This window comes from Pristiophorus japonicus, chromosome 19 (genome assembly GCF_044704955.1).
Source record: "Pristiophorus japonicus isolate sPriJap1 chromosome 19, sPriJap1.hap1, whole genome shotgun sequence".
NCBI classification, from domain to species: Eukaryota; Metazoa; Chordata; class Chondrichthyes; family Pristiophoridae; genus Pristiophorus; species Pristiophorus japonicus.
This window is the reverse complement of record NC_091995.1, coordinates 61,577,032-61,719,740: the sequence shown is the minus strand read 5'-3', so window position 1 is coordinate 61,719,740 and position 142,709 is coordinate 61,577,032. Positions and strand designations below refer to the sequence as shown.

Sequence of the window (142,709 nt, the reverse complement as noted above, 5' to 3'; positions counted from 1 at the left end):
TGAGATCAGACAGTGCGTAACCCGCGGTCCAGTGTGATCAGACAATTTGTAACCCAGGGGCCCAGTGAGATCAGACAGTTTGTAACCCAGGGGCCCAGTGAGATCCGATATTGTGCAACCTGGGGGCCCAGTGAAATCAGACAGTGTGTGACCCGGGGAGGATGGCACAGTGAGATTAGACAGTGTGTAACTCAGGTGCCCAGTGAGATCGGACATTGTCTAACCCGGGGACCCAGTGAGATCAGGCTGTGTGTAACACAATGCTCAGTGAGATCAGACAGTGTGAAACCCGGGGTCCAGTGAGATCGGACAGTGTGTAACCCGGTGGTCAAGTGACATCAGACTGTGTGTAAACCGTGGGTCCAGAGGGATTGGACAGTTTGTAACCAGGGGGCCCAGTGAGATCAGACTGTGTGTAACACGGGGGCCCAGTGAGATCAGACAGTGTTAAACCCTGGGGCCCAGTGAGATCAGACAATGTTTAACCCGGAGGCCCATTGATATCAGACAGTTTCTAACCCGTGTGCCCAGTGAGATCAGACAGTGTGTAATCCGGGAGCCCAGTGAAATCAGGCTGTGTGTAACACGGGGACCAGTGAGATCAGAAAATGTGTAACCCGGTGGTCCAGTGACATCAGACTGTGTGTAAACCGGGTTTCCAGAGGGATCAGACAGTGTGAAACCCGTGGGCCCAGTGAGATCAGATAGTGTGTAACCAGGGGGCCCAGTGAGATCAGACTGTGTGCAACTCGGGGGCCCAGTGAGATCAGACAGTGTTAAAACCTGGGGTCCAGTGAGATCAGACAGTGTGTAACCCGGGTGCCCAGTGACATCAGACATTATGTAACCCCGGGGGCCCAGTGAGATGAGACAGTGTGTAAGCCGGGGATCAAATGAGATCAGACAGTGGGTAACCCAGGGGCCCATTGAGATCAGACAGTGTGTAACCAAGGGGCACAGTGAGATCAGACAGTGTGTAACATGGGGGCCCAGTGAGATCAGACAGTGTGTAACCCGGGGGCCCAGTGAGATCAGACTGTGTGTAACTCGGGGGCCCAGTGAGATCAGACATTGTTAAACCCTGGGGCCCAGTGAGATCAGATAGTGTTTAAACCGAAGGCCCAGTGAGATCAGAAAGTTTGTCAGCCGGGTGCCCAGTGAGATCAGACAGTGTGTAACCCGGGGGTCAAATGTCATCAGACAGTGTGTAACCGAGGGGCCCAGTGAGATCAGACATTGTGTAACCCGGGAGCTCAGTGAGATCATACAGTGTGTAAGGCGGGGGGCCCAGTGAGATGAGACAGTGTGTAACCCGGGTGTCAAATGAGATCAGACTGTGTGTAACCAGGGGGCACAGTGATATCAGACAGTGTGTAACATGGGGGCCCAGTGAGATCAGACAGTGTGTAACCCGGGGTCCAGTGAGATCAGACAATTTGTAACCCAGGGGCCCAGTGAGATCAGATATTGTGTAACCTGGGGGCCCAGTGAGATCAGACAGTGTGTGACCTGGGGAGGATGGCACAGTGAGATTAGACAGTGTGTAACTCAGGTGCCCAATGAGATCAGACATTGTCTAATCCGGGGACCCAGTGAAATCAGGCTGTGTGTAACTCGATGCCCAGTGAGATCAGACAGTGTGAAACCCGGGGTCCAGTGAGAGCGGACTGTGTGTAACCCGGTGGTCAAGTGACATCAGACAGTGTGTAAACCGTGTGTCCAGTGAGATCAGACAGTGTGTAATGCGGGAGCCCAGTGTGATCAGACAGCGTTAAACCCTGGGGCCCAGTGAGATCAGACAATGTTTAACCCGGAGGCCCATTGAGATCAGACAGTGTGTAACCAGGGGGCCCAGTGAGATCAGACAGTGTGTAATCCGGGAGCCCAGTGAAATCAGGCTGTGTGTAACACGGGGACCAGTGAGATCAGAAAATGTGTAACCCGGTGGTCCAGTGACATCAGACTGTGTGTAAACCGGGTTTCCAGAGGGATCAGACAGTGTGTAACCCGGGGGCCCAGTGAGGTCAGACAGTGTGTAACCAGGTGGCCCAGTGAGATCAGACTGTGTGTAACTCTGGGGACCAGTGAGAACAGACAGTGTTAAAACCTGGGGTCCAGTGAGACCAGACAGTGTGTATCCCGGGTGGCCCAGTGAGCTTGGGCAGTGTGTAACCCGGGGGTCAAATGAGATCAGACAGTCTTTAACCCGGGGGCCCAGTGAGATCAGACATTGTGTAACCAGGGGGTCCAGTGAGATCAGACTGTGTGTAACACGGGGGCCCAGTGAGATCAGACAGTGTTAAGCCCTGGGGCCCAGTAAGATCAGACAATGTTTAACCCGGAGGCCCATTGAGATCAGACAGTTTGTAACCCGAGTTTCCAGTGAGATCAGACAGTGTGTAAAGCGGGGGCCCAGTGTGATCAGACAGTGTTAAACCCTGGGCCCAGTGAGATCAGACAATGTTTAACCCGGAGGCCCATTGAGATCAGACAGTGTGTAACTTGGGGGCCCAGTGAGATCAGACTGTGTGTAACACGGTGGCTAAATGAGATCAGACAGTGTTAAACCCTGGGGCCCAGTGAGATCAGACAATGTTTAACCCGGAGGCCCTTTGAGATCAGACAGTTTGTAACCCGTGTGCCCAGTGAGATCAGACAGTGTGTAATCCGGTAGCCCAGTGAAATCAGGCTGTGTGTAACACGGGGACCAGTGAGATCAGACAGTGTGAAACCCGGGTTCCAGTGAGACCAGACAGTGTGTAACCCGGTGTTCCAGTGACATCAGACTGTGTGTAAACCGGGGATCCAGAGGGATCAGACAGTGTGTAACCCGGGGGCCCAGTGAGATGAGACAGTGTGTAACCCGGGGATCAAATGAGATCAGACAGTGGGTAACCCGGGGGCCCATTGAGATCAGACAGTGTGTAACCAAGGGGCACAGTGAGATCAGACAGTGTGTAACATGGGGGCCCAGTGAGATCAGACTGTGTTAAACACTGGGGCCCAGTGAGATCAGACAATGTTTAACCCGGAGGCTCATTGAGATCGGACAGTTTGTAACCCATGTGGCCAGTGAGATCAGACAGTGTGTAATCCGGGAGCCCAGTGAAATCAGGCTGTGTGTAACACGGGGACCTGTGAGATCAGACAGTGTGTAACACGGGGACCAGTGAGATCAGACAGTGTGTAACCCGGTGGGCCAGTGACATCAGACTGTGTGTAAACCGGGGGTCCAGAGGGATCAGACTGTGTGTAACTCGGGGGCCCAGTGAGATCAGACAGTTTTAAAACCTGGGGCCCAGTGAGATCAGACAATGTATATCCCGGGTGGCCCAGTGAGCTGGGACAGTGTGTAACCCAGGTGCCCAGTGAGATCAGACAGTGTGTAACCCGGGTGCCCAGTGAGATCAGACAGTATGTAACCCCGGGGGCCCAGTGAGATGAGACATTGTGTAACCCGGGGATCAAATGAGAACAGACAGTGGGTAACCCGGGGGCCCATTGAGATCAGACAGTGTGTAACCAGGGGGCACAGTGAGATCAGACAGTGTGTAACATGGGGGCCCAATGAGATCAGACAATGTGTAACCCGGGGGCCCAGTGAGATGAGACAGTGTGTAACAAGGGGGCACAGTGAGATCAGACAGTGTGTAACTCGGGGGCCCAGTGAGATCAGACATTGTTAAACCCTGGGGCCAAGTGAGATCAGGTAGTGTTTAACCCGAAGGCCCAGTGAGATCAGACAGTGTGTCACCCGGGTGCCCAGTGAGATCTGACAGTGTGTAACCCGGAGGTCAAATGTGATCAGACAGTGTGTAACCCGGGGGCCCAGTGAGATCAGACATTGTGTAACGCGGGGGGCCCAGTGAGATGAGACAGTGTGTAACCCGGGTGTCAAATGAGATCAGACTGTGTGTAACCAGGGGGCACAGTGATATCAGACAGTGTGTAACATGGGGGCCTAGTGAGATCAGACAGTGCGTAACCCGGGGTCCAGTGTGATCAGACAATTTGTAACCCAGGGGCCCAGTGAGATCAGACAGTTTGTAACCCAGGGGCCCAGTGAGATCCGATATTGTGCAACCTGGGGGCCCAGTGAAATCAGACAGTGTGTGACCCGGGGAGGATGGCACAGTGAGATTAGACAGTGTGTAACTCAGGTGCCCAGTGAGATCGGACATTGTCTAACCCGGGGACCCAGTGAGATCAGGCTGTGTGTAACACAATGCTCAGTGAGATCAGACAGTGTGAAACCCGGGGTCCAGTGAGATCGGACAGTGTGTAACCCGGTGGTCAAGTGACATCAGACTGTGTGTAAACCGTGGGTCCAGAGGGATTGGACAGTTTGTAACCAGGGGGCCCAGTGAGATCAGACTGTGTGTAACACGGGGGCCCAGTGAGATCAGACAGTGTTAAACCCTGGGGCCCAGTGAGATCAGACAATGTTTAACCCGGAGGCCCATTGATATCAGACAGTTTCTAACCCGTGTGCCCAGTGAGATCAGACAGTGTGTAATCCGGGAGCCCAGTGAAATCAGGCTGTGTATAACACGGGGACCAGTGAGATCAGAAAATGTGTAACCCGGTGGTCCAGTGACATCAGACTGTGTGTAAACCGGGTTTCCAGAGGGATCAGACAGTGTGAAACCCTTGGGCCCAGTGAGATCAGATAGTGTGTAACCAGGGGGCCCAGTGAGATCAGACTGTGTGCAACTCGGGGGCCCAGTGAGATCAGACAGTGTTAAAACCTGGGGTCCAGTGAGATCAGACAGTGTGTAACCCGGGTGCCCAGTGACATCAGACATTATGTAACCCCGGGGGCCCAGTGAGATGAGACAGTGTGTAAGCCGGGTATCAAATGAGATCAGACAGTGGGTAACCCAGGGGCCCATTGAGATCAGACAGTGTGTAACCAAGGGGCACAGTGAGATCAGACAGTGTGTAACATGGGGGCCCAGTGAGATCAGACAGTGTGTAACCCGGGGGCCCAGTGAGATCAGACTGTGTGTAACTCGGGGGCCCAGTGAGATCAGACATTGTTAAACCCTGGGGCCCAGTGAGATCAGATAGTGTTTAAACCGAAGGCCCAGTGAGATCAGAAAGTTTGTCAGCCGGGTGCCCAGTGAGATCAGACAGTGTGTAACCCGGGGGTCAAATGTGATCAGACAGTGTGTAACCGAGGGGCCCAGTGAGATCAGACATTGTGTAACCCGGGAGCTCAGTGAGATCATACAGTGTGTAAGGCGGGGGGCCCAGTGAGATGAGACAGTGTGTAACCCGGGTGTCAAATGAGATCAGACTGTGTGTAACCAGGGGGCACAGTGATATCAGACAGTGTGTAACATGGGGGCCCAGTGAGATCAGACAGTGTGTAACCCGGGGTCCAGTGAGATCAGACAATTTGTAACCCAGGGGCCCAGTGAGATCAGATATTGTGTAACCTGGGGGCCCAGTGAGATGAGACAGTGTGTAACCCGGGTGTCAAATGAGATCAGACTGTGTGTAACCAGGGGGCACAGTGACATCAGACAGTGTGTAACATGGGGGCCTAGTGAGATCAGACAGTGCGTAACCCGCGGTCCAGTGTGATCAGACAATTTGTAACCCAGGGGCCCAGTGAGATCAGACAGTTTGTAACCCAGGGGCCCAGTGAGATCCGATATTGTGCAACCTGGGGGCCCAGTGAAATCAGACAGTGTGTGACCCGGGGAGGATGGCACAGTGAGATTAGACAGTGTGTAACTCAGGTGCCCAGTGAGATCGGACATTGTCTAACCCGGGGACCCAGTGAGATCAGGCTGTGTGTAACACAATGCTCAGTGAGATCAGACAGTGTGAAACCCGGGGTCCAGTGAGATCGGACAGTGTGTAACCCGGTGGTCAAGTGACATCAGACTGTGTGTAAACCGTGGGTCCAGAGGGATTGGACAGTTTGTAACCAGGGGGCCCAGTGAGATCAGACTGTGTGTAACACGGGGGCCCAGTGAGATCAGACAGTGTTAAACCCTGGGGCCCAGTGAGATCAGACAATGTTTAACCCGGAGGCCCATTGATATCAGACAGTTTCTAACCCGTGTGCCCAGTGAGATCAGACAGTGTGTAATCCGGGAGCCCAGTGAAATCAGGCTGTGTGTAACACGGGGACCAGTGAGATCAGAAAATGTGTAACCCGGTGGTCCAGTGACATCAGACTGTGTGTAAACCGGGTTTCCAGAGGGATCAGACAGTGTGAAACCCGTGGGCCCAGTGAGATCAGATAGTGTGTAACCAGGGGGCCCAGTGAGATCAGACTGTGTGCAACTCGGGGGCCCAGTGAGATCAGACAGTGTTAAAACCTGGGGTCCAGTGAGATCAGACAGTGTGTAACCCGGGTGCCCAGTGACATCAGACATTATGTAACCCCGGGGGCCCAGTGAGATGAGACAGTGTGTAAGCCGGGGATCAAATGAGATCAGACAGTGGGTAACCCAGGGGCCCATTGAGATCAGACAGTGTGTAACCAAGGGGCACAGTGAGATCAGACAGTGTGTAACATGGGGGCCCAGTGAGATCAGACAGTGTGTAACCCGGGGGCCCAGTGAGATCAGACTGTGTGTAACTCGGGGGCCCAGTGAGATCAGACATTGTTAAACCCTGGGGCCCAGTGAGATCAGATAGTGTTTAAACCGAAGGCCCAGTGAGATCAGAAAGTTTGTCAGCCGGGTGCCCAGTGAGATCAGACAGTGTGTAACCCGGGGGTCAAATGTCATCAGACAGTGTGTAACCGAGGGGCCCAGTGAGATCAGACATTGTGTAACCCGGGAGCTCAGTGAGATCATACAGTGTGTAAGGCGGGGGGCCCAGTGAGATGAGACAGTGTGTAACCCGGGTGTCAAATGAGATCAGACTGTGTGTAACCAGGGGGCACAGTGATATCAGACAGTGTGTAACATGGGGGCCCAGTGAGATCAGACAGTGTGTAACCCGGGGTCCAGTGAGATCAGACAATTTGTAACCCAGGGGCCCAGTGAGATCAGATATTGTGTAACCTGGGGGCCCAGTGAGATCAGACAGTGTGTGACCTGGGGAGGATGGCACAGTGAGATTAGACAGTGTGTAACTCAGGTGCCCAATGAGATCAGACATTGTCTAATCCGGGGACCCAGTGAAATCAGGCTGTGTGTAACTCGATGCCCAGTGAGATCAGACAGTGTGAAACCCGGGGTCCAGTGAGAGCGGACTGTGTGTAACCCGGTGGTCAAGTGACATCAGACAGTGTGTAAACCGTGTGTCCAGTGAGATCAGACAGTGTGTAATGCGGGAGCCCAGTGTGATCAGACAGCGTTAAACCCTGGGGCCCAGTGAGATCAGACAATGTTTAACCCGGAGGCCCATTGAGATCAGACAGTGTGTAACCAGGGGGCCCAGTGAGATCAGACAGTGTGTAATCCGGGAGCCCAGTGAAATCAGGCTGTGTGTAACACGGGGACCAGTGAGATCAGAAAATGTGTAACCCGGTGGTCCAGTGACATCAGACTGTGTTTAAACCGGGTTTCCAGAGGGATCAGACAGTGTGTAACCCGGGGGCCCAGTGAGGTCAGACAGTGTGTCACCAGGTGGCCCAGTGAGATCAGACTGTGTGTAACCCGGGTGCCCAGTGAGATCAGACAGTATGTAACCCCGGGGGCCCAGTGAGATGAGACATTGTGTAACCCGGGGATCAAATGAGAACAGACAGTGGGTAACCCGGGGGCCCATTGATATCAGACAGTGTGTAACCAGGGGGCACAGTGAGATCAGACAGTGTGTAACATGGGGGCCCAATGAGATCAGACAGTGTGTAACACGGGGGCCCAGTGAGATGAGACAGTGTGTAACAAGGGGGCACAGTGAGATCAGACTGTGTGTAATCCGGGAGCCCAGTGAAATCAGGCTGTGTGTAACACGGGGACCTGTGAGATCAGACAGTGTGAAACCCGGGTTCCAGTGAGATCAGACAGTGTGTAACCCGGTGGGCCAGTGACATCAGACTGTGTGTAAACCTGGGGTCCAGAGGGATCAGACTGTGTGTAACTCGGGGGCCCATTGAGATCAGACAGTGTTAAAACCTGGGGCCCAGTGAGATCAGACAGTGTGTATCCCGGGTGGCCCAGTGAGCTGGGACAGTGTGTAACCCAGGTGCCCAGTGAGATCAGACAGTGTGTAACCCGGGTGCCCAGTGAGATCAGACAGTATGTAACCCCGGGGGCCCAGTGAGATCAGACATTGTGTAGCGCGGGGGGCCCAGTGAGATGAGACAGTGTGTAACCCGGGTGTCAAATGAGATCAGTCTGTGTGAAACCAGGGGGCACAGTGATATCAGACAGTGTGTAACATGGGGGCCCAGTGAGATCAGACAGTGTGTAAACCGGGGTCCAGTGAGATCAGACAATTTGTAACCCAGGGGCCCAGTGAGATCAGCCAGTTTGTAACCCAGGGGCCCAGTGAGATCCGATATTGTGTAACCTGGGGGCCCAGTGAAATCAGACAGTGTGTGACCCGGGGAGGATGGCACAGTGAGATTAGACAGTGTGTAACTCAGGTGCCCAGTGAGATCAGACATTGTCTAACCCGGGGACCCAGTGAGATCAGGCTGTGTGCAACACGATGCCCAGTGAGATCAGACAGTGTGAAACCCGGGATCCAGTGAGATCGGACAGTGTGTAACCCGGTGGTCAAGTGACATCAGACTGTGTGTAAACCGTGGGTCCAGAGGGATTAGACAGTGTGTAACCCGGTGGCCCAGTGAGATCAGACAGTGTGTAACATGGGGGCCCAGTGAGATCAGACAGTGTTAAACCCTGGGGCCCAGTGAGATCAGACAATGTTTAACCCGGAGGCCCATTGAGATCAGACAGTTTGTAATCCGTGTGCCCAGTGAGATCAGACAGTGTGTAATCCGGGAGCCCAGTGAAATCAGGCTGTGTGTAACACGGGGACCAGTGAGATCAGAAAATGTGTAACCCGGTGGTCCAGTGACATCAGACTGTGTGTAAACCGGGTTTCCAGAGGGATCAGACAGTGTGTAACCCGTGGGCCCAGTGAAATCAGACAGTGTGTAACCAGGGGGCCCAGTGAGATCAGACTGTGTGTAACGCGGGGGCCCAGTGAGATCAGACAGTGTTAAAATCTGGGGCCCAGTGAGATCAGACAGTGTGTAACCCGGGTGCCCAGTGAGATCAGACAGTATGTAACCCCGGGGGCCCAGTGAGATGAGACAGTGTGTAAGCCGGGGATCAAATGAGATCAGACAGTGGGTAACCCGGGGGCCCATTGAGATCAGACAGTGTGTAACCAAGGGGCACAGTGAGATCAGACAGTGTGTAACATTGGGGCCCAGTGAGATCAGACAGTCTGTAACCCGGGGGCCCAGTGAGATCAGACTGTGTGTAACTCGGGGGCCCAGTGAGATCAGACATTGTTAAACCCTAGGGCCCAGTGAGATCAGATAGTGTTTAAACCGAAGGCCCACTGAGATCAGAAAGTTTGTCACCCGGGTGCCCAGTGAGAACAGACAGTGTGTAACCCGGGGCTCAAATGTGATCAGACAGTGTGTAACCCAGGGACCCAGTGAGATCAGACATTGTGTAACCCGGGAGCCCAGTGAGATCAGACAGTGTGTAACGCGGGGGGCCCAGTGAGATGAGACAGTGTATAACCCGGGTGTCAAATGAGATCAGACTGTGTGTAACATGGGGGCCCAGTGAGATCAGACAGTGTGTAACCCGGGGTCCAGTGAGATCAGACAATTTGTAACCCAGGGGCCCAGTGAGATCAGACAGTTTGTAACCCAGGGGCCCAGTGAGATCAGATATTGTGTAACCTGGGGGCCCAGTGAGATCAGACAGTGTGTGACCCGGGGAGGATGGCACAGTGAGATTATACAGTGTGTAACTCAGGTGCCCAGTGAGATCAGACATTGTCTAACCCGGTGACCCAGTGAAATCAGGCTGTGTGTAACACGATGCCCAGTGAGATCAGACAGTGTGAAACCCGGAGTCCAGTGAGATCGGACAGTGTGTAAGCCGGTGGTCAAGTGACATGAGACTGTGTGTAAACCGTGGGTCCAGAGGGATTAGACAGTGTGTAACCGGGGGCCCAGTGAGATCAGACAGTGTGTAACCAGGGGGCCCAGTGAGATCAGACTGTGTGTAACACGGGGGCCCAGTGAGATCAGACAGTGTTAAACCCTGGGGCCCAGTGAGATCAGACAATGTTTAACCCGGAGGCCCATTGAGATCAGACAGTTTGTATCCCGTGTGCCCAGTGAGATCAGACAGTGTGTAATCCGGGAGCCCAGTGAAATCAGGCTGTGTGTAACACGGGGACCAGTGAGATCAGAAAATGTGTAACCCGGTGGTCCAGTGACATCAGACTGTGTGTAAACCGGGTTTCCAGAGGGATCAGACAGTGTGTAACCCGTGGGCCCATTGAGATCAGACAGTGTGTAACCAGGGGGCCCAGTGAGATCAGACTGTGTGTAACTCGGGGGCCCAGTGAGATCAGACAGTGTTAAAACCTGGGGCCCAGTGAGATCAGACAGTGTGTAACCCGGGTGCCCAGTGAGATCAGACGGTATGTAACCCCGGGGGCCCAGTGAGATGAGACAGTGTGTAAGCCGGGGATCAAATGAGATCAGACAGTGGGTAACCCGGGGGCCCATTGAGATCAGACAGTGTGTAACCAAGGGGCACAGTGAGATCAGACAGTGTGTAACATGGGGGCCCAGTGAGATCAGCCAGTGTGTAACCCGGGGGCCCAGTGAGATCAGACTGTGTGTAACTCGGGGGCCCAGTGAGATCAGACATTGTTAAACCCTAGGGCCCAGTGAGATCAGATAGTGTTTAAACCGAAGGCCCAGTGAGATCAGAAAGTTTGTCACCCGGGTGCCCAGTGAGATCAGACAGTGTGTAACCCGGGGGTCAAATGTGATCAGACAGTGTGTAAGCCAGGGGCCCAGTGAGATCAGACATTGTGTAACCCGGGAGCCCAGTGAGATGAGACAGTGTGTAACGCGGGGGGCCCAGTGAGATGAGACAGTGTACAACCCGGGTGTCAAATGAGATCAGACTGTGTGTAACCAGGGGGCACAGTGATATCAGACAGTGTGTAACATGGGGGCCCAGTGAGATCAGACAGTGTGTAACCCGGGGTCCAGTGAGATCAGACAATTTGTAACCCAGGGGCCCAGTGAGATCAGACAGTTTGTAACCCAGGGGCCCAGTGAGATCAGATATTGTGTAACCTGGGGGCCCAGTGAGATCAGACAGTGTGTGACCCGGGGAGGATGGCACAGTGAGATTATACAGTGTGTAACTCAGGTGCCCAGTGAGATCAGACATTGTCTAACCCGGGGACCCAGTGAAATCAGGCTGTGTGTAACACGATGCCCAGTGAGATCAGACAGTGTGAAACACGGGGTCCAGTGAGAGCGGACAGTGTGTAATCCGGTGGTCAAGTGACATCAGACTGTGTGTAAACCGTGGCTCCAGTGAGATCAGACAGTGTGTAATGCGGGAGCCCAGAGTGATCAGACAGCGTTAAACTCTGGGGCCCAGTGAGATCAGATAATGTTTAACCCGGAGGCCCAGTGAGATCAGACAGTTTGAAACCCGTGTGCCCAGTGAGATCAGACAGTGTGTAATCCGGGAGCCCAGTGAAATCAGGCTGTGTGTAACACGGGGACCAGTGAGATCAGAAAATGTGTAACCCGGTGGTCCAGTGACATCAGACTGTGTGTAAACCGGGTTTCCAGAGGGATCAGACAGTGTGTAACCCGGGGGCCCAGTGAGGTCAGACAGTGTGTAACCAGGTGGCCCAGTGAGATCAGACTGTGTGTAACTCTGGGGACCAGTGAGAACAGACAGTGTTAAAACCTGGGGCCCAGTGAGACCAGACTGTGTGTAACACGGGGGCCCAGTGAGATCAGACAGTGTTAAACCCTGGGGCCAAGTGAGATCAGACAATGTTTAACCCGGAGGCCCATTGAGATCAGACAGTTTGAAACCCGTGTGCCCAGTGAGATCAGACAGTGTGTAATCCGGGAGCCCAGTGAAATCAGGCTGTGTGTAACACGGGGACCAGTGAGATCAGAAAATGTGTAACCCGGTGGTCCAGTGACATCAGACTGTGTGTAAACCGGGTTTCCAGAGGGATCAGACAGTGTGTAACCCGGGGGCCCAGTGAGGTCAGACAGTGTGTAACCAGGTGGCCCAGTGAGATCAGACTGTGTGTAACTCTGGCGACCAGTGAGAACAGACAGTGTTAAAACCTGGGGCCCAGTGAGACCAGACAGTGTGTATCCCGGGTGGCCCAGTGAGCTTGGGCAGTGTGTAACCCGGGGGTCAAATGAGATCAGACAGTGGGTAACCCGGGGGCCCATTGAGATCAGACAGTGTGTAACCAAGGGGCACAGTGAGATCAGACAGTGTGTAACATGGGGGCCCAGTGAGATAAGACAGTGTGTAAACCGGGGGCCCAGTGAGATCAGACTGTGTGTAACTCGGGGGCCCAGTGAGATCAGACTGTGTGTAACACGGTGGCCCAATGAGATCAGACAGTGTTAAACCCTGGGGTCCAGTGAGATCAGACAATGTTTAACCCGGAGGCCCATTGAGATCAGACAGTTTGTAACCCGTGTGCCCAGTGAGATCAGACAGTGTGTAATCCGGGAGCCCATTGAAATCAGGCTGTGTGTAACATGGGGACCAGTGAGATCAGACAGTGTGAAACCCGGGTTCCAGTGAGACCAGACAGTGTGTAACCCGGTGTTCCAGTGACATCAGACTGTGTGTAAACCGGGGATCCAGAGGGATCAGACAGTGTGTAACCCGGGGGCCCAGTGAGATGAGACAGTGTTTAACCCGGGGATCAAATGAGATCAGACAGTGGGTAACCCGGGGGCCCATTGAGATCAGACAGTGTGTAACCAAGGGGCACAGTGAGATCAGACAGTGTGTAACATGGGGGCCCAGTGAGATCAGCCAGTGTGTAACCCGGGGGCCCAGTGAGATCAGACTGTGTGTAACTCGGGGGCCCAGTGAGATCAGACATTGTTAAACCCTGGGGCCCAGTGAGATCAGATAGTGTTTAACCCGAAGGCCCAGTGAGATCAGAAAGTTTGTCACCCGGGTGCCCAGTGAGATCAGACAGTGTGTAACCCGGGTGTCAAATGTGATCAGACTGTGTGTAACCCGGGGGCCCAGTGAGATCAGACATTGTGTAACCCGGGAGCCCAGTGAGATCAGACAGTGTGTAACGCGGGGGGGGGGGGGGCCCAGTGAGATGAGACAGTGTTAAACCCTGGGGCACAGTGAGATCAGACAATGTTTAACCCGGAGTCCCATTGAGATCAGACAGTTTGTAACCCGTGTTTCCAGTGAGATCAGACAGTATGTAACCCCGGGGGCCCAGTGAGATGAGACAGTGTGTAAGCCGGGAATCAAATGAGATCAGACAGTGGGTAACCCGGGGGCCCATTGGGATCAGACAGTGTGTAACCAAGGGGCACAGTGAGATCAGACAGTGTGTAACATGGGGGCCCAGTGAGATCAGACAGTCTGTAACCCGGGGGCCCAGTGAGATCAGACTGTGTGTAACTCGGGGGCCCAGTGAGATCAGACATTGTTAAACCCTAGGGCCCAGTGAGATCAGATAGTGTTTAAACCGAAGGCCCAGTGAGATCAGAAAGTTTGTCACCCGGGTGCCCAGTGAGATCAGACAGTGTGTAACCCGGGGGTCAAATGTGATCAGACAGTGTGTAACCCAGGGGCCCAGTGAGATCAGATATTGTGTAACCCGGGAGCCCAGTGAGATCAGACAGTGTGTAACGCGGGGGGCCCAGTGAGATTAGACAGTGTATAACCCGGGTGTCAAATGAGACCAGACTGTGTGTAACCAGGGGGCACAGTGATATCAGACAGTGTGTAACATGGGGGCCCAGTGAGATCAGACAGTGTGTAACCCGGGGTCCAGTGAGATCAGACAATTTGTAACCCAGGGGCCCAGTGAGATCAGACAGTTTGTAACCCAGGGGCCCAGTGAGATCAGATATTGTGTAACCTGGGGGCCCAGTGAGATCAGACAGTGTGTGACCCGGGGAGGATGGCACAGTGAGATTAGACAGTGTGTAACTCAGGTGCCCAGTGAGATCAGACATTGTCTAACCCGGGGACCCAGTGAAATCAGGCTGTGTGTAACACGATGCCCAGTGAGATCAGACAGTGTGAAACCCGGAGTCCAGTGAGATCGGACAGTGTGTAACCCGGTGGTCAAGTGACATCAGACTGTGTGTAAACCGTGGGTCCAGAGGGATTAGACAGTGTGTCACCGGGAGCCCAGTGAGATCAGACAGTGTGTAACCAGGGGGCCCAGTGAGATCAGACTGTGTGTAACCCGGGGGCCCAGTGAGATCAGACAGTGTTAAAACCTGGGGCCCAGTGAGATCAGACAGTGTGTAACCCGGGTGCCCAGTGAGATCAGACGGTATGTAACCCCGGGGGCCCAGTGAGATGAGACAGTGTGTAAGCCGGGGATCAAATGAGATCAGACAGTGGGTAACCCGGGGGCCCATTGAGATCAGACAGTGTATAACCAAGGGGCACAGTGAGATCAGACAGTGTGTGACCCGGGGAGAATGGCACACTGAGATTAGACAGTGTGTAACTCAGTTGCCCAGTGAGATCAGACATTGTCTAACCCGGGGATCCATTGAGATCAGGCTGTGTGTAACACGATGCCCAGTGAGATCAGACGGTGTGAAACCCGGGGTCCTGTGAGAGCGGACAGTGTGTAACCCGGTGGTCAAGTGACATCAGACTGTGTGTAAACCGTGGGTCCAGAGGGATCAGACAGTGTGTAACCCGGGGGCCCAGTGAGATCAGACAGTGTGTAACCAGTGGGCCCAGTGAGATCAGACTGTGTGTAACACGGGGGCCCATGAGATCAGACAGTGTTAAACCCTGGGGCCCAGTGAGATCAGACAATGTTTAACCCGGAGGCCCATTGAGATCAGACAGTTTGTAACCCGTGTTTCCAGTGAGATCAGACAGTGTGTAATGCGGGGGCCCAGTGTGATCAGACAGCGTTAAACCCTGGGGCCCAGTGAGATCAGACAATGTTTAACCCGGAGGCCCATTGAGATCAGACAGTGTGTAACCAGGGGGCCCAGTGAGATCAGACTGTGTGTAACACGGGGGCCCAGTGAGATCAGACAGTGTTAAACCCTGTGGCCCAGTGAGATCAGACAATGTTTAACCCGGAAGCCCATTGAGATCAGACAGTTTGTAACCCGTGTGCCCATTGAGATCAGACAGTGTGTAATCCGGGAGCCTAGTGAAATTAGGCTGTGTGTAACACGGGGACCAGTGAGATCAGAAAATGTGTAACCCGGTGGTCCAGTGACATCAGACTGTGTGTAAACCGGGTTTCCAGAGGGATCAGATAGTGTGTAACCCGGGGGCCAGTGAGGTCAGACAGTGTGTAACCAGGGGGCCCAGTGAGATCAGACTGTGTGTAACTCGGGGGACCAGTGAGATCAGACAGTGTTAAAACCTGGGGCCCAGTGAGATCAGACAGTGTGTATCCCGGGTGGCCCAGTGAGCTTGGGCAGTGTGTAACCCGGGGGTCAAATGAAAACAGACAATGTGTAACCCAGGGGCCCAGTGAGATCAGACAGTGTGTAACCCGGGTGCCCAGTGAGATCAGACAGTTTGTCACCCCAGGGTCCCAGTGAGATGAGACAGTGTATAACTCGGGGATCAAATGAGATCAGACAGTGAGTAACCTGGGAGCCCATTGAGATCAGACAGTGTGTAACCAGGGGGCACAGTGAGATCAGACAGTGTGTAACATGGGGGCCCAGTGAGATCAGACAGTGTGTAACCCGGGGGCCCAGTGAGATCAGACTGTGTGTAACTCGGGGGCCCAGTGAGATCAGACATTGTTAAACCCTGGGGCCCAGTGAGATCAGATAGTGTTTAACCCGAAGGCCCAGTGAGATCAGAAAGTTTGTCACCCGGGTGCCCAGTGAGATCAGACAGTGTGTAACCCGGGGGTCAAATGTGATCAGACAGTGTGTAAACCGGGGGCCCAGTGAGATCAGACATTGTGTAACCCGGGAGCCCAGTGAGATCAGACAGTGTGTAACGCGGGGGGGCCCAGTGAGATGAGACAGTGTGTAACCCGGGTGTCAAATGAGATCAGACTGTGTGTAACCAGGGGGCACAGTGATATCAGACAGTGTGTAACATGGGGGCCCAGTGAGATCAGACAGTGCGTAACCCGGGGTCCAGTGAGATCAGACAATTTGTAACCCAGGGCCCCAGTGAGATCAGACAGTTTGTAACCCAGGGACCCAGTGAGATCAGATATTGTGTAACCTGGGGGCCCAGTGAGATCAGACATTGTGTGACCCGGGGAGAATGGCACAGTGAGATTAGACAGTGTGTAACTCAGTTGCCCAGTGAGATCAGACATTGTCTAACCCAGGGACCCAGTGAGATCAGGCTGTGTGCAACACGATGCCCAGTGAGACCAGACAGTGTGAAACCCGGGGTCCAGTGAGAGTGGACAGTGTGTAACCCGGTGGTCAAGTGACATCAGACTGTGTGTAAACCGTGGGTCCAGAGGGATCAGACAGTGTGTAACCCGGGGGCCCAGTGAGATCAGACAGTGTGTAACCAGTGGGCCCAGTGAGATCAGACTGTGTGTAACACGGGGGCCCAGTGAGATCAGACAGTGTTAAACCCTGGGGCCCAGTGAGATCAGACAATGTTTAACCCGGAGGCCCATTGAGATCAGACAGTTTGTAACACGTGTTTCCAGTGAGATCAGACAGTGTGTAATGCGGGGGCCCAGTGTGATCAGACAGTGTTAAACCCTGGGGCAAAGTGAGATCAGACAATGTTTAACCCGGAGGCCCATTGAGATCAGACAGTGTGTAACCAGGGGGCCCAGTGAGATCAGACTGTGTGTAACACTGGGGCCCAGTGAGATCAGACAGTGTTAAACACTGGGGCCCAGTGAGAACAGACAATTTGTAACCCTTGTGGCCAGTGAGATCAGACAGTGTGTAATCCGGGAGCCCAGTGAAATCAGGCTGTGTGTAACACGGGGACCAGTGAGATCAGACAGTGTTAAACCTGGGTTCTAGTGAAATCAGACAGTGTCTAACCCGGTGTTCCAGTGACATCAGACTGTGTGTAAACCGGGGGTCCAGAGGGATCAGACAGTGTGTAACCCGGGGGCCCAGTGAGATCAGACTGTGTGTAACCAGGTGGCCCAGTGAGACCAGACTGTGTGTAACTCGGGGGCAGTGAGATCAGACAGTGTTAAAACCTGGGGTCCAGTGAGATCAGACAGTGTGTATCCCGGGTGGCCCAGTGAGCTGGGACAGTGTGTAACCCAGGTGCCCAGTGAGATCAGACAGTGTGTAACCCGGGAACCCAGTGAGATCCGACAGTATGTAACCCCGGGGGCCCAGTAAGATGAGACAGTGTGTAACCCGGGGATCAAATGAGAACAGACAGTGGGTAACCCGGGGGCCCATTGAGATCAGACAGTGTGTAACCAGGGGGACAGTGAGATCAGACAGTGTGTAACATGAGGGCCCAGTGAGATCAGACAGTGTGTAACCCTGGGGCCCAGTGAGATCAGAAAGTGTGTAACAAGGGGGCACAGTGAGATCAGACAGTGTGTAACTCGGGGGCCCAGTGAGATCAGACATTGTTAAACCCTGGGGCCAAGTGAGATGAGATAGTGTTTAACCCGAAGGCCCAGTGAGATCAGAAATTTTGTCACCCGGGTGCCCAGTGAGATCAGACAGTGTGTAACCCGGGAGTCAAATGTGATCAGACAGTGTGTAACCCGGGGGCCCAGTGAGATCAGACATTGTGTAACGCGGGGGGCCCAGTGAGATGAGACAGTGTGTAACCCGGGTGTCAAATGAGATCAGACTGTGTGTAACCAGGGGGCACAGTGACATCAGACAGTGTGTAACATGGGGGCCCAGTGAGATCAGACAGTGTGTAACCCGGGGTCCAGTGAGATCAGACAATTTGTAACCCAGGGGCCCAGTGAGATCAGACAGTATGTAACCCAGGGGCCCAGTGAGATCCGATATTGTGTAACCTGGGGACCAGTGAAATCAGATAGTGTGTGACCCGGGGAGGATGGCACAGTGAGATTAGACAGTGTGTAACTCAGGTGCCCAGTGAGATCAGACATTGTCTAACCAGGTGGCCCAGTGAGATCAGACTGTGTGTAACTCGGGGGCCCAGTGAGATCAGACAGTGTTAAAACCTGGGGTCCAGTGAGATCAGACAGTGTGTATCCCGGGTGGCCCAGTGAGCTGGGACAGTGTGTAACCCAGGTGCCCAGTGAGATCAGACAGTGTGTAACCCGGGAGCCCAGTGAGATCCGACAGTATGTAACCCCGGGGGCCCAGTAAGATGAGACAGTGTGTAACACGGGGATCAAATGAGAACAGACAGTGGGTAACCCGGGGGCCCATTGAGATCAGACAGTGTGTAACCAGGGGGACAGTGAGATCAGATAGTGTGTAACATGGGGGCCCAGTGAGATCAGACAGTGTGTAACCCTGGGGCCCAGTGAGATCAGAAAGTGTGTAACAAGGGGGCACAGTGAGATCAGACAGTGTGTAACTTGGGGGCCCAGTGAGATCAGACATTGTTAAACCCTGGGGCCCAGTGAGATGAGATAGTGTTTAACCCGAAGGCCCAGTGAGATAAGAAAGTTTGTCACCCGGGTGCCCAGTGAGATGAGACAGTGTGTAACCCGGGGGTCAAATGTGTTCAGACAGTGCGTAACCCAGGGGCCCAGTGAGATCAGACAGTGTGTAACCCGGGTATCAAATGAGATCAGACTGTGTGTAACCAGGGGGCAAGTGATATCAGACAGTATGTAACATGGGGGCCCAGTGAGATCAGACAGTGTGTAACCCGGGGTCCAGTGAGATCAGACAATTTGTAACCCAGGGGCCCAGTGAGATCAGACAGTTTGTAACCCAGGATCCCAGTGAGATCAGATATTGTGTAACCTGGGGGCCCAGTGAGATCAGACAGTGTGTGACCCGGGGAGGATGGCACAGTGAGATTAGACAGTGTGTAACTCAGGTGCCCAGTGAGATCAGAAAGTGTGTAACAAGGGGGCACAGTGAGATCAGACAGTGTGTAACTTGAGGGCCCAGTGAGATCAGACATTGTTAAACCCTGGGGCCCAGTGAGATGAGATAGTGTTTAACCCGAAGGCCCAGTGAGATCAGAAAGTTTGTCACCCGGGTGCCCAGTGAGATCAGACAGTGTGTAACCCGGGAGTCAAATGTGATCAGACTGTGTGTAAACCGTGGGTCCAGAGGGATCAGACATTGTGTAACCCGGGGGCCCAGTTAGATCAGACAGTGTGTAATCAGGGGGCCCAGTGAGATCAGACTGTGTGTAACACGGGGGCCCAGTGAGATCAGACAGTGTTAAACCCTGGGGCACAGTGAGATCAGACAATGTTTAACCCGGAGTCCCATTGAGATCAGACAGTTTGTAACCCCTGTGCCCAGTGAGATCAGACAGTGTTAAAACCTGGGGCCCAGTGAGATCAGACATTGTGTAACCCGGGTGCCCTGTGAGATCAGACAGCATGTAACCCCGGGGGCCCAGTGAGATGAGACAGTGTGTAAGCCGGGGATCAAATGAGATCAGACAGTGGGTAACCCGGGGGCCCATTGAGATCAGACAGTGTGTAACCAAGGGGCACAGTGAAATCAGACAGTGTGTAACATGGGGGCCCAGTGAGATCAGACTGTGTGTAACTCGGGGGCCCAGTGAGATCAGACATTGTTAAACTCTGGGGCCCAGTGAGATCAGATAGTATTTAAACCGAAGGCCCAGTGAGATCAGAAAGTTTGTCACCCGGGTGCCCAGTGAGATGAGACAGTGTGTAACCCGGGGGTCAAATGTGATCAGACAGTGCGTAACCCAGGGGCCCAGTGAGATCAAACTGTGTGTAACCAGGGGGCACAGTGATATCAGACAGTATGTAACATGGGGGCCCAGTGAGATCAGACAGTGTGTAACCCGGGGTCCAGTGAGATCAGACAATTTGTAACCCAGGGGCCCAGTGAGATCAGACAGTTTGTAACCCAGGGGCCCAGTGAGATCAGATATTGTGTAACCTGGGGGCCCAGTGAGATCAGACAGTGTGTGACCCGGGGAGGATGGCACAGTGAGATTAGACAGTGTGTAACTCAGGTGCCCAGTGAGATCAGACATTGTCTAACCCGGGGACCCAGTGAGATCAGGCTGTGTGTAAAACGATGCCCAGTGAGATCAGACAGTGTGAAACCCGGGGTCCAGTGAGAGCGGACAGTGTGTAACCCGGTGGTCAAGTGACATCAGACTGTGTGTAAACCGTGGGTCCAGAGGGATCAGACAGTGTGTAACCCGGGGGCCCAGTGAGATCAGACAGTGTGTAACAAGGGGGCCCAGTGAGATCAGACTGTGTGTAACATGGGGGCCCAGTGAGATCAGACAGTGTTAAACCCGGAGGCCCATTGAGATCAGACAGTTTGTAACCCGTGTTTCCAGTGAGATCAGACAGTGTGTAATGCGGGGGCCCAGTGTGATCAGACAGCGTTAAACCCTTGGGCCCAGTGAGATCAGACAATGTTTAACCCGGAGGCCCATTGAGATCAGACAGTTTGTAACCAGGGGGCCCAGTGAGATCAGACTGTGTGTAACACGGGGGCCCAGTTAGATCAGACAGTGTTAAACCCTGGGGCCCACTGAGATCAGACAATGTTTAACCCGGAGGCCCATTGAGACCAGACAGTTTGTAACCCGTGTGCCCATTGAGATCAGACAGTGTGTAATCCGGGAGCCTAGTGAAATCAGGCTGTGTGTAACACGGGGACCAGTGAGATCAGAAAATGTGTAACCCGGTGGTCCAGTGACATCAGACTGTGTGTAAACCGGGTTTCCAGAGGGATCAGACAGTGTGTAACCCGGGGGCCCAGTGAGGTCAGACAGTGTGTAACCAGGGTGCCCAGTGAGATCAGACTGTGTGTAACTCGGGGGACCAGTGAGATCAGACAGTGAGTAACCTGGGAGCGCATTGAAATCAGACAGTGTGTAACCAGGGGGCACAGTGAGATCAGACAGTGTGTAACATGGGGGCCCAGTGAGATCAGACAGTGTGTAACCCGGGGGCCCAGTGAGATCAGACTGTGTGTAACTCGGGGGCCCAGTGAGATCACACATTGTTAAACCCTGGGACCCAGTGAGATCAGATAGTGTTTAACCCGAAGGCCCAGTGAAATCGGAAAGTTTGTCACCCGGGAGCCCAGTGAGATCAGACAGTGTGTAACCCGGGGGTCAAATGTGATCAGACATTGTGTAAACCGGGGGTCCAGTGAGATCAGGTTGTGTGTAACGCGGGGACCCAGTGAGATGAGACAGTGTGTAACCCGGTGTCAAATGAGATCAGACTGTGTGTAACCAGTGGGCACAGTGATATCAGACAGTGTGTAACATGGGGGCCCAGTGTGATCAGACAGTGTGTAACGCGGGGGTCCAGTGAGATCAGACAATTTGTAACCCGGGGTCCAGTGAGATCAGACAATTTGTAACCCAGGGGCCCAGTGAGATCAGTCAGTTTGTAACCCAGGGGCCCACTGAGATCAGATATTGTGTAATCTGGGGGCCCAGTGAGATCAGACAGTGTGTGACCCGGGGAGGATGGCACAGTGAGATTAGACAGTGTGTAACTCAGGTGCCCAGTGAGATCAGACATTGTCTAACCCGGGGACCCAATGAGATCAGGCTGTGTGTAACACGATGCCCAGTGAGATCAGACATTGTGAAACCCGGTTTCCAGTGAGAGCGGACAGTGTGTAACCCGGTGGTCAAGTGATATCAGACTGTGTGTAAACCGTGGGTCCAGAGGGATCAGACAGTGTGTAACCCGGGGGCCCAGTGAGATCAGACTGTTTGTAACACGGGGGCCCAGTGAGATCAGACAGTGTTAAACCCTGGGGCCCAGTGAGATCAGACAATGTTTAACCCGGAGGCCCATTGAGATCAGACAGTTTGTAACCCGTGTTTCCAGTGAGATCAGAGAGTGTGTAATGCGGGGGCCCAGTGTGATCAGACAGCGTTAAACCCTGGGGCCCAGTGAGATCAGACATTATTTAACCCGGAGGCCCATTGAGATCAGACAGTGTGTAACCAGGGGGCCCAGTGAGATCAGACTGTGTGTAACACGGGGGCCCAGTGAGATCAGACAGTGTTAAACCCTGGGGCCCAGTGAGATCAGACAATGTTTAACCCGGAGGCCCATTGAGATCAGACAGTTTGTAACCCGTGTGCCCATTGAGATCAGACAGTGTGTAATCCGGGAGCCTAGTGAAATCAGGCTGTGTGTAACACGGGGACCAGTGAGATCAGAAAATGTGTAACCCGGTGGTCCAGTGACATCAGACTGTGTGTAAACCGGGTTTCCAGAGGGATCAGACAGTGTGTAACCCGGGGGCCCAGTGAGGTCAGACAGTGTGTAACCAGGGTGCCCAGTGAGATCAGACTGTGTGTAACTCGGGGGACCAGTGAGATCAGACAGTGTTAAAACCTGGGGCCCAGTGAGATCAGACAGTGTGTATCCCGGGTGGCCCATTGAGCTTGGGCAGGGTGTAACCCGGGGGTCAAATGAGATCACACAGTGTGTAAACCAGGGGCCAAGTGAGATCAGACAGTGTGTAACCCGGGTGCCCAGTGAGATCAGACAGTTTGTCACCCCAGGGTCCCAGTGAGATGAGACAATGTATAACGCGGGGATCAAATGAGATCAGACAGTGAGTAACCTGGGAGCCCATTGAGATCAGACAGTGTGTAACCAGGGGGCACAGTGAGATCAGACAGTGTGTAACCCGGGGGCCCAGTGAGATCAGACTGTGTGTCACTCGGGGGCCCAGTGAGATCAGACATTGTTAAACCCTGGGGCCCAGTGAGATCAGATAGTGTTTAACCCGAAGGCCCAGTGAGATCAGAAAGTTTGTCACCCGGGAGCCCAGTGAGATCAGACAGTGTGTAACCCGGTGGTCAAATGTAATCAGACAGTGTGTAACCCGGGGGTTCAGTGAGATCAGACAGTGTGTAACGCGGGGGGCCCAGTGAGATGAGACAGTGTGTAACCCGGTGTCAAATGAGATCAGACTGTTTGTAACCAGGGGGCACAGTGATATCAGACAGTGTGTAACATGGGGGCCCAGTGTGATCAGACAGTGTGTAACCCGGGGGTCCAGTGAGATCAGACAATTTGTAACCCAGGGGCCCAGTGAGATCAGACAGTGTGTAACCCCGGGGGCCCAGGGAGATCAGACAGTGTGTGACTCGGGGAGGATGGGCTCAGTGAGATCAGACAGTGTGCAACTCATGTGCCCAGTGAGATCATGCAGTGTGTACCCCGTGGACCCAGTGAGATCAGGCTGTGTGTAAACCGTTGTCCCAGTGAGATCAGACTGTGTGTAAACCGGGGTTCCAGATGGATCAGACAGTGTTAAACCGTGGGGCCCAGTGAGATCAGACAATGTTTAACCCGGAGGCCCATTGAGATCAGACAGTTTGTAGCCCGTGTGTCCAGTGAGATCAGATAGTGTGTAACGCGGGGGCCCAGTGAGATCAGACAGTGTTAAACCCTGGGGTCCAGTGAGATCAGACAATGTTTAACCCGGAGGCCCATTGAGATCAGACAGTTTGTAACCGTGTGGCCAGTAAGATCAGACAGTGTGAAACCCGGGTTCCAGAGGGATCAGACAGTGTGTAACCCGGGGGCCCAGTGAAATCAGACAGTGTGAATCCCGTGTGGCCCAGTGAGCTGGGACAGTGCGTAACCAAGGGGCCCAGTGAGATCAGCAGTGTGTAACCCGGGTGCCCAGTGAGGTCAGACAGTATGTAACCCCTGAGGCCCAGTGAAATGAGACAGTGTGTAACCCGGGGATCACATGAGATCAGACAGTGGGTAACCCGGGCGCCCATTGAGCTCAGACAGTGTGTAACCAGGGGGCAAAATGAGATCAGACAGTGTGCAAACCGGGGGCCCAGTGAGATCAGACTGTGTTACTCGGGGGCCCAGTGAGATCAGACATTGTTAAACCCTGGGGCCCAGTGAGATTAGATAGTGTTTAACCCGAAGGCCCAGTGAGATCAGAAAGTTTGTCACCCGGGTGCCCAGTGAGATCAGACAGTGTGTAACCCGGGGGTCAAATGTGATCAGACATTGTGTAACCCGAGAGCCCAGTGAGATCAGACAGTGTGTAACGCGGGGGCCCAGTGAGATGAGACAGTGTGTAACCCGGGGTCAAATGTGATCAGACAGTGTGTAACCCAGGGGCCCAGTGAGATCAGACATTGTGTAACCCGGGAGCCCAGTGAGATCAGACAGTGTGTAACGCGGGGGGCCCAGTTAGATGAGACAGTGTGTAACCCGGGTGTCAAATGAGATCAGACTGTGTGTAACCAGGGGGCACAGTGATATCAGACAGTGTGTAACATGGGGGCCCAGTGAGATCAGACAGTGTGTAACCAGGGGTCCAGTGAGAACAGACAATTTGTAACCCAGGGGCCCAGTGAGATCAGACAGTTTGTAACCCAGGGGCCCAGTGAGATCAGATATTGTGTAACCTGGGGGCCCAGTGAGATCAGACAGTGTGTGACCCGGGGAGGATGGCACAGTGAGATTAGACAGTGTGTAACTCAGGTGCCCAGTGAGATTAGACATTGTCTAACCCGGGGACCCAGTGAGATCAGGCTGTGTGTAACACGATGCCCAGTGAGATCAGACAGTGTGAAACCCGGGGTCCAGTGAGAGCGGACAGTGTGTAACCCGGTGGTCAAGTGACATCAGACTGTGTGTAAACCGTGGGTCCAGAGGGATCAGACAGTGTGTAACCCGGGGGCCCCGTGAGATCAGAGAGTGTGTAACCAGGGGGCCCAGTGAGATCAGACTGTGTGTAACACGGGGGCCCAGTGAGATCAGACAGTGTTAAACCCTGGGGCCCAGTGAGATCAGACTGTGTTACTCGGGGGCCCAGTGAGATCAGACATTGTTAAACCCTGGGGCCCAGTGAGATTAGATAGTGTTTAATCCGAAGGCCCAGTGAGATCAGAAAGTTTGTCACCCGGGTGCCCAGTGAGATCAGACAGTGTGTAACCCGGGGGTCAAATGTGATCAGACATTGTGTAACCCGAGAGCCCAGTGAGATCAGACAGTGTGTAACGCGGGGGCCCAGTGAGATGAGACAGTGTGTAACCCGGGTCAAATGTGATCAGACAGTGTGCAACCCAGGGGCCCAGTGAGATCAGACATTGTGTAACCCGGGAGCCCAGTGAGATCAGACAGTGTGTAACGCGGGGGGCCCAGTGAGATGAGACAGTGTGTAACCCGGGTGTCAAATGAGATCAGACTGTGTGTAACCAGGGGGCACAGTGATATCAGACAGTGTGTAACATGGGGGCCCAGTGAGATCAGACAGTGTGTAACCCGGGGTCCAGTGAGAACAGACAATTTGTAACCCAGGGGCCCAGTGAGATCAGACAGTTTGTAACCCAGGGGCCCAGTGAGATCAGATATTGTGTAACCTGGGGGCCCAGTGAGATCAGACAGTGTGTGACCCGGGGAGGATGGCACAGTGAGATTAGACAGTGTGTAACTCAGGTGCCCAGTGAGATTAGACATTGTCTAACCCGGGGACCCAGTGAGATCAGGCTGTGTGTAACACGATGCCCAGTGAGATCAGACAGTGTGAAACCCGGGGTCCAGTGAGAGCGGACAGTGTGTAACCCGGTGGTCAAGTGACATCAGACTGTGTGTAAACCGTGGGTCCAGAGGGATCAGACAGTGTGTAACCCGGGGGCCCCGTGAGATCAGAGAGTGTGTAACCAGGGGGCCCAGTGAGATCAGACTGTGTGTAACACGGGGGCCCAGTGAGATCAGACAGTGTTAAACCCTGGGGCCCAGTGAGATCAGACAACGTTTAACCCGGAGGCCCATTGAGATCAGACAGTTTGTAACCCGTGTTTCCAGTGAGATCAGAGAGTGTGTAATGCGGGGGCCCAGTTTGATCAGACAGCGTTAAACCCTGGGGCCCAGTGAGATCAGACAATGTTTAACCCGGAGGCCCATTGAGATCAGACAGTGTGTAACCAGGGGGCCCAGTGAGATCAGACTGTGTGTAACAAGGGGGCCCAGTGAGGTCAGACAGTGTTAAACCCTGGGGCCCAGTGAGATCAGACAATGTTTAACCCGGAGGCCCATTGAGATCAGACAGTTTGTAACCCGTGTGCCCATTGAGATCAGACAGTGTGTAATCCGGAAGCCTAGTGAAATCATGCTGTGTGTAACACGGGGACCAGTGAGATCAGAAAATGTGTAACCCGGTGGTCCAGTGACATCAGACTGTGTGTAAACCGGGTTTCCAGAGGGATCAGACAGTGTGTAACCCGGGTGCCCAGTGAGGTCAGACAGTGTGTAACCAGGGGGCCCAGTGAGATCAGACTGTGTGTAACTCGGGGGACCAGTGAGATCAGACAGTGTTAAAACCTGGGGCCCAGTGAGATCAGACAGTGTGCAACCCGGGTGCCCAGTGAGATCAGACAGTTTGTCACCCCAGGGTCCCAGTGAGATGAGACAGTGTATAACCCGGGGATCAAATGAGATCAGACAGTGAGTAACCAGGGGGCACAGTGAGATCAGAAAGTGTGTAACCAGGGGGCACAGTGAGATCAGACAGTGTGTAACATGGGAGCCCAGTGAGATCAGACTGTGTGTAACCCGGGGGCCCAGTGAGATCAGACTGTGTGTAACTCGGGGGCCCAGTGAGATCAGACATTGTTAAACCCTGGGGCCCAGTGAGATCAGATAGTGTTTAACCCGAAGGCCCAGTGAGATCAGAAAGTTTGTCACCCGGGAGCCCAGTGAGATCAGACAGTGTGTAACCAGGGGGTCAAATGTGATCAGACAGTGTGTAACCCGGGGGTCCAGTGAGATCAGACAGTGTGTAACGCGGGGGGCCCAGTGAGATGAGACAGTGTGTAACCCGGTGTCAAATGAGATCAGACTGTGTGTAACCAGGGGGCACAGTGATATCAGACAGTGTGTAACATGGGGGCCCAGTGTGATCAGACAGTGTTTAACCCGAAGGCCCAGTGAGATCAGAAAGTTTGTCACCCGGGAGCCCAGTGAGATCAGACAGTGTGTAACCCGGGGGTCAAATGTGAGCAGACAGTGTGTAACCTAAGGGTCCAGTGAGATCAGACAGTGTTTAACACGGGGGCCCAGTGAGATCAGACAGTGTTAAACCCTGGGGTCCAGTGAGATCAGACAATGTTTAACCCGGAGGCCCATTGAGATCAGACAGTTTGTAACACGTGTGGCCAGTGAGATCAGACAGTGTGAAACCCGGGTTCCAGAGGGATCAGACAGTGTGTAACCCGGGGGCCCAGTGAAATCAGACAGTGTGTATCCCGGGTGGCCCAGTGAGCTGGGACAGTGTGTAACCCAGGGGCCTAGTGAGATCAGACAGTGTGTAACCCGGGTGCCCAGTGAGATCAGACAGTATGTAACCCCGGAGGCCCAGTGAGATGAGACAGTGTGTAACCCGGGGGTCAAATGTGATCAGACAGTGTGTAACCCAGGGGCCCAGTGAGATCAGACATTGTGTAACCCGGGAGCCCAGTGAGATCAGACAGTGTGTAACGCGGGGGGCCCAGTGAGATGAGACAGTGTGTAACCCGGGTGTCAAATGAGATCAGACTGTGTGTAACCAGGGGGCACAGTGATATCAGACAGTGTATTACATGGGGGCCCAGACAGATCAGACAGTGTGTAACCCGGGGTCCAGTGAGAACAGACAATTTGTAACCCAGGGGCCCAGTGAGATCAGACGGTTTGTAACCCAGGGGCCCAGTGAGATCAGATATTGTGTAACCTGGGGGCCCAGTGAGATCAGACAGTGTGTGACCCGGGGAGGATGGCACAGTGAGATTAGACAGTGTGTAACTCAGGTGCCCAGTGAGATTAGACATTGTCTAACCCGGGGACCCAGTGAGATCAGGCTGTGTGTAACACGATGCCCAGTGAGATCAGACAGTGTGAAACCCGGGGTCCAGTGAGAGCGGACAGTGTGTAACCCGGTGGTCAAGAGACATCAGACTGTGTGTAAACCGTGGGTCCAGAGGGATCAGACAGTGTGTAACCCTGGGGCCCAGTGAGATCAGACAATGTTTAACCCGGAGGCCCATTGAGACCAGAGAGTTTGTAACCCGTGTGCCCATTGAGATCAGACAGTGTGTAATCCGGAAGCCTAGTGAAATCATGCTGTGTGTAACACGGGGACCAGTGAGAGCAGAAAATGTGTAACCCGGTGGTCCAGTGACATCAGACTGTGTGTAAACCGGGTTTCCAGAGGGATCAGACAGTGTGTAACCCGGGGGCCCAGCGAGGTCAGACAGTGTGTAACCAGGGGGCCCAGTGAGATCAGACTGTGTGTAACTCGGGGGACCAGTGAGATCAGACAGTGTTAAAACCTGGGGCCCAGTGAGATCAGACAGTGTGTATCCCGGGTGGCCCAGTGAGCTTGGGCACTGTGTAACCCGGGGGTCAAATGAGATCAGACAGTGTGTAACCCAGGGGCCCAGTGAGATCAGAATGTGTGCAACCCGGGTGCCCAGTGAGATCAGACAGTTTGTCACCCCAGGGTCCCAGTGAGATGAGACAGTGTATAACCCGGGGATCAAATGAGATCAGAGAGTAACCAGGGGGCACAGTGAGATCAGACAGTGTGTAACCAGGGGGCACAGTGAGATCAGACAGTGTGTAACATGGGAGCCCAGTGAGATCAGACTGTGTGTAACCCGGGGGCCCAGTGAGATCTGACTGTGTGTAACTCGGGGGCCCAGTGAGATCAGACATTGTTAAACCCTGGGGCCCAGTGAGATCAGATAGTGTTTAACCCGAAGGCCCAGTGAGATCAGAAAGTTTGTCACCCGGGAGCCCAGTGAGATCAGACAGTGTGTAACCAGGGGGTCAAATGTGATCAGACAGTGTGTAACCCGGGGGTCCAGTGAGATCAGACAGTGTGTAACGCGGGGGGCCCAGTGAGATGAGACACTGTGTAACCCGGTGTCAAATGAGATCAGACTGTGTGTAACCAGGGGGCACAGTGATATCAGACAGTGTGTAACATGGGGGCCCAGTGTGATCAGACAGTGTTTAACCCGAAGGCCCAGTGAGATCAGAAAGTTTGTCACCCGGGAGCCCAGTGAGATCAGAGAGTGTGTAACCCGGGGGTCAAATGTGATCAGACAGTGTGTAACCCGCGGGTCCAGTGAGATCAGACAGTGTGTAACACGGGGGCCCAGTGAGATCAGACAGTGTTAAACCCTGGGGTTCAGTGAGATCAGACAATGTTTAACCCGGAGGCCCATTGAGATCAGACAGTTTGTAACATGTGTGGCCAGTGAGATCAGACAGTGTGAAACCCGGGTTCCAGAGGGATCAGACAGTGTGTAACCCGGGGGCCCAGTGAAATCAGACAGTGTGTATCCCGGGTGGCCCAGTGAGCTGGGACAGTGTGTAACCCAGGGGCCCAGTGAGATCAGACAGTGTGTAACAAGGGGGCCCAGTGAGATCAGACTGTGTGTAACATGGGGGCCCAGTGAGATCAGACAGTGTTAAACCCTGGGGCCCAGTGAGATCAGACAACGTTTAACCCGGAGGCCCATTGAGATCAGACAGTGTGTAACCAGGGGGCCCAGTGAGATCAGACTGTGTGTAACACGGGGGCCCAGTGAGATCAGACAGTGTTAAAACCTGGGGCCCAGTGAGATCAGACAATGTTTAACCCAGAGGCCCATTGAGATCAGACAGTTGGTAACCCGTGTGCCCATTGAGATCAGACAGTGTGTAATCCGGGAGCCTAGTGAAATCAGACAGTGTTAAACCCTGGGTCCCAGTGAGATCAGACAACGTTTAACCCGGAGGCCCATTGAGATCAGACAGTTTGTAACCCGTGTTTCCAGTGAGATCAGACTGTGTGTAACACGGGGGCCCAGTGAGATCAGACAGTGTTAAACCCTGGGGCCCAGTGAGATCAGACAATGTTTAACCCGGAGGCCCATTGAGATCAGACAGTTTGTAACCCGTGTGCCCATTGAGATCAGACAGTGTGTAATCCGGAAGCCTAGTGAAATCATGCTGTGTGTAACACGGGGACCAGTGAGATCAGAAAATGTGTAACCCGTTGGTCCAGTGACATCAGACTGTGTGTAAACCGGGTTTCCAGAGGGATCAGACAGTGTGTAACCCGGGGGCCCAGTGAGGTCAGACAGTGTGTAACCAGGGGGCCCAGTGAGATCAGACTGTGTGTAACTCGGGGGACCAGTGAGATCAGACAGTGTTAAAACCTGGGGCCCAGTGAGATCAGACAGTGTGTATCCCGTGGCCCAGTGAGCTTGGGCAGTGTGTAACCCGGGGGTCAAATGAGATCAGACAGTGTGTAACCCAGGGGCCCAGTGAGATCAGAATGTGTGCAACCCGGGTGCCCAGTGAGATCAGACAGTTTGTCACCCCAGGGTCCCAGTGAGATGAGACAGTGTATAACCCGGGGATCAAATGAGATCAGACAGTGAGTAACCAGGGGGCACAGTGAGATCAGACAGTGTGTAACCAGGGGGCACAGTGAGATCAGACAGTGTGTAACATGGGAGCCCAGTGAGATCAGACTGTGTGTAACCCGGGGGCCCAGTGAGATCAGACTGTGTGTAACTCGGGGGCCCAGTGAGATCAGACATTGTTAAACCCTGGGGCCCAGTGAGATCAGATAGTGTTTAACCCGAAGGCCCAGTGAGATCAGAAAGTTTGTCACCCGGGAGCCCAGTGAGATCAGACAGTGTGTAACCAGGGGGTCAAATGTGATCAGACAGTGTGTAACCCGGGGGACCAGTGAGATCAGACAGTGTGTAACGCGGGGGGCCCAGTGAGATGAGACAGTGTGTAACCCGGTGTCAAATGAGATCAGACTGTGTGTAACCAGGGGGCACAGTGATATCAGACAGTGTGTAACATGGGGGCCCAGTGTGATCAGACAGTGTTTAACCCGAAGGCCCAGTGAGATCAGAAAGTTTGTCACCCGGGAGCCCAGTGAGATCAGACAGTGTGTAACACGGGGGTCAAATGTGATCAGACAGTGTGTAACCTGGGGGTCCAGTGAGATCAGACAGTGTGTAACACGGGGGCCCAGTGAGATCAGACAGTGTTAAACCCTGGGGTTCATGTGATCAGACAATGTTTAACCCGGATGCCCATTGAGATCAGACAGTTTGTAACACGTGTGGCCAGTGAGATCAGACAGTGTGAAACCAGGGTTCCAGAGGGATCAGACAGTGTGTAACCCGGGGGCCCAGTGAAATAAGACAGTGTGTATCCCGGGTGGCCCAGTGAGCTGGGACAGTGTGTAACCCAGGGGCCCAGTGAGATCAGACAGTGTGTAACAAGGGGGCCCAGTGAGATCAGACTGTGTGTAACACGGGGGCCCAGTGAGATCAGACAGTGTTAAACCCTGGGGCCCAGTGAGATCAGACAATGTTTAACCCGGAGGCCCATTGAGATCAGACAGTTGGTAACCCGTGTGCCCATTGAGATCAGACAGTGTGTAATCCGGGAGCCTAGTGAAATCAGGCTGTGTGTAACACGGGGACCAGTGAGATCAGAAAATGTGTATCCCGGTGGTCCAGTGACATCAGACTGTGTGTAAACCGGGTTTCCAGAGGGATCAGACAGTGTGTAACCCGGGGGCCCAGTGAGGTCAGACAGTGTGTAACCAGGGTGCCCAGTGAGATCAGACTGTGTGTAACTCGGGGGACCAGTGAGATCAGACAGTGTTAAAACCTGGGGCCCAGTGAAATCAGACAGTGTGTATCCCGGGTGGCCCAGTGAGCTTGGGCAGTGTGTAACCCGGGGGTCAAATGAGATCAGACAGTGTGTAACCCAGGGGCCCAGTGAGATCAGACAGTGTGTAACCCGTGTGCCCAGTGAGATCAGACAGTTTGTCACCCCAGGGTCCCAGTGAGATGAGACAGTGTATAACACGGGGATCAAATGAGATCAGACAGTGAGTAACCTGGGAGCGCATTGAAATCAGACAGTGTGTAACCAGGGGGCACAGTGAGATCAGACAGTGTGTAACATGGGGGCCCAGTGAGATCAGACAGTGTGTAACCCTGGAGCCCAGTGAGATCAGACTGTGTGTAACTCGGGGGCCCAGTGAGATCAGACATTGTTAAACCCTGGGACCCAGTGAGATCAGATAGTGTTTAACCCGAAGGCCCAGTGAGATCGGAAAGTTTGTCACCCGGGAGCCCAGTGAGATCAGACAGTGTGTAACCCGGGGGTCAAATGTGATCAGACAGTGTGTAACCCAGGGGCCCAGTGAGATCAGACATTGTGTAACCCGGGAGCCCAGTGAGATCAGACAGTGTGTAACGCGGGGGGCCCAGTGAGATGAGACAGTGTGTAACCCGGGTGTCAAATGAGATCAGACTGTGTGTAACCAGGGGGCACAGTGATATCAGACAGTGTATTACATGGGGGCCCAGACAGATCAGACAGTGTGTAACCCGGGGTCCAGTGAGAACAGACAATTTGTAACCCAGGGGCCCAGTGAGATCAGACGGTTTGTAACCCAGGGGCCCAGTGAGATCAGATATTGTGTAACCTGGGGGCCCAGTGAGATCAGACAGTGTGTGACCCGGGGAGGATGGCACAGTGAGATTAGACAGTGTGTAACTCAGGTGCCCAGTGAGATTAGACATTGTCTAACCCGGGGACCCAGTGAGATCAGGCTGTGTGTAACACGATGCCCAGTGAGATCAGACAGTGTGAAACCCGGGGTCCAGTGAGAGCGGACAGTGTGTAACCCGGTGGTCAAGTGACATCAGACTGTGTGTAAACCGTGGGTCCAGAGGGATCAGACAGTGTGTAACCCTGGGGCCCAGTGACATCAGACAATGTTTAACCCGGAGGCCCATTGAGACCAGAGAGTTTGTAACCCGTGTGCCCATTGAGATCAGACAGTGTGTAATCCGGAAGCCTAGTGAAATCATGCTGTGTGTAACACGGGGACCAGTGAGAGCAGAAAATGTGTAACCCGGTGGTCCAGTGACATCAGACTGTGTGTAAACCGGGTTTCCAGAGGGATCAGACAGTGTGTAACCCGGGGGCCCAGCGAGGTCAGACAGTGTGTAACCAGGGGGCCCAGTGAGATCAGACTGTGTGTAACTCGGGGGACCAGTGAGATCAGACAGTGTTAAAACCTGGGGCCCAGTGAGATCAGACAGTGTGTATCCCGGGTGGCCCAGTGAGCTTGGGCAGTGTGTAACCCGGGGGTCAAATGAGATCAGACAGTGTGTAACCCAGGGGCCCAGTGAGATCAGAATGTGTGCAACCCGGGTGCCCAGTGAGATCAGACAGTTTGTCACCCCAGGGTCCCAGTGAGATGAGACAGTGTATAACCCGGGGATCAAATGAGATCAGAGAGTAACCAGGGGGCACAGTGAGATCAGACAGTGTGTAACCAGGGGGCACAGTGAGATCAGACAGTGTGTAACATGGGAGCCCAGTGAGATCAGACTGTGTGTAACCCGGGGGCCCAGTGAGATCTGACTGTGTGTAACTCGGGGGCCCAGTGAGATCAGACATTGTTAAACCCTGGGGCCCAGTGAGATCAGATAGTGTTTAACCCGAAGGCCCAGTGAGATCAGAAAGTTTGTCACCCGGGAGCCCAGTGAGATCAGACAGTGTGTAACCAGGGGGTCAAATGTGATCAGACAGTGTGTAACCCGGGAGTCCAGTGAGATCAGACAGTGTGTAACGCGGGGGGCCCAGTGAGATGAGACACTGTGTAACCCGGTGTCAAATGAGATCAGACTGTGTGTAACCAGGGGGCACAGTGATATCAGACAGTGTGTAACATGGGGGCCCAGTGTGATCAGACAGTGTTTAACCCGAAGGCCCAGTGAGATCAGAAAGTTTGTCACCCGGGAGCCCAGTGAGATCAGAGAGTGTGTAACCCGGGGGTCAAATGTGATCAGACAGTGTGTAACCCGCGGGTCCAGTGAGATCAGACAGTGTGTAACACGGGGGCCCAGTGAGATCAGACAGTGTTAAACCCTGGGGTTCAGTGAGATCAGACAATGTTTAACCCGGAGGCCCATTGAGATCAGACAGTTTGTAACACGTGTGGCCAGTGAGATCAGACAGTGTGAAACCCGGGTTCCAGAGGGATCAGACAGTGTGTAACCCGGGGGCCCAGTGAAATCAGACAGTGTGTATCCCGGGTGGCCCAGTGAGCTGGGACAGTGTGTAACCCAGGGGCCCAGTGAGATCAGACAGTGTGTAACAAGGGGGCCCAGTGAGATCAGACTGTGTTAAAACCTGGGGCCCAGTGAGATCAGACAACGTTTAACCCGGAGGCCCATTGAGATCAGACAGTGTGTAACCAGGGGGCCCAGTGAGATCAGACTGTGTGTAACACGGGGGCCCAGTGAGATCAGACAGTGTTAAAACCTGGGGCCCAGTGAGATCAGACAATGTTTAACCCGGAGGCCCATTGAGATCAGACAGTTGGTAACCCGTGTGCCCATTGAGATCAGACAGTGTGTAATCCGGGAGCCTAGTGAAATCAGACAGTGTTAAACCCTGGGGCCCAGTGAGATCAGACAACGTTTAACCCGGAGGCCCATTGAGATCAGACAGTTTGTAACCCGTGTTTCCAGTGAGATCAGAGAGTGTGTAATGCGGGGGCCCAGTTTGATCAGACAGCGTTAAACCCTGGGGCCCAGTGAGATCAGACAATGTTTAACCCGGAGGCCCATTGAGATCAGACAGTGTGTAACCAGGGGGCCCAGTGAGATCAGACTGTGTGTAACACGGGGGCCCAGTGAGATCAGACAGTGTTAAACCCTGGGGCCCAGTGAGATCAGACAATGTTTAACCCGGAGGCCCATTGAGATCAGACAGTTTGTAACCCGTGTGCCCATTGAGATCAGACAGTGTGTAATCCGGAAGCCTAGTGAAATCATGCTGTGTGTAACACGGGGACCAGTGAGATCAGAAAATGTGTAACCCGTTGGTCCAGTGACATCAGACTGTGTGTAAACCGGGTTTCCAGAGGGATCAGACAGTGTGTAACCCGGGGGCCCAGTGAGGTCAGACAGTGTGTAACCAGGGGGCCCAGTGAGATCAGACTGTGTGTAACTCGGGGGACCAGTGAGATCAGACAGTGTTAAAACCTGGGGCCCAGTGAGATCAGACAGTGTGTATCCCGGGTGGCCCAGTGAGCTTGGGCAGTGTGTAACCCGGGGGTCAAATGAGATCAGACAGTGTGTAACCCAGGGGCCCAGTGAGATCAGAATGTGTGCAACCCGGGTGCCCAGTGAGATCAGACAGTTTGTCACCCCAGGGTCCCAGTGAGATGAGACAGTGTATAACCCGGGGATCAAATGAGATCAGACAGTGAGTAACCAGGGGGCACAGTGAGATCAGACAGTGTGTAACCAGGGGGCACAGTGAGATCAGACAGTGTGTAACATGGGAGCCCAGTGAGATCAGACTGTGTGTAACCCGGGGGCCCAGTGAGATCAGACTGTGTGTAACTCGGGGGCCCAGTGAGATCAGACATTGTTAAACCCTGGGGCCCAGTGAGATCAGATAGTGTTTAACCCGAAGGCCCAGTGAGATCAGAAAGTTTGTCACCCGGGAGCCCAGTGAGATCAGACAGTGTGTAACCAGGGGGTCAAATGTGATCAGACAGTGTGTAACCCGGGGGACCAGTGAGATCAGACAGTGTGTAACGCGGGGGGCCCAGTGAGATGAGACAGTGTGTAACCCGGTGTCAAATGAGATCAGACTGTGTGTAACCAGGGGGCACAGTGATATCAGACAGTGTGTAACATGGGGGCCCAGTGTGATCAGACAGTGTTTAACCCGAAGGCCCAGTGAGATCAGAAAGTTTGTCACCCGGGAGCCCAGTGAGATCAGACAGTGTGTAACACGGGGGTCAAATGTGATCAGACAGTGTGTAACCCGGGGGTCCAGTGAGATCAGACAGTGTGTAACACGGGGGCCCAGTGAGATCAGACAGTGTTAAACCCTGGGGTTCATGTGATCAGACAATGTTTAACCCGGATGCCCATTGAGATCAGACAGTTTGTAACACGTGTGGCCAGTGAGATCAGACAGTGTGAAACCCGGATTCCAGAGGGATCAGACAGTGTGTAACCCGGGGGCCCAGTGAAATAAGACAGTGTGTATCCCGGGTGGCCCAGTGAGCTGGGACAGTGTGTAACCCAGGGGCCCAGTGAGATCAGACAGTGTGTAACAAGGGGGCCCAGTGAGATCAGACTGTGTGTAACACGGGGGCCCAGTGAGATCAGACAGTGTTAAACCCTGGGGCCCAGTGAGATCAGACAATGTTTAACCCGGAGGCCCATTGAGATCAGACAGTTGGTAACCCGTGTGCCCATTGAGATCAGACAGTGTGTAATCCGGGAGCCTAGTGAAATCAGGCTGTGTGTAACACGGGGACCAGTGAGATCAGAAAATGTGTATCCCGGTGGTCCAGTGACATCAGACTGTGTGTAAACCGGGTTTCCAGAGGGATCAGACAGTGTGTAACCCGGGGGCCCAGTGAGGTCAGACAGTGTGTAACCAGGGTGCCCAGTGAGATCAGACTGTGTGTAACTCGGGGGACCAGTGAGATCAGACAGTGTTAAAACCTGGGGCCCAGTGAAATCAGACAGTGTGTATCCCGGGTGGCCCAGTGAGCTTGGGCAGTGTGTAACCCGGGGGTCAAATGAGATCAGACAGTGTGTAACCCAGGGGCCCAGTGAGATCAGACAGTGTGTAACCCGTGTGCCCAGTGAGATCAGACAGTTTGTCACCCCAGGGTCCCAGTGAGATGAGACAGTGTATAACACGGGGATCAAATGAGATCAGACAGTGAGTAACCTGGGAGCGCATTGAAATCAGACAGTGTGTAACCAGGGGGCACAGTGAGATCAGACAGTGTGTAACATGGGGGCCCAGTGAGATCAGACAGTGTGTAACCCTGGAGCCCAGTGAGATCAGACTGTGTGTAACTCGGGGGCCCAGTGAGATCAGACATTGTTAAACCCTGGGACCCAGTGAGATCAGATAGTGTTTAACCCGAAGGCCCAGTGAGATCGGAAAGTTTGTCACCCGGGAGCCCAGTGAGATCAGACAGTGTGTAACCCGGGGGTCAAATGTGATCAGACAGTGTGTAAACCGGGGGTCCAGTGAGATCAGGTTGTGTGTAACGCGGGGACCCAGTGAGATGAGACAGTGTGTAACCCGGTGTCAAATGAGATCAGACTATGTGTAACCAGTGGGCACAGTGATATCAGACAGTGTGTAACATGGGGGCCCAGTGTGATCAGACAGTGTGTAACGCGGGGGTCCAGTGAGATCAGACAATTTGTAACCCGGGGTCCAGTGAGATCAGACAATGTTTAACCCGGAGGCCCATTGAGATCAGACAGTTTGTAACCGTGTGGCCAGTAAGATCAGACAGTGTGAAACCCGGGTTCCAGAGGGATCAGACAGTGTGTAACCCGGGGGCCCAGTGAAATCAGACAGTGTGTATCCCGGGTGGCCCAGTGAGCTGGGACAGTGCGTAACCAAGGGGCCCAGTGAGATCAGCAGTGTGTAACCCGGGTGCCCAGTGAGGTCAGACAGTATGTAACCCCTGAGGCCCAGTGAAATGAGACAGTGTGTAACCAGGGGGCAAAATGAGATCAGACAGTGTGTAACATGGGGGCCCAGTGAGATCAGACAGTGTGTAAACCGGGGGCCCAGTGAGATCAGACTGTATTACTCGGGGGCCCAGTGAGATCAGACATTATTAAACCCTGGGGCCCAGTGAGATTAGATAGTGTTTAACCCGAAGGCCCAGTGAGATCAGAAAGTTTGTCATCCGGGTGCCCAGTGAGATCAGACAGTGTGTAACCCGGGGGTCAAATGTGATCAGACATTGTGTAACCCGAGAGCCCAGTGAGATCAGACAGTGTGTAACGCGGGGGCCCAGTGAGATGAGACAGTGTGTAACCCGGGGGTCAAATGTGATCAGACAGTGTGTAACCCAGGGGCCCAATGAGATCAGACATTGTGTAACCCGGGAGCCCAGTGAGATCAGACAGTGTGTAACGCGGGGGGCCCAGTGAGATGAGACAGTGTGTAACCCGGGTGTCAAATGAGATCAGACTGTGTGTAACCAGGGGGCACAGTGATATCAGACAGTGTGTAACATGGGGGCCCAGTGAGATCAGACAGTGTGTAACCCGGGGTCCAGTGAGAACAGACAATTTGTAACCCAGGGGCCCAGTGAGATCAGACAGTTTGTAACCCAGGGGCCCAGTGAGATCAGATATTGTGTAACCTGGGGGCCCAGTGAGATCAGACAGTGTGTGACCCGGGGAAGATGGCACAGTGAGATTAGACAGTGTGTAACTCAGGTGCCCAGTGAGATTAGACATTGTCTAACCCGGGGACCCAGTGAGATCAGGCTGTGTGTAACACGATGCCCAGTGAGATCAGACAGTGTGAAACCCGGGGTCCAGTGAGAGCGGACAGTGTGTAACCCGGTGGTCAAGTGACATCAGACTGTGTGTAAACCGTGGGTCCAGAGGGATCAGACAGTGTGTAACCCGGGGGCCCAGTGAGATCAGAGAGTGTGTAACCAGGGGGCCCAGTGAGATCAGACTGTGTGTAACACGGGGGCCCAGTGAGATCAGACAGTGTTAAACCCTGGGGCCCAGTGAGATCAGACAACGTTTAACCCGGAGGCCCATTGAGATCAGACAGTTTGTAACCCGTGTTTCCAGTGAGATCAGAGAGTGTGTAATGCGGGGGCCCAGTTTGATCAGACAGCGTTAAACCCTGGGGCCCAGTGAGATCAGACAATGTTTAACCCGGAGGCCCATTGAGATCAGACAGTGTGTAACCAGGGGGCCCAGTGAGATCAGACTGTGTGTAACACGGGGGCCCAGTGAGATCAGACAGTGTTAAACCCTGGGGCCCAGTGAGATCAGACAATGTTTAACCCGGAGGCCCATTGAGATCAGACAGTTTGTAACCCGTGTGCCCATTGAGATCAGACAGTGTGTAATCCGGAAGCCTAGTGAAATCATGCTGTGTGTAACACGGGGACCAGTGAGATCAGAAAATGTGTAACCCGTTGGTCCAGTGACATCAGACTGTGTGTAAACTGGGTTTCCAGAGGGATCAGACAGTGTGTAACCCGGGGGCCCAGTGAGGTCAGACAGTGTGTAACCAGGGGGCCCAGTGAGATCAGACTGTGTGTAACTCGGGGGACCAGTGAGATCAGACAGTGTTAAAACCTGGGGCCCAGTGAGATCAGACAGTGTGTATCCCGGGTGGCCCAGTGAGCTTGGGCAGTGTGTAACCCGGGGGTCAAATGAGATCAGACAGTGTGTAACCCAGGGGCCCAGTGAGATCAGAATGTGTGCAACCCGGGTGCCCAGTGAGATCAGACAGTTTGTCACTCCAGGGTCCCAGTGAGATGAGACAGTGTATAACCCGGGGATCAAATGAGATCAGGCAGTGAGTAACCAGGGGGCACAGTGAGATCAGACAGTGTGTAACCAGGGGGCACAGTGAGATCAGACAGTGTGTAACATGGGAGCCCAGTGAGATCAGACTGTGTGTAATCCGGGGGCCCAGTGAGATCAGACTGTGTGTAACTCGGGGGCCCAGTGAGATCAGACATTGTTAAACCCTGGGGCCCAGTGAGATCAGATAGTGTTTAACCCGAAGGCCCAGTGAGATCAGAAAGTTTGTCACCCGGGAGCCCAGTGAGATCAGACAGTGTGTAACTAGGGGGTCAAATGTGATCAGACAGTGTGTAACCCGGGGGTCCAGTGAGATCAGACAGTGTGTAACGCGGGGGGCCCAGTGAGATGAGACAGTGTGTAACCCGGTGTCAAATGAGATCAGACTGTGTGTAACCAGGGGGCACAGTGATATCAGACAGTGTGTAACATGGGGGCCCAGTGTGATCAGACAGTGTTTAACCCGAAGGCCCAGTGAGATCAGAAAGTTTGTCACCCGGGAGCCCAGTGAGATCAGACAGTGTGTAACCCAGGGGTCAAATGTGATCAGACAGTGTGTAACCCGGGGGTCCAGTGAGATCAGACAGTGTGTAACGCGGGTGCCCGGTGAGAACAGACAGTGTGAAAAAGGGGGGCCCAATGAGATCAGAAAGCGTGTAACCCAGGAGCCTAGTGTGATCAGACTGTGTGCAACACGGAGGCCTAGTGAGATCAGACAGTATGCAACCCGGGTCCCAGTGAGATCTGAGAGTGTGTAATCCGGGTGCCCAGTTAGATCAGACAGTTGTGTAACCCGGGGCACAGTGAGATCAGAAAGTAAGTTAACCGGGGGCCCAGTGAGATCAGACAGTTTGTAACCCGGGGGCTCAGTGAGATCCGACAGTAATTAACCCGGAGGACCAGTGAGATTAGACAGTGTGTAACCCGAGTGCCCAGTGAAATCAGACAGTGTGTAACCCGGGGGCCCAGTGAGATCAGACAGTGTGTAATCCGGGGGTCCAGTGAGATCATACAGTGTGTAATCCGGTGTTGGGCCCAGTGAGATCAGACAGTGTGTAACCCGGGGGTGGGCGCAGTGAGATCAGACAGTGTGCAACCCTGGTGCCCAGTGAGATAACACAGTGTGTAACCTTCGGGCCAGTGAGATCAGACAGTGTGTAACCAGGGAGCCCAATGAGATCAGAGAGTGTGTAACCCGGGCGGCCAGTGAGATCAGACAGTTGTGTAACCCGGGGTCACAGTGAGATCAGAAAGTAAGTTAACCGGGGGCCCAGTGAGATCAGACAGTTTGTAACCCGGGGGCCAAGTGAGATCAGAAATTAATCAACCGGAGGCCCAGTGAGATTAGACAGTGTGTAAACCGGGTGCCCAGTGTGATCAGACAGTGTGTAACCCGTGGTCTCAGTGAGAACAGACAGTGTGTAACCCGGGGTCTCAGTGAGATCAGGCAGTGTGTAACCCGGGGTCTCAATGAGAACAGGCATTGTGTAAGCCAGGAACCCAGTGAGATCAGACAGTGTGTAACCCTGGGGCCCAATGAGATCAGACAGTGTGCAACCCGCGGTCTCAGTGAGATCAGGCAGTGTGTAACGCGGGTGCCCAGTGAGAACAGACAGTGTGAAACCGGGGGGCCCAATGAGATCAGACAGCGTGTAACCCAGGGGCCCAGTGTGATCAGACTGTGTGTAACAGGGTGGCCAATTGAGATCAGACAGTATGTAACCCGGGTCCCAGTGAGATCAGAGAGTGTGTAACTCGGGTGCCCAGTTAGATCAGACAGTTCTCTAACCCGGGAGCACAGTGAGATCAGAAAGTAAGTTAACCGGGGGCCCAGTGAGATCAGACAGTTTGTAACACGGTAGCCCCAGTGAGATCAGGGAGTGTGTAACTCGGGTGCCCAGTTAGATCAGACAGTTGTCTAACCCGGGGTCACAGTGATATCAGAAAGTAAGTTAACCGGGGGCCCAGTGAGATCAGACAGTTTGTAACCCGGGGGCCCAGTGAGATCAGACAGTAATTAACCCAGAGGCCCAGTGAGATGAGACAGTGTGTAACCCGGGTGCCCAGTGAGATCAGACAGTGTGTAACCCGGGGGTCTAGTGAGATCAGACAGTGTATAAACCGTGGTCTCAGTGAGATCAGGCAGTGTGTAACGCGGGTGCCCAGTGAGAAAAGACAATGTGAAACCGGGGGGCCCAATGAGATCAGAAAGCGTGTAACCCAGGAGCCCAATGTGATCAGACTGTGTTTAACACTGAGGCCTAGTGAGATCAGACAGTATGTAAACCGGGTCCCAGTGAGATCTGAGAGTGTGTAACCCGGGCGTCAAGTGAGATCACACAGAGTGTAACCCGGTGGCCCAGTGTGATCAGACACTATGTAACCCGGGGGCACAGTGAGATCAGACAGTGTGTAACCCGCGGGTCCAGTGAGATCTGACAGTGTGTAACACGGGGCCCCAGTCAGATCGGGCAGTGTGTAACTCGGGTGCCCAGTGAGATCAGACAGTTGTGTAACCCGTGGGCTCAGTGAGATCAGACAGTAATTAACCCGGGGGTCCAGTGAGATCAGACAGTGTGTAACCCGTGGTCTCAGTGAGATTAGACAGTGTGTAACCCGGGTGCCCAGTGGAATCAGACAGTGTGTAACCCGGGAGCCCAGTGAGATCAGACAGTGTATAACCCGTGGTGTCAGTGAGAACAGACAGTGTGTAACCCGGGATCTCAGTGAAATCAAGCAGTGTGTAACCCGGGGGTCCAGTGAGATCAGACACTGTGTAACCCGGGGATGGGCCCAGTGAGATCAGACAGTGTGTATCCCGGGGGTGGGCGCAGTGAGCTCAGACAGTGTGCAACCCTGGTGCCCAGTGAGATCACACAGTGTGTAACCTGGTGGCCCAGTGAGATCAGACAGTGTGTAACCAGGGGGCCCAATGAGATCAGACAGTGTGTAACGCGGGGGCCCAGTATAATCAGACTGTGTGTAACACGGAGGCCCAGTGACATCAGACAGTTTGTAATCCGGGTCCCAGTGAGATCAGAGAGTGTGTAACCCGGGCGGCCAGTGAGATCACACAGAATGTAACCCGGTGGCCCAGTGTGATCAGACATTATGTAACCCGGCGGCACAGTGAGATCAGACAGTGTGTAAACCGCGGGCCCAGTGAGATCAGACAGTGTGTAATAGGGGACACCAGTGAGATCAGGCAGTGTGTAACTCGGGTGCCAGTTAGATCAGACAGTGTGTAACCCGGGGGCCCAGTGAGATCAGACAGTGTGCAACCCTGGTGCCCACTTAGATCAGACAGTGTTTAACCCGGCGGACCAGTGAGATCAGACAGTGTATAACCCGGGGTCTCAATGAGAACAGGCAGTGTGTAACGCGGGTGCCCGGTGAGAACAGACAGCGTGAAACCGGGGGGCCCAATGAGATCAGACAGCGTGTAACCCAGGAGCCTAGTGTGATCAGACTGTGTGCAACACGGAGGCCTAGTGAGATCAGACAGTATGTAAGCCGGGTCCCAGTGAGATCTGAGAGTGTGTAATCCGGGCGGCCAGTGAGATCACACAGAGTGTAACCCGGTGGCCCAGTGTGATCAGACACTATGTAACCCGGGCGGTCAGTGAGATCAGACAGTGTGTAACACGGGACCCCAGTGAGATCAGGCAGTGTGTAACTCGGGTGCCCAGTTAGATCAGAAGTTGTGTAACCCGGGGTCACAGTGAGATCAGAAAGTAAGTTAACCGGGGGCCCAGTGAGATCAGACAGTTTGTAACCCGGGGGCCCAGTGAGATCAAACATTAATTAACCCGGAGGCCCAGTGAGATCAGACAGTATGTAACCCGGGTCGCAGTGAGATCAGAGCGTGTGTAACCCGGGCGTCAAGTGAGATCACACAGAATGTAACCCGGTGGCCCAGTGTGATCAGACACTATGTAACCCGGGGGCACAGTGAGATCAGACAGTGTGTAACCCGCGGGCCCAGTGAGATCAGACAGTGTGTAACACGGGGCCCCAGTGAGATCAGGCAGTGTGTAACTCGGGTGCCCAGTTAGATCAGACAGTGTTTAACCCGGCGGCCCAGTGATATCAGACAGTTTATAACCAGTGGTCTCAGTGAGAAAAGACAGTGTGTAACCCGGGGGTCCAGTGAGATCAGACAGTGTCTATCCCGGTGGTGGGCGCAGTGAGATCAGACAGTGTGCAACCCTGGTGCCCAGTTAGATCAGACAGTGTTTAACCCGGCGGCCCAGTGATATCAGAACAGTGTATAAACCGGGGTCTCAATGAGATCAGGCAGTGTGTAACGCGGGTGCCCGGTGAGAACAGACAGTGTGAAACCGGGGAGCCCAATGAGATCAGAAAGCGTGTAACCCAGGAGCCTAGCGTGATCAGACTGTGTGCAACACGGAGGCCTAGTGAGATCAGACAGTATGCAACCCGGGTCCCAGTGAGATCTGAGAGTGTGTAATCCGGGTGCCCAGTTAGATCAGACAGTTGTGTAACCCGGGGCACAGTGAGATCAGAAAGTAAGTTAACCGGGGGCCCAGTGAGATCAGACAGTTTGTAACCCGGGGGCTCAGTGAGATCCGACAGTAATTAACCCGGAGGACCAGTGAGATTAGACAGTGTGTAACCCGAGTACCCAGTGAAATCAGACAGTGTGTAACCCGGGGGCCCAGTGAGATCAGACAATGTATAACCCGTGGTCTCAGTGAGAACAGACAGTGTGTAACCCTGGATCTCAGTGAGATCAGTCAGTGTGTAATCCGGGGGTCCTGTGAGATGAGACATTGTGTAACCCGGTGTCAAATGAGATCAGACTGTGTGTAACCAGGGGGCACAGTGATATCAGACAGTGTGTAACATGGGAGCCCAGTGAGATCAGACTGTGTGTAACCCGGGGGCCCAGTGAGATCTGACTGTGTGTAACTCGGGGGCCCAGTGAGATCAGACATTGTTAAACCCTGGGGCCCAGTGAGATCAGATAGTGTTTAACCCGAAGGCCCAGTGAGATCAGAAAGTTTGTCACCCGGGAGCCCAGTGAGATCAGACAGTGTGTAACCAGGGGGTCAAATGTGATCAGACAGTGTGTAACCCGGCGGTCCAGTGAGATCAGACAGTGTGTAACGCGGGGGGCCCAGTGAGATGAGACACTGTGTAACCCGGTGTCAAATGAGATCAGACTGTGTGTAACCAGGGGGCACAGTGATATCAGACAGTGTGTAACATGGGGACCCAGTGTGATCAGACAGTGTTTAACCCGAAGGCCCAGTGAGATCAGAAAGTTTGTCACCCGGGAGCCCAGTGAGATCAGAGAGTGTGTAACCCGGGGGTCAAATGTGATCAGACAGTGTGTAACCCGCGGGTCCAGTGAGATCAGACAGTGTGTAACACGGGGGCCCAGTGAGATCAGACAGTGTTAAACCCTGGGGTTCAGTGAGATCAGACAATGTTTAACCCGGAGGCCCATTGAGATCAGACAGTTTGTAACACGTGTGGCCAGTGAGATCAGACAGTGTGAAACCCGGGTTCCAGAGGGATCAGACAGTGTGTAACCCGGGGGCCCAGTGAAATCAGACAGTGTGTATCCCGGGTGGCCCAGTGAGCTGGGACAGTGTGTAACCCAGGGGCCCAGTGAGATCAGACAGTGTGTAACAAGGGGGCCCAGTGAGATCAGACTGTGTGTAACATGGGGGCCCAGTGAGATCAGACAGTGTTAAACCCTGGGGCCCAGTGAGAATAGACAATATTTAACCCGGAGGCCCATTGAGATCAGACAGTTTGTAACCCGTGTTTCCAGTGAGATCAGACAGTGTGTAATGCGGGGGCCCAGTGTGATCAGACAGCGTTAAACCCTTGGGCCCAGTGAGATCAGACAATGTTTAACCCGGAGGCCCATTGAGATCAGACAGTGTGTAACCAGGGGGCCCAGTGAGATCAGACTGTGTGTAACACGGGGGCCCAGTGAGATCAGACAGTGTTAAAACCTGGGGCCCAGTGAGATCAGACAATGTTTAACCCGGAGGCCCATTGAGATCAGACAGTTGGTAACCCGTGTGCCCATTGAGATCAGACAGTGTGTAATCCGGGAGCCTAGTGAAATCAGACAGTGTTAAACCCTGGGGCCCAGTGAGATCAGACAACGTTTAACCCGGAGGCCCATTGAGATCAGACAGTTTGTAACCCGTGTTTCCAGTGAGATCAGAGAGTGTGTAATGCGGGGGCCCAGTTTGATCAGACAGCGTTAAACCCTGGGGCCCAGTGAGATCAGACAATGTTTAACCCGGAGGCCCATTGAGATCAGACAGTGTGTAACCAGGGGGCCCAGTGAGATCAGACAGTGTTAAACCCTGGGGCCCAGTGAGATCAGACAATGTTTAACCCGGAGGCCCATTGAGATCAGACAGTTTGTAACCCGTGTGCCCATTGAGATCAGACAGTGTGTAATCCGGAAGCCTAGTGAAATCATGCTGTGTGTAACACGGGGACCAGTGAGATCAGAAAATGTGTAACCCGGTGGTCCAGTGACATCAGACTGTGTGTAAACCGGGTTTCCAGAGGGATCAGACAGTGTGTAACCCGGGGGCCCAGTGAGGTCAGACAGTGTGTAACCAGGGGGCCCAGTGAGATCAGACTGTGTGTAACTCGGGGGACCAGTGAGATCAGACAGTGTTAAAACCTGGGGCCCAGTGAGATCAGACAGTGTGTATCCCGGGTGGCCCAGTGAGCTTGGGCAGTGTGTAACCCGGGGGTCAAATGAGATCAGACAGTGTGTAACCCAGGGGCCCAGTGAGATCAGAATGTGTGCAACCCGGGTGCCCAGTGAGATCAGACAGTTTGTCACCCCAGGGTCCCAGTGACATGAGACAGTGTATAACCCGGGGATCAAATGAGATCAGACAGTGAGTAACCAGGGGGCACAGTGAGATCAGACAGTGTGTAACCAGGGGGCACAGTGAGATCAGACAGTGTGTAACATGGGAGCCCAGTGAGATCAGACTGTGTGTAACCCGGGGGCCCAGTGAGATCAGACTGTGTGTAACTCGGGGGCCCAGTGAGATCAGACATTGTTAAACCCTGGGGCCCAGTGAGATCAGATAGTGTTTAACCCGAAGGCTCAGTGAGATCAGAAAGTTTGTCACCCGGGAGCCCAGTGAGATCAGACAGTGTGTAACCAGGGGGTCAAATGTGATCAGACAGTGTGTAACCCGGGGGACCAGTGAGATCAGACAGTGTGTAACGCGGGGGGCCCAGTGAGATGAGACAGTGTGTAACCCGGTGTCAAATGAGATCAGACTGTGTGTAACCAGGGGGCACAGTGATATCAGACAGTGTGTAACATGGGGGCCCAGTGTGATCAGACAGTGTTTAACCCGAAGGCCCAGTGAGATCAGAAAGTTTGTCACCCGGGAGCCCAGTGAGATCAGACAGTGTGTAACACGGGGGTCAAATGTGATCAGACAGTGTGTAACCCGGGGGTCCAGTGAGATCAGACAGTGTGTAACACGGGGGCCCAGTGAGATCAGACAGTGTTAAACCCTGGGGTTCATGTGATCAGACAATGTTTAACCCGGAGGCCCATTGAGATCAGACAGTTTGTAACACGTGTGGCCAGTGAGATCAGACAGTGTGAAACCCGGGTTCCAGAGGGATCAGACAGTGTGTAACCCGGGGGCCCAGTGAAATAAGACAGTGTGTATCCCGGGTGGCCCAGTGAGCTGGGACAGTGTGTAACCCAGGGGCCCAGTGAGATCAGACAGTGTGTAACAAGGGGGCCCAGTGAGATCAGACTGTGTGTAACACGGGGGCCCAGTGAGATCAGACAGTGTTAAACCCTGGGGCCCAGTGAGATCAGACAATGTTTAACCCGGAGGCCCATTGAGATCAGACAGTTGGTAACCCGTGTGCCCATTGAGATCAGACAGTGTGTAATCCGGGAGCCTAGTGAAATCAGGCTGTGTGTAACACGGGGACCAGTGAGATCAGAAAATGTGTAACCCGGTGGTCCAGTGACATCAGACTGTGTGTAAACCGGGTTTCCAGAGGGATCAGACAGTGTGTAACCCGGGGGCCCAGTGAGGTCAGACAGTGTGTAACCAGGGTGCCCAGTGAGATCAGACTGTGTGTAACTCGGGGGACCAGTGAGATCAGACAGTGTTAAAACCTGGGGCCCAGTGAAATCAGACAGTGTGTATCCCGGGTGGCCCAGTGAGCTTGGGCAGTGTGTAACCCGGGGGTCAAATGAGATCAGACAGTGTGTAACCCAGGGGCCCAGTGAGATCAGAGATCAGACAGTGTGTAACCCGTGTGCCCAGTGAGATCAGACAGTTTGTCACCCCAGGGTCCCAGTGAGATGAGACAGTGTATAACACAGGGATCAAATGAGATCAGACAGTGAGTAACCTGGGAGCGCATTGAAATCAGACAGTGTGTAACCAGGGGGCACAGTGAGATCAGACAGTGTGTAACATGGGGGCCCAGTGAGATCAGACAGTGTGTAACCCTGGGGCCCAGTGAGATCAGACTGTGTGTAACTCGGGGGCCCAGTGAGATCAGACATTGTTAAACCCTGGGACCCAGTGAGATCAGATAGTGTTTAACCCGAAGGCCCAGTGAGATCGGAAAGTTTGTCACCCGGGAGCCCAGTGAGATCAGACAGTGTGTAACCCGGGGGTCAAATGTGATCAGACAGTGTGTAAACCGGGGGTCCAGTGAGATCAGGTTGTGTGTAACGCGGGGACCCAGTGAGATGAGACAGTGTGTAACCCGGTGTCAAATGAGATCAGACTATGTGTAACCAGTGGGCACAGTGATATCAGACAGTGTGTAACATGGAGGCCCAGTGTGATCAGACAGTGTGTAACGCGGGGGTCCAGTGAGATCAGACAATTTGTAACCCGGGGTCCAGTGAGATCAGACAATGTTTAACCCGGAGGCCCATTGAGATCAGACAGTTTGTAACCGTGTGGCCAGTAAGATCAGACAGTGTGAAACCCGGGTTCCAGAGGGATCAGACAGTGTGTAACCCGGGGGCCCAGTGAAATCAGACAGTGTGTATCCCGGGTGGCCCAGTGAGCTGGGACAGTGCGTAACCAAGGGGCCCAGTGAGATCAGCAGTGTGTAACCCGGGTGCCCAGTGAGGTCAGACAGTATGTAACCCCTGAGGCCCAGTGAAATGAGACAGTGTGTAACCAGGGGGCAAAATGAGATCAGACAGTGTGTAACATGGGGGCCCAGTGAGATCAGACAGTGTGTAAACCGGGGGCCCAGTGAGATCAGACTGTGTTACTCGGGGGCCCAGTGAGATCAGACATTATTAAACCCTGGGGCCCAGTGAGATTAGATAGTGTTTAACCCGAAGGCCCAGTGAGATCAGAAAGTTTGTCATCCGGGTGCCCAGTGAGATCAGACAGTGTGTAACCCGGGGGTCAAATGTGATCAGACATTGTGTAACCCGAGAGCCCAGTGAGATCAGACAGTGTGTAACGCGGGGGCCCAGTGAGATGAGACAGTGTGTAACCCGGGGGTCAAATGTGATCAGACAGTGTGGAACCCAGGGGCCCAATGAGATCAGACATTGTGTAACCCGGGAGCCCAGTGAGATCAGACAGTGTGTAACGCGGGGGGCCCAGTGAGATGAGACAGTGTGTAACCCGGTGTCAAATGAGATCAGACTGTGTGTAACCAGGGGGCACAGTGATATCAGACAGTGTGTAACATGGGGGCCCAGTGTGATCAGACAGTGTTTAACCCGAAGGCCCAGTGAGATCAGAAAGTTTGTCACCCGGGAGCCCAGTGAGATCAGACAGTGTGTAACCCAGGGGTCAAATGTGATCAGACAGTGTGTAACCCGGGGGTCCAGTGAGATCAGACAGTGTGTAACGCGGGTGCCCGGTGAGAACAGACAGTGTGAAAAAGGGGGGCCCAATGAGATCAGAAAGCGTGTAACCCAGGAGCCTAGTGTGATCAGACTGTGTGCAACACGGAGGCCTAGTGAGATCAGACAGTATGCAACCCGGGTCCCAGTGAGATCTGAGAGTGTGTAATCCGGGTGCCCAGTTAGATCAGACAGTTGTGTAACCCGGGGCACAGTGAGATCAGAAAGTAAGTTAACCGGGGGCCCAGTGAGATCAGACAGTTTGTAACCCGGGGGCTCAGTGAGATCCGACAGTAATTAACCCGGAGGACCAGTGAGATTAGACAGTGTGTAACCCGAGTGCCCAGTGAAATCAGACAGTGTGTAACCCGGGGGCCCAGTGAGATCAGACAGTGTGTAATCCGGGGGTCCAGTGAGATCATACAGTGTGTAATCCGGTGTTGGGCCCAGTGAGATCAGACAGTGTGTAACCCGGGGGTGGGCGCAGTGAGATCAGACAGTGTGCAACCCTGGTGCCCAGTGAGATAACACAGTGTGTAACCTTCGGGCCAGTGAGATCAGACAGTGTGTAACCAGGGAGCCCAATGAGATCAGAGAGTGTGTAACCCGGGCGGCCAGTGAGATCAGACAGTTGTGTAACCCGGGGTCACAGTGAGATCAGAAAGTAAGTTAACCGGGGGCCCAGTGAGATCAGACAGTTTGTAACCCGGGGGCCAAGTGAGATCAGAAATTAATCAACCGGAGGCCCAGTGAGATTAGACAGTGTGTAAACCGGGTGCCCAGTGTGATCAGACAGTGTGTAACCCGTGGTCTCAGTGAGAACAGACAGTGTGTAACCCGGGGTCTCAGTGAGATCAGGCAGTGTGTAACCCGGGGTCTCAATGAGAACAGGCATTGTGTAAGCCAGGAACCCAGTGAGATCAGACAGTGTGTAACCCTGGGGCCCAATGAGATCAGACAGTGTGCAACCCGCGGTCTCAGTGAGATCAGGCAGTGTGTAACGCGGGTGCCCAGTGAGAACAGACAGTGTGAAACCGGGGGGCCCAATGAGATCAGACAGCGTGTAACCCAGGGGCCCAGTGTGATCAGACTGTGTGTAACAGGGTGGCCAATTGAGATCAGACAGTATGTAACCCGGGTCCCAGTGAGATCAGAGAGTGTGTAACTCGGGTGCCCAGTTAGATCAGACAGTTCTCTAACCCGGGAGCACAGTGAGATCAGAAAGTAAGTTAACCGGGGGCCCAGTGAGATCAGACAGTTTGTAACACGGGGACCCAGTGAGATCAGGGAGTGTGTAACTCGGGTGCCCAGTTAGATCAGACAGTTGTCTAACCCGGGGTCACAGTGATATCAGAAAGTAAGTTAACCGGGGGCCCAGTGAGATCAGACAGTTTGTAACCCGGGGGCCCAGTGAGATCAGACAGTAATTAACCCAGAGGCCCAGTGAGATGAGACAGTGTGTAACCCTGGGGCCCAGTGAGATCAGACTGTGTGTAACTCGGGGGCCCAGTGAGATCAGACATTGTTAAACCCTGGGACCCAGTGAGATCAGATAGTGTTTAACCCGAAGGCCCAGTGAGATCGGAAAGTTTGTCACCCGGGAGCCCAGTGAGATCAGACAGTGTGTAACCCGGGGGTCAAATGTGATCAGACAGTGTGTAAACCGGGGGTCCAGTGAGATCAGGTTGTGTGTAACGCGGGGACCCAGTGAGATGAGACAGTGTGTAACCCGGTGTCAAATGAGATCAGACTATGTGTAACCAGTGGGCACAGTGATATCAGACAGTGTGTAACATGGGGGCCCAGTGTGATCAGACAGTGTGTAACGCGGGGGTCCAGTGAGATCAGACAATTTGTAACCCGGGGTCCAGTGAGATCAGACAATGTTTAACCCGGAGGCCCATTGAGATCAGACAGTTTGTAACCGTGTGGCCAGTAAGATCAGACAGTGTGAAACCCGGGTTCCAGAGGGATCAGACAGTGTGTAACCCGGGGGCCCAGTGAAATCAGACAGTGTGTATCCCGGGTGGCCCAGTGAGCTGGGACAGTGCGTAACCAAGGGGCCCAGTGAGATCAGCAGTGTGTAACCCGGGTGCCCAGTGAGGTCAGACAGTATGTAACCCCTGAGGCCCAGTGAAATGAGACAGTGTGTAACCAGGGGGCAAAATGAGATCAGACAGTGTGTAACATGGGGGCCCAGTGAGATCAGACAGTGTGTAAACCGGGGGCCCAGTGAGATCAGACTGTGTTACTCGGGGGCCCAGTGAGATCAGACATTATTAAACCCTGGGGCCCAGTGAGATTAGATAGTGTTTAACCCGAAGGCCCAGTGAGATCAGAAAGTTTGTCATCCGGGTGCCCAGTGAGATCAGATAGTGTGTAACCCGGGGGTCAAATGTGATCAGACATTGTGTAACCCGAGAGCCCAGTGAGATCAGACAGTGTGTAACGCGGGGGCCCAGTGAGATGAGACAGTGTGTAACCCGGGGGTCAAATGTGACCAGACAGTGTGTAACCCAGGGGCCCAATGAGATCAGACATTGTGTAACCCGGGAGCCCAGTGAGATCAGACAGTGTGTAACGCGGGGGGCCCAGTGAGATGAGACAGTGTGTAACCCGGTGTCAAATGAGATCAGACTGTGTGTAACCAGGGGGCACAGTGATATCAGACAGTGTGTAACATGGGGGCCCAGTGTGATCAGACAGTGTTTAACCCGAAGGCCCAGTGAGATCAGAAAGTTTGTCACCCGGGAGCCCAGTGAGATCAGACAGTGTGTAACCCAGGGGTCAAATGTGATCAGACAGTGTGTAACCCGGGGGTCCAGTGAGATCAGACAGTGTGTAACGCGGGTGCCCGGTGAGAACAGACAGTGTGAAAAAGGGGGGCCCAATGAGATCAGAAAGCGTGTAACCCAGGAGCCTAGTGTGATCAGACTGTGTGCAACACGGAGGCCTAGTGAGATCAGACAGTATGCAACCCGGGTCCCAGTGAGATCTGAGAGTGTGTAATCCGGGTGCCCAGTTAGATCAGACAGTTGTGTAACCCGGGGCACAGTGAGATCAGAAAGTAAGTTAACCGGGGGCCCAGTGAGATCAGACAGTTTGTAACCCGGGGGCTCAGTGAGATCCGACAGTAATTAACCCGGAGGACCAGTGAGATTAGACAGTGTGTAACCCGAGTGCCCAGTGAAATCAGACAGTGTGTAACCCGGGGGCCCAGTGAGATCAGACAGTGTGTAATCCGGGGGTCCAGTGAGATCATACAGTGTGTAATCCGGTGTTGGGCCCAGTGAGATCAGACAGTGTGTAACCCGGGGGTGGGCGCAGTGAGATCAGACAGTGTGCAACCCTGGTGCCCAGTGAGATAACACAGTGTGTAACCTTCGGGCCAGTGAGATCAGACAGTGTGTAACCAGGGAGCCCAATGAGATCAGAGAGTGTGTAACCCGGGCGGCCAGTGAGATCAGACAGTTGTGTAACCCGGGGTCACAGTGAGATCAGAAAGTAAGTTAACCGGGGGCCCAGTGAGATCAGACAGTTTGTAACCCGGGGGCCAAGTGAGATCAGAAATTAATCAACCGGAGGCCCAGTGAGATTAGACAGTGTGTAAACCGGGTGCCCAGTGTGATCAGACAGTGTGTAACCCGTGGTCTCAGTGAGAACAGACAGTGTGTAACCCGGGGTCTCAGTGAGATCAGGCAGTGTGTAACCCGGGGTCTCAATGAGAACAGGCATTGTGTAAGCCAGGAACCCAGTGAGATCAGACAGTGTGTAACCCTGGGGCCCAATGAGATCAGACAGTGTGCAACCCGCGGTCTCAGTGAGATCAGGCAGTGTGTAACGCGGGTGCCCAGTGAGAACAGACAGTGTGAAACCGGGGGGCCCAATGAGATCAGACAGCGTGTAACCCAGGGGCCCAGTGTGATCAGACTGTGTGTAACAGGGTGGCCAATTGAGATCAGACAGTATGTAACCCGGGTCCCAGTGAGATCAGAGAGTGTGTAACTCGGGTGCCCAGTTAGATCAGACAGTTCTCTAACCCGGGAGCACAGTGAGATCAGAAAGTAAGTTAACCGGGGGCCCAGTGAGATCAGACAGTTTGTAACACGGGGCCCCAGTGAGATCAGGGAGTGTGTAACTCGGGTGCCCAGTTAGATCAGACAGTTGTCTAACCCGGGGTCACAGTGATATCAGAAAGTAAGTTAACCGGGGGCCCAGTGAGATCAGACAGTTTGTAACCCGGGGGCCCAGTGAGATCAGACAGTAATTAACCCAGAGGCCCAGTGAGATGAGACAGTGTGTAACCCGGGTGCCCAGTGAGATCAGACAGTGTGTAACCCGGGGGTCTAGTGAGATCAGACAGTGTATAAACCGTGGTCTCAGTGAGATCAGGCAGTGTGTAACGCGGGTGCCCAGTGAGAAAAGACAATGTGAAACCGGGGGGCCCAATGAGATCAGAAAGCGTGTAACCCAGGAGCCCAATGTGATCAGACTGTGTTTAACACTGAGGCCTAGTGAGATCAGACAGTATGTAAACCGGGTCCCAGTGAGAACAGACAGTGTGTAACCCTGGATCTCAGTGAGATCAGTCAGTGTGTAATCCGGGGGTCCTGTGAGATCATACAGTGTGTAATCCGGGGTTGGGCCCAGTGAGATCAGACAGTGTGTAACCCGGGGGTGGGCGCAGTGAGATCAGACAGTGTGCAACCCTGGTGCCCAGTGAGATCACACAGTGTGTAACCTGGGGGCTCAGTGACATCAGACAGTGTGTAACCAGGGAGCCCAATGAGATCAGACAGTGTGTAATGCGGGGGCCCAGTGTGATGAGACTGTGTGTAACACGGAGGCCTAGTGAGATCAGACAGTATGTAGCCCGGGTTCCAGTGAGATCAGAGAGTGTATAACCCGGGCGGCCAGTGAGATCAGACAGTGTGTAACACGGGACCCCAGTGAGATCAGGCAGTGTGTAACTCGGGTGCCCAGTTAGATCAGACAGTTGTGTAACCCGGGGTCACAGTGAGATCAGAAAGTAAGTTAACCGGGGGCCCAGTGAGATCAGACAGTTTGTAACCCGGGGGCCCAGTGAGATCAGACATTAATTAACCGGAGGCCCAGTGAGATTTGACAGTGTGTAAACCGGGGCCCCAGTGAGATCAGGCAGTGTGTAACTCGGGTGCCCAGTTACATCAGACAGTTTATAACCCGTGGTCTCAGTGAGAAAAGACAGTGTGTAACCCGGGGGTCCAGTGAGATCAGACAGTGTCTATCCCGGTGGTGGGCGCAGTGAGATCAGACAGTGTGCAACCCTGGTGCCCAGTTAGATCAGACAGTGTTTAACCCGGCGGCCCAGTGATATCAGACAGTGTATAAACCGGGGTCTCAATGAGATCAGGCAGTGTGTAACGCGGGTGCCCGGTGAGAACAGACAGTGTGAAACCGGGGGGCCCAATGAGATCAGAAAGCGTGTAACCCAGGAGCCTAGTGTGATCAGACTGTGTGCAACACGGAGGCCTAGTGAGATCAGACAGTATGTAACCCGGGTCCCAGTGAGATCTGAGAGTGTGTAATCCGGGTGCCCAGTTAGATCAGACAGTTGTGTAACCCGGGGCACAGTGAGATCAGAAAGTAAGTTAACCGGGGGCCCAGTGAGATCAGACAGTTTGTAACCCGGGGGCCAAGTGAGATCAGAAATTAATCAACCGGAGGCCCAGTGAGATTAGACAGTGTGTAAACCGGGTGCCCAGTGTGATCAGACAGTGTGTAACCCGTGGTCTCAGTGAGAACAGACAGTGTGTAACCCGGGGTCTCAGTGAGATCAGGCATTGTGTAACCCGGGGTCTCAATGAGAACAGGCATTGTGTAAGCCAGGAACCCAGTGAGATCAGACAGTGTGTAACCCTGGGGCCCAATGAGATCAGACAGTGTGTAACGCGGGGGCCCAGTGTGATCAGACTGTGTGTAACACGGAGGCCCAGTGACATCAGAAAGTATGTAATCCGGGTCCCAGTGAGATCAGAGAGTGTGTAACCCGGGCGGCCAGTGAGATCACACAGAGTGTAACCCGATGGCCCAGTTTGATCAGACATTATGTAACCCGGCGGCACAGTGAGATCAGACAGTGTGTAAACCGCGGGCCCAGTGAGATCAGACAGTGTGTAATACGGGACACCAGTGAGATCAGGCAGTGTGTAACCTGGGGTCTCAATGAGAACAGGCAGTGTGTAACCCGGGAACCCAGTGAGATCAGACAGTGTGCAACCCGTGTGCCCAGTGAGATCAGACAGTGTGTAACCCGGGGGCCCAGTGAGATCAGACAGTGTACAACCCGTGGTCTCAGTGAGAACAGACAGTGTGTAACCCGGGATCTCAGTGAGATCAGGCTGTGTGTAACCCGGGGGTCCAGTGAGATCAGACAGTGTGTAACCCGGGGTCTCAGTGAGATCAGGCAGTGTGTAACCAGGGGTCTCAATTAGAACAGGCAGTGTGTAACCCGGGAACCCAGTGAGATCAGACAGTGTGTAACCCGGGGGCCCAATGAGATCAGATAGTGTGCAACCCGCGGTCTCAGTGAGATCAGGCAGTGTGTAATGCGGGTGCCTACTGACAACAGACAGCGTGTAACCCAGGGACCCAGTGTGATCAGACTGTGTGTAACACGGATGCCTAGTGAGATCAGACAGGATGTAACTCGGGTCCCAGTGAGATCAGAGAGTGTGTAACTCGGGTGCCCAGTTAGATCAGACAGTTGTCTAACCCGGGATCACAGTGAGATCAGAAAGTAAGTTACCGGGGGCGCAGTGAGATCATGCAGTGTGTAACCAGTGGTCTTAGTGAGATCAGGCAGTGTGTAACCCGGGGGTCCAGTGAGATCAGACAGTGTGTAACCCGGGGGTGGGCCCAGTGAGATCAGACAGTGTATAACCCGGGGGTGGGCGCAGTGAGATCAGACATGTGCAAACCGGGTGCCCAGTGAGCTCAGACAGTGTGTAACACGGGAGTGTCAGTGAGATCAGACAGTGTGTAACGCGGGTGCCCAGTGAGAAGAGACAGTGTGTAACCCAGGGGACCAGTGTGATCCGACGGTGTATAACCCGAAGGCCTTTGAGATCAGACAGTATGTAACCCGGGGGCCCAGTGAGATCAGACAGTGTGTAAACCGTGGGGCCGTTTAGATGAAACACTGTGTAACTCAGGGGCCCAATGTGATTAGACCGTGTGTAACCCGGTGGCCCAGAGTGATCAGACACTATGTAACCCGGGGGCACAGTGAGATCAGACAGTGTGTAACCCGCGGGCCCAGTGAGATCAGACAGTGTGTAACACGGGGCCCCAGTGAGATCAGGCAGTGTGTAACTCGGGTGCCCAGTTAGATCAGACAGTTGTGTAACCCGGGGGCACAGTGAGATCAGAAAGTAAGTTAACCGGGAGCCGAGTGAGATCAGACAGTTTGTAACCTGGGGCCTCAGTGAGATCAGACAGTAATTAACCCGGAGGCCCAGTGAAATTAGACAGTGTGCAACCCGGGTGCCCAGTGAGATCAGACAGTGTGTAACCCGGGGGCCCATTGAGATCAGACAGTGTACAACCCGTGGTCTCAGTGAGAACAGAAAGTGTGTAACCCGGAATCTCAGTGAGATCAGGCAGTGTGTAACCCGGGGGTCCAGTGAGATCAGACAGTGTGTAACCCGGGGGTGGGCCCAGTAAGATCAGACAGTGTGTAACCCGGGGGTGGGCGCAGTGAGATCAGACAGTGTGCAACTCTGGTGCCCAGTGAGATCACACAGTGTGTAACCTGGGGGCCCGGTGAGATCAGACAGTGTGTAACCCGGGGGCCCAATGAGATCAGACAGTGTGTAACGCGGGGGCCCAGTGTGATCAGACTGTGTGTAACACGGAGGCCTAGTGAGATCAGACAGTATGTAACCCGGGTCCCAGTGAATCAGAGAGTGTGTAACTCGGGGGCCCAGTGAGATCAGACAGTGTGTAACCCGGGGGGCCAGTGAGATCAGACAGTGTGTAAACTGGGGCCCAATGAGATCAGACAGTGTGTATCCCGGGTGCACAGTGAGATTATGCAGTGTGTAACGCAGGGGCCCAGTGAGATCAGGAAGTGTGTAACCCGGGGGCCGATTGAGGTCAGACAGTGTTTAACCAGGGGGCCCAGTGAGATCAGACAGCGTGTAAACTGAGGCCCAGTGAGATCAGAAAGTGTGTAAACCGGGGACTCAGCGAAGTCAGACAGTGTGTAATCACCCGTGGGCCCAGTTGTAGTGTTCCTAACACAAATGAGGCTGCACACAAAGTGGTTAAAGTAACAGTGACCTCAGTCTTTACTAAGATACTCCAGAGTGAGGAGCAGGCCTTAGGGGCCGGCTTATATACAGTGCTCCCAAGAGATGCTGTGATCCCTTGGGACTTCAGGGGATGCGCTCCCTGATGCTGGAATATGAGAGCGCATGCTTTACAGATATACAACATCACTCCACCCCCGACCTCAAAAGTGAAAACTATTTCAAGCTGGGGCGGTCGAGAGCCTTTCTTTCCCTGGTGGACCGCCTCGGTACAATTGTCTGTTCTGGTGTGTTGGCTGTGCCCTTGCTGGGCTGGCATGTTGTTGGCCCTGCAGTGCTGCTGGCCGAGCCTGGCCTTGCTGGGCTGTTGGGCGTGAATGGTTTAATTTCAAGGTCCGGGTTGTGTCGTTGATCCTTTGGATGTGTGTTGTGTGCTCGAAAAAGTTGGTGTCTGCTGTGGGTTGTTCAGGGCAATCTGTGAACCACAGCCTCGTTTGGTCCTAGTGCTTTCTGCAAATTTGTCCATTGTCTAGTTTGACTACAAACATACTATTCCCTTCTTTAGCTATCAGCGTGCCCGCGATCCACTTGGGACCATGCCCATAGTTTAGCACATATCGAGGGTCATTCAGATCAATTTCCCGTGACACACTGGCGCGGACATCGTTTACATTTTGTTGATGCCGCCTGCTCTCTACCTGATCATGCAGGTTGGGGTGGACCAGCGAGAGTCTGGTTTGAAGTGCAGTTTTCATGAGTAGCTCAGCCAGGGTCTCGTGTGGTAGCCGAGCAATACTCGAGACAGGCGGGTTTGGAGTGAGCCTTCTGTGACTGATTTAAGGCTCTGTTTGATTGTGTGTACTGCCCGTTCTGCCTGCCCATTGGAGGCTGGTTTAAACTGGGTCGAGGTGACATGTTTGATCCCATTGCGGGTCATTAGTTATTTAAATTCGGCACTGGGGAAACATGGCCCGTTGTCACTGACCAGTATGTCACGCAGGCCGTCGGTGGCAAACATGGCCCTCAGGCTTTCAATGGTGGCGGTGGCGGTGCTTCCCGACATTATTTCACATTCAATCTGTTGGGGGAAAACCCAGAGTTAGAAATAAATCTACTCCAAAACTATGTTAGAGAGTTGGAAACACACACAGTTTATTAATACAAGGTACCAGGGGAGTTGTATGTCGGTCCCTCAACCAGGCAACAACTCAGTTTGGGTTTACAAAAAATGAGTATTTAAAGTCGTAAACCGCAAAGGTCACATGTCACTGCTCCTGCATCTGGCATTGCAAAAACTGTCTGCACAATGAGTTTTTTTCGTCTTTGGCCGGCTTACTTCCTTATCTTCGGCCAGCGTCTGGTGTTATTGGTTTCTTTCTTGCTTAGCGTCTTGTGACCTTTTCGCAATTGCTTATCTCATTCTGTCTTATAGTACATTTTTAAAAGCACAGCAATTTCGCACGAACGCGATTAATCCTTCAATCCCTCATTTGGCCGAAATTTTTCAGATACATAATTCTAGGCCAACGTATACCCGGTCTTCATGCAGAAATTGGTGATGTGATGTGCCGGTTCCTGAGCCCAGGGGTCTCCACTCCGGGGTCCAGGTACCCAGCTCCTGTCGCACCTCATTCTGCTGCTTGTAAAACCTCATCATATGGGTGTATTGGACATGTGTACGCTACCTTCTGAGACACCGCTAGGTTCTCGTAGTTTGAGGGCGGTTGGGTTACAGGTCTGTTCGATAGTAAAGATGACAGTGCTTTGCTTTTACATTTAATTAACATACATAGGCAATACAGCATTATTACCACCAGCACAAATGTAACCAGACCTTGGATTAGTGAAGTTCCCATAGATCCTAATCACCCTGGAGGCTGGTAGTTGCTTAAGCTTTTTAACCTCTTCTTGGATTTGCTCTGCCAGATCGGTAATTTCTTCCGAGCTATCTGGAATGTATGTACAACATTCGGCCCCGATGAGGGCACAGGTTCCCCGTTTTTCTGCCAACACATAGTCAAGGGCCATCCGATTTTGCAGAGCTACTGTGCGGAGGGCTACCATCTCTGCATTAACCTTAACTAGGGCTTCAGCTGTATCGTTGGCCACCTGTTCCAGGACGAAAGCCATGTTAATGGATTCCCTTGCCAATTTACCCGCTCCATACCAAGGAAACGCAATGGCCCAGAATCTTTCCGTCTCCATGATGGCTCGTTAGGCTCTCCGGTGGAGGTCCTTCAGAGTACCCAGGTGATACATGTATGGTACGATATAAGCCAGATAATAAGAACCCATCCATTCTCGGGACAACCAGGGGTTGCCCATGTGACCGCACACAAAATGAGTCCTGTTGGAGGGCGTATACTTATTTATCGCTGGGGGGTCCCATTGGACTGAAAAGTTACAGTTTCCGTTTAATGACGGGAGTGTCACCCTACCCACTTCGGCAGGTAAGGTCAGTTACTGTAACCCATAATCGGATCTTCCGGTCGTCCCTGTCTTGTGAGAGACAGCCCCCATCCCTGTCCCTTCTTACACCTTGTTCTCAGGAACGATGGTTGATAGGTATCATTATTGTTAATCGTCTCCACCCACTACACTGTTCTGGATTATACCCATGACTTTTAAGTTTTATTATGGAGCTGCCGTCTGCCTATTTGGCATAAGAGCCAATGCGTATGGATCCTGTTCTAACTCCAAACATCCAACTGGAAGTCTCATTAACACTAAATGGGATTGATTGAAAAGGGATTCCTTCCTCCGAATGTGTGGGGACATGGGCACAGACCCAACAGCTGGCAACATTGGCTTACTTGGCATAGGTGTATGACATGTACAAAAAGGTGTTCACATACAACTCTCTCTTGGTCCGTGGGGGTACTCTGGCCTGAGTCTTCTTTAGGCTACATATTACAATTACACAAAAAAAAACTGCACATAATATCGCGTAACACATTCATCTTGGATCGTCTTTATTTCTTCTGGCATTTTCTACTGATGTATCCGCCTTCAGTTTCCTAGAATGTGTATGAAGGCAGGGTTATTTGTTTTGTTCGCTTGTGCTGGGGTCGTTGGATTCATATTCTTTGAGCTGAGACCAATGTTTCCATCGGCCAACCCCACCCATATCTATGCAGGCGCACGTATCTCCGGTAATTAGGACTTCTAATGGGCCAGACCAACGGGGAACAAACCCAGTCCGTCCTGGCAGACATTTTACCACTGCCTTTGCGCCGACGTGCGGGACCTGCCTAAGAACATAAGATAAGAACATAAGAATTAGGAACAGGAGTAGGCCATCTAGCCCCTCGAGCCTGCTCCGCCATTCAACAAGATCATGGCTGATCTGGCCGTGCATTCAGCTTCACTTACCCGCCCGCTCCCCATACCCCTTAATTCCATTATTTGTTAAAAATCCATCGATCTGTGATTTGAATACATTCAATGAGCTAGCCTCAACTGCTTCCTTGGGCAGAAAATTCCACAGATTCACAACCCTCTGGGAAAATAAATTCCTTCTCAAATCGGTTTTAAATTGGCTCCCGCGTATTTTGAGCCTGTGCCCCCTAGTTCTAGTTTCCCCGACCAGTGGAAGCAAGCTCTCTGCCTCTGTCATGTCTATCCCTTTCATTATTTTAAATGTTTCTATAACATCACCGCTCATCCTTCAACGAGTAAAGACCCAGTCTACTCAATCTATCATCATAATGTAATCCCCTCATCTCTGGAATCAGCCTAGTGAATCGTCTCTGTACCACCCCCCCCCCCCCCCATAGCTAGTATATCCTTCCTTAAGTAAGGTGACCAAAACAGCACGCAGTACTCCAGGTGCGGCCTCACCAATAACCTGTACAGTTGCAGCAGGACCTCCCTACTTTTGAACTCCATCACTCTCGCAATGAAGGCCAACATTCCATTCGCCTTCCTGATTACCTGCTGCACCTGCAAACGAACTTTTTGGGATTCATGCACAAGGACCCCCAAGTCCCTCTGCACCTCAGCATGTTGTAATTTCTCCCCATTTAAATAATATTCCCTTTTACTGTTTTTTTTCCAAGGTGGATGACCTCACACTTTCCGACATTGTATTCCATCTGCCAAACCTTAGCCCATTCACTTAACCTATCTAAATCTATTTGCAGCCTCTCTATGTCCCCTACACAATCCGCGTTCCCACTTATCTTTGTGTCATTTGCAAATTTTGTTACACTACACTCCGTCCCCTCTTCCAGTTCATCTATGTATATTGTAAACAGTTGTGGTCCCAGCAGCGATCCCTGTGGCACGCCACTAACCACCGATTTCCAACCCGAAAAGGACCCATTTATCCCCCAGGTCCTCCAATTCATTCTGTTCGTCCCTGCGTGCTTGCCGTTCCCTCACTTCCTTCCTCAATTCCTTAAGTTGTTTACTCAGTTCCAAGACGTACTTTCTAATCCGATCCCTCAGGGGTCCTACTTCGGATCCCCCAGTTATGATTCCTTCCGGCAGGTGCATCGCCCGGCCTGTCATTAACTCAAATGGAGTTAATCCCGGCACTCGGTTAGTAATTGCCCTATGTCTCATCAAGATTGTGGGTAGTAAATCCGCCCAAGTTTGTCCCGTTCTTGGATGGCCTTTGCTAGGGTTGTTTTAAGTGTCCTATTCATACGTTCTACCATCCCAGAGCTTTGCGGGTGGTAGGAGATATGAAACTTCTGTCTAATACCCAACATAGCACACACTTCCTTCATTATTTGTCCGGTAAAATGGGTTCACTGGCCGGAATCGATTTGGATAAGGACGCCCCAACGTGAGATTACTTCTCCTGCCAATATTCGGGCCACATTGATTGAGGAGCAGTTTCGTGTGGGGAGCGCTTCTACCCACCGCATAAACTGATCTATTATTACTCAACAGTATTTCTTGCCCCTTGAGGATGGTAAAGGTCCCGTGAAGTATATCTGTGAACACTCGCACGGCCCCCTTGGTCGTGGTTGGTGAGCCATTCTAACCTTTACTGCCTTTCCTGGGTTGTGCTGGGCACACGTGACACATTGCTTACAGTACTTTGATACGTCCCGTCCCATTCCTGGCCCCCACCAATCCCCAGTTATGTTTGTTATCATGACGTTCTGTCCGACATGACATGCCATGGTGTAGTTCCATGAGCATTTGTCTAATACAAGCCGAGGATATCACCTTCCCATCTTTCCTCCATATGAAGTCGTCACCTCGACTCCCTACTTTTGTGCCCCAATCTTTTTTTTCTTCATCACTTACATCGGCATCTAATCTCACAATGTCTATATCTTCCCTGGTAATACTACATACAACTTCTTCCTGCACTTCTAAGGATATACCTGCTTCCTGTGCCGCTTTATCCGCTGCTTTATTGCCTCATTGGTCATTGTTTACTACTTTCTGGTGAGCCTTAACCTTGATCACTGCTGGCTCCGCGGGTTTATGCCAACGTCTAATAGTAGTCTGATTCGGCCCTCACGTTTGATAGCCTCCCCGCCCGAAGTGACGAACCCTCTCCTGGCCCAGGCAGTCATGTAGTCATGGACTACCGCAAAGGCCTAGCGGCTATCTGTATATATATTTGGCCGCCGGCCTATGGCCAGTTGGAGGGCTTCAGTCAGGGCAGTGAGATCAGCTGCTTGGGCTGACAGTCCTCCGTCTAACCTTCCCTTTCGGAAATTGTTTAGTGCTTCGTCTACCACCACCCATTCCGTATGCGGGGTCCCCTGAATACATTTCCTGGACCCATCCACGTACAGGATCAGCTCGGGGATTTCAAGGGGAATCTCACTTATGTGAGTCCTCCTATCCCTGTGACTGGCACTCATTAGGCTCACTTACGGTTAAGAGGCCCTCTGCCGGGTTCTCCCCCGTGTCTCGTACAATTTTTATGGACCCATCTAAGAGATGTAATCCTGCTTCCCATTTGGCCCGGCGGACGTTGGACACAGAGCACAATTTCCCAGTGTTGAGCATTTCCACCAAGATATGTTTGGTATATAGTATAACCTCCCCTGTCATTACTACTGGCTCACTAACTTACACCGCCTATGTTGCAAAGTCCAAGGCTGTTACAGATCTTGACACATCCTGCCACTGGCGACTGTTGGGTGGAATAGTGCGCTACTGGGCGGGCTCGGTCTCCATGCATTTGAGCAACTACTGCTCCGTAAAACCAGCACTCGTTTCACAATGAATGTGAAACGATGTGTTCATATTTGGCAGTCCTCGGCCTGGTACTGACATCAGGGCTTCCTTTATCTGGCCGTGTGCTGTTTCTTGTTCCGGGCCCCACTCTACACATTCGAGAGCTGCTTTTCCTCCCTTAACTAGTCTCTGTATGGGTTCAGCGGCTATAAAGTTCCTCTAGTAGTTAAAGAGTCCTAATACGTTATACACTCCTCGGACAGTTTCCTTTGTCGTGGGACATTGTTTTTGTCCCCTGCGACATTTGGTGTCCAAAGTACTGTACCTCATTCAATCCGATCTGAGCTTTATTGGGGTTTACCTTAAATCCAGCTTTCTTTAGGAAATTTAGGGTTTCTATTAGAGCCCCCATATGTCTTCTCTCGTCTTCTGAGGCAATCAGTTGATCGTCCGCATATGGAGGATGGTACTTCGGTAGTGGGCTAAATCTATGCTCCAAGGCTCGACACTTAGTTTGGTGAAATATAGCCGGACTATTGTGAAAACCCTGGGGCACTCGTGTCCAAGTGTACTGCCTATCCCCGACCGTGAATGCGAATTTATCTTGGGACACCTGAGCTAATGGTGTGGACCAAAATCCATTAGCTATATCTAAGACTGTGAATATTTTATGTTCTCGTTTCATGTCCATTAAACATGGTCATTGGGCTTGCTACGATGGGGTGCTGGCTGGGAGTTACATTATTTAACGCCGTATAGTCTATGGTCCATCGGCCTGGCCCATCTGGATTCTTTCCAGGCCAGGTTGGCGAGTTCGTAATGCTTTCGGCTTCCTGAAGGACACCACTCCGCAAGAGGCCCTGCACTATTTGTTTTGCAGCCTCTCGGGCTTCAGGTTTAATGGGGTATTGTTTATGAGGAGGGTGTTCGGGCCCAGGAAAGACCACTAGCTTGGTTTTACATCCCACAATCCTACTTTGATTGATCCCACACTTCCTTCATTTGTTCATATAATGGGCCGTGGTCTCCTGCTGTATCCAAATCTCGGGTGAGAAGTTGCATACTTCCAACCTTTGTGTGATTGTGCAAATTAGTCTGTTCCCTAAACGTTGCGATTTTGCGTCCTCCCTTATTTCTCCAAACTATTCTCTTAGTCTGTGGGTCTATTATTGCCCCTAACTATTCCAGGAGGTCGATCCCCAATATAGTCACTTATACATTGGGGCATACCTGAAATTTTGCCGGAATCAGAATACCGGCTATCTCCAATAGAATTATTTCACTCTGGTGGGCTTTTGGTGGCAAATCCTTCCACGCCAGTTTTATGGACTACATGTTTAGTTGTGGGTAAGGGACTATCTGTCATAGATACCGATGCTCCGGTATCCACTAACATATCACACTGCCTGCCCCCGAACAGTGCTGTAATGTGAATACGTGGATCCTCTCCCTGCCCCACGGGGACCGCTGGCCTTCAGTCTCTGCCCAAGTCCCTCAGCGCTGTGATTAGCTGCTGTCGGTTCATCTATCTACTCTAAGACCTGACTGACTATTTCTTTTCTCCTTGAGCGCCCAACATTTATCAGTGGCATGTCCCTTTTTCCCACAATTGTCATATCGGACAGTTGTCTTTTCGGGCCCCTACATTCGCTGAGGATATTGGGTGTGGTGGGGAGGGTCTGAGGATATTGGGTGGGGTGAGGAGGAGCTGAGGGTATTGGGTGGGGTGGGGAGTGTCTGATGGTATAGGGTGGGGTGAGGAGGAGCTGAGGATATTGGGTGGGGTGGGGAGGAGCTGAGGATATTGGATGGGGTGGGGAGAGTCTTAGGATATTGGGTGAGGTGAGGAGGGTCTGAGGATATTGGGTGGGGTGGGCAGAGTCTGAGAATATTCGGTGAAGTGGGGAGGGTCTGAGGTTATTGGGTGGGGTGGGGAGGGTCTTAGGATATTGGGTGGGGTGGGGAGGGTCTGAGGATATTGGGTGGGGTGTGGAGGGTCTGAGGATATTGGGTGGGGTGAGGAGGGTCTGAGGTTAATGGGTGGGCTGGGGTGGGTCTGAGGATACTGGGTGGGGAAAGGAGGGTCTGAGGATATTGTGTGGCGTGGAGACGGTCTGAGGATATTGGGTGGGTGGAGGGGAGCTGAGGATATTAGGTGGGTTGGGAAGGGTCTGAGGAGATTGGGTGGGTTGGAGAGGGTATGAGGATATTGGGTGGGGTGGGGAGGGTCAAAGGATATTGGCTGGGGTCGGCAGGAGCTGAGGATATTGCGTGGGGTGGGGAGGGTCTGAGGAAATTGGGTGGGGAGGAGGGGCTGAGGATATTGGGTGGGGTGGGGAGGGTCTGAGGATATTGGCTGTGGTGTGGAGGAGCTGAGGATATTGGGTGTGGTGGGAAGGGTCTGAGGATAATTGGTGGGGTTGGGGAGAGTCTGAGGATGTTGGATGTGGTGGGAATGGTCTGAGGATATTGGGTGGAATGGGGAGAGTCTTTGGATATTGTATGGGGTGGGGAGGGTCTGAGAATATTGGGTGTGGTGAGGAGGAGCTGAGGGTATTGGGTGGGGCGGGGAGGGTCTGAGGGTATAGGGTGGGGTAAGGAGGAGCTGAGGATATTAGGTTGGGTGGGGAGGGTCTGAGGATATTGGGTGGGGTGGGGAGGAGTTGAGGATATTGAATGGGGTGGGGAGAGTCTGAGGATATTGGGTGAGGTGGGGAACGTCTGAGAATATTGGGTGGGGTGGGCAGAGTCTGAGGATAGTGGGTGGCTGGGGATGATCTGAGGTTATTGGGTGGGGTTGGGAGGCTCTGAGGATATTGGGTGGGGTGAGGATGGTCTGAGGATATTGTGTGGGCTGTGGTGGGTCTGAGGATACTGGGTAGAGAGAGGAGGGTCTGAGGAGATTGGGTGGGGTGTGGAGTGTCTGATGATATTGGGTGGGGTGGGGAGGTTCTGCGGATATTGGGTAGGGTGAGGAGGGTCTGAGGAAATTGGGTTGGCTGTAGTGGGTCTCAGGATACTGGGTGGGGAGGGGATGGTCTGAGGATATTGGGTGGTGTTGGGAGGATCTGAGGATATTAGGTGGGGTGGGTGCGTCTGAGGATGTTGGGTGAGGTGGGGAGATTCCGGGGATATTGGGTGGGGCGGGGAGGGTCTGAGGATATTGCAGGGGTCGGGAGTGTCTGATGATATTGGGTGGGGTCGGGTGAGTCTGATGATATTGGGTGGGGTGGGGAGGGTCTGAGGATATTTGGTGGTGTGGCGAGTGTCTGAGGACATTGGGTGGGGGAAGGGTCTGAGGATACTGGGTGGGGTGGGGAGTGTCTGGTGATATTCGGTGGGGTGTGGAAGGTCTCAGGATATTGGGTGGGGAGTAGGATCTGAGGACATTGGGTGGGGAGGAGGATCTGAGGACATTGGGTGGGGTGGGAAGGGTCTGAGGATATTGGGTGGCATTGGGTGGATCTGAGGATATAGGTGGGATGGGAAGGATGTGAGGAAATTGTGTGGGGTCGGGAGTGTCTGAGGATATTGGGTTGGTTTGTGAGGGCTGAGGATATGGGTTGGGGTGGGGAGGATCTGAGGATATTGGATGGGGTGGGGAGGGTCTGATGATATTGGGTGGGGTGGGGAGGGTCTGATGATATTGGATGGGGTGGGGAGGGTCTCAAGATATTGGGTGGCGTAGGGAGTGTCTGAGGATATTGGTTGTGTGTGGAGTGTGTGAGGATATTGGGTGGGATGGGGGGGTCTGAAGATATTGGGTGGGTGTGGAGTGTCTGAGGATATTGGGTGGGATGAGGGGTCTGAGGATAGTGAGTGGGATGAGCAGCGTCTGAGGATATTGGGTGGCGTGGAGTGGGTCTGAGGATAATGTGTAGGGTGGGGGGGGTCTGAGGATATTGGGTGGCATGGAGAGGGTCTGAGGATATTGGGTGGGGTGGGGAGGGTCTGAGGATATTGGATGGCGTGGGGAGGGTCTGAGCATATTGGGTGTGTGTGGAGTGTCTGAGGATATTGGGTGGGATGGGAAGGTCTGAGGATAGTGAGTAGGGTGGGAAGGGTCTGAGGATATTGGGTGGGGTGGTGAGGAACTGCGGATAGTGGGTGGGGTGGGGACGGTCTGAGGATATTGGGTTGGGTGGGGAGGAGCTGAGGATATTGTATTGGGGGCAGGGTCTGGGGATACTGGGTGGGGTGGGGAAGAGCGGAGGATATTGGGTAGGGAGGGGAGGGTCTGAGGATATTAGGTGGGATGGGGAGTGTCTGAGGATATTGGTTTGGGTGGTGAGGAGCTGAGGATATTGGGTCAGATGGGGAGGGACTGAGGATATTGGGTGGGGTGGGGAGGGTCTGAGAATATTGGGTGGGTGTGGAGGGTCTGAGGATTTTGGGTGGTGTGGGGAGGATCTGAGGATATTGGGTGTGCTGGGCTGGGTCTGAGGATACTGGGTGGGGAGGGGAGGGGCTGAGGATATTGGTAGGGGTGGGCAGAGTCTGAGGATATTGGGTTGGGTGGGGAGTGTTTGAGGATATTGGGTGGGGTGAGGAGGGTCTGAGGATATTGGGTGGGCTGGGGTGGGTCTGAGGGTATTGGGTGGGGAGAGGAGGCTCTGAGGTCATTGTGTGGGGTGGGCAGAGTCTGAGGATATTAGGTGGATTGGGGAGGGTCTGAGGATATTGGGTGGGGGGAGGGTCTGAGGTTAGTTGGTTGGATAGTGAGGGTCTGAGGATATTGGGAGGGGTGGGAAATGTCTGACGTTATTGGGTCGAGTGGGGAGGGTCTGATTATATTGGGTGGGGAGGGGAGTGTCTGAGGATATTAGGTAGAGTGGGGAGGGTCTGAGGATATTGGGTGTGGGGAGGGTCTGAGTATATTGGGTTGGATAGGGAGGGTCTGAGGATATTGGGTGAGGTGGGGAGTGTCTGATGATATTGGGTCGGATGGGGAGGTTCTGAGGATATTGGTGGTGTGGGGATGTCTGAGGACATTGGGTGGGAGGAGGGTCTGAGGATACTGGGTGGTGTGGGGAGGATCTGGTGATATTGGGTGGGGTGTGGAGGGTCTCAGCATATTGGGTGGGGAGGAGGATCTGAGTATATTAAGTGGGGAGGAGGATCTGAGGACATTGGTTGGGGTGGGAAGGTTCTGAGGATATTGGGTGGCATTGGGTGCGTCTGAGGATATCGGTGGGATTGGGAGGATGTGAGGAAATTGGTTGGGGTAGGGATTGTCTGAGGATATTGGGTGGGTTTGTGAGGGTCTGACGATATTGGTTGGGATGGGGAGGATCTGAGGATATTGGATGGGGTGGGGAGGGTCTGATGATATTGGGTGTGGTGTTTAGGGTCTGAGGATATTGGGTGGGGTGGGAATGGTCTGAGAATATTGGGTAGCGTGGAGAGGGTCTGAGGATATTGGGTGAGTTGGGGAGGGTCTGAGGATATTGGGTGGCGTGGGGAGTGTCTGAGTATATTGGTTGGGTGTGGAGTGTATGAGAATATAGGGTCGGATGGGGAGGTTCTGAGGATATTGGGTGGCGTGGGGAAAGTTGAGGATATTGTGTGTGTGTGGAGTGTCTGAGGATATTGGGTGGGATGGGGGGTTCTGAGGATAATGAGTCGGATGGGGAGGGTCTGAGGATATTGGGTGGGGTGGGGAGGAACTGTGAATAGTGGGTGGGGTGGTGACAGTCTGAGGATATTGGGTTCGGTGGGGAGGAGCTGAGGATATTGTATGGTAGGGCAGGGTCTGGGGATATTGGGTGTGGAGGAGGATCTGAGGATATTGGGTGAGGAGGAGGGTCAGAGGATATTGGGTCGGGTGGGGAGGGTCTGATGATATCTGTTGGGGTGTGGAGGATCTGATAATATTGGCTGGGGTGGGGAGGGTCTGAGGATATTGGGTGGGGTGAGGAGGGTCTGAGGATATTGGGTGTGGAGGAGGATCTGAGGATATTGGGTGGGGAGGAGTGTCTGAGAATATTGGGTGGGGTGAGGAGTGTCTGTGGATATTAGGTGGGGTGGGGACCGTCTGAGGATAATGGGTGTGGTGGGGAGGGTCTAAGGATAGTGGGTGAGGTGGGGAGTGTCGAGGTTATTGGGTGGGGTGGGCAGGAGCTGAGGATAATGGGTGCTGGGAGGGTCTGAAGATATTGGGTGGGGTGGGGAGGTTCTGATATTGATTGGGGTGTGGAGGGTCTGAGAATATTGGCTGGGGTTGTGTGGGTCTGAGGATATTGGGTGTGGAGGAGGATTTAAGGATATTGAGTGGGGAGGAGGGTCTGAGGATATTGGGTGGGGTGAGGAGGGTCTGATGATATTGGGTGGGGTGTGGAGGTTCTGATAATATTGGCTGAGGTGTAGAGCGTCTGAGGATAATGGGTGGGGTGAGGAGGGTCTGAGCATATTGGGTGTGGAGGAGGATCTGAGGATATTGGGTGGGGAGGAGTGTCTGAGGATATTGGGTGGGGTGAGGAGGGTCTGAGGACATTGGGTGGGATGGGGAGTTCTGAGGATATTGGGTGAGGTGGGGAGTGTCTGAGTAAAATTGGGTGGGGTGGGGAGGGTCTGAGGATATTGGGTGTGGAGGAGGATCTGAGGATATTGGGTGGGAAGGAGGGTCTGAGGATATTGTGTGGGGTGAGGTGTGTCTGATGATATTGGGTGGGGTGTGGAGGGTCTGATAATATTGGCTAGGGTGGGGAGGGTCTGAGGATATTGGGTGGGGTGAGGAGGTTCTGAGGATATTGGGTGAGGTGGGGAGTGTCTGAGGATATTGGGTGGGCTGGGGAGGATCTGAGGATATTGTGTCGGGAGGAGTGTCTGAGGATATTGGGTGGGGTGGGCAGGGTCTGAGGATATTGGGTGGGGTGGGGAGGAGCTGAGGACATTTGTTTGGAAGGGTCTGAGGATATTGGGTGGTGTGGGGAGTGTCTGACGATATTAGGTGTGGTGGGGAAGGTCTGAGGATATTGGGTGGGGTGGGAAATGTCTGAGGATCTTGATTCGCGTTGAGAGGTTCTGAGGATATTGGGTGGGGTGGGTGCGGATCTGAGGATATTAAGTCGGGTGGGAAGTGTCTGAGGATATTGGGTGGGTTGCGGAGGGTCTGACGATATTGGTTGGGGTTGGGAGGGTCTGAGGATATTGGGTGGGTTGGGGAGGGTCTGAGGATATTGGTTGGGGTGCGGAGGGTCTGAGGATATTTAAGGGGTGGGGAGGGTCTGAGGATATTGGTTGGGCTGGGGAGGGTCTGAGGATATTGGTTGAGTTGGGGAGGTTCTGAGGATATTGGTTGGGGTGGTGAGGGTCTGAGGATATTGTGTGGGGTGGGGAGGGTCTGAGGATATTGTGTGGGGTGGGGAGGGTCTGAGGATATTGAATAGTGTGGGGAGGGTCTGAGGATATTGGCTCGAGTGGGGAGGGTCTGAGCATATTGAGTGGGGTGGGGAGGTTCTGAGGATAATTTGTGGGGTGAGGAGGGTCTGAGGGTATTGGGTGGGCTGGGGAAGGTCTAAGGATACTGGGTGGTGAGGGGAGGGTCTGAGGATATTGGATGGGGTGGGGAGGGTCTGAGGATAGTGCGTGGGGTGGGGAGGATCTGAAGATATTGGGTGGATGGGCAGGAGCTGTGGAGATTGGGTGGGGGGAGGGTATGAGGATATTGGGTGGGGTGAGGAGGGTCTGATGATATTGGGCGAGGTGGGGAGTGTTGATGATATTGGGTGGGGTGTGGAGGTTTTGAGGATATTGCGTGGGGTAGGGAGGTTCTGATGATATTGGGTGGGGTGTGAAGGGTCTGTGGATATTGGTGGCGTGGAGATTGACTGAGGATATAGGCTGGGGTGGGGAGGGTCTGAGGATATTGGGTGGGGTGAGGAGGGTCTGAGGATATTGGGTGATGTTGGGATTGTCTGAGGATATTGGGTGGGTTGGGGAGGATCTGAGGATATTGGTTGGGGTTGGGAGGGTCTGAGGATATTGGGTGGGGTGGGGACGGTCTGAGGATATTGGTTGCGGTGGGGACGGTCTGAGGATATTGGTTGGGCTGGGGAAGGTCTGAGGATATTGGGTGGGGTGAGGAGGGTCTGAGGATATTCTGTCGGGTGGAAAGTGTCTGAGGATATTGGGTGGGTTGCGGAGGGTCTGACGGTATTGGTTGGAGTTGGGAGGGTCTGAGGATATTGGGTGGGGTGGGGAGGGTCTGAGGATATTGGTTGCGGTGGGGATGGTCTGAGGATATTGGGTGGGGTGGGGAGGGTCTGAGGATATTGGTTGGGCTGGGAAAGGTCTGAGGATATTGGGTGGGGTGGGGAGGGTCTGAGGATATTGGTTGCTGTGGGGAGGGTCTGAGGATTTTGGGTAGGGTGGGGTGGGTCTGAGGATATTGTTTGGGGTGGGGAGGGTCTGAGGATATAGGGTGGGGTGGGGAGGGTCTGAGGATATCGGATGGTGTGGGGAGGGTCTGAGGTTATTGGCTGGAGTGAGGAGGGTCTGAGGATTTTGGGTGGGGTGGGTAGGGTCTGAGGATAATGTGTAGGGTGAGGAGGTTCTGAGGATATTGGGTGGGCTGGGGAGGGTCTAAGGATGCTTGGTGGGGAGGGGAGGGTTTGAGGATATTGGGTGGGGTTGGGTGGGTCTGAGGATAGTGCGTGGAGTGAGGAGGGTCTGAGGATATTGGGTGGGGTGGGCAGGAGTTGAGGAGATAGGGTGGGGCGAGGGTCTGAGGATATTGGGTGGGGTGTGGACGGTCTGAGGATATTGGGTGGGGTGGGGAGGGTCTGAGGTTATTGGGTGGCGTGGGGAGCGTCTGAGGATATTTGGTGGGGTGGGGAGGAGCTGCGGATAGTGGGTGGGGTGGTGACGGTCTGAGGATATTGGGTTGGCTGGGGAGGAGTTGAGGATATTGTGTTGGGGGGATGGTCTGAGGCTATTGGGTGGGGTGGGGTGTGTCTGAGGATATTGGGTTGGTTGGGGAGTAGCTGAGGATATTGGGTGGGTGGGGAGGGTCTGAGGATATTGGGTGGTGTGGGGAGGGTCTGATGACATTGGGTGGCGTTGAGAGGATCTGACTATATTGGCTGGTTGGGGAGTGTCTGAGGATATTTGGTGGGATGGGAGGGTCTGAGGATATTGGGTGGGGTGGGTAGGGTCTGAGCGTATTGGGTGGCGTGGGGAGGGTCTGAGGATATTTGGTGGGGTGGGGAGGAGCTGCGGATAGTGGGTGGGCTGGGGACGGTCTGAGGATATTGGGTTGGCTGGGGAGGTGCTGAGGATATTGTGTGGGGGGAAATCGTCTGAGGATATTGGGTGGGGTGGGGTGTGTCTGAGGATATTGGGTTGGTTGGGGAGGAGCTGAGGATATTGGGAGGGTGGGCAGGGTCTCAGTATATTGGGTGATGTGGGGAGGGTCTGATGATATTGGGTGGCGATGAGAGGATCTGAGTATATTGGTTGGGGTGGGGATGGGTCTGAGGATTTGGGTGGCGTGGGGAGGGTCTGAGGAGACTGGGAGGGGTGGGGACGGTCTGAGGAGATTGGGTGGGGTGGGGAGGGTCTGAGGATATTGGTGCGGTGGGGAGGGTCTGACGAGATTGGGTGGGATGGGGAGGTTCTGAGGATATTGATGGTGTGCGGAGGGTCTGAGAGGATTGGGTGGGTTGGGGTGGGTCTGAGGATATTGGTTGGGGTGGGGAGAGTCTGAGGATATTGCGTGGGGTGGGGAGGGTCTGAGGAAATTGGAAGGGGAGGAGGTTCTGAGGATATTGGGTGGGGAGGAGATGGTAAGGATATTGGGTGGGGTGGGGAGGCGTCTGAGGAAATTGGGTGGGGAGGAGGCTGAGGATATTGGGTGGGGAGGGGGTTCTAATGATATTGTATGGGGTGGGGTGGGTCTGAGGGTATTGGTTGGGGTGAGGAGGAGCTGAGGATATTGAGTGTGGTGGGGAGGGTCTGAAGATATTGGTGGGGTGGGGAGGGTCTGAGGATATTGGGTGGGATGGGGACGGTCTGAGGATATTGAGTGGGTGGGGAGGGTCAAAGGATATTGGGTGGGGAGGGGAGGAGCTGAGGATATTGGGTGGGGTGGGGAGGGTCTGAGGATATTGGATGGTGTGGGGAGGGTCTGAGGTTATTGGCTGGAGTGAGGAGGGTCTGAAGATATTGGGTGGGTGGGGAGGGTCTGAGGATAATGTGTGGGTTGAGGAGGTTCTGAGGATATTGGGTAGGCTGGGGAGGGTCTAAGGATGCTTGGTGGGGTGGGGAGGAGCTGCGGATAGTGGGTGGGGTGGTGACGGTCTGAGGATATTGGGTTGGCTGGGGAGGAGTTGAGGATATTGTGTTGGGGGGATGGTCTGAGGCTATTGGGTGGGGTGGGGAGTGTCTGAGGATATTGGGTTGGTTGGGGAGGAGCTGAGGATATTGGGTGGGTGGGGAGGGTCTGATGATATTGGGTGGCGTTGAGAGGATCTGACTATATTGGGTGGTTGGGGAGTGTCTGAGGATATTTGGTGGGATGGGAGGATCTGAGGATATTGGGTGGGGTGGGGAGGGTCTGACCGTATTGGGTGGCGTGGGGAGGGTCTGAGGATATTTGGTGGGGTGGGGAGGAGCTGCGGATAGTGGGTGGGCTGGGGACAGTCTGAGGATATTGGGTTGGCTGGGGAGGTGCTGAGGATATTGTGTGGGGGGAAATCGTCTGAGGATATTGGGTGGGGTGGGGTGTGTCTGACGATATTGGTTTGGTTGGGGAGGAGCTGACGATATTGGGTGGGTGGGTGGGGAGGGTCTGAGGATATTGGGTGGTGTGGGGAGGGTCTGATGATATTGGGTGGCGTGGAGAGGATCTGAGTATATTGGGTGGGGTGGGGAGGGTCTCATGATATTGGGTGGCGTGGGGAGGGTCTGAGGAGACTGGGTGGGGTGGGGACGGTCTGAGGAGATTGGGTGGGGTGGGGAGTGTCTGAGGATATTGGTGCGGTGGGGAGGGTCTGACGAGATTGGGTGGAATGGGGAGGGTCTGAGGATATTGATGATGAGCGGAGGGTCTGAGGGGATTGGGTGGGTTGGGGAGGGTCTGAGGATATTGGTTGGGGTGGGGAAGGTCTGAGGATATTGCGTGGGGTGGGGAGGGTCTGAGGAAATTGGAAGGGGAGGAGGTTCTGAGGATATTGGCTGGGGAGGAGATTGTAAGGATATTGGGTGGGGTGGGGAGGCGTCTGAGGAAATTGGGTGGGGAGGAGGCTGAGGATATTGGGTGGGGAGGGGGTTCTAATGATATTGTATGGGGTGGGGTGGGTCTGAGGGTTTTGGGTGGGGTGAGGAGGAGCTGAGGATATTGAGTGTGGTGGGGAGGGTCTGAAGATATTGGTGGGGTGGGGAGGGTCTGAGGATATTGGGTGGGATGGGGACGGTCTGAGGATATTGAGTGGGTGGGGAGGGTCTGAGGATATTGGGTGGGGTGTGGACGGTCTGAGGTTATTGGGTGGCGTGGGGAGGGTCTGAGGATATTTGGTGGGGTGGGGAGGAGCTGCGGATACTGGGTGGTGTGTGGACGGTCTGAGGATATTGAGTTTGCTGTGGAGGAGCTGAGGATATTGTGTTGGGGGGATGGTCTGAGGATATTGGGTGGGGTGGGGAGTGTCTGAGGATATTGGGTTGGTTGGGGAGGAGCTGAGGATATTGGGTGGGTGGGGAGGGTCTGAGGATACTGGGTGGTGTGGGGAGGGTCTGATGATATTGGGTGGCGAGGAGAGGATCTGAGGATATTGGGTGGGGTCGGGAGGGTCAGAGGATATTGGTTGGCGTGGGGAAGGTCTGAGGAGACTGGGTGTGGTGGGGACGGTCTGAGGAGATTGGGTGTGGTGGGGAGGGTCTGAGGATATTGGTGGGGTGGGGAGGGTCTGAGGATATTGGGTGGGGTGGGGAGGGTCTGAGGATATTGGCTGAGGTGGATAGGGTCTGATAATATTGGGTGGGGTGGGTAGGTTAAGAGGATATTGGTTGGGGTGAGGACGGCCTGAGGATATTGGATGAGGTGGGGAGTGTCTGAGGATATTGCATGGGGTAAGGAGGTTCCGATAATATTGGGTGGGGTGTGAAGTGTCTGAGGATATTGGGTGGCGTGGAGAAGGTCTGAGGATATTGGGTGGTTGGGGAGTGTCTGAGGATATTTGGTGGGATGGGGGGATCTGAGGATATTGGGTGGGTGGGGAGGGTCTCACGGTATTGGGTGGCGTGGGGAGAGTCTGAGGATATTTGGTGGGGTGGGAAGGAGCTGCGGATAGTGGGTGGGGTGGGGACGGCCTGAGGATATTGGGTTGGCTGGGGAGCAGCTGAGGATATTGTCTGGGGGGAATGGTCTGAGGATATTGGGTGGGGTGGGGAGTGTCTGAGGATATTGGGTTGGTTGGGGAGGAGCTGAGGATAATAGGTGGGTGGGGAGGGTCTGAGGATATTGGGTGGTGTGGGGAGGGTCTGATGATATTGGGGGGCGTGGAGAGCATCTGAGGATATTGGGTGGGGTGGGGTGGGTCTGAGGATATTGGGTGGCGTGGGGAGGGTCTGAGGAGACTGGGTGGGGTGGGGAGGGTCTGAGGAGATTGGGTGGGATGGGGAGGGTCTGAGGAAATTGATAGTGTGGGGAGCGTCTGATGGGATTGGGTGGGTTGGGGAGAGTCTGAGGATATTGGGTGGGTTGGGGAGGGTCTGAGGATATTGCGTGGGGTGGGGAGGGTCTGAGGAAATTGGAAGTGGAGGAGGTTCTGAGGATATTGGTGGGGAGGAGGTTCTAATGATAGTGTATGGGTTGGGGTGGGTCTGAGGGTATTGGGTGGGGTGAGGAGGAGCTGAGGATATTGAGTGTGGTGGGGAGGGTCTGAAGATATTGGTGGGGTGGGGAGGGTCTGAGGATATTGGGTGGGATGGGGACGGTCTGAGGATATTGAGTGGGTGGGGAGGGTCTGAGGATATTGGGTGTGGCGGGGAGGAGCTGAGGATATTGGATGGGGTGGGGAGAGTCTGAGTACATTGGGTGGGTTTGCGATGGTCTGAGGACATTGGGTGTGGTGGGGAGGATCTGAGGAGATTGGGTGGGTTGGGGAGGGTCTGAGGATATTGGGAGAGGCGGTAAGGGTCCGAGGATATTGGGTGGGGTTGGCAGGAGCTGAGGATATTGCGTGGGGTGGGGAGTGGCTGAGGAAATTGGGTGGGGAGGAGGTTCTGAGGATATTGGGTGGGGAGTAGGGTCTAAGGTTATTGGGTGGGGTGGGGAGGGTCTGAGGATATTGGGTGTGGTGTGGAGGAGCTGAGGATATTGGGTGTGGTGCGAAGGGTCTGAGGATAATTGGTGGGGTTGGGGAGGGTCTGAGGATATTGGGTGAGGTGGGGAGGATCTGAGGATATTGGGTGGGGTGGGGAGGAGCTGAGGGTTTTGGATGGGGTGGGGAGGGTCTGAGGGTATAGTGTGGGGTGAGGAGGAGCTGAGGATATTAGGTTGGGTGGGGAGGGTCTGAGGATATTGGGTGGAGTGGGGAAGGTCTGAGGATATTGTGTGGGGGGGAGTGTCTGAGGATATTGGGTGTGGTGGGCAGAGTGTGAGGATATCGGGTGCGGTGAGGAGGGTCTGAGGATATTGGGTTGGCTGTGGTGGGTCTGAGGATACTGGGTGGGGAGGGGAGGGTCTGAGGATATTGGGTCGGATGGGGAGGTTCTGAGGATTTTGGTTGGGATGTGGAGGGTCTGAGGATATTTGATGGTGTGGGGAGTGTCTGAGGACATTGGGTGTGGGGAGGGTCTGAGGAAACTGGGTGGGGTGTGGAGGGTCTCAGGATATTGGGTGGGGAGGAGGATCTGATGATATTGGGTGGGGAGGAGGATCTGAGGATATTGGGTGGGGTGGGAAGTGCCTGAGGATATTGGGTGGGGTTGGGTGGTTCTGAGGATATTGGAGGGATGGGGAGGATGTGAGGAAATTGGTTGCGGTGGGGAGTGTCTGAGGATATTGGGTGGGTTTGTGAGGTTCTGAGGATATTGGTTGGGGTGGGAAGCATCTATTGATATTGGGTGGGGTGGGTAGGGTCTGAGGATATTGGGTGGGGTGGGAAGGGTCTGAGAATATTGGCTAGCGTGGAGAGCGTCTGAGGATATTGGGTGGGGTGGAGAGGGTCTGAGGATATTGGGTGGCGTGGGGAGGGACTGAGGATATTGGTTGGGTGTGGAGTGTCTGAGGATATTGGGTGGGATGGGGGGTCTGAGGATATTGGGTGGGTGTGGAGTGTCTGAGGATATTGGGTGGGATGGGGCGTCTGAGGATAGTGAGTGGGGTGGGCAGGGTCTGAGGATATTGGGTGGCCTGGAGAGGGTCTGCGGATTTTGTGTGGGGTGGGGAGGGTCTGAGGATATTGGGTGGTGTGGAGAGGGTCTGATGATATTGTGTGGGGTGGGGAGGGCCTGAGGATATTGGGTGGCGTGGAGAGGGTCTGAGGATATTGGGTGGTGTGGGGAGGCTCTGAGGATATTGGGTGGCATGGGGAGGGTCTGAGAATATTGGGTGTGTGTGGAGTGTCTGAGGATATTGGGTGGGATGGGGGTGTCTGAGGTAGTGAATGGGGTGGGGAGGGTCTGAGGATATTGGGTGGGGTGGGGAGCAACTCTGGATAGTGGGTAGGGTGGGGACCATCTGAGGATATTGGGTTTGGTGGGGAGGAGCTGAGGATATTGTATGGGGTGGCAGGGTCTGGGGATACTGGGGGGGGGGTAGGGAAGAGCGGAGGATATTGGTTAGGGTGAGGAGGGGCTGAGGTTATTATGTGGGGTGGGGAGTGTCTGAGGATATTGGTTTGGGTGGTGAGAAGCTGAGGATATCGGGTCAGGTGGGGAGGGACTGAGGATATTGGGTGGGGTGGGGAGGGTCTGAGGATATTGGGTGAGGGGGAGTGTCTGAGGATATTGTGTGGGGGGAAATCGTCTGAGGATATTGGGTGGGGTGGGGTGTGTCTGAGGATATTGGGTTGGTTGGGGAGGAGCTGAGGATATTGGGTGGGTGGGGAGGGTCTGAGGATATTGGGTGGTGTGGGGAGGGTCTGATGATATTGGGTGGCGTGGAGAGGATCTGAGTATATTGGTTGGGGTGGGGTGGGTCTGAGGATATTGGGTGGCGTGGGGAGGGTCTGAGGAGACTGGGTGGGGTGGGGACGGTCTGAGGAGATTGGGTGGGGTGGGGTGGGTCTGAGGATATTGGTGCGGTGGGGAGGGTCTGACGAGATTGGGTGGGATGGGGAGGGTCTGAGGATATTGATGGTGTGCGGAGGGTCTGAGGGGATTGGTTGGGTTGGGGAGGGTCTGAGGATATTGGTTGGGGTGGGGAGGGTCTGAGGATATTGCGTGGGTTGTGGAGGGTCTGAGGAAATTGGAAGGGGAGGAGGTTCTGAGGATATTGGGTGTGGAGGAGATTGTAAGGATATTGGGTGGGGTGGGGAGGCGTCTGAGGAAATTGGGTGGGGAGGAGGCTGAGGATATTGGGTGGGGAGGGGGTTCTAATGATATTGTATGGGGTGGGGTGGGTCTGAGGGTATTGGGTGGGGTGAGGAGGAGCTGAGGATATTGAGTGTGGTGGGGAGGGTCTGAAGATATTGGTGGGGTGGGGAGGGTCTGAGGATATTGGGTGGGATGGTGACGGTCTGAGGATATTGAGTGGGTGGGGAGGTCTAAGGATATTGGGTGGGGAGGGGAGGAGCTGAGGATATTGGGTAGGTTGGGGAGGGTCTGAGGATATTGGATGGTGTGGGGAGGGTCTGAGGTTATTGGCTGGAGTGAGGAGGGTCTGAGGATATTGGGTGGGGTGGGGAGGGTCTGAGGATAATGTGTGGGGTGAGGAGGTTCTGAGGATATTGGGTGGGCTGGGGAGGGTCTAAGGATGCTTGGTGGGGAGGGGAGGGTTTGAGGATATTGGGTGGGGTGGGGAGGGTCTGAGGATAGTGCGTGGCGTGGGGAGGGTCTGAGGATATTGGGTGGGGTGGGCAGGAGTTGAGGAGATAGGGTCGGGCGAGGGTCTGAGGATATTGGGTGGGGTGAGGATGGTCTGATGATATTGGGTTGGGTGTGGAGAGTCTGATAATATTGGCTGGGGTTGGGAGGGTCTGAGGATATTGGGTGGGGTGTGGACGGTTTGAGGATATTTGGTTGGGTGGGGAGGAGCTGCGGATAGTGGGTGGGGTGGTGACGGTCTGAGGATATTGGGTTGGCTGGGGTGGAGTTGAGGATATTGTGTTGGGGGGATGGTCTGAGGCTATTGGGTGGGGTGGGGAGTGTCTGAGGATATTGGGTTGGTTGGGGAGGATCTGAGGATATTGGGTGGGTGGGGAGGGTCTGAGGATATTGGGTGGTGTGGGGAGGGTCTGATGATATTGGGTGGTGTTGAGAGGATCTGACTATATTGGGTGGCTGGGGAGTGTCTGAGGATATTTGGTGGGATGGGAGGATCTGAGGATATTGGGTGGGGTGGGGAGGGTCTGACCGTATTGGGTGGCGTGGGGAGGGTCTGAGGATATTTGGTGGGGTGGGGAGGAGCTGCGGATAGTAGGTGGGCTGGGGACGGTCTGAGGATATTGCTTTGGCTGGGGAGGTGCTGAGGATATTGTGTGGGGGGACATCGTCTGAGGATATTGGGTGGGGTGGGGTGTGTCTGAGGATATTGGGTTGGTTGGGGAGGAGCTGAGGATATTGGGTGGGGTGGGGAGGGTCTGAGGATATTGGGTGGCGTGGGGAGGGTCTGAGGAGACTGGGTGGGGTGGGGACGGTCTGAGGAGATTGGGTGGGGTGGGGAGGGTCTGAGGATATTGGTGCGGTGGGGAGGGTCTGACGAGATTGGGTGCGATGGGGAGGGTCTGAGGATATTGATGGTGTGCGGAGGGTCTGAGGGGATTGGGTGGGTTGGGGAGGGTCTGAGGATATTGGTTGGGGTGGGGAGGGTCTGAGGATATTGCGTGGGGTGGGGAGGGTCTGAGGAAATTGGAAGGGGAGGAGGTTCTGAGGATATTGGGTGGGGAGGAGATTGTAAGGATATTGGGTGGGCTGGGGAGGCGTCTGAGGAAATTGGGTGGGGAGGAGGCTGAGGATATTGGGTGGGGAGGGCGTTCTAATGATATTGTATGGGATGGGGTGGGTCTGAGCGTATTGGGTGGGGTGAGGAGGAGCTGAGGATATTGAGTTTGGTGGGGAGGGTCTGAAGATATTGGTGGGGTGGGGAGGGTCTGAGGATATTGGGTGGGATGGGGAACGTCTGAGGATATTGAGTGGGTGGGGAGGGTCTAAGGATATTGGGTGGGGAGGGGAGGAGCTGAGGATATTGGATGGGGTGGGGAGAGTCTGAGTACATTGGGTGGGTTTGGGATGGTCTGAGGACATTGGGTGTGGTGGGGAGGATCTGAGGAGATTGGGTGGGTTGGGGAGGGTCTGAGGATATTGGGAGAGGGGGGAAGGGTCTGAGGATATTGGGTGGGGTTGGCAGGAGCTGAGGATATTGCGTGGGGTGGGGAGGGTCTGAGGAAATTGGGTGGGGAGGAGGTTTTGAGGATATTGGGTGGGGAGTAGGGTCTAAGAATATTGGGTGGGGTGGGGAAGGTCTGAGGATATTGAGTGGGTGGGGAGGGTCAAAGAATATCGGGTGGGGAGGGGAGGAGCTTAGGATATTGGATGGGGTGGGGAGAGTCTGAGTACATTGGGTGGGTTTGGGATGGTCTGAGGACATTGGGTGTGGTGGGGAGGATCTGTGGAGATTGGTTGGGTTGGGGAGGGTCTGAGGATATTGGGTGTGGTGTGGAGGAGCTGAGGATATTGGGTGTGGTGCGAAGGGTCTGAGGATAATTGGTGGTGTTGGGGAGGGTCTGAGAATATTGGGTGGGGTGGGGAGGATCTGAGAATATTATGTTGGGTGGAGAGGGTCTGAGGATATTGGATGGTGTGGGGAGGGTCTGAGGATATTGGCTGGAGTGAGGAGGGTGTGAGGATATTGGGTGGGGTGCGGAGGGTCTGAGGATAATGTGTGGAGTGAGGAGGTTCTGAAGATATTGGGTGGGCTGGGGAGGGTCTAATGATAATTGGTGGGGAGGGGAGGGTCTGAGGATATTGGGTGGGGTGGGGAGGGTCTGAGGATAGTGCTTGGGGTGGGGAGGGTCTGAGGATATTGGGTGGGGTGGGCAGGAGCTGAGGAGATAGGGTGGGGCGAGGGTCTGAGCATATTGGGTGGGGTGAGGAGGGTCTGATGATATTGGCTTGGGTGTGGAGGGTCTGATAATATTGGCTGGCGTGGGGAGGGTCTGAGGATATTGGGTGGGGTGTGGACGGTCTGAGGATATTGGGTGGGGTGGGCAGGGTCTGAGGTTATTGGGTGGCGTGGGGAGGGTCCGAGGATATTTGGTGGGGTGGGGAGGAGCTGCGGATAGTGGGTGGGGTGGGGACGGTCTGAGGATATTGGGTTGGCTGGGGAGGAGCTGAGGATATTGTGTTGGGGGGATGGTCTGAGGATATTGGGTGGGGTGGGGAGTGTCTGAGGATATTGGGTTGGTTGGGGAGGAGCTGAGGATATTGGGTGTGTGGGGAGGGTCTGAGGATATTGGGTGGTGTGGGGAGGGTCTGATGACATTGGGTGGCGAGGAGAGGATCTGAGGATATTGGGTGGCGTCGGGAGGGTCTGAGGATATTGGTTGGCGTGGGGACGGTCTGATGAGACTGGGTGGGGTGGGGACGGTCTGAGGAGATTGGTTGTGGCGGGGAATGTCTGAGGATATTGGCGGGGTGGGGAGGGTCTGATAATATTGGGTGGGGTGGGTAGGTTAAGAGGATATTGGTTGGGGTGAGGACGGTCTGAGGATATTGGGTGAGGTGGGGAGTGTCTGAGGATATTGCATGGGGTAGGGAGGTTCCGATGATATTGGGTGGGGTGTGAAGAGTCTGAGGATATTGGGTGGCGTGGAGAGGTTCTGAGGATATTGGGTGGTTGGGGAGTGTCTGAGGATATTTGGTGGGATGGGGGGATCTGAGGATATTGGGTGGGTGGGGAGGGTCTCACGGTATTGGGTGGCGTGGGGAGAGTCTGAGGATATTTGGTGGGGTGGGAAGGAGCTGCGGATAGTGGGTGGGGTGGGGACGGCCTGAGCATATTGGGTTGGCTGGGGAGGAGCTGAGGATATTGTGTGGGGGGAATGGTCTGAGGATATTGGGTGGGGTGGGGAGTTCTGAGGATATTGGGTTGGTTGGGGAGGAGCTGAGGATATTGGGTGGGTGGGGAGGGTCTGAGGATATTGGGTGGTGTGGGGAGGGCCTGATGATATTGGGTGGCGTGGAGAGGATCTGAGGATATTGGGTGGGGTGGGGTGTTTCTGAGGATATTGGGTGGCGTGGGGAGGGTCTGAGGAGACTGGGTGGGGTGGGGACGGCCTGAGGAGATTGGGTGGGGTGTGGAGGGTCTGAGGATATTGATGGGGTGGGGAGGGTCTGAGGAGATTGGGTGGGATGGGGAGGGTCTGAGGATATTGATAGTGTGGGGAGCGTCTGATGGGATTGGGTGGTTTGGGGAGGGTCTGAGGATATTGGGTGGGGTGGGGAGGGTCTGAGGATATTGCGTGGGGTGGGGAGGGTCTGTGGAAATTGGAAGGGGAGGAGGTTCTGAGGATATTGGGTGGGGAGGAGGTTCTAAGTATATTGGGTGGGGTGGGGAGGCGTCTGAGGAAATTGGGTGGGGAGGAGGTTCTGAGGATATTGGGTGGGGAGGGGGTTCTAATGATAGTATATGGGGTGGGGTGGGTCTGAGGGTATTGGGTGGGGTGAGGAGGAGCTGAGGATATTGAGTGTGGTGGGGAGGGTCTGAAGATATTGGTGGGGTGGGGAGGGTCTGAGGACATTGGGTGGGATGGGGACGGTCTGAGGATATTGAGTGGGTGGGGAGGGTCTGAGGATATTGGGTGTGGAGGGGAGGAGCTGAGGATATTGGATGGGGTGGAGAGAGTCTGAGGATATTGGGTGTGGTGTGGAGGAGCTGAGGATATTGGGTGTGGTGCGAAGGGTCTGAGGATAATTGGTGGGGTTGTGGAGCGTCTGAAGATATTGGGTGAGGTGGGGAGGATCTGAGGATATTGGGTGGTGTGGGGAGGAGCTGAGGGTTTTGGATGGCTTGGGGAGGGTCTGAGGGTATAGTGTGGGGTGAGCAGGAGCTGAGCATATTGGGTTGGGTGGGGATTCTGAGGATATTGGGTGGAGTGGGGAAGGTCTGAGGATATTGTGTGGGGGGGAGGGTCTGAGGATATTGGGTGGGGTGGGCAGAGTGTGAGGATATTGGGTGCGGTGAAGAGGGAATGAGGATATTGGGTTGGCTGTGGTGGGTCTGAGGATACTGGGTGGGGAGGGGAGGGTCTGAGGATATTGCGTGGGGTGGGGAGGGTATGTGGATATTTGGTGGTGCGGGGAGTGTCTGAGGATATTGGGTCGGATGGGGAGGTTCTGAGGATTTTGGTTGGTGTGTGGAGGATCTGAGGATATTTGATGGTGTGGGGAGTGTCTGAGGACATTGGGTGTGAGGAGGATCTGATGATATTGGGTGGGGAGGAGGATCTGAGGATATTGGGTGGGGTGGGAAGTGCCTGAGGATATTGCGTGGGGTTGGGTGGTTCTGAGGATATTGGTGCGATGGGGAGGATGTGAGGAAATTGGTTGCGGTGGGGAGTGTCTGAGGATATTGGGTGGGTTTGTGAGGTTCTGAGGATATTGGTTGGGGTGGGAAGCATCTATTGATATTGGGTGGGGTGGGTAGGGTCTGAGGATATTGGGTGGGGTGGGAAGGGTCTGAGAATATTGGCTAGCGTGGAGAGCGTCTGAGGATATTGGGTGGGGTGGAGAGGGACTGAGGATATTGGTTGGGTGTGGAGTGTCTGAGGATATTGGGTGGGATGGGGGGTCTGAGGATATTGGGTTGGTGTGGAGTGTCTGAAGATATTGGGTGGGATGGGGCGTCTGAGGATAGTGAGTGGGGTGGGCAGGGTCTGAGTATATGGAGTGGCGTGGAGAGGGTCTGCGGATATTGTGTGGGGTGGGGAGGGCCTGAGGATATTGGGTGGCGTGGAGAGGGTCTGATGATATTGTGTGGGGTGGGGAGGGCCTGAGGATATTGGGTGGCGTGGAGAGGGTCTGAGGATATTGGGTGGGGTGGGGAGGCTCTGAGGATATTGGGTGGCGTGGGGAGGGTCTGAGAATATTGGGTGTGTGTGGAGTGTCTGAGGATATTGGGTGGGATGGGGGTGTCTGAGTTAGTGAGTGGGGTGGGGAGGGTCTGAGAATATTGGGTGGGGTGGGGAGGAACTGTGGATAGTGGGTAGGGTGGGGACCATCTGAGGATATTGGGTTTGGTGGGGAGGAGCTGACGATATTGTATGGGGTGGCAGGGTCTGGGGATACTGGGTGGGGTGGGGAAGAGCGGAGGATATTGGGTAGGGTGAGGAGGGTCTGAGGTTATTAGGTGGGGTGGGGAGAGTCTGAGGATATTGGTTTGGGTGGTGAGGAGCTGAGGATATCGGGTCAGGTGGGGAGGGACTGATGATATTGGGTGGGGTGTGGAGGGTCTGAGGATATTGGGTGAGGGGGAGTGTCTGAGGATATTGGGTGTGGGAGAGGATCTGATGTTATTGGGGGTGGTGAGGAGGGTCTGAGGATATTGGGTGGGCTGGGCTGGGTCTGAGGATACTGGGTGGGGAGCGGAGGGTCTGAGGATATTGGTAGGGGTGGGTCAGAGTCTGAGGATATTGGATGGAGTGAGGAGTAATTGAGGATATTGGATAGGGTGGGGAGGGACTGAGGATATTGGGTGGGTTGGGGAGGGTCTGAGGATATTGGATGAGGTGGGGAGGTTCCGGGGATATTGGGTCTGGTGGGGAGGGTCTGAGGACATTGCAGGGGTGGGAAGGGCCTGAGGATATTGGGTGAGGTGGGATGTGTCTGAGGATGTTGGGTGGGGTGGGGAAGGTCTGAGGTTCTTGGGTGGGATAGGGAGTGTCTGAGGATATTGGGTGGGGTGGGGAGGGTCTGAGGATATTGGGTCAAGTGGTGAGGGACTGAGGATATTGGGTCGGATGGGGAGGTTCTGAGGATATTTGGGGTTTGGGGAGTGGCTGAGGATATTGGGTCGGATGGGGAAGTTCTGAGGATATTGGTGGGGTGGGTAGGGTCTGAGTATATTTCGAGGGGTGGGCAGGAGCTGAGGACATTGGGTGGGGGGAGGGTCCGAGGATACTTGGTGGGGTGGGGAGGGTCTGGTTATATTGGGTGTGGTGTGGATGGTCTCAGGATATTGGGTGGGGAGGAGGATCTAAGGATATTGTGTGGGGAGGAGGATCTGAGGATATTGGGTGGGGTGGGAAGGTTCTGAGAATATTGGGTGGGGTTGGGTGCGTCTGAGGATATTGGTTGGGGTGGGGAGGGTCTGAAGATATTGGATGGGGTGGAGAGAGTCTGATGATATTGGGTGGGCTGGGAAGGGTCTGAGGATATTGGGTGGGGTGGGAAGAGTCTGAGAATATTGCATATTGGGTAGCCTGGAGAGGGTCTGAGGATATTGGCTGGGGTGGGGAGGGTTCTGAGGATATTGGGTGGCGTGGGGAGGGTCTGAGGATATTGGATTGGGTGTGGAGTGTCTGAGGATATTGGGTGGGATGGGGGGGTCTGAGAATATTGTGTGGTTTTGGAGTGTATGAGGATATTGTGTGGTATGGTGGGGTCTGAGGATAGTGAGTGGGGTGGGCAGGGTCTGAGGATATTGGGTGGCGTGGAGATGGTCTGAGGATATTGTGTGGGTTGGGGAGGGTCTGAGGATATTTGGTGGCGTGGAGAGGGTCTGAGGATATTGGGTGGGGTGGGGAGGTTCCGAGGATATTGGGTTTGTGTGGAGCGTCTGAGGATATTGGGTGGGATGGGGGTTCTGAGTATAGTGAGTGGGGTGGGGAGGGTTTGACGATATTGGGTGGGGTGGGGAAAAGCGGAGGATATTGGGTAGGGTGGGGAGAGTCTGAGGATATTAGGTGGGGTGGAGAGTGTCTGATGATATTGGTTTGTGTGGTGAGGAGCTGAGGATATTGGGTCAGGTGGGGAGGGACTGAGGATATTGGGTGGGTGTGGAGGGTTTGAGGATATTGGGTGGTGTGGGGAGGATCTGAGGATATTGGGTAAGTGGGAGGGTCTGAGGATATTGGGTAGGGGGAGGATCTGAGGATATTGGGGGTGGTGAGGAGGGTCTGAGGATATTGGTTGGGCTGGGCTGGTTCTGAGGATATTGGGTGGGGAGGGGAGGGTCTGAGGTTATTGGTAGAGGTGGACAGTGTCTGAGGATATTGGATGGAGTGGGAAGTGTCTGAGGATATTGGGTTGGGTGGGGAGTGTCTGAGGATATTGGGTGTGGTGAGGAGCGTCTGAGGATATTGGGTGGGCTGGGGTGGATCTGAGGATATTATGTGGGGTGGGGAGTGTCTGAGGATATTGGTTTGGGTGGTGAGGAGCTAAGGATATTGGGTCAGGTGGGGAGGGACTGAGGATATTGTGTGGGGTGGGGAGTGTCTGAGGATATTGGTTTGGGTGGTAAGTAGCTGAGGATATCGGGTCAGGTGGGGAGGTACTGAGGATATTGGGTGGGGTGGGGAGGGTCTGAGGATATTGAGTGAGGGGGAGTGTCTGAGGATATTGGGTGTGGGGGAGGATCTGATGATATTGGGGCTGGTGAGGAGGGTCTGAGGATATTGGGTGGGCTGGGCTGGGTCTGAGGATACTGGGTGGGGAGGGGAGGGTCTGAGGATATTGGCAGGGGTGGGCAGAGTCTGAGGATATTGGATGGAGTGAGGAGTTTCTGAGGATATTGGATTGGGTGGGGAGGGACTGAGGATATTGGGTGGGTTGGGTAGGGTCTGAGGATATTGGATGAGGTGGGGAGGTTCCGGGGATATTGGGTGTGGTGGGGAGGGTCTGAGGACATTGCAGGGGTGGGAAGGGCCTGAGGATATTGGGTGAGGTGGGATGTGTCTGAGGATGTTGGGTGGGGTGGGGAGGGTCTGGGGTTATTGGGTGGGTTAGGGAGCGTCTGAGGATATTGGGTGGGGTGGGGAGGGTCTGAGGATATTTGGTCAGGTGGGGAGGGACTGAGGATGTTGGGTCGGATGGGGAGGTTCTGAGGATATTTGGTGGTGTGGGGAGTGGCTGAGGATATTGGGTCGGATGGGGAGGTTCTGAGGATATTAGTGGGGTGGATAGGGTCTGAGGATATTTGGAGGCGTGGGCAGGAGCTGAGGACATTGGGTGGGGGGAGGGTCTGAGGATACTTGGTGGGGTGGGGAGGGTCTGGTGATATTGGATGTGGTGTGGAGGGTCTCAGGATATTGGGTGGGGAGGAGGATCTGAGGATATTGGGTGGGGAGGAGGATCTGAGGATATTGGGTTAGGTGGGAAGGTTCTGAGGATATTGGGTGGGGTTGGGTGCGTCTGAGGATATTGGTTGGGGTGGAGAGGGTCTGAAGATATTGGATGGGGTGGGAAGAATCTGAGAATATTGAATATTGGGTAGCCTGGAGAGGGTCTGAGGATATTGCCTGGGGTGGGGAGGGTCTGAGGATATTGGGTGGCGTGGGGAGCGTCTGAGGATATTGGTTGGGTGTGGAGTGTCTGAGGTTATTGGGTGGGATGGGGGGGTCTGAGAATATTAGTGGTTGTGGAGTTTCTGAGGATATTGGGTGGGATGGTGAGGTCTGAGGATATTGGGTGGGGTGGGGAGGGTCCGAGGATATTGGGTTTGTGTGGAGCGTCTGAGGATATTGGGTGGAATGGGGGTTCTGAGTATAGTGAGTGGGGTGGGGAGGGTTTGAGGATATTGGGTGGGGTGGGGAGGAACTGCGGGTAGTGGGTGGGGTGGGGACGGTCTGAGGATATTGGGTTGGGTGGGGAGGAGCTGAGGAAATTGTATGGGGGGGCAGGGTCTGGGGATATTGGCTGGTGTGGGGAAAAGCGGAGGATATTGGGTAGGGTGGGGAGAGTCTGAGGATATTAGGTGGGGTGGAGAGTGTCTGAGGATATTGGTTTGGGTGGTGAGGAGCTGAGGATATTGGGTCAGGTGGGGAGGGACTGAGGATATTGGGTGTGGTGGGGAGGTTCTGAGGATATTGGGTGGGTGTGGAGGGTTTGAGGATATTGGGTGGTGTGGGGAGGATCTGAGGATATTGGGTGATGGTGAGGGTCTGAGGATATTGGGTGGGTGGGAGGATCTGAGGATATTGGGGGTGGTGAGGAGGGTCTGAGGATATTGGGTGGGCTGGGCTGGGTCTGAGGATATTGGGTGGGGTGGGGAGTGTCTGAGGATATTGGTTTGGGTGGTGAGGAGCTAAGGATATTGGGTCAGGTGGGGAGGGACTGAGGATATTGAGTGGGGTGGGGAGCGTCTGAGGATATTGGTTTGGGTGGTGAGTAGCTGAGGATATTGCGTCAGGTGGGAAGGGACTGAGGATATTGAGTAGGGTGGAAAGGGTCTGAGGATATTGGGTGGGTGTGGAGGGTCTGAGGATATTTGGTGAGGTGGGGAGGATCTGAGGATATTGGTTGAGGGGGAGGGTCAGAGGATATAGGGTATGGGGAGGATCTGAGGATATTGGGGGTGGTGAGGAGGGTCTGAGATTATGGGTGGGCTGGGCTGCGTCTGAGGATACTGGGTGGGGAGGGGAGGGTCTGAGGATATTGGTAGGGGTGGGCAGAGTCTGAGGATATTGGATGGAGTGAGGAGTGTCTGAGGATATTGGGTTGGGTGAGGAGAGTCTGAGGATATTTGGTGGGGTGGGGAGGGTCTGAGGATATTGGGTGAGAGGGAGTGTCTGAGGATATTGGGTGTGGGGGAGGATCTGATGATATTGGGGGTGGTGAGGAGGGTCTGAGGATATTGTGTGGGCTGGGCTGGGTCTGAGGATACTGGGTGGGGAGGGGAGGGTCTGAGGATATTGGTAGGGGTGGGCAGAGTCTGAGGATATTGGATGGAGTGAGGAGTTTCTGAGGATATTGGATTGGGTGGGGAGGGACTGAGGATATTGGATGAGGTGGGGAGGTTCCGGGGATATTGGGTGTGGTGGGGAGGGTCTGAGGACATTGCAGGGGTGGGAAGGGCCTGAGGATATTGGGTGAGGTGGGATGTGTCTGAGGATGTTGGGTGGGGTGTGGAGGGTCTGAGGTTATTGGGTGGGATAGGGAGTGTCTGAGGATATTGGGTGGTGTGGGGAGGGTCTGAGGATATTGGGTCAGGTGGGGAGGGACTGAGGATGTTGGGTCGGATGGGGAGGTTCTGAGGATATTTGGTGGTGTGGGGAGTGGCTGAGGATATTGTGTCGGATGGGGAGGTTCTGAGGATATTGGTGGGGTGGGTAGGGTCTGAGGATATTTGGAGGCGTGGGCAGGAGCTGAGAACATTGTGTGGGGGGAGGGTCTGAGGATACTTGGTGGGGTCGGAAGGGTCTGGTGATATTGGATGTGGTGTGGAGGGTCTCAGGATATTCGGTGGGGAGGAGCATCTGAGGATATTGGGTGGGGAGGAGGATCTGAGGATATTGGGTTAGGTGGGAAGGTTCTGAGGATATTGGGTGGGGTTGGGTGCGTCTGAGGATATTGGTTGGGGTGGGGAGGGTCTGAAGATATTGGATGGGGTGGAGAGAGGCTGATGATATTGGGTGGGCTGGGAAGGGTCTGAGGATATTGGGTGGGTTGGGAAGAGTCTGAGAATATTGAATATTGGGTAGCCTGGAGAGGGTCTGAGGATATTGGCTGAGGTGGGCAGGGTCTGAGGATATTGGGTGGCGTGGGGAGCGTCTGAGGATATTGGTTGGGTGTGGAGTGTCTGAGGTTATTGGGTGGGATGGGGGGGTCTGAGAATATTGTGTGGTTGTAGAGTGTCTGAGGATATTGGGTGGGATGGTGAGGTCTGAGGATATTGGGTGGGGTGGGGAGGGTCCGAGGATATTGGGTTTGTGTGGAGCGTCTGAGGATATTGGGTGGGATGGGGGTTCTGAGTATAGTGAGTGGCGTGGGGAGGGTTTGAGGATATTGGGTGTGGTGGGGAGGGACTGAGGATATTGGGTGTGGTGGGGAGATCCTGAGGATATTGGGTGGGTGTGGAGGGTTTGAGGATATTGGGTGGTGTGGGGAGGATCTGAGGATATTGGGTGAGGGGTAGGGTCTGAGGATATTGGGTGGGTGGGAGGATCTGAGGAAATTGGGGGTGGTGAGGAGGGTCTGTGGATATTGGGTGGGCTGGGCTGAGTCAGAGGATATTGGGTGGGGTGGGGAGTGTCTGAGGATATTGGTTTGGGTGGTGAGGAGCTAAGGATATTGGGTCAGGTGGGGAGGGACTGAGGATATTGAGTCGGGTGGGGAGTGTCGGAGGATATTGGTTTGGGTGGTGAGTAGCTGAGGATATTGCGTCAGGTGGGAAGGGACTGAGGATATTGAGTAGGGTGGGAAGGGTCTGAGGATATTGGGTGGGGTGGGGAGGGTCTGAGGATATTGCAGGGGTGGGAAGGGCCTGAGGATATTGGGTGAGGTGGGCAGTTTCTGAGGATGTTGGGTGTGGTGGGGAGTGTCTGAGTATATTCCGTGGGGCCGCGAGGGTCTGAGGATATTTGGTGGTGTGGGGAGTGTCTGAGGATTTTGGGTCGGATGGGGAGGTTCTGAGGAAATTTGGAGGGGTGGGCAGGATCTGAGGACATTGGGTGGGGGAAGGTCTGAGGATACTGGGTGGGGTGGGGAGAGTCTGGTGATATTGGGTGGGGTGTGGAGGGTCTTAGGATATTGTGTGGGGTTGGGTGGGTCTGAGGATATTGTTTGGGGTGGGGAGGTTCTGACGGTATTAGGTGTGGTGGGGAGTGTGTGAGGATATTGGGTGGGTGGGGAGTGTCTGAGAATATTGGGTGAAATCGGGGGGGGTCTGAATATATTGGGTTGGGTGGGGAGGAGCTCAGAATATTTGGTATAGTGGGGAGGGTCTGAGGATATAGGTGGGTTGGGGAGGACGTGAGGAAATTTGATGGGGTGTGGTGTGTCTGAGGATATTGGGTGGGTTTGTGAGGGTCTGAGGATATTGGGTGGGGTGGGGAGGATCTGAGGGTATTGGATGTGGTGGGGAGGGTCTGATGATATTGGGTGGGGTGGGAAGGGTCTGAGGATATTGGGTGAGGTGAGAAGGGTCTGAGGATATTTGGTGGTGTGGGGAGTGTCTGAGGATATTGGGTCGGATGGGCAGGTTCTGACGAAATTGGGTGGGGTGGAAAGGGTCTGAGGATATTTGGAGTGGTGGGCAGGCGCTGAGGACATTGGGTGGGGGTGGGTCTGAGGATACTGTGTGGGGTGGGGAGGGTCTGGTGATATTGGGTGCGGTGTGGAGGGTCTAAGGATATTGGGTGGGGAGGAAGATCTGAGGATATTGGGTGGCGTTGGGTGGGTCTGAGGATATTGGTTGGGGTGGGGAGGGTCTGACGATATTTGGTGTGGTGGGGATTGTCTGAGGATAAAGGTGGGATGGGGAGTGTCTGATGATATTGGGAGGGATGGGGACAGTGTGAGGAAATTGGGTGGGGTGGGGAGTGTCTGAGGATATTGGTTGGGTTTGGGAGGGTCTGAGGATATTGGGTGGAGTGTGTAGGGTTTGAGGATATTGGATGGGGTGTGGAGGGTCTGGTGATATTCGGTGGGGTGGGAAGGGTCTGAGTATATTGGTTGGCGTGGAGAAGGTCTGAGGATATTGGGAGGGGTGAGGAGGGTCTGAGGATATTTGGTGGGTGGAGAGATTCTGAGGATATTGGGTGGAGTGGGGAGGGTCTGAGGATATTGGGCGGCGTGAGGCGGGTCTGAGGATATTGACTGGGGTGGAAGGGTCTGAGTATATTGTGGTGGGTGGGGAAGTGCTCAGGATATTGGTTGGGTTGTGGAGGGTCTGAGGATATTGGGTGGGTTTGGGAGCGTCTGAGCATAAAGGGTGGGTGAGGAGGGTCTGAAGATATTGGGTGGGGTGGGGAGGGTCTTTGGATAAAGGTGGGATGGGGAGGGTCTGATGATATTGGGAGAAATGGGGAGAGTGTGAGGAAATTGGGTGGGGTGGGGAGTCTCTGAGGATATTGGGTGGGTTTAGGAGGGTCTGAGGATATTGGGTGGAGTGTGGAGGTTCTGAGGATATTGGTTGGGGTGTGGAGTGTCTGGTGATATTGGGTTGGGTGGGAAGGGTCTGAGTATATTGGGTGGCGTGGAGAAGGTCAGAGGATATTGGGAGGGGTGAGGAGGGTCTGAGGATATTGGGTGGTGTGGAGAAGGTCTGAGGATATTAGGTGGGGTGGGGAGTGTCTGAGGATATTGGGTGGGATGGGGGGGTCTGAGGATATTGATTGGGTTGGGAGTGTCTGAGTATATTGGGTTGGGTGGGGAGGACCTCAGGATATTGGTTGGGGTGGGGAGGGTCTGAGGATATTGGGTGGGTTTGCAAGTGTCTGAGCATATTGGGTGTGTGGGGAGGGTCTGAGGATATTGGGCGGCGTGGGGCGGGTCTGAGGATATTGACTGGGGTGGAAGGGTCTGAGTATATTGTGGTGGGTGGGGAGGTGCTCAGGATATTGGTTGGGTTGGGGAGGGTCTGTGGATATTGGGTGGGTTTGGGAGCGTCTGAGCATAAAGGGTGGGTGAGGAGGGTCTGAAGATATTGGGTGGGGTGGGGAGGGTCTTTGGATAAAGGTGGGATGGGGAGGGTCTGATGATATTGGGAGGAATGGGGAGAGTGTGAGGAAATTGGGTGGGGTGGGGAGTCTCTGAGGATATTGGGTGGGTTTAGGAGGGTCTGAGGATATTGGGTGGAGTGTGGAGGTTCTGAGGATATTGGATGGGGTGTGGAGTGTCTGGTGATATTGGGTTGGGTGGGAAGGGTCTGAGTATATTGGGTGGCGTGGAGAAGGTCAGAGGATATTGGGAGGGGTGAGGAGGGTCTGAGGATATTGGGTGGTGTGGAGAAGGTCTGAGGATATTAGGTGGGGTGGGGAGTGTCAGAGGATATTGGGTGGGATGGGGGGGTCTGAGGATATTGATTGGGTTGGGAGTGTCTGAGTATATTGGGTTGGGTGGGGAGGAGCTCAGGATATTGGTTGGGGTGGGGAGGGTCTGAGGATATTGGGTGGGTTTGCAAGTGTCTGAGCATATTGGGTGTGTGGGGAGGGTCTGAGGATATTGGGTGGGGTGGGGAGGGTCTGAGGATATTGGGTGTGGTGGGGGGAACTGAGGATATTGTTTCGGGTGGGGAGGGTCTGAGGATATTGGGTGGGTGATGAGTGTCTGAGGATATTGGTTTGGGTGGGGAGGTGCTGAGGATATTGTATACGGGGGCGGGGTCTGGGGATATTGGGTGGGGTGGGGAAGAGTGTAGGATATTGGGTATGGTGGGGAGGAGCTGTGGATATTGTTTGTGCTGGGGAGGGTCTGAGGATATTGGATGCGGTGGTGAGTTTCTGAGGATATTGGGTGGGTGGGGAGGGTCTGAGGATATTGGGTGGGGTGGGGAGTATCTGAGGATATTGGGTGAGGGGGAGGGTCTGAGGATATTGGGTGGTGGGGAGTAGCTGAGTATATTGTATGGGGCGGCAGGGTGTCGGGATACTGGGTGGGGTGGGGAAGAGCGGAGGGTATTGGGTAGGGTGGGGAGAGTCTGAGGATATTAGGTGGGGTGGGCAGTGTCTGAGGATATCGGTTTGGGTGGTGAGGCGCTGAGGTTATTGGGTCAGGTGGGGAGTGACTAAGGATATTGGGTAGGTGGGGAGGGTCTGAGGATATTGGGTGAGGGGGAGGGTCTGAGGATATTGGGTGTGGGGGGAGGATCTGAGGATATTGGGGGTGGTGAGGAGGCTGTGAGGATAAGGGTGGGCTGGGCTGGGTCTGAGGATATTGGGTGGAGAGGGGAGGGTCTGAGGATATTGGCAGGGGTGGGCAGAGTCTGAGGATATTGGATGGAGTGGAGCGTGTCTGAGGATATTGGGTTGGGTGGGGAGTGTCTGAGGATATTGGGTGGGGTGAGGAGGGTCTGAGGATATTGGGTGGGCTGGGGTGAGTCTGAGGGTACTGGGTGGGGAGGGGAGGGTCTGAGGACATGGTTTGGTGTGGGCAAAGTCTGAGGATATTCGGTGGAGTGGGGAGGGTCTGACGATATTGGGTGGGATAGGGAGGGTCTGAGGATATTGGGTGGGGTTCAGACTGTCTGAGGATATTGGCTCACGTGGGGAGGGACTGAGGATGTTGTGTGGGGTGGGGATGGTCTGAGGATATTGGGTGAGGTGGGGAGGTTCTGGGGATATTGGGTGGGGTGGGGAGGGTTTGAGGATATTGCAGGGGTGGGAAGGGCCTGAGGATATTGGGGGAGGTGGGGAGTGTCGGCGGCAGTCGGGAGCAGCGTCGAGGAGGTGCGTGGAGCGGCCTATAAAAGGCACAGCAGGGAGTCCGGGGCCCAGCGTCGGCGGCAGTCGGGAGCAGCGTCGAGGAGGTGCGTGGAGAGGCCTATAAAAGGCACAGCAGGGAGTCCGGGGCCCAGCGTCGGCGGCAGTCGGGAGCAGCGTCGAGGAGGTGCGTGGAGAGGCCTATAAAAGGCACAGCAAGGAGTCCGGGGCCCAGCCTCGGCGGCAGTCGGGAGCAGCGTCGAGGAGGTGCGTGGAGAGGCCTATAAAAGGCGTACTTGTGCAGCTACAGGGAGAAGGCAAAAAATAAGTAGAAAGAAATCAGAAGGTGACGTCACAGCCAAGAGGGTAAGTGATTGGCTGGTGATTGGTGAGTAGTTTTTTCTTTTTTCTCTTCTATATCAGTGAGTAACTTTTAACATTGTTGTTGCCAAATTAAGTGTATATAAGGGTTAAATCATGGCAGGAGAGCTCGGTCGGGTGTTATGCTCCTCCTGTACCATGTGGTAACTCAGGGACACTTCCGGTGTCCCTGACGATTACGTGTGCGGGAAGTGTATCCGCCTCCAGCTCCTGACAGACCGCGTTGCGGAGTTGGAGCTGAGGGTGGATTCACTCTGGAGCATCCACGATGCTGAGAATGACGTGAGTATCACGTGTAGCGAGTTGGTCGTACCACAGGGAAAGGGTCCACAGCCAGATAGGGAATGGAAGACCAACAGGAAGAGCAGTGCAAGGAAGGTAGTGCAGGAGTCCCCTGTGGTCATCCCCCTGCAAAACAGATACACAGCTTTGGGTACTGTTGAGGGGGATGACTCATCAGGGGAGGGCAGCAGCAGCCAAGTTCATGGCACCGTGGCTGGCTCTGCTGCACAGGAGGGCAGGAAAAAGAGTGGGAGAGCAATAGTGATTGGAGATTCAATGGTGAGGGGAATAGATAGGCGTTTCTGCGGCCGCAACCGAGACTCCAGGATGGTATGTTGCCTCCCTGGTGCAAGGGTCAAGGATGTCTCGGAGCGGGTGCAGGACATTCTAAAAAGGGAGGGAGAACAGCCAGTTGTCGTGGTGCACATTGGTACCAACGACATAGGTAAAAAGAGGGATGAGGTCCTACGAAACGAATTTAAGGAGCTAGGAGCTAAATTAAAAAGTAGGACCTCAAAAGTAGTAATCTCGGGATTGCTACCAGTGCCACGTGATAGTCAGAGTAGGAATCGCAGGATAGCGCAGATGAATACGTGGCTTGAGCAGTGGTGCAACAGGGAGGGATTCAAATTCCTGGGGCATTGGAACCGGTTCTGGGGGAGGTGGGACCAGTACAAACCGGACGGTCTGCACCTGGGCAGGACCGGAACCAATGTCCTAGGGGGAGTGTTTGCTAGTGCTGTTGGGGAGGATTTAAACTGATATGGCAGGGGGATGGGAACCAATGCAGGGAGACAGAGGGAAACAAAAAGGAGGCAAAAGCAAAAGACAGAAAGGAGATGAGGAAAAGTGGAGGGCAGAGAAACCCAAGGCAAAGAACAAAAAGGGCCACTGTACAGCAAAATTCTAAAAGGACAAAGGGTGTTAAAAGAACAAGCCTGAAGGCTTTGTGTCTTAATGCAAGGAGTATCCGCAATAAAGTGGATGAATTAACTGTGCAAATAGATGTTAACAAATATGATGTGATTGGGATTACGGAGACGTGGCTCCAGGATGATCAGGGCTGGGAACTCAACATCCAGGGGTATTCAACATTCAGGAAAGATAGAATAAAAGGAAAAGGAGGTAGGGTAGCATTGCTGTTTAAGGAGCAAATTAAGGCAATAGTTCGGAAGGACATTAGCTTGGATGATGTGGAATCTATATGGGTAGAGCTGCAGAATACCAAAGGACAAAAAACGGTAGTGGGAGTTGTGTCCAGACCTCCAAACAGTAGTAGTGATGTTGGGGAGGGCATCAAACATGAAATTAGGGGTGCGTGCAATAAAGGTGCAGCAGTTATAATGGGTGACTTTAATATGCACATAGATTGGGTTAACCAAACTGGAAGCAAAACGGTAGAGGAGGATTTCCTGGAGTGCATAAGGGATGGTTTTTTAGACCAATATGTCGAGGAACCAACTAGGGGGGAGGCCATCTTAGACTGGGTGTTGTGTAATGAGAGAGGATTAATTAGCAATCTCGTTGTGCGAGGCCCCTTGGGGAAGAGTGACCATAATATGGTGGAATTCTGCATTAGGATGGAGAATGAAACAGTTAATTCAGAGACCATGGTCCAGAACTTAAAGAAGGGTAACTTTGAAGGTATGAGGCGTGAATTGGCTAGGATAGATTGGCGAATGATACTGAAGGGGTTGACTGTGGATGGGCAATGGCAGACATTTAGAGACCGCATGGATGAACTACAACAATTGTACATTCCTGTCTGTCGTAAAAATAAAAAAGGGAAGGCGGCTCAACCGTGGCTATCAAGGGAAATCAGGGATAGCATTAAAGCCAAGGAAGTGGCATACAAATTGGCCAGAAATAGCAGAGAACCCGGGGACTGGGAGAAATTTAGAACTCAGCAGAGGAGGACAAAGTGTTTGATTAGGGCAGGGAAAATGGAGTACGAGGAGAAGCTTGCAGGGAACATTAAGACGGATTGCAAAAGTTTCTATAGATATGTAAAGAGAAAAAGGTTAGTAAAGACAAACGTAGGTCCCCTGCAGTCAGAATCAGGGGAAGTCATAACGGGGAACAAAGAAATGGCGGACCAATTGAACAAGTACTTTGGTTCGGTATTCACTGAGGAGGACACAAACAACCTTCCGGAGATAAAAGGGGTCGGAGGGTCTAGTAAGGAGGAGGAACTGAGGGAAATCCTTATTAGTCGGGAAATTGTGTTGGGGAAATTGATGGGATTGAAGGCCGATAAATCCCCAGGGCCTGATGGACTGCATCCCAGAGTACTTAAGGAGGTGGTCTTGGAAATAGTGGATACATTGACAGTCATTTTCCAACATTCCATTGACTCTGGATCAGTTCCTATGGAGTGGAGAGTAGCCAATGTAACCCCACTTTTTAAAAAAGGAGGGAGAGAGAAAACAGGGAATTACAGACCGGTCAGCCTGACATCGGTAGTGGGTAAAATGATGGAATCAATTATTAAGGATGTCATCGCAGTGCATTTGGAAAGAGGTAATATGATAGGTCCAAGTCAGCATGGATTTGTGAAAGGGAAATCATGCTTGTCAAAACTTCTGGAATTTTTTGAGGATGTTTCCAGTAGAGTAGACAAGGGAGAACCAGTTGATGTGGTATATTTGGACTTTCAGAAGGCTTTCGACAAGGTCCCACACAAGAGATTAATGTGCAAAGTTAAAGCACATGGGATTGGGTGTAGTGTGCTGACATGGATTGAGAATTGGTTGTCAGACAGGAAGCAAAGAGTAGGAGTAAATGGGGACTTTTCAGAATGGCAGGCAGTGACTAGTGGGGTACCGCAAGGTTCTGTGCTGGGGCCCCAGCTGTTTACACTGTACATTAATGATTTAGACGAGGGGATTAAATGTATTATCTCCAAATTTGCGGATGACACTAAGTTGGGTGGCAGTGTGAGCTGCAAGGAGGATTCTATGAGGCTGCAGAGCGACTTGGATAGGTTAGGTGAGTGGGCAAATGCATGGCAGATGAAGTATAATGTGGATAAATGTGAGGTTATCCACTGTGGTGGTAAAAACAGAGAGACAGACTATTATCTGAATGGTGACAGATTAGGAAAAGGGCAGGTGTAAAGAGACCTGGGTGTCATGGTACATCAGTCATTGAAGGTTGGCATGCAGGTACAGCAGGCGGTTAAGAAAGCAAATGGCATGTTGGCCTTCATAGCGAGGGGATTTGAGTACAAGGGCAGGGAGGTGCTGCTATAATTGTACAGGGCCTTGGTGAGGCCACACCTGGAGTATTGTGTACAGTTTTGGTCTCCTAACCTGAGGAAGGACATTCTTGCTATTGAGGGAGTGCAGCGAAGGTTCACCAGACTGATTCCCGGGATGGCGGGACTGACCTATCAAGAAAGACTGGATCAACTGGGCTTGTATTCACTGGAGTTCAGAAGAATGAGAGGGGACCTCATAGAAACGTTTAAAATTCTGACCGGGTTAGACAGGTTAGATGCAGGAAGAATGTTCTCAATGTTGGGGAAGTCCAGAACCAGGGGACACAGTCTAAGGATAAGGGGGAAGCCATTTAGGACCGAGATGAGGAGGAATTTCTTCACCCAGAGAGTGGTGAACCTGTGGAATTCTCTACCACAGAAAGTTGTTGAGGCCAATTCACTAAATATATTCAAAAAGGAGTTAGATGAAGTCCTTACTACTAGGGGAATCAAGGGGTATGGTGAGAAAGCAGGAATGGGGTACTGAAGTTGCATGTTCAGCCATGAACTCATTGAATGGCGGTGCAGGTTAGAAGGGCCGAATGGCCTAGTCCTGCACCTATTTTCTATGTTTCTATGTGTCTGAGGATACTGGGTGGGGTGGGGAGTGTCTGAGGATATTGGGTGGGGTGGGGAGGGTCTGAGGATAGTGGGTGGGGTGGGGAGTGTCTGAGGATATTGGGTGGGGTGGGGAGGGTCTGAGGATATTTGGAGGGTTGGGCAGGAGCTGAGGACATTGGGTGGGGGAGAATCTGAGGATACTGTGTGGGGTGGAGAGGGTCTGGTGATGTTGGGTGGGGTGTGGAGGTTCTCAGGATATTGGGTGTGGAGGAGGATCTGAGGATATTGGATGGGGTTGGGTGGGTCTGAGGATATTGTTTGGGTTGGGGAGGGTCTGACGATATTTGGTGTGGTGGGGATGGCCTGAGGATAAAAGTGGGATGGGGAGGGTCTGAGAAAATTGGCTGGGTTTGCGAGTGTCTGAGCATATTGGGTGGGTGGGGAGGGTCTGAGGATATTGGGTGGGGTGGGGAGGGCCTGAGGATATTGGGTGTGGTGGGGGGAACTGAGGATATTGTTTCGGGTGGGGAGGGTCTGAGGATATTGGGTGGTGGGGAGTGTCTGAGGATATTGGTTTGGGTGGGGAGGTGCTGAGGGTATTGTATACGGGGGCAGGGTCTGGGGATATTGGGTGGGGTGGGGAAGAGTGTAGGATATTGGGTGGGGTGGGGAGGAGCTGTGGATATTGTTTGTGCTGGGGAGGGTCTGAGGATATTGGATGGGGTGGTGAGTTTCTGAGGATATTGGGTGGTTGGGGAGGGTCTGAGGATATTGGGTGGGGTGGGGAGTATCTGAGGATATTGGGTGAGGAGGAGGGTCTGACGATATTGGGTGGTGGGGAGTAGCTGAGTATATTGTATGGAGGGGCAGGGTCTGGGGATACTGGGTGGGGTGGGGAAGAGCGGAGGGTATTGGGTAGGGTGGGGAGAGTCTGAGGATATTAGGTGGGGTGGGCAGTGTCTGAGGATATCGGTTTGGGTGGTGAGGCGCTGAGGTTATTGGGTCAGGTGGGGAGCGACAAAGGATATTGGGTAGGGTGGGGAGGGTCTGAGGATATTGGGTGAGGGGGAGGGTCTGAGGATATTGGGTGTGGGGGAGGATCTGAGGATATTGGGGGTGGTGAGGAGGCTGTGAGGATAAGGGTGGGCTGGGCTGGGTCTGAGGATACTGGGTGGAGAGGGGAGGGTGTGAGGATATTGGTAGGGGTGGGCAGAGTCTGAGGATATTGGATGGAGTGGGGCGTGTCTGAAGATATTGGGTTGGGTGGGGAGTATCTGAGGATATTGGGTGGGGTGAGGAGGGTCTGAGGATATTGGGTGGGCTGGGGTGGGTCTGAGGGTACTGGGTGGGGAGGGGAGGGTCTGAGGACATGGTTTGGTGTGGGCAGAGTCTGAGGATATTAGGTGGAGTGGGGAGGGTCTGACGATATTGGGTGGGATAGGGAGGGTCTGAGGATATTGGGTGGGGTTCAGAGTGTCTGAGGATATTGGCTCACGTGGGGAGGGACTGAGGATATTGTGTGGGGTGGGGATGGTCTGAGGATATTGGGTGAGGTGGGGAGGTTCTGGGGATATTCGGTGGAGTGGGGAGGTTTGAGGATATTGCAGGGGTGGGAAGGGCCTGAGGATATTGGGCGAGGTGGGGAGTGTCTGAGGATAGTGGGTGGGGTGGGGAGTGTCTGAGGATATTGGGTGGGGTGGGGAGGGTCTGAGGATAGTGGGTGGGGTGGGGAGTGTCTGAGGATATTGGGTGCGGTGGGGAGGATCTGAGGATATTTGGAGGGTTGCGCAGGAGCTGAGGACTTTGGGTGGGGGATGGTCTGAGGATATTGTGTGGGGTGGAGAGGGTCTGGTGATGTTGGGTGGGGTGTGGAGGTTCTCAGGATATTGGATGTGGAGGAGGATCTGAGGATATTGGATGGGGTTGGGTGGGTCTGAGGATATTGTTTGGGTTGGGGAGGGTCTGACGATATTTGGTGTGGTGGGGATGGCCTGAGGATAAAAGTGGGATGGGGAGGGTCTGAGGAAATTGGGTGGGGTGGGGAGTGTCTGAGGATATTGGGTGAATTTGGGAAAGTCTGAGGATATTGGGTGGGTTTGGGAGGGTCTGAGCATATTGGGTGAGTGGGGAGGGTCTGAGGATATTGGTGGGGTGGGGAGGGTCTGAGGATATTGGGTAGGGTGCGGGGGAACTGAGGATATTGTTTCGGACGGGGAGTGTCTGAGGATATTGGGTGGGTGGGGAGTGTCTGAGGATATTGGTTTGGGTGGGGAGGTGCTGAGGATATTGTATGCGGGGGCAGGGTCTGGGGATATGGGGTGGGATGGGTAAGAGTGTAGGATATTGGGTGGGGTGGGGAGGACTGTGGATATTGTTTGTGGTGGGGAGGGTCTGAGGATATTGGATGGGGTGGGGAAGTTCTGAGGATATTGGGTGGGTGGGGAGTATCTGAGGATATTGGGTGGGGTGGGGAGTATCTGAGGATATTGGGTGAGGGGGAGGGTCTGAGTTTATTGGGTGGGATAGGGAGGGTCTGAGGATATTGGTTGGGGTGGAGAGGGTCTGAGGATATTGCGTGGCGTGGGCAGTGTCTGAGGATATTGGGTGGGGAGGAGGGTCTGAGGATATTGTGTGGTGTGGGGAGGATCTGAGGATATTGGGTGGCGTGGAGAGGGTCTGATGATATTGTGTGGGGTGGGGATGGCCTGAGGATATTGGGTGGCGTGCAGAGGGTCTGAGAATATTGAGTGTGTGTGGAGTGTCTGAGGATATTGGGTGGGATGGGGGGGGTCTGAGTTAGTGAGTGGGGTGGGGAGGGTCTGAGGATATTGGGTGGGGTTGGGAGGAACTGTGGATAGTGGGTGGCGTGGGGACCGTCTGAGGATATTGGGTTGAGTGGTGTGGAGCTGAGGATATTGTATGGGGTGGCAGGGTCTGGGGATACTGGGTGGGGTGGGGAAGAGCGGAGGATATTGGGTAGGGTGGGGAGGGTCTGAGGTTATTAGGTGGGGTGGGGAGTGTCTGAGGATATTGGTTTGTGTGGTGAGAAGCTGAGGATATCCGGTCAGGTGGGGAGGGACTGAGGATATTGGATGGGGTGGGGAGGGTCTGAGGATATTGGGTGAGGGGGAGTGTCTGAGGATATTGGGTGTGGGGGAGGATCTGATGATATTGGGGATGGTGAGAAGGGTCTGAGGATATTGGGTGGGCTGGGTTGGCTCTGAGGATACTGGGTGGGGAGGGTCTGAGGATATTGGTAGGGGTGGGCAGAGTCTGAGGATATTGGATGGAGTGAGGAGTTTCTGAGGATATTGGATTGGGTGCGGAGGGACTGAGGATATTGGTTGGGTTGGGGAGGGTCTGAGGATATTGGATGAGGTGGGGAGGTTCCGTGAATATTGGGTGTGGTGGGGAGGGTCTGAGGACATTGCAGGGGTGGAAAGGGCCTGAGGATATTGGGTGAGGTGGGGTGTGTCTGAGGTTGTTGGGTGGGGTGGGGAGGGTCAGAGGTTATTGGGTGGGATAGGGAGTGTCTGAGGATATTGGGTGGGGTGGGGAGGGTCTGAGGATATTGGGTCAGGTGGGGAGGGACTGAGGATATTGGGTCGGATGGGGAGGTTCTGAGGATATTTGGTGGTGTGGGGAGTGGCTGAGGATATTAGGTTGGATGGGGAGGTTCTCAGGATATTGGTGGGGTGGGGAGGGTCTGAGGATATTTGGAGGGGTAGGCAGGAGCTGAGGACATTGGGTGGGGGGAGGGTCTGAGGATACTTGGTGGGGTGGGGTTGGTCTGGTGATATTGGGTGTGGTGTGGAGGGTCTCAGGATATTGGGTGGGGAGGAGGATCTGAGGATATTGGGTGGGGAGTAGAATCGGAGGATATTGGGTGGGGTGGGAAGGGTCTGAGGATATTGGGTGGGGTTGGGTGCGTCTGAGGATATTGGTTGGGGTGGGGATGGTCTGACGTTATTAGGCGTGATGGGTAGGGTCTGAGGATATTGGGTGGGCTTGTGAGGGTCTGAGGATATTGGGTGGTGTGGGGAGGATCTGAGGATATTGGATGGGGTGGAGAGAGTCTGATGATATTGGGTGGGCTGGAAATGGTCTGAGGATATTGGGTTAGGTGGGAAGAGTCTGAGAATATTGAATATTTGGTAGCCTGGAGAGGGTCTGAGGATATTGGCTGGGGTGGTGAGGAGCTGAGAATATTGGGTCAGGTGGGGAGGGACTGAGGATATTGGGTGTGGTGGGGAGGGTCTGAGGATATTGGTTGGGTGTGGAGGGTTTGAGGATATTGGGTGGTGTGGGGAGGATCTGAGGATATTGGGTGAGGGGGAGGGTCTGAGGATATTGCGTGGGGGGGAGGATCTGAGGATATTGGGGGTGGTGAGGAGGGTCTGAGGATATTAGTTGGGCTGGGCTGGGTCTGAGGATATTGGGTGGGGAGGGCAGGGTCTGAGGTTATTGGTAGGGGTGGACAGTGTCTGAGGATATTGGATGGAGTGGGAAGTGTCTGAGGAGATTGGGTTGGGTGGGGAGTGTCTGAGGATATTGGGTGTGGTGAGGAGTGTCTGAGGATATTGGGTGGGCTGGGGTGTATCTGAGGATATTATGTGGGGTGGGGAGTGTCTGAGGATATTGGTTTGGGTGGTGAGGAGCTGAGGATATTGGGTCAGGTGGGGAGGGACTGAGGATATTGACTAGGGTGGGAAGGGTCTGAGGATATTGGGTGGGTGTGGAGGGTCTGAGGATATTGAGTGTGGGGGAGGGTCTGAGGATATTGGGGGTGGTGAGGAGGGTCTGAGGATATTGGGTGGGCTGGTCTGCGTCTGAGGATACTGGGTGGGGAGTGGAGGGTCTGAGGATATTGGTAGGGGTGGGCAGAGTCTGAGGATATTGGATGGAGTGAGGAGTGTCTGAGGATATTGGGTGGGCTGGGGAGGGTCTGAGGATATTGGATCGGGTCGGGAGGATCTGATGATATTGTGTGGGGAGGGGAGGGTCTGAGGATATTATGTGGAGTGGGGAGGTTCTGAGTATATTGGGTGGGGGGAGGGTCTGAGGTTATTGGGTTGGATAGGAAGGGTCTGAAGATATTGGGTGGGCTGGGGAGGGTGTGAGGATATTGCACTGGTTGGAAAGGCCTGAGGATATTGGGTGGGGTGGGGAGGTCCTGAGGATATTGGTTTGGGTGGGGAGGTGCTGAGGATATTGTATGCGGGGGCAGGGTCTGGGGATATTGGGTAGGATGGGTAAGAGTGTAGGATATTGGGTGGGGTGGGGAGGAGCTGTGGATATTGTTTGTGGTGGGGAGGGTCTGAGGATATTGGATGGGGTGGGGAAGTTCTGAGGATATTGGGTGGGTGGGGAGTATCTGAGGATATTGGGTGGGGTGGGGAGTATCTGAGGATATTGGGTGAGGGGGAGGGTCTGAGTTTATTGGGTGGGATAGGGAGGGTCTGAGGATATTGGTTGGGGTGGAGAGGGTCTGAGGATATTGCGTGGCGTGGGCAGTGTCTGAGGATATTGGGTGGGGAGGAGGGTCTGAGGATATTGTGTGGTGTGTGGAGGATCTGAGGATATTGGGTGGCGTGGAGAGGGTCTGATGATATTGTGTGGGGTGGGGATGGCCTGAGGATATTGGGTGGCGTGCAGAGGGTCTGAGAATATTGGGTGGGGTGGGGAGGCTCTGAGGATATTGGGTGGCGTGGGAGGGTCTGAGAATATTGGGTGTGTGTGGAGTGTCTGAGGATATTGGTTTGAGTGGTGTGGAGCTGAGGATATTGTATGGGGTGGCAGGGTCTGGGGATACTGGGTGGGGTGGGGAAGAGCGGAGGATATTGGGTAGGGTGGGGAGGGTCTGAGGTTATTAGGTGGGGTGGGGAGTGTCTGATGATATTGGTTTGTGTGGTGAGAAGCTGAGGATATCGGGTCAGGTGGGGAGGGACTGAGGATATTGGATGGGGTGGGGAGGGTCTGAGGATATTGACTAGGGTGGGAAGGGTCTGAGGATATTGGGTGGGTGTGGAGGGTCTGAGGATATTTGGTGGGGTGGGGAGGATCTGAGGATATTGCGTGAGGGGGAGGGTCTGAGGATATTGGGTGTGGGGGAGGATCTGAGGATATTGGGGGTGGTGAGGAGGGTCTGAGGATATTGGGTGGGCTGGTCTGTGTCTGACGATACTGGGTGGGGAGTGAAGGGTCTGAGGATATTGGTAGGGGTGGGCAGAGTCTGAGGATATTGGATGGAGTGAGGAGTGTCTGAGGATATTGGGTTGGGTGAGGAGTGTCTGAGGATATTGGGTGGGCTGGGGAGGGTCTGAGGATATTGGATCGGGTCGGGAGGATCTGATGATATTGTGTGGGGAGGGGAGGGTCTGAGGATATTATGTGGAGTGGGGAGGATCTGAGTATATTGGGTGGGGGGAGGGTCTGAGGTTATTGGGTTGGATAGGGAGGGTCTGAAGATATTGGGTGGGCTGGGGAGGGTGTGAGGATATTGCCCTGGTGGGAAAGGCCTGAGGATATTGGGTGGGGTGGGGAGGGTCTGAGGATATTGGGTGTGGTGGGGGGAACTGAGGATATTGTTTCGGGTGGGGAGGGTCTGAGGATATTGGGTGGTGGGGAGTGTCTGAGGATATTGGTTTGGGTGGGGAGGTGCTGAGGGTATTGTATACGGGGGCAGGGTCTGGGGATATTGGGTGGGGTGGGGAAGAGTGTAGGATATTGGGTGGGGTGGGGAGGAGCTGTGGATATTGTTTGTGCTGGGGAGGGTCTGAGGATATTGGATGGGGTGGTGAGTTTCTGAGGATATTGGGTGGTTGGGGAGGGTCTGAGGATATTGGGTGGGGTGTGGAGTATCTGAGGATATTGGGTGAGGAGGAGGGTCTGACGATATTGGGTGGTGGGGAGTAGCTGAGTATATTGTATGGAGGGGCAGGGTCTGGAGATACTGGGTGGGGTGGGGAAGAGCGGAGGGTATTGGGTAGGGTGGGGAGAGTCTGAGGATATTAGGTGGGGTGGGCAGTGTCTGAGGATATCGGTTTGGGTGGTGAGGCGCTGAGGTTATTGGGTCAGGTGGGGAGCGACTAAGGATATTGGGTAGGGTGGGGAGGGTCTGAGGATATTGGGTGAGGGGGAGGGTCTGAGGATATTGGGTGTGGGGGAGGATCTGAGGATATTGGGGGTGGTGAGGAGGCTGTGAGGATAAGGGTGGGCTGGGCTGGGTCTGAGGATACTGGGTGGAGAGGGGAGGGTGTGAGGATATTGGTAGGGGTGGGCAGAGTCTGAGGATATTGGATGGAGTGGGGCGTGTCTGAAGATATTGGGTTGGGTGGGGAGTATCTGAGGATATTGGGTGGGGTGAGGAGGGTCTGAGGATATTGGGTGGGCTGGGGTGGGTCTGAGGGTACTGGGTGGGGAGGGGAGGGTCTGAGGACATGGTTTGGTGTGGGCAGAGTCTGAGGATATTAGGTGGAGTGGGGAGGGTCTGACGATATTGGGTGGGATAGGGAGGATCTGAGGATATTGGGTGGGGTTCAGAGTGTCTGAGGATATTGGCTCACGTGGGGAGGGACTGAGGATATTGTGTGGGATGGGGATGGTCTGAGGATATTGGGTGAGGTGGGGAGGTTCTGGGGATATTCGGTGGAGTGGGGAGGGTTTGAGGATATTGCAGGGGTGGGAAGGGCCTGAGGATATTGGGCGAGGTGGGGAGTGTCTGAGGATAGTGGGTGGGGTGGGGAGTGTCTGAGGATATTGGGTGGGGTGGGGAGGGTCTGAGGATAGTGGGTGGGGTGGGGAGTGTCTGAGGATATTGGGTGCGGTGGGGAGGATCTGAGGATATTTGGAGGGTTGCGCAGGAGCTGAGGACTTTGGGTGGGGGATGGTCTGAGGATATTGTGTGGGGTGGAGAGGGTCTGGTGATGTTGGGTGGGGTGTGGAGGTTCTCAGGATATTGGATGTGGAGGAGGATCTGAGGATATTGGATGGGGTTGGCTGGGTCTGAGGATATTGTTTGGGTTGGGGAGGGTCTGACGATATTTGGTGTGGTGGGGATGGCCTGAGGATAAAAGTGGGATGGGGAGGGTCTGAAGAAATTGGGTGGGGTGGGGAGTGTCTGAGGATATTGGGTGGATTTGGGAAAGTCTGAGGATATTGGGTGGGTTTGGGAGGGTCTGAGCATATTGGGTGAGTCGGAAGGGTCTGAGGATATTGGTGGGGTGGGGAGGGTCTAAGGATATTGGGTAGGGTGCGGGGGAACTGAGGATATTGTTTCGGACGGGGAGTGTCTGAGGATATTGGGTGGGTGGGGAGTGTCTGAGGATATTGGTTTGGGTGGGGAGGTGCTGAGGATATTGTATGCGGGGGCAGGGTCTGGGGATATTGGGTGGGATGGGTAAGAGTGTAGGATATTGGGTGGGGTGGGGAGGACTGTGGATATTGTTTGTGGTGGGGAGGGTCTGAGGATATTGGATGGGGTGGGGAAGTTCTGAGGATATTGGGTGGGTGGGGAGTATCTGAGGATATTGGGTGGGGTGGGGAGTATCTGAGGATATTGGGTGAGGGGGAGGGTCTGAGTTTATTGGGTGGGATAGGGAGGGTCTGAGGATATTGGTTGGGGTGGAGAGGGTCTGAGGATATTGCGTGGCGTGGGCAGTGTCTGAGGATATTGGGTGGGGAGGAGGGTCTGAGGATATTGTGTGGTGTGGGGAGGATCTGAGGATATTGGGTGGCGTGGAGAGGGTCTGATGATATTGTGTGGGGTGGGGATGGCCTGAGGATATTGGGTGGCGTGCAGAGGGTCTGAGAATATTGGGTGGGGTGGGGAGGCTCTGAGGATATTGGGTGGCGTGGGGAGGGTCTGAGAATATTGGGTGTGTGTGGAGTGTCTGAGGATATTGGGTGGGAGGGGGGGGTCTGAGTTAGTGAGTGGGGTGGGGAGGGTCTGAGGATATTGGGTGGGGTTGGGAGGAACTGTGGATAGTGGGTGGCGTGGGGACCGTCTGAGGATATTGGGTTGGGTGGTGTGGAGCTGAGGATATTATATGGGGTGGCAGGGTCTGGGGATACTGGGTGGGGTGGGGAAGAGCGGAGGATATTGGGTAGGGTGGGGAGGGTCTGAGGTTATTAGGTGGGGTGGGGAGTGTCTGCGGATATTGGTTTGCGTGGTGAGAAGCTGAGGATATCGGGTCAGGTGGGGAGGGACTGAGGATATTGGATGGGGTGGGGAGGGTCTGAGGATATTGGGTGAGGGGGAGTGTCTGAGGATATTGGGTGTGGGGGAGGATCTGATGATATTGGGGGTGGTGAGGAGGGTCTGAGGATATTGGGTGGGCTGGGCTGGCTCTGAGGATACTGGGTGGGGAGGGTCTGAGGATATTGGTAGGGGTGGGCAGAGTCTGAGGATATTGGATGGAGTGAGGAGTTTCTGAGGATATTGGATTGGGTGCGGAGGGACTGAGGATATTGGTTGGGTTGGGGAGGGTCTGAGGATATTGGATGAGGTGGGGAGGTTCCGTGGATATTGGGTGTGGTGGGGAGGGTCTGAGGACATTGCAGGGGTGGAAAGGGCCTGAGGATATTGGGTGAGGTGGGGTGTGTCTGAGGTTGTTGGGTGGGGTGGGGAGGGTCAGAGGTTATTGGGTGGGATAGGGAGTGTCTGAGGATATTAGGTGGGGTGGGGAGGGTCTGAGGATATTGGGTCAGGTGGGGAGGGACTGAGGATATTGGGTCGGATGGGGAGGTTCTGAGGATATTTGGTGGTGTGGGGAGTGGCTGAGGATATTAGGTTGGATGGGGAGGTTCTCAGGATATTGGTGGGGTGGGGAGGGTCTGAGGATATTTGGAGGGTGGGCAGGAGCTGAGGACATTGGGTGGGGGGAGGGTCTGAGGATACTTGGTGGGGTGGGGTTGGTCTGGTGATATTGGGTGTGGTGTGGAGGGTCTCAGGATATTGGGTGGGGAGGAGGATCTGAGGATATTGGGTGGGGAGTAGAATCGGAGGATATTGGGTGGGGTGGGAAGGGTCTGAGGATATTGGGTGGGGTTGGGTGCGTCTGAGGATATTGGTTGGGGTGGGGATGGTCTGACGTTATTAGGCGTGATGGGTAGGGTCTGAGGATATTGGGTGGGCTTGTGAGGGTCTGAGGATATTGGGTGGTGTGGGGAGGATCTGAGGATATTGGATGGGGTGGAGAGAGTATGATGATATTGGGTGGGCTGGAAATGGTCTGAGGATATTGGGTTGGGTGGGAAGAGTCTGAGAATATTGAATATTTGGTAGCCTGGAGAGGGTCTGAGGATATTGGCTGGGGTGGGGAGGGTCTGAGGATATTGGGTGGCGTGGGGTGGTTCGGAGGATATTGGTTGGGTGTGGAGTGTCTGAGGATATTGGGTGGGGTGAGGAGGGTCTGAGGATATTGTGTGGTTGTGGAGTGTCTGAGGATATTGGGTGGGATGTTGGGGTCTGAGGATAGTGAGTGGGGTGGGCAGGGTCTGAGGATATTGGGTGGCGTGGAGATGGTCTGGTGATATTGTGTGGGTTGGGGAGGGTCTGAGGATATTGGGTGGCGTGGAGAGGGTCTGAGGATATTGGGTGTGGTGGGGAGGGTCTGAGGATATTGGGTGTGTGTGGAGCGTCTGAGGATATTGGGTGGGATGGGGGTTCTGAGTATAGTGAGTGGGATGGGGAGGGTTTGAGAATATTGGGTGGGGTAGGGAGGAACTGCGGATCGTGAGTGGGGTGGGGATGGTCTAAGGATATTGGGTCGGGTGGGGAGGAGCTGAGGAAATTGTATGGGGGGGCAGGGTCTGGGGATATTGGCTGGGGTGGGGAAAAGCGGAGGATATTGGGTAGGGTGGGGAGAGTCTGAGGATATTAGGTGGCGTGGGGAGTTTCTGAGGATATTGGTTTGGGTGGTGAGGAGCTGAGGATATTGGGTCAGGTGGGGAGGGACTGAGGATATTGGGTGTGGTGGGGAGGGTCTGAGGATATTGGTTGGGTGTGGAGGGTTTGAGGATATTGGGTGGTGTGGGGAGGATCTGAGGATATTGGGTGAGGGGGAGGGTCTGAGGATATTGCGTGGGGGGAGGATCTGAGGATATTGGGGGTGGTGAGGAGGGTCTGAGGACATTAGTTGGGCTGGGCTGGGTCTGAGGATATTGGGTGGGGAGGGCAGGGTCTGAGGTTATTGGTAGGGGTGGACAGTGTCTGAGGATATTGGATGGAGTGGGAAGTGTCTGAGGAGATTGGGTTGGGTGGGGAGTGTCTGAGGATATTGGGTGTGGTGAGGAGTGTCTGAGGATATTGGGTGGGCTGGGGTGGATCTGAGGATATTATGTGGGGTGGGGAGTGTCTGAGGATATTGGTTTGGGTGGTGAGGAGCTGAGGATATTGGGTCAGGTGGGGAGGGACTGAGGATATTGACTAGGGTGGGAAGGGTCTGAGGATATTGGGTGGGTGTGGGGGAGGGTCTGAGGATATTGGGTGTGGGGGAGGGTCTGAGGATATTGGGGGTGGTGAGGAGGGTCTGAGGATATTGGGTGGGCTGGTCTGCGTCTGAAGATACTGGGTGGGGAGTGGAGGGTCTGAGGATATTGGTAGGGGTGGGCAGAGTCTGAGGATATTGGATGGAGTGAGGAGTGTCTGAGGATATTGGGTGGGCTGGGGAGGGTCTGAGGATATTGGATCGGGTCGGGAGGATCTGATGATATTGTGTGGGGAGGGGAGGGTCTGAGGATATTATGTGGAGTGGGGAGGTTCTGAGTATATTGGGTGGGGGGAGGGTCTGAGGTTATTGGGTTGGATAGGGAGGGTCTGAAGATATTGGGTGGGCTGGGGAGGGTGTGAGGATAATGCACTGGTTGGAAAGGCCTGAGGATATTGGGTGGGGTGGGGAGGTTCTGAGGATATTGGTTTGGGTGGGGAGGTGCTGAGGATATTGTATGCGGGGGCAGGGTCTGTGGATATTGGGTGGGATGGGTAAGAGTGTAGGATATTGGGTGGGGTGGGGAGGAGCTGTGGATATTGTTTGTGGTGGGGAGGGTCTGAGGATATTGGACGGGGTGGGGAAGTTCTGAGGATATTGGGTGGGTGGGGAGTATCTGAGGATATTGGGTGGGGTGGGGAGTATCTGAGGATATTGGGTGAGGGGGAGGGTCTGAGTTTATTGGGTGGGATAGGGAGGGTCTGAGGATATTGGTTGGGGTGGAGAGGGTCTGAGGATATTGCGTGGCGTGGGCAGTGTCTGAGGATATTGGGTGGGGAGGAGGGTCTGAGGATATTGTGTGGTGTGGGGAGGATCTGAGGATATTGGGTGGCGTGGAGAGGGTCTGATGATATTGTGTGGGGTGGGAATGGCCTGAGGATATTGGGTGGCGTGCAGAGGGTCTGAGAATATTGGGTGGGGTGGGGAGGCTCTGAGGATATTGACTAGGGTGGGAAGGGTCTGAGGATATTGGGTGGGTGTGGAGGGTCTGAGGATATTTGGTGGGGTGGGGAGGATCTGAGGATATTGCGTGAGGGGGAGGGTCTGAGGATATTGGGTGTGGGGGGGGATCTGAGGATATTGGGGGTGGTGAGGAGGGTCTGAGGATATTGGGTGGGCTGGTCTGCGTCTGAGGATACTGGGTGGGGAGTGGAGGGTCTGAGGATATTGGTAGGGGTGGGCAGAGTCTGAGGATATTGGATGGAGTGAGGAGTGTCTGAGGATATTGGGTTGGGTGAGGAGTGTCTGAGGATATTGGGTGGGCTGGGGAGGGTCTGAGGATATTGGATCGGGTCGGGAGGATCTGATGATATTGTGTGGGGAGGGGAGGGTCTGAGGATATTATGTGGAGTGGGGAGGATCTGAGTATATTGGGTGGGGGGAGGGTCTGAGGTTATTGGGTTGGATAGGGAGGGTCTGAAGATATTGGGTGGGCTGGGGAGGGTGTGAGGATATTGCAGTGGTGGGAAAGGCCTGAGGATATTGGGTGGGGTGGGGCGGTTCTGAGGATATTGGTTTGGGTGGGGAGGTGCTGAGGATATTGTATGCGGGGGCAGGGTCTGGGGATATTGGGTGGGATTGGTAAGTGTGTAGGATATTGGGTGGGGTGGGGAGGAGCTGTGGATATTGTTTGTGGTGGGGAGGGTCTGAGGATATTGGATGGGGTGGGGAGGATCTGAGGATATTGGGTGGGTGGGGAGTATCTGAGGATATTGGGTGGGGTGAGGAGTATCTGAGGATATTGGTTGAGGGGGAGGGTCTGAGTTTATTGGGTGGGATAGGGAGGGTCTGAGGATATTGGTTGGGGTGGAGAGGGTCTGAGGATATTGCGTGGCGTGGGCAGTGTCTGAGGATATTGGGTGGGGAGGAGGGTCTGAGGATATTGTGTGGTGTGGGGAGGATCTGAGGATATTGGGTGGCGTGGAGAGGGTCTGATGATATTGTGTTGGGTGGGGATGGCCTGAGGATATGGGGTGGCGTGCAGAGGGTCTGAGAATATTGGGTGGGGTGGGGAGGCTCTGAGGATATTGGGTGGCGTGGGGAGGGTCTGAGAATATTGAGTGTGTGTGGAGTGTCTGAGGATATTGGGTGGGATGGGGGGGTCTGAGTTAGTGAGTGGGGTGGGGAGGGTCTGAGGATATTGGGTGGGGTTGGGAGGAACTGTGGATAGTGGGTGGCGTGGGGACTGTCTGAGGATATTGGGTTGGGTGGTGTGGAGCTGAGGATATTGTATGGGGTGGCAGGGTCTGGGGATACTGGGTGGGGTGGGGAAGAGCGGAGGATATTGGGTAAGGTGGGGAGGGTCTGAGGTTATTAGGTGGGGTGGGGAGTGTCTGAGGATATTGGTTTGTGTGGTGAGAAGCTGAGGATATCGGGTCAGGTGGGGAGGGACTGAGGATATTGGATGGGGTGGGGAGGGTCTGAGGATATTGGGTGAGGGGGAGTGTCTGAGGATATTGGGTGTGGGGGAGGATCTGATGATATTGGGGGTGGTGAGGAGGGTCTGAGGATATTGGGTGGGCTGGGCTGGCTCTGAGGATACTGGATGGGGAGGGGAGGGTCTGAGGATATTGGTAGGGGTGGGCAGAGTCTGAGGATATTGGATGGAGTGAGGAGTTTCTGAGGATATTGGATTGGGTGCGGAGGGACTGAGGATATTGGTTGGGTTGGGGAGGGTCTGAGGATATTGGATGAGGTGGGGAGGTTCCGTGGAAATTGGGTGTGGTAGGGAGGGTCTGAGGACATTGCAAGGGTGGAAAGGGCCTGAGGATATTGGGTGAGGTGAGGTGTGTCTGAGGTTGTTGGGTGGGGTGGGGAGGGTCAGAGGTTATTGGGTGGGATAGGGAGTGTCTGAGGATATTGGGTGGGGTGGAGAGGGTCTGAGGATATTGGGTCAGGTGGGGAGGGACTGAGGATATTGGGTCGGATGGGGAGGTTCTGAGGATATTTGGAGGGGTGGGCAGGAGCTGAGGACATTGGGTGGGGGGAGGGTCTGAGGATACTTGGTGGGGTGGGGTTGGTCTGGTGATATTGGGTGTGGTGTGGAGGGTCTCAGGATATTGGGTGGGGAGGAGGATCTGAGGATATTGGGTGGGGAGTAGGATCGGAGGATATTGGGTGGGGTGGGAAGGGTCTGAGGATATTGGGTGGGGTTGGGTGCGTCTGAGGATATTGGTTGGGGTGGGGATGGTCTGACGTTATTAGGCGTGATGGGTAGGGTCTGAGGATATTGGGTGGGCTTGTGAGGGTCTGAGGATATTGGGTGGTGTGGAGAGGATCTGAGGATATTGGATGGGGTGGAGAGAGTCTGATGATATTGGGTGGGCTGGAAATGGTCTGAGGATATTGGGTGGGGTGGGAAGAGTCTGAGAATATTGAATATTGGGTAGCCTGGAGAGGGTCTGAGGATATTGGCTGGGGTGGAGAGGGTCTGAGGATATAGGGTGGCGTGGGGTGGTTCTGAGGATATTGGTTGGGTGTGGAGTGTCTGAGGATATTGGGTGGGATGGGGGGGGTCTGAGGATATTGTGTGGTTGTGGAGTGTCTGAGGATATTGGGTGGGATGGTGGGGTCTGAGGATAGTGAGTGGGGTGGGCAGGGTCTGAGGATATTGGGTGGCGTGGAGATGGTCTGAGGATATTGTGTGGGTTGGGGAGGGTCTGAGGATATTGGGTGGCGTGGAGAGGGTCTGAGGATATTGGGTGTGGTGGGGAGGGTCTGAGGATATTGGGTGTGTGTGGAGCGTCTGAGGATATTGGGTGGGATGGGGGTTCTGATTATAGTGAGTGGGATGGGGAGGGTTTGAGGATATTGGGTGGGGTGGGGAGGAACTGCGGATCGTGAGTGGGGTGGGGACGGTCTGAGGATATTGGGTCGTGTGGGGAGGAGCTGAGGAAATTGTATGGGGGGGGCAGGGTCTGGGGATATTGGCTGGGGTGGGGAAAAGCGGAGGATATTGGGTAGGGTGGGGAGAGTCTGAGGATATTAGGTGGCGTGGGGAGTGTCTGAGGATATTGGTTTGGGTGGTGAGGAGCTGAGGATATTGGGTCAGGTGGGGAGGGACTGAGGATATTGGGTGTGGTGGGGAGGGTCTGTGGATATTGGTTGGGTGTGGAGGGTTTGAGGATATTGGGTGGTGTGGGGAGGATCTGAGGATATTGGGTGAGGGGGAGGGTCTGAGGATATTGCGTGGGCGGGAGGATCTGAGGATATTGGGGGTGGTGAGGAGGGTCTGAGGATATTAGTTGGGCTGGGCTGGGTCTGAGGATATTGGGTGGGGAGGGCAGGGTCTGAGGTTATTGGTAGGGGTGGACAGTGTCTGAGGATATTGGATGGAGTGGGAAGTGTCTGAGGAGATTGGGTTGGGTGGGGAGTGTCTGAGGATATTGGGTGTGGTGAGGAGTGTCTGAGGATATTGGGTGAGCTGGGGTGGATCTGAGGATATTATGTGAGGTGGGGAGTGTCTGAGGATATTGGTTTGGGTGGTGAGGAGCTGAGGATATTGGGTCAGGTGGGGAGGGACTGAGGATATTGACTAGGGTGGGAAGGGTCTGAGGATATTGGGTGGGTGTGGAGGGTCTGAGGATATTTGGTGGGGTGGGGAGGATCTGAGGATATTGCGTGAGGGGGAGGGTCTGAGGATATTGGGTGTGGGGGAGGATCTGAGGATATTGGGGGTGGTGAGGAGGGTCTGAGGATATTGGGTGGGCTGGTCTGCGTCTGAGGATACTGGGTGGGGAGTGGAGGGTCTGAGGATATTGGTAGGGGTGGGCAGAGTCTGAGGATATTGGATGGAGATAGGAGTGTCTGAGGATATTGGGTTGGGTGAGGAGTGTCTGAGGATATTGGGTGGGCTGGGGAGGGTCTGAGGATATTGGATCGGGTCGGGAGGATCTGATGATATTGTGTGGGGAGGGGAGGGTCTGAGGATATTATGTGGAGTGGGGAGGTTCTGAGTATATTGGGTGGGGGGAGGGTCTGAGGTTATTGGGTTGGATAGGGAGGGTCTGAAGATATTGGGTGGGCTGGGGAGGGTGTGAGGATATTGCACTGGTGGGAAAGGCCTGAGGATATTGGGTGGGGTGGGGAGGTTCTGAGGATATTGGGTGAGGTGGAGAGGGTCTGAGGATATTCCGTGGGGCGGGGAGGCTCTGAGGATATTTGGTGGTGTTTGGAGTGTCTGAGGATATTGGGTCCGATGGGGAGGTTCTGAGGATATTGGGAGGTGTGGGGAGGGTCTGAGGATATTTGGAGGGGTGGGTAGGAGCTGAGGACATTGGGTGGGGGAAGGTCTGAGGATACTGGGTGGGGTGGGGAGGGTCTGGTGATATTGGGTGGGGTGTGGAGGGTCTCAGGATATTGGATGTGGTTGGGTGGGTCTGAGGATATTGTTTGGGGTGGGGAGGGTCTGACGGTATTAGGTGTGGTGGGGAGGGTCTGAGGATATTGGGTAGGTGGGGAGTGTCTGAGGATATTGGGTGAAATCGGGGGGAGTCTGAATATTTTGGGTTGGCTGGGGAGGAGCTCAGAATATTTGGTGTAGTGGGGAGGATCTGAGGATATAGGTGGGTTGGGGAGGATGTGAGGAAATTTGGTGGGGTGGGGAGTGTCTGAGGATATTGGGTGGGTTTGTGAGGGTCTGAGGATATTGGTGAGGTGGGGAGGATCTGAGGGTATTGGATGTGGTGGGGAGGGTCTGATGATATTGGGTGGAGTGGGAAGGGGCTGAGAATATTGGGTGGGGTGGGAAGGGTCTGAGAATATTGGGTAGCGTGGAGAGGGTCTGAGTATATTGAGTGGCGTGGGGAGGGTCTGAAGATATTGGGTGGCGTGGGGAGGGTCTGAGGATATTGGGTGGCGTGTGGAGGGTCTGAAGATATTGGGTGTGTGTAGAGTTTCTGAGGATATTGGGTGGGATGTGGGGTCTGAGGTTAGTGAGTGGGGTGGGGAGGGTCTGAGGATATTGGGTGGGGTGGGGAGGAACTGCGGATTGTGGGTGGGGTGGGGACGGTCTGAGGATATTGGGTTGGGTGGGGAGAAACTGAGCATATTGTATGGGGGGGCAGGGTGTGGGGATACCGGGTGGGGTGGGGAAGAGCGGAGGATATTGGGTAGGGTGGGGAGAGTCTGAGGATATTAGATGGGGTGGGGAGTGTCTGAGGATATTGGTTTGGGTGGTGAGGAGCTGAGGATATTGGGCTATGTGGGGAGGGGCTGAGGATATTGGGTGGGGTTGGGAGGTTCTGAGGATATTTGGTGGGTGTGGAGGGTCTGAGGATATTGGGTGGGGTGGGGAGGGTCTGAGGTTAAAGGTGGGATGGGGAGGGTCTGATGATATTGGGAGGGATGGGGAGAGTGTGAGGAAATTGGGTGGGATGTGGAGAGTCTGAGGATATTGGGTGGGTTTCGGAGGGACTGAGGATATTGGGTGGATTGTGGAGGATCTGATGATATTGGATGGGGTGTGGAGGGTCTGGTGATATTGGATGGGGTTGGAAGGGTCTGAGTATATTGGGTGGCGTGGAGAAGGTCTGAGGATATTGGGAGGGGTGAGGAGGGTCTGAGGATATTGGGTGGGGTGGAGAAGGTCTGAGGATATTGGGTGGGTTGGGGAGTGTCTGAGGATATTGGGTGGGATGGGGGGTCTGAGGATATTGATTGGATTGGGAGTGTCTGAGTATATTGGGTTCGGTGGGGAGGAGCTCAGGATATTGGTTAGGGTGGGGAGGGTCTGAGGATATTGGGTGGGTTTGGGAGGGTCTGAGCATATTGGGTGGGTGGGGAGGGTCTGAGGATGTTGGGTGGGGTGGGGAGGGCCTGAGGATATTGCGTGGGGTGGGGGGAACTGAGGTTATTGTTTCGGGTGGGGAGGGTGTGAGGATATTGGGTGGGTGGGGAGTGGCTGAGGATATTGGTTTGGGTGGGGAGGTGCTGAGGAAATTGTATGCGGGGGCAGGGTCTGGGGATATTGGGTCGGGTGGGCAAGAGTGGAGGATATTGGGTGGGGTGGGCAGGAGCTGTGGATATTGTTTGTGGTGCGGAGGGTCTGAGGATATTGGATCGGGTGGGGAGTATCTGAGGATATTGGGTGAGGATGAGTGTCTGAGGATATTGGGTGGTGGGGAGTGTCTGAGGATATTGGGTGGGGTGAGGTGGGTCTGAGGATATTGGATGGGCTTGGCTCGGTCTGAGGATACTGGGTGGGGAGGGGAGGGTCTGAGTATATTGGTAGGGGTGGGCAGATTCTGAGGATATTGGGTTGCGTGGTGAGGACCTGCGGATTGTGGGTGGGGTGGGGGCGGTCTGAGGATATTGGGTTGGGTGGGGAGGAGCTGAGTATATTGTATGGGGTGGCAGGGTCTGGGGATACTGGATGGGGTAGGGAAGAGCGGAGGGTATTGGGTAGGGTGGGGAGAGCCTGAGGATATTAGATGGGGTGGGCAGTGTCTGAGGATATCGGTTTGGGTGGTGAGGCACTGAGGATATTGGGTCAGGTGGGGAGCGACTAAGGATATTGAGTGGGGTGGGGAAGGTCTGAGGATATTGGGTGGGTGTGGAGGATCTGAGGATATTGGGTGAGGGGGAGGGTCTGAGGTTATTGGGAGTGGGGGAGGATCTGAGGATATTGGGGGTGGTGAGGAGGGTCTGAGGATAAGGGTGGGCTGGGCTGGGTCTGTGGATAATGGGTGGAGAGGGGAGGGTCTGAGGGTATTGGTAGGGGTGGGCAGAGTCTGAGGATATTGGATGGAGTGGGGCGTGTCTGAGGATATTGGGTTGGGTGGGGAGTGTCTGACGATATTGGGTGGGATACGGAGGGTCTGAGGATATTAGGTGGAATGGGGAGGGTCTGAGGATATTGGGTGGGGGGAGGGTCTGAGCTTATTGGGATGGATAGGGAGGGTCTGAGGATATTGGGTGGGGTTCGGACTGTCTGAGGATATTGGGTCACATGGGGAGGGACTGAGGATATTGGGTGGGGTGGGGATGGTCTGAAGATATTGGGTGAGGTGGGGAGTGTCTGAGGAATTTGGGTGGTCTGGGGAGGGTCTGAGGATATTGGGTGGGTGGGGAGGGTCTGAGGATAGTGGGTGGGATGGGGAGGGTCTGAGGATATTGGGTGGGGTGGGGAGGGTCTGAGCGTATTGGGTGGGGTGGGGAGTTTCTGATGATATTGGGTGGGGTGGGGAGGGTCTGAGGTTATTGGGTGAGGTGGGGAGGGTCTGAGGATATTTGGAGGGTTGGGCAGGAGCTGAGGACAATGGGTGGGGGAGGGTCTGAGAATACTGTGTGGGATGGGGAGTGTCTGGTGATGTTGGGTGGCGTGTGGAGGGTCTCAGGATATTGGGTGGGGAGGAGGATCTGAGGATATTGGGTGGGGTTGTGTGGGTCTCAGGATATTGGTTGCGTTGGGGAGGGTCTGACGATATTTGGTGTGGTGGGGCTGGCCTGAGGATAAAAGTGGGATGGGGAGGGACTGAGGATATTGGGTGGGGGGAGGGTCTGAGCTTATTGGGATGGATAGGGAGGGTCTGAGGATATTGGATGGGGTTCGGACTGTCTGAGGATATTGGGTCACGTGGGGAGGGACTGAGGATATTGGGTAGGGTGGGGATGGTCTGAAGATATTGGGTGAGGTGGGGAGTGTCTGAGGATTTTGGGTGGTGTTGGGAGGGTCTGAGGATATTGGGTGGGTGGGGAGGGTCTGAGGATAGTGGGTGGGGTGGGGAGGGTCTGAGGATATTGGGTGGGGTGGGGAGGTTCTGAGCGTATTGGGTGGGGTAGGGAGTTTCTGATGATATTGGGTGGGGTGGGGAGCGTCTGAGTTTATTGGGTGAGGTGGGGAGGGTCTGAGGATATTTGGAGTGTTGGGCAGGAGCTGAGGACAATGGGTGGGGGAGGGTCTGAGGATACTGTTTGGGATGGGGATGGTCTGGTGATGTTGGGTGGGGTGTGGTGGGTCTCAGGATATTGGGTGGGGAGGAGGATCTGAGGATATTGGGTGGGGTTGTGTGGGTCTGAGGATATTGGTTTGGTTGGGGAGGGTCTGACGATATTTGGTGTGGTGGGGATGGCCTGAGGATAAAAGTGGGATGGGGAGGGTCTGATGATATTGGGAGGGATGGGGAGGGTGTGAGGATATTGGGTGGGGTGGGCAGTGTCTGAGGATATTGGTTGGATTTGGGAGGGTCTGAGGATATTGGGTGGGATGAGGAGGGTCTAAGGATATTGGGTGCGCTGGGGTGGGTCTGAGGAAATTGGTTGGTGGGGAGGGTCTGAGGATATTGGGTGGGGTGAGGAGGGTCTGAGGATATTGGGTGGGGGGAGGGTCTGAGTTTATTGGGTGGGATAGGGAGGGTCTGAGAATATTGGGTGTGTGTGGTGTGTCTGAGGATATTGGGTGGGATGGGGGGGTCTAAGTTAGTGAGTGGGGTGGGGAGGGTCTGAGGATATTGGGTGGGGTGGGGAGGAACTGTGTATAGTGGGTGTGGTGGGGACCGTCTGAGGATATTGGGTTGGGTGGGGAGGAGCTGAGGATATTGTATGGGGTGGCAGGGTCTGGGGATACTCGGTGGGTTGGGGAAGAGCGGAGGACATTGGGTAGGGTAGGGAGGGTCTGAGGTTATTAGGTGGGGTGGGAAGTTGCTGAGGATATTGGTTTGGGTGGTGAGGAGCTGAGGATATCGGGTCAGGTGGGGAGGGACTGAGGATATTGGGTGGGGTGGGGAGGGTCTGAGGATATTGGGTGAGTGGGAGTGTCTGAGGATATTGGGTGTGGGGGAGGACCTGATGATATTGGGGGTGGTGAGGAGGGTCTGAGGATATTGGGTGGGATGGGGGGTTCTGAGGATATTGGTTCGGTTGGGAGTGTCTGAGTATATTGAGTTGGGTGGGGAGGAGCTCAGGATATTGGTTGGGGTGGGGAGTGTCTGAGGATATTGGGTGGGTTTGGGAGAGTCTGAGAATATTGGGTGGGTGGGGAGGGTCTGATGATATTGGGTGGGGTGGGAAGGGTCTGAGGATATTGGGTGAGGTGGGGGGGAACTGAGCATATTGTTTGGGGTGGGGAGGGTCTGAGGATATTGGTGGGTGGGGAGTGCCTGATGATATTGGTTTGGGTGGGGAGGTGCTGAGGATATTGTATGCGGGGGCAGGGTCTGGGGATATTGGGTGGGGTGGCGAAGAGTGGAGGATATTGGGTGGGGTGTGGAGGAGCTGTGGATATTGTTTGTGGTGGGGAGGGTCTGAGGATATTGGATGGGGTGGGGAGGTTCTGAGGATATTGGGTGGGTGGGGAGGGTCTGAGGATATTGGGTGTGGTAAAGAATATCTGAGGATATTGGGTGAGGGGGAGGGTCTGAGGATATTGGGTGGTGGGGAGAGTCTGAGAATATTGGGTGGGTGGGGAGGGTCTGATGATATTGGGTGGGGTGGGCAGAGTCTGAGGATATTGGTTGGAGTGGGAAGTGTCTGAGGATATTGGGTTGGGTGGTGAGGACCTGCGGATTGTGGGTGGGGTGGGGACGGTCTGAGGATATTGGGTTGGGTGGGGAGGAGCTGAGTATATTGTATGGGGGGGCAGGGTCTGGGGATACTGGGTGGGGTGGGGAAGAGCGGAGTGTATTGGGTAGGGTGGGCAGTGTCTGAGGATATCGGTTTGGGTGGTGAGGCGCTGAGGATATTGGGTCAGGTGGGGAGCGACTAAGGATATTGGGTGAGGTGGGGAGGGTCTGAGGATATTGGGTTGGTGTGGAGGGTCTGAGGATATTGGGTTGGGTGGGGAGGATCTGAGGATATTGGGTGAGGGGGAGGGTCTGAGGATATTGGGTGTGGGGGAGGATCTGAGAATATTGGGGGTGGTGAGGAGGGTCTGAGGATAATGGTGGAGAGGGCAGGGTCTGAGGATATTGGGTGGGGTGGGAATGGTCTGAGGATATTGGGTGAGGTGGGGAGGTTCCGGGGATATTGGGTGGGGTGGGGAGGGTTTGAGGATATTGCAGGGGTGGGAAGGGCCTGAGGATATTGGGTGAGGTGGGGAGTGTCTGAGGATTTTGGGTGGTGTGGGGAAGGGTCTGAGGATATTGGGTGGGTGGGGAGGGTCTGAGGATCGTGGGTGGGGGGTGAGGGTCTGAGGATATTGGGTCGGGTGGGGAGGGTCTGAGCATATTGGGTGGGGTGGGGAGTTTCTGATGTTATTGGATGGGGTGGGGAGGGTTTGAGGTTATTGGGTGAGGTGGGGAGGGTCTGATGATATTTGGAGGGTTGGGCAGGAGCTGAGTACATTGGGTGGGGGAGGGTCTGAGGATACTGTGTGGGGTGGGGAGGGTCTGGTGATGTTGGGTGGGATGAGGAGGGTGTGAGGAAATTGGGTGGGGTGGGGAGTGTCTGAGGATATTGGGTGGATTTGGGAGGGTCTGAGGATATTGGGTGGGATGGGGAGGGTGTGAGGAAATTGGGTGGGGTGGGGAGTATCTGAGGATATTGGGTGGATTTGGGAGGGTCTGACGATATTTGGTGTGGTGGGGATGGCCTGAGGATAAAAGTGGAATGGGGAGGGTCTGATGATATTGGGAGGGATGGGGAGGGTGTGAGGAAATTGGGTGGGGTGGGGAGTGTCTGAGGATATTGGGTGGATTTGGGAGGGTCTGAGGATATTGGGTGGGATGGGGAGGGTGTGAGGAAATTGGGTGGGGTGGGGAGTGTTTGAGGATATTGGGTGGATTTGGGAGGGTCTGAGGATATTGGGTGGGGTGTGGGGGAGCTGAGGATATTGGATGAGGGGGCAGGGTCTGGGGATATTGAGTGGGGTGGGGAAGAGTGGAGGATATTGGGTGGGGTGGGGAGGAGCTGAGGATATTGTTTGGGGTGGGGAGGGGCTGAGGATATTGGCTGGGGTTGGGAGGGTCTGAGGATATTGGGTTGGGTGGGTAGTGTCTGAGGATATTGGGTGGGATGAGGAGGGTCTAAAGATATTGGGTGTGCTGGGGTGGGTCTGAAGAAATTGGGTGGTGGGGAGGGTCTGAGGATATTGTGTGGGGTGAGGAGGGTCTGAGGACATTGGGTGGGGGGAGGGTCTGAGTTTATTGGGTGGGATAGGGAGGGTCTGAGGATATTGGTTGGGGTGAGGAGGGTCTGAGGATATTGCGTGGCGTGGGCAGTGTCTGAGGATATTGGATGGGGAGGAGGGTCTGAGGATATTGTGTGGTGTGGGGAGGATCTGAGGATATTTGGTGCGGTGGGGAGGCTCTGAGGATATTGGCTCAGGTAGGGAGGTTCTGGGGATATTGGGTGGGGTGGGGAAGGTCTGAGGAAATTGCAGCGGTGGGAAGGGCTTGAGGATATTGGGTGAGGTAGGGAGGTTCTGGGGATATTGGGTGAGGTAGGGAGGGTCTGAGGATATTGCGTGGGGTGGTGAGTGTCTGATGATATTGGGTGAGGTGGGGTGGGTCTGAAGATATTTGGAGGTGTGGGCAGGAGCTGAGGACTTTGGGTGGGGGAAGGGTTTGTGGATATTGGGTGGGCTGGAAAATCTGAGAATATTGAGTGGGGAGGAGGATCTGAGGATATTGGGTGGTGTTGAGTCGGTATGAGGATATTGGTTGGGGTGGGGAGTGTCTGACGATATTTTGTGTGCTGTGGATGGTCTGAGGATATAGGTGGGGTGGGGAGGGTCTGAGGATATTGGGTGGCGTGGGGAGGGTCTGAGGATATTGGGTGGGTGGGGAGTGTCTGAGGATATTCGGTGGGATGGGTGGGGCTGAGGATATTGAGTGGGGTGGGGAGGGTCTGAGTATATTGGGTTGGGTGGGGAGGAGCTCAGGATATTGGGTGGGGTGGGGAGAGTCTGAGGATATTGGGTGTGTTTTGGAAGGTCTGAGGATATTGGGTGTGGTGAGGTGGGTATGCGGAGATTGGGTGGGGTGGGAAGTGTCTGAGATATTGGTTGGCGTGGGGAGGGTCTGAGGATATTTGGTGGGTGGAGAGGGTCTGAGGATATTGGGTGGGGTGGGGAAGGTCTGAGAATATTGTGTAAGGTGGGGAGAGTCTGAGGATGAAGTGGGTGGGGTGAGGAGGAGCTGAGGGTATTGGGTGTGGTGGTGAGGGTCTGAGGATATTGGGTGGGATGGGGAGGGTCTGAGGATATTGCGTGGGATTGGGGTAAGTCTCAGGATATTTGGTGGGGTGGGGAGTGTCTGAGGGTATTGGGTGGGGTGTGGAGGGTGTGAGGATGTTGGGTGGGATGAGTTGCGCCTGAGGATATGGGGTCAGGTGGGGAGGGACTGAGGATATTGGGTGGGGTGGGGAGTATCTGAGGATATTGGGTGGTGTGGCGAGTGTCTGAGGATATTGTGTGTGTTTTGGGGGCCTGAGGATATTGAGTGGGGTTGGGAGGATCTGAGGATATTGGTGGGCGTGGGGAGGGTCTGAGGCTATTGGAAGTGGAGGAGGATCTGAGGATATTGGGTGGGGAGGAGGGTCTGAGTATATTGGGTGGGTTTGGGGAGGATCTGAGGATATTGGATGGGGTGAGGAGGGTCTGAGGATATTGGTGGGGTGGGGAGTGTCAGAGGATATTGGGTGGGGTGTGGAGGGTCTGAGGATAATGGGTGGTGTGAGGAGGGTCTGAGGGTATTGGGTGGGGTGGGCAGGAGCTGAGGAGATTGGGTGGGGGAGGTTCCGATGATATTGGGTGGGCTGGGAAGGGTCTGATGATATTGGGTGGGGTCTGGAGGGTCTGATAATATTGGCTGGGGTGGGGGTCGTCTGAGGATTTTGGGTGGGGTGAGGAGGGTCTGAGGATATTGGGTGAGTTGGGGAGTGTCTGAGGATATTGGGTGGGGTGGGGACAGTCTGAGGATCTTGGGTGTGGAGGAGGATCTGAGGATATTTGCTGGAGAGGAGTGTCTGAGAATATTGGGTGGGATGGGGAGGTGCTGAGGATATTGGGGTGGGTGAGGAGGAGCTGAGGACATTGCGTGGGAAGCGTCTGAGGATATTGGGTGACGTGGGGAGGGTTTGAGGATATTGGGTGGGGTGGGGAGGATCTGAGGATATTGGGTGGGGTGGGGAGGTTCTGAGGATATTGGGTGAGGGGGACGGTCTGAGGATATTGGATGTGGGGGAGGATCTGCGGATATTGGGGGTGGTGAGGAGATTCTGAGGATAAGGGTGGGCTGGGCTGGGTCAGAAGGTACTGGGTGGGGAGGGGAGGCTCTGAGGACATTGTTTGGGGTGGGCAGAATCTGAGGATATTAGGTGGAGTGGGGAGGGTCTGAGGATATTGGGTGGGGGAGGGTCTGAGGTTATTGGGTGGGATTGGGAGGGTCTGAGGATATTGGGTGGGGTGGGGAGGGTCTGAGGATATTGGGTCGGGTGGGGAGGGTCTGATGATATTGGGTGGGGAGGGGAGGGTCTGAGGATATTAAGTGGAGTGGGGAGGGTCTGAGGATATTTGCTGGGGGGAGGGTCTGAGGTTATTGGGATGGATAGGGAGGGTCTTAGGATATTGGGTGGGTTTCGGAGGGTCTGAGGATATTGGGTCAGGTGGGGAGGGACTGAGGATATTGGTTGGGGTGGGGAGGGTCTAAGTATATTGGGTGAGGTGGGGACGTTCCGGGGATATTGGGTGGAGTGGGGAGGGTCTGAGGATATTGCAGGTGTGGGAAGGGCCTGAGGATATTGGGTGAGGTGGGGAGTGTCTGAGAATGTTGGGTGGGTTGGGAGCGTCTGAGGATAGTGGTTGGGGTGGGGAGGCTCTGCGGATATTGGGTGGGGTTGGGAGGGTCTCAGGATATTGGGTGGGGTGGGGAGTGTCAGATGATATTGGGTGGGGTGGGGAGGGTCTGAGGATATTGGGTGAGGTGGGGAGGGTCTGAGGATATTTGGTGGTATGAGGAGTGTCTGAGGATATTGGGTCGGATGGGGAGGTTCTGAGGATATTGGGTGGGGTGGGGTGGGGTGGGGAGGGTCTGAGGATATTTGGAGTGGTGGGGAGAGTGTGAGGAAATTGGGTGGGGTGGGGAGGATCTGGTGATATTGGGTGGGGTGTGGAGGGTCTAAGGATATTGGGTGGGGAGGAAGATCTGAGGATATTGGGTGGGGTGGGGAGGGTCTGAGGATATTTGGAGTGGTGGGGAGAGTGTGAGGAAATTGGGTGGGGTGGGGAGGATCTGGTGATACTGTGTGAGGTGGGGAGGGTCTGGTGATGTTGGGTGGGGTGTGGAGGGTCTCAGGATATTGGGTGGGGAGGAGGATCTGAGGATATTGGGAGGACTTGGGTGGGTCTGAGGATATTGGTTGGGTTGGGGAGGGTCTGACGATATTTGGTGTGCTGGGGATGGTCTGAGGATAAAAGTGGGATGGGGAGGGTCTGATGATATTTGGAGGGATGGGGAGGGTCTGAGGATATTGGATGGGGTGTGGAGGGTCTGGTGATATTGGGTGTGGTGGGAAGGGCCTGAGTATATTGGGTGGCGTGGAGAAGTTCTGAGGATATTGGGAGGGGTGTGGATGGTCTGAGGATATTGGGTGGGGTGGAGAGGGTCTGAGGATATTGGGTGGGGTGAAGAGGGTCTGAGGAAATTGGGTGGGGGAAGGGTCTGAATTTATTGGGTCGGATAGGGATGGTCTGAGGATATTGGGTGGTGTGGGGAGGATCTGAGGATATTGGGTGCGGTGAGGAGCGTCTGAGGATATTGGGTGAGGTAGGGAGGTTCTGGGGATATTGGGTGAGGTGGGGAGGGTCTGAGGATAGAGTGGGGTGGGGAGTGTCTGATGATATTGGGTTGGGTGGGGAGGGTCTGAGGATATTGGGTGAGGTGGAGAGGGTCTGAGGATATTGGGTGGGGTGGGGAGGTTCTGAGGATATTGGTTGGGGTGGAGAGTGTCAGAGGATATTGGGTCGGATGAGGAGGGTCTGAGGATATTGGGTGAGGTGGGGAGGGTCTGACGATATTTGGAGGGGTGGGCAGGAGCTGAGGACATTGGGTGGGTGGAGGGTCTGAGGATATTGAGTGGGTAGGAGAATCTGAGAATATTGAGTAGGGAGGAGGATCTGAGGATATTGGTTGGGGTTGTGTGTGTCTGAGGATATTGGTTGGGGTGGGGAGTGTCTGACGATATTTTCTGTGCTGAGGATGGTCTGAGGTTATAGGTGGGGTGGAGAGGGTCTGAGGATATTGGGTGGGTTTGGGAGTGTCTGAGCATATTGGGTGGGGTGTGGAGGAGCTGAGGATATTGTATGAGGGGGCAGGGTCTGGGGATATCGGGTGGGGTGGGGAAGAGTGGAGTATATTGGGTTGGGTGGGGAGGAGCTGAAGATATTGTTTGGGGTGGGGATGGTCTGAGGATATTGGGTGGGGTGGGGAGGGTCTGAGGATATTGGGTTGGGTGGGTAGTGTCTGAGGATATTGGTTGGGGGGGGGGAGGGTCTGACGATATTGGGTGCGCTGGGGTGGGTCTGAGGAAATTGGGTGGTGGGGAGGGTCTGAGGATATTGGGTGGGGTGAGGAGGGTCTGAGGATATTGGGTGGGGGGAGGGTCTGAGTTTATTGGGTGAGGTAGGGAGGTTCTGGGGATATTGGGTGGGGTGGGGAGGGTCTGGGGATATTGGGTGGGGTGGGGAGGGTCTGAGGATATTGGGTGGTGTGGGGAGGATCTGAGGATACTGGGTGCGGTGGGAAGGCTCTGAGGATATTGGGTGAGGTAGGGAGGTTCTGGGGATATTGGGTGGGGTGGGAAGGGTCTGAGGAAATTGCAGCGTTGGGAAGGGCTTGAGGATATTGGGTGAGGTGGGAGGGTCTGAGGATATTGCGTGGGGTGGGGAGAGTCTGATGATATTGGGTTGGGTGGGGAGGGTCTGAGGATATTGGGTGAGGTGAAGAGGGTCTGAGGATATTGGGTGGGGTGGGGAGGGTCTGATGATATTGCTTAGGTTGGGGAGTGTCAGAGGATATTGGGTCGGATGGGGAGTGTCTGAGGATATTGTGTGAGATGTGGAGATTCTGAGGATATTTGGAGGGGTGGGCATGAGCTGAGGACATTGCGTGGGGGGAGGGTCTGAGGATATTGGGTGGGGAGGAGGATCTGAGAATATTGAGTGGGGAGAAGGATCTGAGGATATTGGGTGGGGTTGGGTGGGGCTGAGGATATTGGTTGGGGTGGGGAGTGTCTGACGATATTTTGTGTGCTGTGGATGGTCTGAGGATGTAGGTGGGATTCGGAGGGTCTGAGGATATTGGGAGGGATGGGGAGGGTGTGAGGAAATTGGGTGTGGTGGGGAGTGTCTGTGGATATTGGGTGGGTTTGGGAGGGTCTGAGGATATAGGTGGGGTGGGGAGGGTCTGAGGATATTGGGTGGCGTGGGGAGGGTCTGAGGATATTGGGTGGGTGGGGAGTGTCTGAGGATATTGGGTGGGATGGGTGTGTCTGAGGATATTGAGTGTAGTGTGGAGGGTCTGAATATATTGGGTTGGGTGGGAAGGAGCTCAGGATATTGGGTGGGGTGGGGAGAGTCTGAGGATATTGGGTGGGTTTGGGAGGGTCTGAGGATATTGGGTGTGGTGAGGTGGGTCTGCGGAGATTGGGTGGGGTGGGAAGTGTCTGAGACATTGGTTGGCGTGGGGAGGGTCTGAGGATATTTGGTGGGTGGAGAGGGTCTGAGGATATTGGGTGGGGTGGGGAAGTCTGAGAATATTGTGTAAGGTGGGGAGAGTCTGAGGATGAAGTGGGTGGGGTGAGGAGGAGCTGAGGGTATTGGGTGTGGTGGTGAGGGTCTGAGGATATTGGGTGGGATTGGGAGGGTCTGAGGATATTGCGTGGGATTGGGGTAAGTCTCAGGATATTTGGTGGGGTGGGGAGTGTCTGAGGGTATTGGGTGGGGTGTGGAGGGTCTGAGGATATTTGGTGGGTGGAGAGGGTCTGAGGATATTGGGTGGGGTGGGGAAGGTCTGAGAATATTGTGTAAGGTGGGGAGAGTCTGAGATATTGGGTGGGGTGTGGAGGGTCTGAGGATATTGGATGGGGTGAGGAGGGTCTGAGGATATTGGTGGGGTGGGGAGTGTCAGAGGATATTGGGTGGGGTGTGGAGGGTCTGAGGATAATGGGTGGTGTGAGGAGGGTCTGAGGGTATTGGGTGGGGTGGGCAGGAGCTGAGGAGATTGGGTGGGGGGAGGTTCCGATGATATTGGGTGGGCTGGGAAGGGTCTGATGATATTGGGTGGGGTCTGGAGGGTCTGATAATATTGGCTGGGGTGGGGGTCGTCTGAGGATTTTGGGTGGGGTGAGGAGGGTCTGAGGATATTGGGTGAGTTGGGGAGTGTCTGAGGATATTGGGTGGGGTGGGGACAGTCTGAGGAGCTTGGGTGTGGAGGAGGATCTGAGGATATTTGCTGGAGAGGAGTGTCTGAGAATATTGGGTGGGATGGGGAGGTGCTGAGGATATTGGGGTGGGTGAGGAGGAGCTGAGGACATTGCGTGGGAAGTGTCTGAGGATATTGGGTGACGTGGGGAGGGTTTGAGGATATTGGGTGGGGTGGGGAGGATCTGAGGATATTGGGTGGGGTGGGGAGGTTCTGAGGATATTGGGTGAGGGGGACGGTCTGAGGATATTGGATGTGGGGGAGGATCTGAGGATATTGGGGGTGGTGAGGAGATTCTGAGGATAAGGGTGGGCTGGGCTGGGCTGGGTCAGAAGGTACTGGGTGGGGAGGGGAGGCTCTGAGGACATTGTTTGGGGTGGGCAGAATCTGAGGATATTAGGTGGAGTGGGGAGAGTCTGAGGATATTGGGTGGGGGAGGGTCTGAGGTTATTGGGTGGGATTGGGAGGGTCTGAGGATATTGGGTGGGGTGGGGAGGGTCTGAGGATATTGGGTCGGGTGGGGAGGGTCTGATGATATTGGGTGGGGAGGGGAGGGTCTGAGGATATTAAGTGGAGTGGGGAGGGTCTGAGGATATTTGCTGGGGGGAGGGTCTGAGGTTATTGGAATGGATAGGGAGGGTCTTAGGATATTGGGTGGGTTTCGGAGGGTCTGAGGATATTGGGTCAGGTGGGGAGGGACTGAGGATATTGGTTGGGGTGGGGAGGGTCTAAGTATATTGGGTGAGGTGGGGACGTTCCGGGGATATTGGGTGGAGTGGGGAGGGTCTGAGGATATTGCAGGTGTGGGAAGGGCCTGAGGATATTGGGTGAGGTGGGGAGTGTCTGAGAATGTTGGGTGGGTTGGGAGCGTCTGAGGATAGTGGTTGGGGTGGGGAGGCTCTGCGGATATTGGGTGGGGTGGGGAGGGTCTCAGGATATTGGGTGGGGTGGGGAGTGTCAGATGATATTGGGTGGGGTGGGGAGGGTCTGAGGATATTGGGTGGGGTGGGGAGGGTCTGAGGATATTGGGTGAGGTGGGGAGGGTCTGAGGTTATTTGGTGGTATGAGGAGTGTCTGAGGATATTGGGTCGGATGGGGAGGTTCTGAGGATATTGGGTGGGGTGGGGAGGGTCTGAGGATATTTGGAGTGGTGGGGAGAGTGTGAGGAAATTGGGTGGGGTGGGGAGGATCTGGTGATATTGGGTGGGGTGTGGAGGGTCTAAGGATATTGGGTGGGGAGGAAGATCTGAGGATATTGGGTGGGGTGGGGAGGGTCTGAGGATATTTGGAGGATTGGGCAGGGGCTGAGGACATTGGGTGGGGGATGGTCTGAGGATACTGTGTGAGGTGGGGAGGGTCTGGTGATGTTGGGTGGGGTGTGGAGGGTCTCAGGATATTGGGTGGGGAGGAGGATCTGAGGATATTGGGAGGGCTTGGGTGGGTCTGAGGATATTGGTTGGGTTGGGGAGGGTCTGACGATATTTGGTGTGGTGGGGATGGTCTGAGGATAAAAGTGGGATGGGGAGGGTCTGATGATATTTGGAGGGATGGGGAGGGTCTGAGGATATTGGATGGGGTGTGGAGGGTCTGGTGATATTGGGTGTGGTGGGAAGGGTCTGAGTATATTGGGTGGCGTGGAGAAGTTCTGAGGATATTGGGAGGGGTGTGGATGGTCTGAGGATATTGGGTGGGGTGGAGAGGGTCTGAGGATATTGGGTGGGGTGAAGAGGGTGTGAGGAAATTGGGTGGGGGAAGGGTCTGAATTTATTGGGTCGGATAGGGATGGTCTGAGGATATTGGGTGGTGTGGGGAGGATCTGAGGATATTGGGTGCGGTGGGGAGCCTCTGAGGATATTGGGTGAGGTAGGGAGGTTCTGGGGATATTGGGTGGAGTGGGGAGGGTCTGAGGAAATTGCACCGGTGGGAAGGGCTTGAGGATATTGGGTGAGGTGGGGAGGGTCTGAGGATATTGAGTGGGGTGGGGAGTGTCTGATGATATTGGGTTGGGTGGGGAGGGTCTGAGGATATTGGGTGAGGTGGAGAGGGTCTGAGGATATTGGGTGGGGTGGGGAGGGTCTGAGGATATTGGTTGGGGTGGGGAGTGTCAGAGGATATTGGGTCGGATGAGGAGGGTCTGAGGATATTGGGTGGGTTTGGGAGTGTCTGAGCATATTGGGTGGGTGGGGAGGGTCTGCAGATATTGGGTGGGGTGGGGAGGGTCTGAGGATATTGGGTGGGGTGTGGAGGAGCTGAGGATATTGTATGAGGGGGCAGGGTCTGGGGATATCGGGTGGGGTGGGGAAGAGTGGAGTATATTGGGTTGGGTGGGGAGGAGCTTAGGATATTGTTTGGGGTGGGTTGGTCTGAGGATATTGGGTGGGGTGGGGAGGGTCTGAGGATATTGGGTTGGGTGGGTAGTGTCTGAGGATATTGGTTGGGGGGGGAGGGTCTGACGATATTGGGTGCGCTGGGGTGGGTCTGAGGAAATTGGGTGGTGGGGAGGGTCTGAGGATATTGGGTGGGGTGAGGAGGGTCTGAGGATATTGGGTGGGGGGAGGGTCTGAGTTTATTGGGTGAGGTAGGGAGGTTCTGGGGATATTGGGTGGGGTGGGGAGGGTCTGAGGATATTGGGTGGTGTGGGGAGGATCTGAGGATACTGGGTGCGGTGGGGAGGCTCTGAGGATATTGGGTGAGGTAGGGAGGTTCTGGGGATATTGGGTGGGGTGGGAAGGGTCTGAGGAAATTGCAGCGTTGGGAAGGGCTTGAGGATATTGGGTGAGGTGGGAGGGTCTGAGGATATTGCGTGGGGTGGGGAGAGTCTGATGATATTGGGTTGGGTGGGGAGGGTCTGAGGATATTGGGTGAGGTGGAGAGGGTCTGAGGATATTGGGTGGGGTGGGGAGGGTCTGATGATATTGCTTAGGTTGGGGAGTGTCAGAGGATATTGGGTCGGATGGGGAGTGTCTGAGGATATTGTGTGAGGTGTGGAGATTCTGAGGATATTTGGAGGGGTGGGCATGAGCTGAGGACATTGCGTGGGGGGAGGGTCTGAGGATATTGGGTGGGGAGGAGGATCTGAGAATATTGAGTGGGGAGAAGGATCTGAGGATATTGGGTGGGGTTGGGTGGGGCTGAGGATATTGGTTGGGGTGGGGAGTGTCTGACGATATTTTGTGTGCTGTGGATGGTCTGAGGATATAGGTGGGATGCGGAGGGTCTGAGGATATTGGGAGGGATGGGGAGGGTGTGAGGAAATTGGGTGTGGTGGGGAGTGTCTGTGGATATTGGGAGGGTTTGGGAGGGTCTGAGGATATAGGTGGGGTGGGGAGGGTCTGTGGATATTGGGTGGCGTGGGGAGGGTCTGAAGATATTGGGTGGGTGGGGAGTGTCTGAGGATATTGGATGGGATGGGTGTGTCTGAGGATATTGAGTGTAGTGTGGAGGGTCTGAATATATTGGGTTGGGTGGGGAGGAGCTCAGGATATTGGGTGGGGTGGGGAGAGTCTGAGGATATTGGGTGGGTTTGGGAGGGTCTGAGGATATTGGGTGTGGTGAGGTGGGTCTGCGGAGATTGGGTGGGGTGGAAATTGTTTGAGGTATTGGTTGGCGTGGGGAGGGTCTGAGGATATTTGGTGGGTGGAGAGGGTCTGAGGATATTGGGTGGGGTGGGGTGGGGATGGTCTGAGAATATTGTGTAAGGTGGGGAGGGTCTGAGGATATTGGGTGGTGTGGGGAGGAGCTGAGGATATTGGGTGTGTGGGGAGGGTCTGAGAATATTGGGTGGAGTGGGGAGGGTCTGAGGATGTTGGGTGGGGTGAGGAAGAGCTGAGGGTATTGGGTGTGGTGGGGAGGGTCAGAGGATATTGGGTGGGGATGGGGAAGGTCTGAGGATATTGGGTGGGGTCGGGAGGGTCTGAGGATATTGGGTGGGATGGGGAAGGTCTGAGGATGTTGGGTGGGATTGGGGTAAGTCTCAGGATATTGGGTGCGGTGGGGAGGGTCTGAGGATATTGGGTGGGGTGTGCAGGGTGTGATGATATTGGGTGGGATGAGCTGCGCTTGAGGATATTGGGTCAGGTGGGGAGGGACTGAGGATATTGGGTGGGGTGTGGAGTATCTGAGGATATTGGGTGGTGTGGCGAGTGTCTGAGGATATTGTGTGTGTTGTGGGGGCCTGAGGATATTGAGTGGGGTTGGGAGGATCTTAGGATATTGGGTGGCGTGCGGAGGGTCTGAGGCTATTGGAAGTGGAGGAGGATCTGAGGATATTGGGTGGGGAGGAGGGTCTGAGAATATTTTGTGGGTTTGGGGTTGGGAAAATGTTGGAATCTATTATTAAAGAAGTAGTAGCCGGATATTTGGAAAAGCATAATTCAGTCAGGCAGAGTCAGCATGGTTTCATGAAGGTGACGTCATGTTTGACAAATTTGCTGGAATTCTTGGAGCATGTAACGAACAGGGTGGATAAAGTGGATGTGGTGTATTTGGACTTCCAGAAGGCATTTGACATAAAAAGTTACTGCACAAGATAAAAGTTCACGGGGTTGGGGTAATATATTTGCATGGATAGAGAATTGGCTAACTAACAGACAACAGAGAGTCAAGATAAATGGTTCATTCTCAGGTTGGCAATCAGTAAATAGTGGGATGCTGCAGGGATCTGTGCTGGGACCCCCAAATATTTACAATCTGTATTAACGACTTGGAAGAAGGGACCAAGTGTAACGAAGCCAAGTTTGCTGACGATACAAAGATGGGTGGGAAAGCAATGTGTGAGGAGGACACAAATAATCTGCAAAAGGACACCGACAGGCTAAGTGAGTGCGCAGAAATTTGGCAGATGGAGTATAATGTTGGAAAGAGTGAGGTCATGCACTTTAGCGTAAAAAATCAAAGAGCAAGATATTATTTAAATGGCGAAAGATTGCAAAGTGCTGCAGTACAGTGGTACTTGGGGGAACTTGTGCATGAATCACAAAAGGTTAATGTGCAGGTAGAGCAAGTGATCACGAAGGCCAATGAAATTTTGGCCTTTATTGCAAAGGGGCTGGAGAATAAAAGCAGAGAAGTCTTGCTACAGTTATACAGGTTATTGGTGATGCCACACCTGGAATACTGCGTGCAATTTTGGTTTCCACATTTAAGAAAGGATATACTTGCTTTGGAGGCAGTTCAGAGAAGGATCACCTAGATTGATTCCGGAGATGAAGGGTTTGACTTATGAGAAAAGGTTGAGGAGGTTCGGCCTCTACTCATTGGAATTCAGAAGAATGAGTGGTGATTTATCGAAATGTATCAGATTATGAGGGGGCTTGACAAGGTGGATGCAGAGAGAATGTTTCGACTGATAGGGGAGACTAGAACTAGGGGGCATAATCTTAGAATATGGGGCCGCCCATTTAAAACTGAGATGGGGAAGAATTTCTTCTCAGAGGGTTGTAAATCTGTGGAATTGGCTACCTCAGAGAGCTGTGAAAGCTGGGACATTGAATAACTTTAAGACAGAGATAGGCACTTTTTTAAGCGATAAGTGAATAAGGGGTTATGAGGAGCGGGCAGGGATGTGGACCCGAGTTCACGATCAGATCAGCCATGATCGTATTAAATGGTGGAGCAGGCTAGAGGAGCAGTATAGCCTATTCCTGCTCCTATTTCTTATGTTCTTATTTTCTTATATTGAGGGTGTCTGGTATGGGATTTGACTCTGTATCTGTCCATCTCTGGCATGTGGATGAGGGTTTTACTCTATCAGTTTCTGATACGAGAGTGTGGGTTTTATTCTGTACCTGTCAATTTCTGGTTACTGCCTGTGGGTTTCTTTCTGTATCTTTCCATTCCTGGTGTGTGAGTGCGAGTTTTGTGCTGTATCTGTCCATCTCTGTTATGTGAATGTGAGCTCTACTCCATACCCATCGTTATCCAGTATATTAGTATTGTTTTACTCTGTGCCACCAATTCCTGATCGAGTATTCGTTTTACTTTCTAACTGTTAATTTTTGTTATGGAGGTGAGTGTTTATGGTGTTTCTGTCGGTCTTTGGTAAATGAGTCTGAGTTTCACTCTATCTGTCTCTGGTATGTGAGTGTGGGCCTTTCTCTGTATCTCCACATCTGTTATGGGAGTCTGTGTTTTATTCTGCACCTGTCAAGTTCTGATATGTGATTGTGGGCCTTACTCTATACCTGCCGGTTTCTGCTTAATTGAGAGCGGGCTTTGCTTTGTACCTGTCAGTTTCTGGTATGGAAGAGAGGTCTTTACCCTGTACCTGGCAATTACTGGTGAGTGAGGACTGGTATTTCACTGTATCTATCAATTTATGTTATGGGAATATGGATTTTAATATATCAGCCTCTGATGTGTGAGTGTGGGTTTTATACAGTATCTCTCAGACTGATTATGCAAGTGTGTATATTTTTCTGTAACTGTCAGGTTTTGGTATGTGTGTTGAGGTTTAATCTATACCTCTCAGTTTCTGGTATGTTAGTCTGGGTTTAATCTCTACCTTTTTGTTCCTGCTACTTGATTGTATGTTTTAGACTGTACCTGTCAGTTCCAGTGTGGAATTTACTCTGTATCTGCCAGTCTCTGGTATGAGAACATGAGAATCAATTTTACTTTTTACCTGTATTTCTCTGATACGTGAGTGAAGATTTTGCCTGCTACCTGTCATTTTTCTGATGTGTGTGTGGGTTTTATTCTGCCCCTATCAGTTTCTGCGATGCAAGTAACAATTTTACTTACTGCCTTTCAGTTTTCCGATATGTGCACATGAGATTTACAATTTACCTGTCACTCTCTGGTATGCAAGTGCAAATTTTATTCTGTTACTGTCACTTTCATATATGTGGGTGTGTGTTGCATGCTGTATCTGTCAGTCTATGGTACAGGAATGTGGGTTTTATTCTGCACCCATCATCTTCTGGTATGTTCGGGGGGTGAAATACTGAATCTGTCAGATTGTGAAACATGAATATGGCTTTTGCTCTGTACCTGCAAGCTTCTGGTATGCGAGTGTGGTTTATTCAATCTGTTTGACATTTTTTCTGATAGATGATTATGTGTTTTATTCTCTACCTGCCAGTTTCTGTCAAGTGAGTGTGGGTGGTTAATGTACCTGTCAGTGTGATCTGTTTCAGTGGTGAAACAGCATCTGATTCTACTGCTTCATGTGGCTGTAAGATTCACAAAGTAACTCTGCCACTTCGGATCACTGTGGGACTGACAGCTTCTGCTGCCTGTGACAATAGGATTGAGGCCAGTTCTGTGTCTCTGCGGTCTGTGAGTGATAATCTACTTACTGTTTGTGAGAAGGAGCTGCCTGCACTGTTCCTTGTGTTCTGGGTGGAGGAAAGATCACCTTTGTTCTGGCTGAAGAATTTTGCTCTGAGAATAATACGAGAACATTAGTTCTAAGATATGGATACGGGGAAGAATATGATGTACCTGAGGGAACGACAATGTATCTCTCGACCACCAGTAACACGGTTCTGGAGAATTCAACACACCGAAACAAGGAAACCGCTTTTTAAAAATATTATCTCCCACACTCCTCTCCTGGTGCATGCAATAGATGCACTTTGTGAAACTCCCCACATCCTCATTGTCAGGCTGTGTTTCCACTGCTCACTGTCCAAGAACAACAGACGTGGTGAGATTGGAACTGAATCAGGAACATTCACTACTGATTTGGGGAAAGACAACAGCAATGATTTGAAAGTGCGAGGTGGTTTACTTTCTCTGTTAACTTACACTGTCCACACACAGCACGAGAATGGCCTCTCCCTTCCCCCACTCACTCCATCTTCTGGACTTGTTCCTGCTTCATTCTGCCTCTTACACACAGCCCCCGCCGGAACTAAACCAGGAATGTTCACTACGGGTTTGGAGAGAGAAAGCAGCAATGATTGTAAATAGCAGATTCTGCCCATTCTATCTCCCTTACCCTGGACACACGCTGTCCACACACAGCCCGAGAATGGCCTCTCGCTTCCCCCACTCACACCACGCACTGAGACTGGTTCTTGGTCCAATCTGCCTCTTACACTCAGCCCCCGACTCCCCCTGAACTCCCCCCGGACTCAATGCTGATCTCTGAGCCCATCTGCGGACACGCTCCCAAAGCGGTGCGCTGCTGTAAGGAGGCTGCTGCTCGCTGCCTTACCCCGGGACCACGGTGCCTCCATTCCCGGCTGTTTTAAACCATCTTCTTCCGCTCACTGAGTGAATGGCGATCACAGGCAGGGCTGGGGAAGGGGAGGGCACATGCGCTCTCCTGCTCACTGGAAATCGACACAGAGGGCGTGGCTTATCCGCGCATGCGCAGCTCTCTGCACTAATTCAGCATGTAAAAATCAAAGTGCACTTTTCCCAATTTACTTTTATCCGAATCTGAGCAAAGGAACTTCGCCTGGGGTAAAGGACAGAGAATGATTAAAGCTGGGAGCCTTGTCCCTTGGAGATGCTCAATTTTGGATCATTCCGTGCAGGATGCGATACTGTGAATGTTTAAAAATGTATAGAGACATTGAAGTTGAGAACGTGGGAATTGTATAGGGACAGTATAAGCTAACAAAGAATTCATGGATGAATAGCCATGACATCTCAGACTGGAGACTGCGAAATGTTACAACACTAACACATATTGAAACAAAACCCACAGCTTGCAGAAAAACCTCAAGGTCTTATTAAATCATGTTATTAACCTGAAATATTAACAGAAGGTCTTTGTTTAAAATCAGACCATACTTAGGTCGGCTTATGAGTGGACAAAGGGAAAGAGGGTCAAAAGAGATAGGCTGAACTAGGATGTCACTCTAGCCCTATCTTGTTATCTTTTGCCGAAAATGTATAACCGTCGTCCCTTTACAATGTAACGTCACTTTGTCCGTAGGAAGTGGGTGCGTTCTATCAGAGTTGCATTCCTTCAGTCTGATAAGGTCCCCGATCGGTATTTGCATTTTAAATAAAAGCTTGCTTTGTTTAAAGCACAAACAGTATTCGTTTCAGTAATTTTGCTGAACCAGATTGAGGTAAAATAATCCAGAAATCAACATTTGGTGTCAGAAGTGGGATCTCAACAGACGACTGCCGAAAACTTAGGAATTGAGAGCCAGACTAGCCTTGGACGAGACGAGGAGAAAGTGGCCACTGGAGTGAGTATGATTTCAATACTGTTCAAGTTTCCCCCGGTTTCAAAAGTCTGAGGAAAATTTAGCCACTCGCTGGTTCTCAGGTAGTGTCTGAACGAGATCCAGGACAATCTGGTGAATACCTTTCAAACTTAGAATAGGGATAGAGATAGGGAAATTGCGCGGTGACACAAACCAAGCGGCGACTTGGAAAGATAGGTTAGAATAGGTAAGTATTGCGCGGTGACGCAAACCAAGCAGCGACTTGGAAAGATAGGTTCGAATAGGTAAGGTCTGCCTGGGTTCAAGGCCCAGAGCCTGCCTGGGTTCGAGGCCCAGTGTCTGTGTGGGTTCGAGGCCCAAGTAGATCCGTGCGGCGACACAGAAAGTAGGGATAGTTAGAGCTAGATAGGGATAGATAATCAATCATGGATCCAAAAATTAATAGAAAACAAAAGAGACTCTTGTGAACGTTTGTTTTAAATGAGAAATGCTTGTGTGATTTTTACTGTGTAAAAAAAAAGCCGGGGAGTTGTGGTTTGTTTTAGCTCCACGCACTTTTTCAAACAGAATGAATGTTTTTTTTAACCCTTCGTAGTGTTGTACTGTATGTGGGAAGTTTAAGAGTGTGAACCTTATTGAATTACGTATATTCAGATGATAAATTACGGAGCCAGGAAATGCACAAAGGATAGGTTTGTTGAGTAAAAAAAAAAGAAAAAAATACATGGTCCTGGTGGTTAAAAAAGGATTTGACATGCTCACTTACTTGTCGAAAGAAAACACTCAGAGAAGGCACAGCAAAACAACTGAGATGGATTCAAAAGGATTCAAAAAAATATATATTAAATAACACGACCTTGAGGCTGGAACAATTGAGATAACGAAAAGCAGTCCACAGCCTACGTGCCAGACTTCTCTCGAGTTATGGAAAAGACAAAAATAAAGTAACGTACTAAATAGGTGCTGAAAGAAAAAAAAATGTGCTGAGATTTTAAATTATGAGAAAAATTCCATTGCAGTCTAAAAGAAAAATCACTCCTGTCCAGTTGGCAGAAAAACGTCATTAAATTAGGGCGTTCATTGACAGAAGGAGGACATATTAAAAACCGTAGACGTCTTAAAGAAAGAGTGCACGCACGAGAAACGTACTCAGAGTTCCACTGGGATCTCTGAGAAATGTATCGATAGACGACTTAATTAAAATGGTTGGCTTTGCGTTGACCGAGGCTGATGACGAAATTGAATTTCAGTAAACAAATGTGTGGTCTCGTTTTAAATCAATTAAAAAAAATATCTTTGGCAAGTACTTGAATAAGAAGTTAAAAAAAATTGGAGTTTAATCAAATGCTGCCTTTCCTGATGAAAAGATTTTTTTTTCAGATGGCTCCGTGAAGTCACGTAATGACATCAGATCTTCTTACAAACCTGTAAAGGAGTTACCCCTTTCCATTGAAAGCCGTTTCATACTGAACATTATCAATTTGGATTTCTTAATAGAAAAAAGACTCACCTAACAGAGGAATGGTGCGATAGTCAGAATAAAAATAAAGAAATAGATACTCAAAGAAAACAAATTGAAGAGTTAAAAGGCTAAGATAAATAAGCTGAAAGAGCTCCACAAACCCAACATAACCCTGACCTCCGATTTCACGGAGTGACCTCGACATGCATGGATATAATGCAGAATCAAGGGACCTGTGGGCCCTGGTAAAGCAAACCCTGAGCCCAACTGAGCATGCCCGATTTCTAACTCACCTAGGACGTGCTACTCATGATGCATTGGTGGTTGCTCACCCTAACGATGTCCAGGATCGCCTAAATGCTATCTTTAATGCTCTCACCACGACCCTTCAGAAGCCCATCAGTATGGAGCCGCCTCGGGTGGAAGGACCAAAACCTGACCTAAGGGGATACCAGATGGAACCGCAGTATTGCGTGCAGGGTTGGGTGGATAAACGGGGATACGGTTATGTCAAACACCCAAATGGCCCGGGCCCTGCTAATTACGGACCGCCCTACTGTCCCCGGCCTAGTATGGGAAGAGGTCGGGGCTGGGAAAGACGAGATGGATGCTTTATTTGTGGGCAAGAAGGACATTGTATCTGAAATTGTCCCTCCCGTCAGTATGAAAAAGGAAGAGGAGGAAGAGGAGGGGGGCAAGGGGGAAGAGGACGGGGATCTTACACTAACTTCTCCCAGAACAACCCCTTTGGCCAACCGTCCCCCGATTCGTATTGACTACGGAGCTTGATTGTTCAGGGACCCTCCCCGGATGACGAACCGATGATATTGTTAAAAATTCGGAATGAGTGGCAACACTTCTTGATAGATACAGGAGCCTTCATGTCTTCTGTACAATCAAAGCTTAAACTCCCCGCCTTCTCTGAAACACAGGGACTGTCAGGATTCCTGGGACAAGTCTCTACATTCCCGGTGTCAGAACCAGTTAAAATGGGTTACCAGGAAGAATCGGTGAAACATCGATTTGTTATCACAACCAATCTTGACTGTAACTTGATGGCTAGAGAACTCCTCTGCAAATTCCAGTTGCATTTGGAGTGTGGAGATGATGGGATTATTGTAAAACAGGGAACCCTTAAGCGGCAGCATTATACCACTAGAACCCCTCAGTGGTGGTCTCTGGATCTGCCGCAGGCACCCTATCACGTGACCCTCGCATACGATCCCAGTGGAAAGAATCAGGACCTGCAGAACATTTATCAGGATCACGAAGGGAAAGTGAAGGAAATTATATTAAGGGCTAGAGTGACTGGACCGGAAGGGAAGGCAGATTTTGTGGAAATGGATAGCCCCCAACGGTGGCACCACATATTACTCGAAGTATTACCTCCCCACCACGCTAAAGATTTGGAAGTTATGTTGCACCAGGCTATAGACGAGGCTGACCCTACCAGCCGGGATGTGCAAATTGTAAAACATGGCCGAACAGTCCAATTCCACGGGGACCCCGAGAAGGTCTTAACGACTCTGCAGCATCATACTGGCTCTGGCATACCTGACTATGTGGATCCTCATGTATGGGCAGAGGACCCCTCCCAAGTGGGTTATCCTCCCATTGATCCGATTGAGATCCCAGTGCAGGGCAATGTGGACTGGCCCTCTATCCGACAGAACCCACTGAAATCACAGGCAATCCTAAACCGACCTTTCGGCACTGTACTGCAATTAATCCGGCCTGTTTTCTTACTGAGCCACCCCAAGATGAGGAAGAACCCAGTCATGATTGTTTATCTTTAATTTAAGAGGCCACATCAGTCAGGGAAAATTTTGTTGATGTACCAATTGAAGATCCAGACTGTATTATGTATGTTGACGGAAGTTCTTCTATTAATCCAGAAGGTACACGAATCTCAGGATACGCCATAGTAAACCAGGAGAATCAGGTCTTGGAATCTGCCGCTTTTGAAACCGCCTATTCTGCCCAACAAGCTGAACTATTCGCCCTCACCCGAGCCTGTATCTTGGCCAAAGACCTCAAAGTCAATATCTATACCGACTCTAGGTATGCCTTTGTGGTGGCCCATGATCTGATTTGTTGCAAGCCCTCATGCTCCCCAAGCACATTGCCGTTGTTAAATGTACCGCCCACACCACCGGAAAATCCCCAGTTGATATAGGGAACCACTGTGCTGACAAAGAGGCTAAAGAGGCCTCTCGTGAACAACAGATGGTAGTGCCCAAAATGATGAGTCAGACTAAAAATCCTGCGAAGGATAAATTAGCCTCGGA

The 142,709-nt window shown here is 53.7% G+C and overlaps 1 long non-coding RNA gene across 1 annotated transcript; it reads right to left on the bottom strand.

The window, feature by feature from the left end:
* Positions 1 to 57,908: 57,908 nt before the first annotated feature.
* Positions 57,909 to 138,098, bottom strand: LOC139229903 (uncharacterized). Its single transcript, XR_011587849.1, has 3 exons — positions 137,990 to 138,098; positions 137,127 to 137,211; positions 57,909 to 58,971 (listed from the first exon to the last, which is right to left on the bottom strand). It is a non-coding gene; the product is annotated as an uncharacterized lncRNA (long non-coding RNA).
* Between the last annotated feature and the right edge of the window lie 4,611 nt (positions 138,099 to 142,709).